This window comes from Canis lupus, chromosome 2 (assembly GCF_011100685.1).
Source record: "Canis lupus familiaris isolate Mischka breed German Shepherd chromosome 2, alternate assembly UU_Cfam_GSD_1.0, whole genome shotgun sequence".
In the NCBI taxonomy this organism is placed as follows: domain Eukaryota; kingdom Metazoa; phylum Chordata; class Mammalia; order Carnivora; family Canidae; genus Canis; species Canis lupus.
In genome coordinates, this window is record NC_049223.1 from 63070366 (window position 1) to 63214544 (window position 144179).

Below are 144179 nucleotides of genomic sequence, written 5' to 3' on the forward strand. Positions count from 1 at the left end.
TGGAGTACTGGCTAATTCTGTGGGGCTATCAACCAAGTGCCTGCAGATGGAAGTGATACTAGTTTAATAGTGTCATTACATATTTGTTTCAAGCAACAGAACTCAGGAGGAACAAAGTATGGAGCCATCTTGTTCATTTGCAAACCATTTTCTCCATTACATAAATACATCACCTCCCCTCGTCTCTTAATGTTGTTTAAAAATTTTCCAGAAACACATGTATTGCACACACAGACACACCCACTCTCACACACACTCACACATGATCGCCATCCTTTTTGTTTGTTTGCCTGTGCAAGCAACACTAAGGTACTTAGTTCTCTGATGCTGACTCTCAGACCAGACATGAGGAGCATAATGTATAGATACTAGCATCTGATCACAGGAGGTGAAAGAAATCTGTATTCTTAACTTTGACGATTCACCGTGCATAGGAAAAAGTGTCATGCATTGTAGAAAGAGAAAATGCTAAATCTGCCCTTCAGATAATACATCTCTGCTTAGGGAAGTGGAGATTGGGGGGCAAACACATTGAATCACTCCTTCTTTCATTATTTTTGACATTGATTTGTCATTAGGAAAATTTATTAGGCTCCAGATTAAATTGATTTGAAGAATCATTAATTCATGGGATGAAGCCAGAGCTGTTTGGCCTGCCCATGCTAAAATGAAGCAGTATTGATAAAACAAAGGGGGAAATATCAGAGCTGTTTAAAATCCACTTTTTCCTACCTGGAGGAATATTCTGGACATTATTTCAGAAGGGATATTTTAATAGTGAACCTCAGTGAACATTTTGCCCAAAGAAGATTTTTCTAATACCTAAATGAGAGGGATTGATGGATATTAATTTTAGAGAGTTTATTAAGGAAAAAGAAATGTACCAATGTACCTATTTACTCAAAAATAGGGATTCAAACCCAGCTCCCCAAAAGAGAACGAGAATCCAACTTATCTGCCCCCCAGCACTGCCGCTTCCTAGATAACCTCCCCCTTCCCCACCATGATGACTTTCAATCAAGCCAGGGGATAACCACCTCATTTAAAGAAGCTTATCCTAATGTAAGGCAGGACTATTGTTTGTCCGATTCCCTCTCCAACCCCCTTAAATGTTATTGTGGAATATAAATAGCTGTGGAATATACCATAAAATACGTGTCCCTACCTTTTTTCTTCTGCTATATTTTCAAAAGAAAAACAAGAATAATATCCACCAGGCCAATTGTTGTATGAATCAAGACTATTGTTTGCAAACGATCAAAAAGAGTTAAGAATGGAGCTTTTTGATTCATGTGGCAGAAAAGTCCAAGATGTAATGAGCTTGGGTGGGTCTGGAGCAGGTGGTCAAATAATATCTTTGGAAAACTGTTTGTCTGTCTGTCTGTCTCTCTTTCTCCCTTCCTCTCACTCTCCATCCCTCCCACCTTCCCTCCAATTCTTGGCTCAGGCAGTGTCTCCCCATGTGCAAGCCTGCCTTAATTCTGAGTCTGCATCCTCTTTATAACTAGCAATCCCTGTGAAAATGGCTTCTCTATTCCAAGAGTTCCAACAAAAGTCCACGAATGGAGTCTCTCCATCTTGGAATGGAACCTTTCATCTCTCATTTCCTCACTCATCAATTCAATTCTCTTCTTGTCCATCTCACCCATCTCTACCCCACTCTTTATCCATGTGCTAAGTTTTGGGGCCCAGAGAGAGCCCTTGTCTTCAGCCAGCCTTCCCTTTGGAGCTAGTACTTTCTTACCCTCAGCGAACACTGTCCACAAGCACAGCTGTTAAAAGCACCCATCTGAGGGGCATAACGAATGTGGTTCAGGAAGACGTGGCCATTTTTTTTTACTTCTCCAGAGAGTCCTCAAAATGTGTTTCCAGCCATATGTGCAGAAAGGCCTGGAAGACAAGCATTGGCACTGGCTTCAATAAAGGTTGAAGACTTTGGAGCTAAGTTTATGGTTAACTTTCCCACTCCTGGATACAGGGGCACTTGGGATCCTCTGGGACATAGAGAAGCAGCCAAGGAGAGTGCAGCCTTGGAGTGTTGCATGGGGCACTGGTGCTGCATGAAGTGAAGGCCTAGCAAAGAGTCGGAGATGAAATGTCTGGAGAACAGGTAGAGAGAACTGCAACTCCACACACTCACATACACACACCTGGGAATTTAAATACACTGGCCTCAGCCCAGGCTTCACTTAAGCTCTGCCTGTATCTGAGTGTATGTGTGAGTAGTAAGTCTTGTGTATTCTTCTGGAAGTTGGGGGCTCCAGGAGAAGGAGCCCAGAGGAGGCCCAGGCTGAAGGCACACAAGGGAGAGTACAGTCTCTGAGCGATTACAGGATGCCTATCCTACCAATCCTGCCTCTTCCATGAAGCCCCCCTGGGTCCTTCCAGCCCCTTGAGATCTGCTCCAGTCTGGATGCCTTAACACCTGCTTTGGCCTCTCTTCAATGTTATTTCGCTACATTTAGGGGATTTGTTTAGTTTTCGCATGTAAGAGAAGGTCTAACACAGAGGACACTCATTGAATCTTTTCATCAGTGTAACCCTGAGACTCCTGATTCAAGAGCTTCACAGAACTGTAGACGCCATCACAGGTGCACACAACTTCACAACTTCCACGTCACCTTGGCATTGGTTGTATCAATACCAAATATCTACATGCATTGAAAATCTCCTGCTATGAAGCATTTGGCTCCATGCTAGCTGATGAAGCATCATGCTGAGTGAATTTTATCTTCTCCTGTTTAAGCCTTCTAACAATCATGGGAGAATAAATATGATTATTCCCACTTGACAAAGTATCAAGAAAGGTTAAGCAACTTGCCCAAGGTCACACATCTCATGAGTAGCAAAGCCGAGATTCACACCCAATCACTGAGCTTTTTCCAAAAATATTAACTCGTCTTTTAACATAGGGGCACTGAGCAAAGACTTATTGAATGAATGAATGAATGAATGAATGAATGAACAATTTCACCGTGCCTATTCCGGCTCAGTGCCTCCTGTTATGTTCCTGAGTGATGCATATGTAATGTCAGGAGACTATAAATCAGGGAACTCATGACTCTAACAGATTGTCCCATCCTATTCTGTCTCTTAGGAACAATTGACAAACTGGATCCCAGGCGTAGATCCTTAGCTGAGCCTCATGGATCTCAGGCGGGTTCATTAATGCCACTGTGGTTCAAAGACAGTCAATACTCTAGCCGCTGCCTCCGATCAGACTGCATGAAAAAAAGGAATGCAGCTTCTTCCTGTGTTTTGCCCAAGCACAGTATGTTGTGTGGGTAATTTCTGGTCTGGCCAGTAAAAACCTCCGGGAGCCTTCCTTTAGGTCTTTAATTATGAACTGTAGGGGACACCACAAAATAAATACTTAAAATGTCTAGACAACCAGTCATCAGAGTAGGATAATTAACTTCAAACATTCTAAATTGTTGGAGGAGTCGTTATTCACCTTCTGTAGTTCCTTTCTATATCCTTCCCCGGCCAATATGTTTGTAGCAGTGAGGCTGGGGGACGGTAGAAATCTTCTCCTGATACAAAGCAGCCTCTTTCCCCGGCTCTTAAATGACAAGTCACAAAATGACCAGAGAACATACAATAAAGGAACATAAACTGAGACCATTAGTTTTTCCAAGGAAGGAAAATTCTCGCCACTTTTTAATTACATCAAAACGCACAACAGTACTAAGGCAGATTCTGGGGAAGAAGAATTACTATTTGATTTATTTAGTGTATTTTATGGATTTCTATCTGGAGTTTTTTATTACCAAAAAAATTTAATCAAACCATCTTAATTCTTGATTAATGCTTAGTAAATTTGCCTTCTGACATCTACAATAGGATTAGGTGGTTGTTGAACTTGAGGTGTTTCTCCCCTTAACCCATTCTCACCTCCCACAGACTTCCTCCAAGGAAGCATTTTTAGCATTGAGCACACATTAATTTTGTCTTGATCCAAAAGCAAAACACTCCACGAAAGAGCTATGGATTTCAGGGTAAGAACTTGCTGGGAATGTGTCTCAGACTCCTGCCCTCACTTTAGGGGAGGACCGTGGGGGGTCTTGTTGTTAATCATGTCCAAAATCTGAACTCTGCCTGATCTGGAGGCAATGAGTAGATCTTAAAAGTAGGAGCCATGTGAGTGTAGAGCTGAGCCTGGCTCTGAGACCAAGGAAACTGTTCAAAATGGCAACAACTTCCTTCTGTGTACTCTTTCCCATCGTCTTCCTAGAGGATAAGCTTTTATAAGATACCAAATAATTCATAAGAATTCTCATTGTTTGGTTCCAATGTCATTTTCCTTTAAGTGAAAGAAATGTCATGTCAACTGTTATGGAATGAATATTTTATATTACATTTATAATGACCATATTTAATTGCTATAGCTCTAATTAAAGGTGATATCCGATTGCATGCATGTACTTTTTAAAAACCATAATTGTCTTGTACAAGCCACTGAATAGATTTAAGAATCTTCAATAACAAAATTACATTAATAGCATATGCTATTAAATATGATTGATGGCAAAATTGGACCCCTCCTGGTTCTCTACCACACAAAAGCACATACTGCTTTTGAAGATGGTGCCTGGAGTGTCAACAAGGGAGCCAGAGAAAATAGACTGGTACCACCAAGGCCCGCCTCTCCCTAAAGAAAAAGCAACCTCTTGGTAAGAATAAAAGGCGCCTCTAGCATTTGAGCTCTATGCCAGATGGCTTGATGAAAATTTACTTGACCGGCTCTGTGTAACAACCCTGCTCCCTGTCAGGCCTGGAGGAGCTCATGATAGAAGGGTACTTGGGGGTGGGCAGCATTTTGAGAAGATCCCTTGCAGATTTCCATCTCTGTTGAGAACCATCGCCTCTAGAAGAAAGCACAAGCCAGCAGCAGGACCACACTTAAGTTGAACAAGTCTGTATGTATAGAGAATGTATATACCCCAGAACCTCCACAGCCCATACCCTCAAGAGTCTTCATCAAGCTAGAAATTCCAGTCACAGAAAGAGCAAAAATAGGAGAGGAAAAGAGATGCTATGTTTTAAGATCAATGATATGATCCAGAACCAAAGTGATAAAGAATTGCAACAAAGAAGAGAGAAGGACAGGGACTAAACGTCTGTGGCTGACTTTTCCCCCCATTTGATCTTTATCATAATCTGAGGCTGGAGATGAGGACATTGATGTTTGGAGACTAAGTACCCTTGGTCCTTTAGACCCCAAGTCCCATAGTCTTTCAACTCTAGCACACACTTAGGAGATAAAGGCATGGATGCATCAGGAGACCTCTTGTGCTTCATATTTAATACACTGTTTAGTTCCTTTGCTCTAGTTTCTGAGTCTATAGAGAGAATTCTTCATAGGGAAGCTAAAGGTAGCTAAGCCACTTTGGTCTAACACTTCAGGAAAGACTTACTGATGATCAAGGCTTGGTGCTCATGGAGCATCACTCAGATTCTAGTGCAGGAAATTTGGAGGCATAAAATACTTCCAGAGACAGCACTGAAATGTGTGCTGTGATGAGAACGTGTTGTTTCTCTTGTTCTCCTTCTGTTTGGTCTGGGTGGGAGGATAGAACACATGAACCATCTGAACCCTGGATCTACCTATGGGATAGCTACTCTTACTCCAAGTAATGGCAACAGCTACCAATAATTGGGTGCAGTAATTCTCAATATATGTGAGATACTGCAGGAGATGTCTGACAGACCTAACCTCACTGCCTTCTTTAGGAAGTAGGGACTGTTGTCATTCTCTTTTGACAGGTAGGCCTCATAGACAGAACCCAGGACCAGCTGATTTTGAATATTTTGCCCCTAACTCCAGAGTTGTATGGTCTCTCTAGAGCAAAATGGCTGAAACTGCCAGAAGAATGACCTTTCTCTCCAGCCTGGCAGGTGGATGGACTTTGCCTGAAGGGCCTACTTTGTTAACCTGAAACTAGCCTCATAAATGTTTATTGATACAAGCTCATTAATTTTCATTGTATTGGTTCGAAGATGTCTGGGGAGAAAGAATTCTCATGTTGAGTTTTCCAAACACCCCTCCTACCTGCTCTGGTGGAAAAGGTTCGAACCACCTTCTTGCCACTGCCACCAACATGTTGCTTAAGGCCCTGGCTTAATGCCCATCTGTTGTTAGAGGCATGTGTCTCAACCTCCATCACACACAGACAGTGCCAATATAAACTAGAGCACAGATGAGATTTCTTGGTCAATTAAGTCTTCAAATACTAGACAGTAAAACCACATCACGATGGGCAGCGATGAGGAGGTTGAGGAAAACGAGACTCACAGAGTCTTTTCTTGAAGCTTTATTGAGGTACAATTGACAAATGAAAATTGTATATGTTTAGGTTGTATGGTGTGACTTTTTTTTGAGGCGTGCAACATGATGATTTAATAGGTGGGTACATTGTGAGACAATGACCACAATCTAGTTAACACATCCATTACCTCGTATTGTTGCCTCTTTCCCTGTGGTGAGGGCACTGAAGCCTTCTTCTCTTGGCAAATTTCAAGATATGATACAGTATTATTAACTGTAACCACCATGCTGTGCATTAGATCCCCAGAGCTTGTTCGTCTTATCCCCGAAAGTCTGTGTGCTTTGAACACCACCCAGTTTCCCCCACTTCTCCACCCCAAAGACTGTTGTTGTTCTGCTCTCTGGCTCTATGGGTGTGATTTTTTTTAGATTCCACATATAAATGAAAACATACAGTATTTGCCTCTTTCATGGTATGTTTTAAAGGAAGACGGTGTGATTCACTTTAGAGGGAATTCTAATGGCCAAAACATAAAAGATATGTTTCATCTCACTAGTAATAAAAAATGTAAAATTGTAAAAGAAGAATAATATGTCATGGTTATCAGTAAAATTAGCAAAAAGGTAAGAAATATAAATCACACATCAGTGAAAAAGAATATGAAGTGACAAAGATGCTCAAAAGGCTACATACTGCATGATTTTATTTTATGTGACGGTCTGGAAAAAAGTAAACCTATACAGATGGAAAACAGGGGTTTGGACTAGAGGAAAGAGTATCTTTCTTGTGGTGGTGATTTCTCAACTATAGACATTTGTCAAAACTGGACGTGAAAAGTGTTGCATTTTTTTTGAAGGCAAATTTAAACTTAATTTGAAAGTGGAAAAAATAGTATAACCCCAATTTTGTAAAAAAGAAAATATTCTAGCAAGTCATACACAGAATTTTAATCATTCTTATCTCTGGTGAGAAGTAATAGGTACTCTTTCCTTTCCTTTCTGATCTCCCTAAATTGCAGAAAATTATTTAGAAGAGCCATACATTATGTTGTTTATAGAGTCCGGAAAAATTAAATCATCTTCATGTTCATTAAAAAGGAAGAAAGAAAGTGCCCAGTGTTAATGAGCGGCTAATAAAATAAGCACCCTTATGCACCACTAGGAAATGATGAAGCGATATGTCTCAAAGGCATCGTGATATGTATTATTTATAGTGGGGAAAGTGAAAGTGTTGTTTGCTCATGGATATTCATTGAGTTGTTTATAGTAGAGTAAACTTTGAAGAAGTCTAAATGTCTAATGACAGGAGATTGGTTAAATAAATTATGATATATTCATTCAATAGTGACTATAATCATGCACGTTAATCTTGATTATAATGTCGATGATTTGATATGGAAAGATGTTCAATGACAAAGAATCATATATATTATATAAAGGTGTCTAAAAGACTCCAGTTGCACGTTTTCAAATGTTAACAGTTATTATGTCTATGTTCTTTTAGTGCATTAATTTTTTGCAGTTTTCCTTTTTCCCAACTAAATGATACATTCTCAAGTATAGACAAGTACATTATTATTGTATCGTATTATCGGATTTTTCTTTTCATTCTCTTCTCTTTATGCTTATTAAGGCTTTTTTGTTTCTAGTTCTATATTGTCCTGTAGGAATATTCTTGTACCAATAAAAAAAGAATTCTTCCTGGAGTTTATTTCATTTCTTGGTTTTTAACATTTCTATGTTACATTATTTCAGGTTTTAAATACAATTTAACATTTGTTGCCCTTTAATGGATGAGTTTAACCTATTATGATTTACGGTGTTTGGAGGTTATTTCCATCTATTTACTTTTGTCTTCTATTTACAGTGCATTTTCTTTGTCCCTCCCCTGCTGTTTTCCTGTTTTCTGTGGTCTTATTAACGCTATTTTCACTCATCTTTTTTCTTACTTCCCTAGAGCGTTTGGAATTTATCAATTACTTGTTACTTTTTTAGTGGCTTCCCTCTAAAGATAATTGAGAGACAGAGTTAAGAATCTGTGTTTACCATTATTTTCCTCAGGACTTTGAAGATACCATTTCATGACTTGTCATGAAAAACTTTATGAAAACTTTTTAGTTTGAGATCCTTTTGAGATACACATGCAGTTATTAGTAATAATACAGAGAGATCCCATGTACCTTGACCAAGGATCGCCCGGTGGTAAATGTCTTGCAAATAGTAGTACAACCTCACCACAGGGGTATTGAGCATGTGAGTCAAATGCCCAACATTTGCATCACCTCTAGGACCCCTCACAGAGCCCTTTTTACAGACACATCCACTTCTCTCCCACCCCACTCCCTTTGTAACTCCTTGTAACCACTAACCTGCTCTCCACCATGCTACAGACACAACATCCTTTGGTAGGTAGTCTTTTGACATTGGCTTTTCTCACTCAGCATCATTCTCTGGTAACTTGTGCAAGTTGCTATGTGGATCAATAATTCTTTTGCAGTTGCTGAGTGGTATTTCTTGGCATGGAGCTAGCACAGAGTGTTCAACCGTTCCCCTGCTGAAGGGCACCTGGGTGGCTTCCAGTTTGGGGCTGTTATGAAAACTGCTAAGGCCATACGTGTGCATGTACCAAATGTTGAACTGCCATTTCGTCCGTGTGCTTGTTGAATCTCCCAATTCTACGTCATTGATTTTTAATGATTACTTCCAGTGCCAAAGTATCTTGTCTTTTCAGATTCAATGTATTTTCAGAATTTCTAATTGCTTTCTTCATATGTCCTCCTTTTCCTAGTTTATTTATGCCTGTTTTGGTTTATATTTAATTTCTTATGTGAATAGTATGCATTTATTTACTTTGTTAATGATTCTTTTCTTAAAAAACATTTTATTTATTTATTTATTTATTTATTTATTTATTTATTTATTTATTTATTTCAGAGAAAGCATGAGCAGGGGAGGGGCAGAGGGACAAGCAGAAGAGCCTGACTTGGGGCTTGATACCAGGACCCTTAGATCATGACCCGGGCCAAAGGCAGACACCTAAACAATGGAGTCACCCAGGGGCCCCTACCCTGTTAGTGATTCTAAGTAGACTAATTTTAAAGTCATTTTCACTTATTTCTATTATTTTATTTCACCATGAATAAATTCTTTTCCAAATATTGACTTTCTTATCTACCAATTTTCCATACACATTAGGGATTTGAGTCTGCAGGCTCATTTTGAGGAGCAATCTCTTACTTTAGTTTTTCATGTTTCTACCAGTCTGAGTCAGTCTTTCTCTCTCTCTCCAGATATTTTGTATTTATCTCCTGCCAAGCCTCCAGAACACTTAGGCACTCAGTCTAGGCTTAGGGAATGTTCCTCACATGATCTGTGGTGATGGACTAGTTTTCTTCCAGTCCCTCAAGGACTGGTGCTTTTGTAAAATTTAATAAAAATGAATTATAGAAGCATACTAGCACCTGCTAGTGTGTCTTGACCATATCAAATTGCTATAAAAGTTACAAATGCTTACTCCTAGCTTTTGTATTTATCTAGTCATGTACTAGTAACAAACAGTCCGCAGGCTCATACCACCTGGGGCACCACACCACACCTTGAGTTACAGCTCTTGGCTGAAGAACATCAGGGATTTTAAGATCCAGTCATGGACCAGGCTGCTGTCTTAGCCTGGGAGTTTGCAGGTGCTTCCATCTACCTTTGTAGATAATTAGCTTTTGGAAGCCACAGGCCCAGGAGAAGACACTGCATTTCTTTTTCAGCTTCCTTTTACAGGAGGGGACGTGCTAGCAGAGTCCCTAGTTTCAAGAAGTGAAGCTGATTTGGTTCTCAGCCTCCCAGAAGTGGAAATGAACACCTAGCAGACCTGTGCATGTAGCCCTATTCATGTCTCTGTGCTTCTGTTTTGGTTCTAGTCTATGGGCATGCAGACGCTGTTTGGTGCAATAGTTCGACATTTTCAGTTTTCTCGTTTCAATTGTACATACTGTAGCAGAAAATAAACAGCTGCCTTCTAATGTCCTCTGCCTTCCTGCTTAAAACAGAGCCCCAGTTAGTCATCTATCTGTTCTCTTGCTCAGGGTCTGGCTCTTCAAGGAAGTCTAGCTCCAGTTCCAGATACAAAAAGAGATGGTCATTGACTTAAATTGGTCATGTGACACATTCTAGCCAATAAGACAGGAAAAGAAACCTGGAGGTTTCTGGGAAAGTTTTCCTTTCTCAAAATGAGGCATAAAGAAGAAATCATCTTATTTTCTCTATAAGTCAACCTGAAGACAAAGCCAGTACACTAAAGAGTTCAGAACTGAAAAATGAAAGGTCTTTGGTGATGATACTGTCCAGTCACTGAATTAGCCAACCCAGAAGCCACCCTCCTTCATTACCTCCATGATGTGGTATGAAGAATTTGCTTATACTTTGAGCTGATTTGAGTTGGGGTTCTTCTGTGCCTTGCAGCTGAAGGTATCCTAACCCATGCACCTCTTATCGCTATTTGATTGCAATTGTTCTTATGTAACTTTGAGGATAATTCATGGTGATACAAGCATAGGAGATAACTCAAAATTTTTAAATATTCAAATACTTTAGGAGAATTGCCTAATGGATTGATAAGAATTTTCTAGTTAGTCTATTGAAATTGATTGGTGGGGCAGCCCGGGGGTGGCTCAGCAGTTTAGCGCTGCCTTCAGCCCAGGGTGTGATCCTGGAGACCTGGGATCGAGTCCCACATCGGGCTCCTTGCATGAAGCCTGCCTCTCCCTCTGCCCGTGTCTCTGCCTCTATGTCTCTCATGCATAAGTAAATAAAATCTTTAAAAAAAAAAAAAAAGAAAGAAAGAAAAAAAGAAAGAAATTGATTGGTGGATGGGAATTTTCTGAAGCGTCCTCCATTTTAGCCAACATTTATTTGGTGCCTATTAATTACCACACCCCACAACAGAAGCCATGGGGGTGATTAAAGAAGGTAAAGACGGGTGTTTTGCCCTTAAGGACCCCAACTAGACAGACAAGACTTATAATAACAATATGCAATAGAATGATCTGTCCACATGAGGAAGACATACAACAAATTATGTAGGGGGTCAGGAAAAAGAACAGAGTTACATAAACATTCTCAATGAATGTTTGTTTACATTGATTGCTTAGTTACCAAATTCCTTCTCAATTGATCAAGGCTAAATCCCACCCTTGCCCATACTCAAATGATATAAATGCTGAGCTAAGGTAAAACAGATTGTTGACTATTTTCTCTATATAATCAGATAAATTGAAGAATTATTTCCAACTCAAAGTCTCTAGTTAGCATGTCTTTGAATACAAGTGAAGCAGTTATCAAATTTGAAGAAATATTCCTTGGGGTGGTGTGTTCATTAAATGTGTAACTTTGTCAGAGCGCCACCACATTACGGATTTTTTTACAGCCAAGTGGTGAGAAAAGTACCTTTGGAATAGTTACTCACCAACAACATATAAAGTGAAAATTGCGCGTGTTCTCAAATCTTTACACATTTCTCTGACTGATCATTGGTTCCTTAGAATGTTGGAGATTTGTGTGAAGCATGCCTTCAGGCTACATATGTTAAAAGTTAACAGGAAAATGTGTACCAGAAATCGAATGTAAGATTGTCTTAGATTCTTAGATCCATTCTTCAATGTGCCTGTTTCTCCAGCTGAGTGAGTAGTGGTTTCTAGAAAGCTGAATATGGACCAGCAACCAAGTGTTTGTGTGGAGAAGAAATGCTGGCAAAGCTGACCCATTTTATGATTGTTTGTGAAGACAAATGTCTATATTTTCATTTTCCATGCTGCCTGCAGAGTAGCTTGATTTTTTTTTATCTTTTTTTTTTTTTTAAGGAAACTGCTATTTTATTCTTTTAAACATATAATAGAATGGGATAAATGAGGGGATCCCTGGGTGGCTCAGTGGTTTAGTGCCTGCCTTTGGCCCAGGGCGCGATCCTGGAGTCCCAGGATCCAGTCCTGCGTCGGGCTCCCGGCATGGAGCCTGCTTCTCCCTCCTCCTGTGTCTCTGCCTCTCTCTCTCTCTCTCTCTGTCTATCATAAATAAATAAATAAATAAATAAATAAATAAATAAATAAATCTTAAAAAAAAAACAAGAAAGGAATAAATAAATATATAGGAAAATACACAAGGGATGAAAGTCCACATAATATATGGGCAGAAATGTGTTTTAAGTATATCTTTATAATAAAGAGCTTTCCAAAGTCCAACCAATAGCCACTTGATTTTGAGTAGCCGGCACTACATCAGAAAACAGACAACGGGCAAAGCATCCTTCTGAAGCTGTGCAATGGAAGCCGAGCTGTCAGCTACTTCTCTGATCAATTATCTTTGTCTGCTCAGCATACCCAGTGCGTACCTTCAGTGCCATCAACACAAATGCCAAGATTAGAAACAACTGGATGGAGAACAACTAAGGAAAATGGAGTCTGAAAAACCACAGAGGCCAAGATATAGAAAATAATGATTCTTTAAAGAATTGATAATCCAACAGGAGTGGTGATTGGTTTAGTCATGTCACAGTGTGGTTAATTTGAGAATATCCTGGTAAAATTAAAAGTGTGTTTACCCTATGTTCCAGGAATTGACTTCTCCATATTTATCCTAGAAAAATACATGTGGCCAGGGATTCCTGGGTGGCTCAGTCAGTTAAGTGTATGCCCAGGGTCCCGGGATCAAGCCCGGCATCAGGTTCCCTACTCAGGGACTCAGGCTCAGGGAATCTGCTCCTCCCTCTCCCTTTGCACCTCCCCCCCTCCACACACACACACACACTGCCCATGCTCTCTCTCTCTCACTCTCTCAAATAAATAAATACAATATTAAAAAAAAGAAAAGAAAAATTCATGTGGCCAAAAACAGGTACAGGGTGTTCATAAGAGACAAAAAAAAAAAAAAAAAAGAGGGCCATGAGTCAAGTATCCATCAACACAAAAATTGTTAAATAAACCATTACTCATACACAGCAGTTAAATATAATAAAGTGAATCTATATTTGTCAACATGGAATCTCCTTTAAGATACAAGAATGAATGGGAAAAGATAATTTCAGAGTAACATATACAGCTGAAATGTCTATATGTTAAGTCAATAGATCATAAAACAGTACTATTTCTTTTCCAGGAGTACATCATTTCCTTATATGAAAAATCACAGAAGGCCTGGAAGTTCACCTCCCTAACTGGTTAATGGTATCTATGTCTGTGGAAGTAAGAGGAGGCCAAGATTAAAGAGAAAGGGATTTAAAGGGGTGTTATACCTTTATTTGTAAGTTTTTGATTTTTTTATATCCTTTATTTTTATGTACATCATATACACATGACTTATAAAATTAAAATAGATAAACAAATGGAAAACAATGCAACTTTGTGTTCAAGTTTAAATCTATCCAATGTATAGGTCAGATTTGCTCAATATCCTTTGAGGTTCAGCTGCCTTGAGCTGATGGCATGATTCTGAGCCTGGAAGATTCTTAGAAAGAGAGAACAGTGGTAGAGTGAAAGCCTCTTCCCACTCTCCTCTTCATGCCTGTATGGGGCAAAATCAAACATTCCATAGAAATTAGAGTGGGCCTGATGAGCTCTGCTTCTTTAGTACCTCTTGGCTTTGAGTTGCCTGTACGTTGTGTCACACAACATTTCACCACTCTTATCAAATCTCCTAGGTCAACAATGAACTTTTGAAGCGTCCATCAGTGTTCTCAGATGGAACAGGGATTATGCACAAGCTAGCTGGCAGAGAGTCAAGGAATGTCAGATGCACCAGAGGTCCATGGGCTGAACTAGGACTTTTCCAGTTCCACCACGGGAAATCTTGACAGTGGATGACAAATACACTAGCAGGAGACCCAAGGGATATGCTGATATGGGATCAGCAATAGTTTTTCAAAAGAGAGGTGTTCTCTTTCCCTTAGAGTTTCTGAAACTATTGGTGGCCATGTTGCTCCTACAAGGGAAGGGAGCCAAATACAGCAGAAAAATGAGACGTGGCAAAGAAAACAATTTTCACAGCACTGATCCTCTCTTCTGCATCTAATCATACCTTAAGGTAGAAATACCTATGGACTTTTTAACTATGTGAGCCAATAATTTCCCTGTTATACTGAATTCTTTATCCCCAAATATGTCTTTTCTAATACTTCCATCCTACTGAGGCCACCTCAGAGATCTCTGAGGGCTAATGACATAACGAGTGCAAGATGAAACCCACTCTGGCTTCGTCTTGATTTAGTGGTGGACACAGACCACAGTTTTGATGTCCAGGGACTGGAAGCATGAGGGACTTCTGTAAGGAAAAGGCAGTTGTCAGAAGTCAGAGGGACTGTTCAGAAGGGGATTTCTGCTCAAAGCTGGGGCATGTCATTCTCAGTGTAGCTGGCCAACTTAAGGTACACAGAAATCCAACCCAGATCCCGGAGAGCCAAAGTATATGACTCTCTCCAGTAGGTTTATATTTAATCCAAGGGAATTGAGCTCCACTGGCCACAATTTCCATTCATCTTCCCTGCTTCATAAAAGTCTTCTGTTCCCCTTTGGGAAAATGCACTCTAGTTTTGAAAAGGTGTTCACACACCATATGCTGTATGATGCCCACTGCTGGTCTGTAAAGGATCCTGGTTGGGAATGGAACAAGAATCTCCCTTTTAGAAATGAACTCAGGCTCAGTGGTTTCCTTAAGGTCCCCAAATAAAACCCTCCCATGGTCACCTTTGTCATTGAAGGCCATGGATACAATCATCCATGGTGTTCCTGGCTTTTCCTGGTTTGGTCCCAACTGCTTCTCCCCACCCCTTTAACCCAATTTTACCACAACTCTTCCTCCTGCATCAGCACCACCTGATTTATCATCTTGGTTCTTTGTACTCCTGATCTTTACCCAGCTAGCTTCTCCTCACCCTCCAGGTCTCAACTCAGACTTTTCTGCTCTCCACACTCTTCTTCCTCAGGAAAACCTCAGTGTTGCTATTAAGACCTTTCAGTTGACTGATTGGATGAGGTCCACTCTGATTGTCAAGAATAATCTCCTCTAATTAAAATCAACTGATTCTAGTTATGAGCCACAGCTACCAAATACCTTCATGGCAACACCTGGATTTTAATGGAATAACTGGGTACTAAAACCTAGCCAAACTGATGCATAAAACTGACCATCACATCTGGGGCCTACATAACGTTTTCCCATGCCACAGGAAAGGAGGTTCCATGACGAGAGAGGTCTTGTCTGTCCTCACCACTGTTGTATTCCTGATACTTGGTTGCATAAGTGAGCAAGTTGCAGGCAGATGTTTTCCTCCTGATAGTCCAGATAAACGCAGGTGACATTTCAGGGTGGCCACAAGGTGGCATCTGCAGGAGGGTCCCTGAGCAGATATCTACCGCTCCCTAACTCAAAAGAAGCCAAGGCTTGGTGCCAGAAGTCTCCAAGAAGTTCTTGGTAGGCCTGGCCAGCTACCATGTGGGCCCTCCCCTACCCTCAGGGAGTAAAGTTGTACCTCTGCCCTTCTGGCTTTGGACTCCTCAGACTCGCTCAAGAGGTTGTCCCAAGATAACATCAGAGTTTCTCAGAAAGCCTGCTTGGGTGGAGTCCTGGAAAGCTGGCTTTGAAGACATCAGGCTATTGGCCCAGGATCATGTGGGAGGGGAAGCATCTAGGGCTGCTCCTTAGAAGGAGCCGAGAATGGCTGCTCTTTCCAACTGAGAAATCTAATAAGCCCTTGAGTAATAATTGGTCCCTGTTGACAGAGGGCTCTTCTGCTTTCACAGTGGCAGTGGCAGCACCGAGCTGCTCTGGGGGACCCTCTCCCCAGTGGCAAGAAAAGAATATGCCCAGCTGAGGCAGGTATGAGCATCTTCATTATCACCATATATAATAATATAATAGTTGGTTTGTATTAGGGCATATGATTGTTCTTGACAAACTTGACATAAGTAAATGCTATACACTTGAATGTACATGACATGCATACACTAATTAAGTTCCACTTCTCTTTGGGATTCCTTGTAAGATTCTGCTGCTTAAAAATAAAGCCCGAGTACCACTCATTTTCTCCATCTCCTTAATTTTGAAGACATAATTTCAGACATGTAAGAAAAGAGGTTTGTCCAAGAATCACTGGTGTGAAATTGGGACTGTAACCAGGACACTGGCTGCACATCTCTCTCTGTACACTTGTTCTGGCCCAACCACCAATGCCCTCATATACGCCAACTAAATCTGAGGTAATGGAAGAGCTGGACAGCTTTATAACCACTATAATCATTTGATTTATATTTAATTTTTGTTTTCATGGCGAAACAAGGGGATTCTCACAGGCACTTACAAATAGTAAATGCCCATTTTACAATCTCAGAACCTCCAGTTTAGCCAAAATGGTAAGTTAAGCCATCTTCTAAGGTCTTCAGAGAAGGGAGTTAGCCTGGCAACACAACTTAACATGTTTGGGGTCAACTAACAGGCTAAAGTGTATGTTATTAATATGGTTAACAAACATCAAAAGGAATGTTTTGAGATCCCCTGACACACCTCCAAGTAAACTGTCTGAACATCCTCAGCTAGAGGATCTCCAGAGATTCCTCTGCCTCTACATGGCTCTACGTCTGATCACATGTTTATTGAGCACATACTGTGTGCTAGTCCCCGGAGAGAAAAGTGACTATAACACAAGCAGTCCCTTTTATATGAAGCATTTTTTACAACTTTCACGTAAGCTGTTTTCATGTATTATTTTCTTTCCTCCCCCTAAACCAACTTGCAATGTTTGTGCTATTATTCCCTTGTTTTATAAATGGAGACACTGAGACTTGGAGAAGTTATAGATTTTTCCAAGGATGACAGCTAGTAAATGGCATGCAGGATTCAAACCCACAACTGTCCACTCTGGATTGCTTGTTCAGAAGCATTTGGCCACAGTTTTTAGAGTTTGCCAAAACCTTGGATCAGAGCAGAGCCAGTCCTGAGTACTTCCTTCCTCCAGGAGGAAGATGGCATGGTACCCAGCCCCCTGAGGAAGGTGGTGACTAGATGCCTGCAGGCCCTTGCTCCTCTGGTTTGCTCTGATCCTGCTTCTCTCCTACCAGCTCGGGGCCAGCCCCGCCCCTAGGCTGCTGGCATGGCTGCCAGGTTCCCTCCACAGGGAAGAAGAAAGCCTCCCATTAGCAGGGGCTGTGGCTTGGAGCATCCCTGGGATGAGAAGCATCTGTTGCTGCTCCCATTGTTCCAGCTGAGAGCATGCTAATTGTCCTCTCCAAAGTTGGACTGCAGTCTCTTGCCAGAGGGAAATTATGGACCCTTTTTCAGCAGGGGAGCGTCCTTTCCGCAGCTGTCAGCTGAATGGCCCCAGGAGGAACGAGGGGGTGGGGAGGGAGGTCTCTCTGCATCCTGATCCACACTGGGAAGGAAAGTGAGCACAGCCCTGCGAGGAAGCAGGGCACCCACTGGAGAAATACCAACCACAAAATCACAGGCAACTACTCTTCTTGACCCTTCCCCTTGACTCTGTGGCATACCTGATGGCTACTGATACTGTAGGATAATTCAGGGGCTCAAGTGGAGGCAGCCTGATGGAGTGAAAAGTGTAGAACAGGCTTGGGAATCCAACTAAGGTGAGTTCAAATCCCAGCTTTGCCGCTCATTAACTTTGCCCTTGAGCAAATGACTCCTATTCATCGACCTTCCATGGAACTGGGAGGATGACCTAAGCCAATAAATATCAAATACCCGGCAGGTGCTCAATAAATGTGTTTTGTTATTATTATTGCTGCTACTATTTTTGTCATTAAATATACCTCTAAGGAGTTGATCACATGTGTCAAGACAGCCCACATACAGAAGGTCCCCCAAGTAAGGAGGTAAGAGGAGTGGACAGGGACAGAATAGTACCATCAGTCATGTATATTCAAAAACAATATTTTAAGTTGCCTACAATCGTTCCAGGGACTGTTGGCTACTGAGAGCACCTAGCTGTCAACGAAAAGATCTCATTCTCTTAGGAAGTTCCAAAAGATTGGGTGTCCTGAACTGGGGCTAGACGAGTAGCCCATGTTCTCAGATGTTGCTAAGTTCTACACATTAACTGATATCTGATCCCACAATTGCAGACCATCCCAGGAGGCCCTGAGAGTTCCTCTGTGCTACTTCACAGTGGGTCAGAGGAGAAATGAGGCTCATGCGAAAGCCATTGACATTCAACAAATATTTCTTAAGCTCCTACATTGTGCTAGAAGCCATATTGGTGCCGGTAACGGAGGAGAGAGCAAAACAGAATAACGTCATTCCACATGCCACAGAGCTTATAGTCTGGTAGAGAAAACAGATATCAATAAAATATTCCCACAAATGTATCATGTCAACCTGTGGCATGCTGTGAAGGTAAAGTACAGGCTGTGAATCCAAGTGCAACCAGAAGTCTCAATCAAGTCTGGACATGAGGGGAGGTAAGGCTGGCCCAAGGAAGGACACTCGGTGAGAGGTCCAGGATGAGTCAATAAAATGACACTGAATTGCATTCCAGAATAAAGAGGGCCCCAAGCAGAAAGAAGGTATGAGTGTAGGCCTGGAGAGATCAAGGAGGAAGCCATGCTTCTTCAGAGGATCCCAAAGTAGGCCAATGTCATCAGAACTCAGAAACCGGAGGGGGTGGGGGAGTGAATAATAGAATGGAGAATAAATAACAGAAGGATATCTCAGCTCTGGTCATCTAGAAAATGGTCTCTGGCAAGAATGAAGATCTAACCTCGCACTGAGATTGTACAAGCCCATGATGGTGAGGGGGAGATACGGGGGAGAGGTGGGGCAATGCAGACTTTGCTTTAGCACATGAGTTACACTTTGTCATAGACCACAAAGTGACATAGCAGGCAGCCCCCTCCCCACTGGCTACAAGGAGGGACTGCACACTGGGACAGGCCACAGGACAGAGAAAAGGGATTTACCTGCCCAGCCCTCTCTCCCATTTACTGGTGGTGGAAACGATCACTTGCAGGTCACATCATCTCCTTCATGGGCACTCAGAGAGCCAGATTCCCCTCACCAGGATGCAGTATTTTGTGCCAGTCTGAAAGAGGAGGAAGGACCCAGTACACTGGGGCACAGAGGGAGCAGAGAGGAGGCCGTGGCCAGAATCTGAGGAGGCTCTTTGAGCTCTGTCTAGACTCAGGCAGAGAATGGTGTCTAGGGATGAGAGGAGAGGACCATTTACCCTTACTGGTTGCCGTAGCTGCTGGTATTCACTCATATCTGATTCTCGTTTCTTCCAGATGGATAACTACATTCCCCAAATCCTACCTTCATCAGTTATATCCCGGTGAGAGCATGTGACAGACCGTGGCCAATGGACTCCAGAGACAAATGATGCATGCATATGCATCACTTCAGGGTCTGGCTGGTAAACCCCCTGGAGACACCCCCCACCCACACCTGCAGCTATGGGACTAGAAGCCAGGTTTCCCAAGGCCATAGAAGATGGCTTGGAGGAATCAGGAGTGTGTGAATGCCCGGAACCTCAAGTCACTCCCTAGGAGATGGTCATTCTGGAGAGCTGCCCCACCAAAAACACTCCGCTGGCTTTTAGTTAGTGAGAAAGAAACTTAAATTAACTTAAGGCACTGAGACTAGGGGTTGTTTATTATAGGAAGTAACATCACTCTACCCTAACCAATACCTGAGCCCATGATGTTCTACAGGTACTATGCTAGGTTATCCCAGATAAATCTCATAACAACACCAAAAGAAGGAAGGTTTATCCTCATTTAGCCAATGAATAAGACAAGATTCAGAGAGGTTGTCACTTGCCCAAGATCACACAACAGGTTAAAGGAGAGTTTAGATATAAACCTAGTCCTGCCATACTCTTTCCACTAAGTATTTCTGCCTCCTCTTCTAGAGTGGGGATTGATATGGGAAGAGAGCATAGAGAAAGGCACACATCCTACAAGAGGCTTATCCTGGCCTTGACTGGGCTGCCCTATCCATGCAGGAGGGGTCCAGATGCTGGTTGACCATAATTCTTACTCCTGGAAAAACTGGAGTCAACTATCAGGGACAGAGACTCCAGAATAATCAGCAGGAACGACTCAGTCCCCCAGGGACTCCTCCCATGTGCTTCGTGGACAGAGTGGTGGAGAGACTGGGAGGGGCCTTGGAAGTAGCAACAAAAGGGGTTAAGAAAAAAAAAATAAAAGAAAAAAAAAAAAACATTTAACCACAGTCAATGAAATTAGATAAAATTATCTGCTAGTCTTTATGTAAAGACCTAATGCTGCCCTCTACCATAAAGGCTCTATACAGCTTGTAAGATACAGTAAAATTAATTTTATATTGGGCTGCCAGGTGCTGTTAGAATAGCATGTTTATATAAGCAGCCCCAGAGCTTCAAACATTGAGTTGTAAAGGCCAAGTCTCAGTGAGTGGCTTAGCAAAGAGAAACTCAAATCCCTGCATTCCCCCTGGGGCAAAGTCTAGGCAATCTTTATGACTGTACACCCTGTTGGGTGTTTTTCCTCAAATAGTTCCTCCTGACAGCACCTGGCAGAGCCCTGAATGAGAATGGTGTGACCTGTCTCTGGGGTTTGCTTCACAGCAAGTTGGAAGTGAATTGGAAATGACTGTATTTGAAAACTTGGTAAAGAGAATACCTATATATAAAGACACAGATTAGACTTTCTCCAGCTTCAAATAAAAGAAGCCAGGATCATTGTAGGGAAGATGAAAATAAGCTGAGGCAGGCGTGATTGGAAAATCTCGAGACAGTGTTTGAAGCAGTGGCTCCCAGTCCAACAAAGGTGGTATACAGTTGTTGAGAGAGGAAGCCATGTCCCTTCACCTGCTTCCTTTGTGTAGATGGGCTCATGGAATATCACCAGTGGAATAAGAGCAGAAGGCATGAGTGGCTCTTTCAGACCTGTACCATCTCCCTTTCTCCTTCTGCTGGATTTTTGCAGAAAACCACAATCACCTGGAAATCACACATTGAATGACAGAGCCACAATGTGGAAGGAGCCTGGGTCTTTCCATTACTGCTTGGAGGTGAGGTAATAGCCAGTTAGGAAGATCTATTTTGGACATGATGTGGGTAGGAAATAAACTTTTATTATGTTTAAGTCATTCTATTTGGTTTTTGTTTTGTTTTATTTTGTTTTGTTTTGTTTTTAGAGCAGCTAGGATTATCCTGAACAGTGACATTCAGCCCTAAGACTGGGGAATAGTATCTTTTTTTTTTTTTTACATTCATTAATATGCAACAAATATATTGTTGCTTTCCCTATTATGCCCATTGGAAATACTGTTAATTGATTATAGCATTTCTATCAGTCTTTATGTGATCTTGGAATCCTTAAAATTGAGATTACAGGGGATCCCTGGGTGGCTCAGCAGTTTAGCGCCTGCCTTCGGCCCATGGTGTGATCCTGGAGTCCCGGGATCGAGTCCCACATCAGGGTCCCTGCATGGAGCCTGCTTCTCCCTCTGCCTGTGTCTCTGCTTCTCTCTCTCTCTCTCTCTCTCTCTGTGTGTGTGTGTATGTGTGTGTCTCATGAGTAAATAAATAAATTCTTTAAAAAATTGAGATTACAGATGACTAAAGTGGGCACTCAAAATACTATCTGTTTGCTAAACCAGCATGACTATAAGCTTCTCAAGATAATGATTGAAATGCCCATCACTTAGCTTAGCATTTTGCTAACACGTACAGAGAAGCAGCTCAAAAATGTTAGTTGAATGAATGATAGGTGTTCTACCAAGAAGATCTTATTCTAATACATTTACAAGCTTTCTTAGGCTAGAGAACTACCAAAAAACAAAATTCTCAGGATAATTCAACTCAGGAACTCAGGTTTAAGGCTCCTGATAGACTTGGAGTAGCCATGCCATGCTGGTAGGTCTATATTCACTGATAATCTCCCAATCTTCATTTCATCCTACCTACACAGAAAAAGAAATCCAGAATGTCCAGATATGCTTGAAGATCCAGTGTTGGGAAAGGAGAGGTAGAAAAGTCCCAGTATTGTGTAGATGATGTCTTGAATACCATGACTAGATGGATTGTTTACCCTGGAGAGTCCTCCAAGAATATATGTTCTCAGTGGTGATGATGGCCATCCCCTTTCTTTGTGTGACACCAATTCCAGCAGCAGGAACCCTCCACTTATAATTTTATGTGATCATTGAATCTATTTAAATAAAGAAAGCAGAGAGGAATTTACCCATTCAACAGATGAATAGAGAATCCTAGATGGAATATGACTTAACAATATCACAAAATATTAAAGAACAAGCTCAAGTCAAGAACCCAGGACTCAAAATTTCATCTTTCCATCCATTCATTGATTCAGCTAATGTTCATTAAGCACTAATTTGCTGAGCACTGTCCACCTCCAGGTATTGCTTAACACATCCTCATGCTATGCTTCCATAGTACAGACACATATATCTCTCTCCTGCTTAGTGTGTTGTAAAGCATGCCCCTTCCCCCTTCCCTCCCATCCTCTTCCAACCTGTGATGGACAAAATTATGGGAGGAGTGTCATATGGCAAGAAAGCATTGAACCTCACTTATGCACAGTCTGGAATTTGGCTGAAAGTACCTAAGTTCAAGAATTGGACAATGTTTAATGGCTCCCCAAGGACCTAGAAGCATTCTCTCAGTGCCTCAGCCTGGGCTTCAGATTTACAAATTGAGAAAGGCAGCTTTCGGTTCAGAGCCTGGATCCATAAACACCACAATCCAGCTTTACTGGCTATAAGCCATCACAGCATCTGGGATAAACATGGGACAATCCCACACAGACGCAGCCTGCTTGGTCACTACCACAGACATTGGGACACTCAGATTGAGAAGCTAGCTTCCATCCAAGGGTGCTTCCATCAAAGCAAGAAATAAAATGTGAAAGACTCTTCCAGAGGCCTTCAGTGGGAGCCAAGGATGACCACTGGTGGTCCAATCCTTCAACTCGTGCTAGTAGACCCAAATAAATATCAATTCCTTGACGTATCCCCAGAGGGAAGTAGGAATTCTCCTGGAAAGAACACGGTAGCATCATGAGGTGAAAATTATCAAAGGGGAATAAAATTTTTGAGATCCTGAAGCACATAACAATCTTAAAAAGAATATTAAGAAGTCCTTGGAAAACTTGCTTTTACAGTTCTCCAAGACTGCTCATCTAACCATGCTTTTCCCTCCCTGCAAGGTGTTCTCCACTCTATTCTTGATAAACTCTCAATGCCATTTGCATTTCAGGGTCCCTAGCATTGCATAAACATCCTGAAATGGATCTTCCCCTTTTATCTCTTTAAGCAAGTCTTTAATCAAATTCAAGTTTGGCACATAACCACTTCTTTCCTCCCAGCTTTCTTTTTTACATATGTACTTTAAAGATTTTTATTTATTTGAGAGAGAAACAGAATGAGCGAGTGGGGGGAGTGAGGGGCAGAAGGAGAGAGAAAATCTCAAATAGATAGAGTGTGGATCCCAAAATGGGGCTCCATCTCACTACCCTGAGATCACAACCTGGGCCAAAACCAGGAGTCAGATGCTTAACCCACTGAGCCACCCAGGTGCCCTTCCCCCCAACTTTCTAAGGCCCAGAAGGAGGGGCCCACACCACACTATTCATCCTGTCCCCAAATGTTTCTTGTTATTTTATGTGAGTTTTCCCATCTCTCCTCTGAAATGATACGCCTTGTGCCAAAGAGGCAGTGTATCTGAGACTCTTTAGTCCATAAACTAAGCACTCAATTTTTAAAAAAATTAAATGCTGTTGTTGCTGTGATTAATTTTCAGGCAATGGAGGAGGCCTTTAGCTTCACAGAATAGATGCTCTATTCTGAAGAGATTATCCAAATTTTGGATCTAAATGGATTTGCCATCTGCTGTGTACAGTTTTAAGTAGATAGATCCCCCATACAGGGAAGACTCTGGGCCATGGGACAATCTGTATAACCTTCCAAGGGACCCTGCATCTAGATCTGGTAACAGAAATGTTAGAAAAAGTGGCACCTTTTTTTTTTTTTTTTGAGAGAGAAAGCACAAGCAGGGGAAGGGGCAGAGGGAGAGGGAGGAGAAGCAGCCTCCCTGCTGAGCAGGGACCCCCACCAGGGGGCTTGATCCCAGGGTCCCAGGATCATGACCTGAGTCAAAGGCAGACGCTTAACCGATTGAGCCACCCAGGTGCCCCAGAAATGGTGACATCTTTGAAGATAAAGTAACCTAAGAGAAAGTGAAGGAACTCCTACTTTCTCAGTAATTTGTGGAGGTCTTGGAGGAGAGACTACATGCCCATGGGTCCCAAATCCAGAGGCCAGGCTCCATAAATGAACACACAGAGTTGTTGAGGAGGAAGCATCGATTGTGACAGTGGTGGCACATGTGCCTGCTGTCCCCACCAACTGGTGAAAGGCCCGAATCAATTGCCCCAGCTCTTTCACCACCACCCCCAACCCCAAGCTGGCTGAGGGCCAGGCCGACCTCCAACATTAAAACCGGCAAATGAGATCTGAGCCTTGATACACCCCCCCCCCCCACCTTTTTTCCTCCCTCAAAGAGGATTTTGGTGCCAGCACCATATGTTGAAAAGGCCCAAGCGCAATCCTATTACCATTGCAGGAGGCATTAAATAATTACATTAATTTACCTAAATATGGAAAAAAATCTTTACAAATCAGGGACACTTGGCAGATTTTCCGGCTGCACATTTTTCCCTTGGCACAGTGCACTGTCCTGTCGGGTTCCTATTGCTACTTGGAGTGTTTCCTTTAATTGCGGGGCACATGGCTTCCCTTGTTCTGTTTAATTTTCTCGAAGCTGGTTCCATATTCTGGCTACAAACATTATAGGAAAAAAATGCCCACAAAAGTATGGATTGTGCTGGAGTGTACCCTAAGGGGGAATGCATAAAAATAGTAATTTCTTGTATATGAAACCTTTCCATGGCGGCCTTTCCGTAGATTGCTTTATGAAAAACAAGTTAAAGGGGTGGAAAGCAGGGGGTGGGGTGGGGGGCCGGGGAAGGAGAGCAAAAGAAAGGAGTAAAACTGGGAATGAGAAAGGGGTTGTGCAGTGGTGTTGGAGGTGGGCCTTCTGCATTCCTTGTGTAGGGGAACTGCCCTGGACTCTTCTTTGGTGGACGCTGCATAGAAATACCTCTTCCTTGGTCCATATTTTCACTGTCAGTGTTCACTGTGTCTGAATCCTGCACCTCCATAAATCACTGTGAAATTTGAAGGCTGGAGTGAGGATGACGTCTACACAGCCTGCCCTCCTTGATGCAGCATGACCTCACAGAAAGGCCTAAGGGATTGTCACCCACACAAGCCAACTGCAGATGCCAAGGAAAGTGAGCTCCCTGGACCTTACAAGTGCCTCCGACCCGGAGACTCCCTGGGATTCCCTTCCTTGGGACCAAGTCTTCCAGAAAATGCAAAAAGGCTCTGTGAAGGGGCAGATTCTTGTCTTGTGTTTCCAGTCCATCGCCTGCATATGTATATGCATCACAGAACTTGTATACTGCAGTAAAGTCTAATTGCTGGAAAGTTTGCTAAGGGCTTCCTCATGTGGAAGAGTGCCATGGCCCAGCCTGTGATAGCTCTTTCTAGACCACAGGGAAAAGAGCAGCGACCAAGATGGCCCCTCTGAGAGAGGGAGCCCATGGGCATTGGAGGTAGATGGCAACCATCAAATCCTTTCTCAGGACCCCTGAAATTGAACCTTCTCAGCTGTCTACTGACCTTGGGCCACTGTGTCTGAGGCCTTGAGGAAAATCGGGCCTCAGATGGGCCAAAGTAGCTGTAGAAACCTCAGTACTCTCGTAAGGTGACATGTACCTTTTTAAAAGGTGATTACGGGGCACCTGGGTGGCTCAGTGGTTGAGCATCTGCCTTCAACTCAGGGTGTGATCCTGGGGTCCTGGGATTAGTCCTGCATCAGGCTTCCTGCATGGAGCCTGCTTCTCCCTCTGCCTTGTCTCTCTCTCTCTCTCTCTTTCTCTCTCTCTCTGTGTGTGTGTGTCTCTCATGAATAAATAAATGAAATCTTTTTTTTTAAAAAAAAGGTGATTACATACGGTTAAGACTCTAGTAAAAAGACATTTGAGGAGGCAAGGAAGGGTGATTTTTTTTTTTTTAAAGTTCCTACTTCCTCATCCAAAAGTAGGTGGTTCTGGCCCCACCTCACAGAACATTTACTGTTCTAAAGTCTGGATCTGGCAGGGCCTTGGACGAGGGACATCACAAAAGAGGTCATCTGGGTCTCTTCACCGCTGTTCCTGTGCACCTCTAGCCCATCGCACCGGTGATCTCTCTCTCTCTCTCTCTCTCTCTCTCTCTCTCCTGTGGTGAATTCCAGCAATAGCTCAGCATTAGCCTGGTGCCACTTCCTCCACAGTCTGTCAATGCTCACCTCGCAGCCTGGATGCTCCTTAGAAAGGCACCACCTTGGGAAACACCCCAAACCTGTTACCTCAGATTCCACAGAGTCCGCACGTGGACAACACCCTCAAGTGGCTTCCATTCACATCGAGTCCTCAGGGGCTGTAACGATGACACATCACGTACCTTTTAGCTCTACCCTCTGAGGTGTGGGAGAAGGTATGCTCAAGTAGGACAGTGAGCTGAAGGACAGGAAATCAAGATGGTGAAGCAGAGGGCTAGCAGCTCATAAAGCTGCATCCCCCCAACCCCCACCGCAGACCTGACTGGGCTTGAGGAGGAAGTCACCTGCATCCCAGAAGAGCCCTCTGTCAGGAGCTAGGGTATTTCCAAAGGCCGTGGGTTTCAGTAACCTGGGGATATAAAGACACAACCCCTTCCCTCTCTCTGCTTCCTTCCCTCTCTCTCCTTCCTCTTCTCTCTGCTCTCTGGGATGGACTAAATTGTGTGTCGCCCTCTCCCCAAAAGATATATTGAAGTCCTCACCCCCGGTACCTCATAAAATATGATTTTATTTGGAAACGGGATCATGGCAGATGTAATTAGTTAAGCTAAAGTCATACTGGAGCAGGGTGGAGCCCTTAATCCATTATGACTGGTGTCCTTATAAAAACAGACACCAAGGCAGACAGGAAGAGAAGATGGCCACGTGATGACAGAGGCAGAGATGGAAGTGATATATTTTCAAGCCAAGGATTGTTGGCAAACACCAGAGGGTGGGAGGGGCAAATAAGGATTCTCCTCTACAGGTTTCAAAGGGAAACTTGAATTTTGATTTTGGGCTTCCAGCCTTCAGAACTGAGAGATGATAAATTTCTCTTATTTTAAGCCACTCAGTTTGTGGTGCTGAATCAAGGCAGCCCCTAGGAAAACTAATGTAGTCTCCCATTTGTCAAACCCAGTGAAAGCAAGAGGATAAGGAAACCTGGCTAAAGCAGTTACTATAAGAGGGTGAGGAAAAGTGGAGAATGATCTGGAGAAACAGAGTATGCAAAAGACAGGAACTATCAGTCTACATTGATAGGAAAGTATTAGGTTAAAAGAAAAAAAACAGAAAGAAAATCTTTTGCAAGAGACATGTGGCTACTGGTGGTTCCCTTCTCTGGCTGCGTGAAAGAAACCTGTCTGTATATGTGAGCATGAGGCCAGCGCACAGAGGGACAGAGTATTGAGAATGAGATTCCCAAGTGACAAACATGATGATGTAATTTAAGCCCTTGATCCAGCAATACCTGAAGCCTCTCTCTTCTTTCACTTGAGATACTGTCTCCAAAGACCTAACTGCCAGAGAATAGTAATATATTTTACTTCATTCCATGGCTCTGATAAATGTAGGCATGCATATCGAGCCCTGGTTAATCTTGATATCTTTCCTAAGGGAAAGAAGGTGACACCTTCGAGACAGAAAATCTATTAGGAACCAACACATATGAAAGGAAGCTTTTCATAAACCAAATATCTAATTTCTTACAAATCTTTTTAGTGAAAAATCAGAAACAACCTAGATGCCCAAGAAAAGGCGATTAGTCAATTAAGTTTTCTACGTTCATTCAATAAAGTTCTATTCAGGCAGAAAATTATGACATGAAATGTTAGTTTTTTAAATGCCATCTACAGAACCCCAGGGTTTCCCTGGAACCCATCATGGACGGAAGAGTGTGAGTGAGCACACCAGACTACTAATATCATAATCCTGATTTAATCGGAGCATTTTACTTTCATATGTTTTTATCTATCTAGATTCCAAATAGGATTTTCATTGAATGAAGAGTTCGAGGCAAGATCCATAAGTATGTCCATTGGGTTGAGAATACTCATTGTTGACCTTTTATCCACAAGGGTAGCATGAAAGAGTAACAAAGCAGAGGAGTCTGGGTTGGATGACAAGCACATCTGAGACTATTGTGGCAAACTTGGAGCTCATGTAAAACTGATCCATTGGATTAAGGGGCCAAGTGCACAGAGTAAATACCCTGACTGGGAGCAAGAAGAGCTGGGTTCTTGGACCTACTGTGTCACCAACAAGTAATGTGCCTGGGTAGACCCAAGACTCTGGGCTAGAATTTCCTTCTCTTCAAAGGGCAGGGGCTCTACCTTGATAGTCTCTTGAGATCGTCATGGACATATCAGCGTTCTTTCCTACTACAAAAAAACCTTATGTGACATCCAGAAGAAATTTCCCCAAATACCCATACTCATCCAGTCTGCATATCCATTCCTAACTTTGGCTTTTCTTATGTATTTGTAGCTCCTTCCTAAGATATGAATTGAATATGTGGGTAGAAATAGACTGTGATACGTATAATATTTTATTTAATCATCTCAACAACCCTGTGAACGAGGTTTCATCATTCCATATTCATTTCATAGAGGAGGAAGTTGAAACTCAGAGAGGGAAAGCAATTTGTCTAAGGTCATGCAGACAGTACACATTCAGAAGCAGGATTTAGAGTCCTAAGGAGCTTTTGGTTTTAGTGACTAGGTATCACAGAGCCAAAGGCCAACAAAGACATCTTATCAGACTTCAAATTTAACAGATTTGAAGATTTAAATAGCTACAGATAGAGATAATATGGAATAATGTATATATACTTATATGTATTTTATATATTTATGAAGCATAAATGTACATATATTTAAATTTTAAAAACATATTTAAAATAAGCGTACATTTATGTTTCATAAACATATATTTTCATATATTTATAGAAAGATTTATCTATCTATATATCTCATAAATTTCTGTATCTCCATAGATGTCTATAGATATATGTCTATATATCCGTATCATCTATATATGTAAAGAGATTTATCTATCTAGAAAGAGATTTACCTATCTAGACAGCAATCTTTATCTAGAGGGATTATGTATCTATCTATCTATCTATCTATCTATCTATCTATCTATCTATCTATCTATCTATCTATCTATCATCTATCTACTGAGAGTAGTCAGTTGTTCTCCATTTTTACAAAATGGTAGAGCTAGAAAAGGTGGTTAATGATAGAGTCAAGCTTGTTCATTCCATATGGAACCGAAGCTCGGAGAGGGGATGATGTAACCCAAAGTCATACTGTTGGTTGACATCCCATCCAATCCCCACATGAAACTCTGATATCTTAAATAAAAAAATCTTAACATTTCAATTGTCTACCTCACGCTATAACCCAACATGCACTTGCTATGCTTTGTGAGGTCTTAAAAAGGGTGAAATAACCCCCCCCAAATGTTTTAAAAAGCCTGTCTCTGAACTTCTGCTCACCTAATGAACTCATCGGATTTACCAGATGTACAAAAGTGAAACAAATCTGATGCACAATCAGTTAATCTTCCATCTTTCTTGGCGGGAGCTTCTGAAACAGCGGGAGGACAGTCCCCCAGCCTGCAGTGGTGTTACGGATCACAACGGAAGCATATTGTCATCAGATTAATTTTCCAACGCTCCTACCCCAACCACAAAATCCTGAGAGAACGAGTGTCAAATACACTTAATAATTGCATAATTATGACATCTGTTACTCTCCAGCACCTCTTAGTGGAAAATTAACTGAAGAAATAGCAGGTTCAAAGATGTGTTAACACTCTGATAGCAGATTTAATTGAAATATGACGGGGGAGGATAATGGAGATTAAATTAAGCTCTCAGATAATCATCTGACACAAAGATAATTGAGCCAGCCTCTGCCACGTTGATGAATGCTTCAGAGATGCTGTGCAGGGTGGCATTTCGAGTATCTTATCCTTCAGGCAAAATGGAATTCTTTTCCCTCCCCCCCGCCTTCCTCTCTCTCTCTTGTCATTCAACATTTGTATCCTCCAAATCGATAATGTGAACAGCAGCATAATTGGAAATAAAAGATGATCTGAAATCCACAGGAAATTAGGTTGAGGTGTGTGGAGGAAATACAGTTGCATCCTGGACACAGAGTGAGTTTTTATGAGTCCACTGTGAGAGGGGTGTGCCCCCGCCCGGCTGTCTCCCCAGGAGGGTTTTGCAATGCCTCTGTCCTCAGTGGAGAGGACATCCCATGGATGGATGAGACATCCATGTGCTTTTTCTCCTTGCCCAGGGAACATTTTCCATGCTTTGTAGGGCAAGCTCAGAATGTCAGGGGTGATGAGGGACTGCCCCCCATGCTGGAGGGTGTGGGGTAAGCCTAAAGGGTAGCTAGCTCAGGAGTGGCTAGTGGTGAACTCCCTGCAGTGGGGTCTGGGAGGCTGGGGTAAGCTGCTGAAAGCAGAAAGTGGAAAACAGAATTCCAGCTGCTGTCATTGAAAGAGCCAGCTTCTAACAGCCCTAGAGGGTAGGTCTTCCCTATGTCTCCTTCCTCCAACTCAGGCAATATCTTCTCTAGAAGGACTGTGAGTGTTAAGCCACTAATTGAAAATGAAATGGCCCCTGACTCTACCAGTGCCCCAATTACTCTGAGTTTCAGGATTCGGGTTTCATACCCATGTGATTTATCTGCTTTATGAATGTGGGTCCAAGATAGTATGGCCACATCCTCTTTCAGAGCCCATTTAAGTACCTCCATCTCATGTCCCTCCTATTCTCTTCTCCAGCATCATCTCACCCATGAACACCTCAAAAATGTCCTAGTTCTGGCCCATCCCAATGCAGTGACATAACTCAGAGGCACCCCCTTGAGGCTGGAGGATGCCATTGACACCAGCCAACTCGGAAGTTGACTGCCTAGCAGAAAACCACCAGGGCAAAATGGGGCCCTAAACCTAACATCTAGGATGGGGTGTCTTCCCTTTACTGGTGCAGCCAAGGCTGAAGCACATGATGCCGGCCAGGACTGGAATGAAAGGGTCTGGATAGAGCGTCTCCCTCCAAGTGCTCCCAAATCCTGGTTCAGATCCTGACCTTGGCAGGGAGTCAAGTTAATGGATAGTGGAGCCTGACAACCAAGGCATTTCCTTCAAAGTTGGTGGGAATATCCCTCTCCAAGTAGGCATCGTCACCCACACAGTGCCCCAGACAGTTGGGCAAGGGTCCGGAGTCCAGAGCCTCATAGTGGCAAAGCTCCCCTTTCACCATCTAGCCTTCTCTTTCATATCTTGCTGGGTTTAATTTTATGAGGCTTATTGCTCCCCCTAATTATTATCTCGAGGCAGGACCTACAATCCTGAAAGATTACTATAATGTTTAAAGCTGGGGAGATCCATAGGGTTCTCTGTTCTCATCTCCTCCCTGCCAGAAGACTTCCCTAAGTAAATGTTCCCAACTGCTGGATTTCAGCAGTAAATTTCATCTCATGCAACCCCCTCCCCCCCTCGGCTAATCTATGACGGAAGTTGGAAAAAAAAAGTTTGGAGGATGGCTTTGTCCCATCTGTTCTATAATTTCTGCCCTAAATTGTTAATTTATTGAAGCATCAAAGAGCAAGGCATCTCATGAGAAGGCAACTGAAGGGATTGTTTTAATCACCCTCCTGCAGCCAGGTAATATGGCACCAGAAATTCCTTCCTAAGAGAAGATTCTTGACCCTCCTCTGACCTCCCTTTTTATCTGCAATATGGGTGTGTAGGGCCCATAAATCAATGGACCCACCTCCCTCTGCCCGGTCTGATGCTGTCACTGACACTGACTTGTAACAAAGAGGAGACTCTGCCTGGGGAAAATAGTAGAAAACCTTAATGGGTTCACAATGGTGACATGTTTTGTCTCTTCCACCCCTCTTAAGAATTTCTACAGTTCCTCTGAAAAGTTGATTGGTTTTTAAATTATGTATCATTTTGCCTTCTTGGGCAAATCGTACAATCAATGATCTGTTTTGCTGAGTATATAAATCCCTTTTACATATTTCAAAATAATATCTAATTAAAACGTCAAGGTTATAGCTCATGTGGCTGGAGTGGACAAGGCTCCACCTCCTCCTTCAGCCTCTCAAAGTAACATTTAAAATATGTCCTATAATTAGGAGTAATTATAAATTCCAATTAAAAAGAAACCCACACAATTCTGAAGATATTTTTCTTTGATGTTCCTGGTTTTAATTTATGTGCTTGTTGCACCAAATTGTCCCAGCTTCCTCAGATATGTTTCCAGACAAAAAAGGCTCCCCAAATTGCAGGAAGAAAAGTATACCAAGTCAAAGAAAAGTAGTAAAGTTCATTAAAAAGGGTTATTGCATCTATAACTTCTAGACTTGGTGTTCATTGATTAGAGATTAAGCATCATCCTTTGTACTACTCAGATTGGGATTTTTAATTAGGATGTCATTATTACACAGATATACTGAATGCCAAATTGATTTTTGAGACCTTTTGAAATAATAGCATTGCTTCTGCAAAATGAAAATCATAATAGATTATTGACTTCCTCAGGAGTTCTGATCCAAGGGCACCTCCCCAATGTCACCATTTTCAATATTTTTAGTTTCATGCAAAGAGACACTCATAATGAGGCCTATATTAAAAGTTTGCGCATATTGACTGTGTGTTATTAATGCCGATGGCATCACATTGATTACCCTTGAATTATAACAGCAGCAACATTGCTTGTTGCTGAATTGTTTACATAACATCTAGCCTTTGTCTGTTGTTTGCGTTTAATTTAAAAAGTGTTTATATACACAATAAGTAGCATCCTTGATTCACAGGATCAGAGGTTCACCAACTTTCTCAATTCTTACTACCCTTCATGTCTCACTAATTTTTTCAGGGTGCTCCTGTTTAAAAGAAATGTCTAAGAGTTCCATTTATTCAATAGTCAGTTCCAAACAACTTCATAAGTACTGAGGTCCTCACAACTTCATAGGCATGTAAAAAATACATAAAAACTGAAAGAAAAAATAAGTTTCTTTTATCCTCGAATACCCACAATTACTTACTAATGGGATGTCTGTGCCTGTTAGTCCTGGAATGGGCCTGGACCCTCTTTTTCTGTTCCACATCGATCTTGCTTTTCAACACAGCAACTGCTGAAAGCTCCAATTCACAAAGATAGGAAGTCATCCAAAGAAATGTAGTGCGATCCTAATGTTGAAACTATGAACTACTTCCAGCTACTAGTTCACGCGGTGTCCTACAAATGTGACTATCTTTTCCTCTAAAATGTAAAATATTGGACAGTGTGCCTTCGTGCATTCACTGTGGCACCTGAGTGCCCCACCACACTGTTTGGGAACTATAACACTAGACCTGACATTTCTGGATGTTATGGGATTTACATTGCCCATCTTTATATCTTCAGTGCCTAGCACAGCAACTCAACAGACTCTATTTTAGGAACAGTGCTTTGGTTAACACTTTTTCTTGTTTAGATCATTTTAATTCAAAGTAAGACAATTTGGTAACATATACGCAGTACACATATTCAGTCACTGTCAACACATGACAATGTATTTTCTCACCCATATTCAGGGGGTTTCTATAGTGGAAATTGGTGAAAAGTCATCTCTATTTGAGATATTTCATAGATACTTCTTTGTGAAGAAAGGACACATCTCTGAGGCTCCCAAATTTTCTCTACATGTAGGGAAATACCTAAGGAGCTCCCATCAACTGCTGAGTCCCTAGGGCATTAAAGCACTCAGAGAGAAGTGAGAGCTTGGACTAAGGTATTCTTTGAACCACCTTGATCTTAGCCCCTTGGGGATGGAGGTGCCTATGTCCAGAAATGGAGGATTCTTACCCACCATTCACCCCCTTCTGAGCATGGTGGTTTTGTCTGTGCATCCCACTGAACCAGACATCTGAATGAACCTGAAGCACCATCTCTCACACAATGAGGGGGACTAGATGAACAAGAATGCAATTGTGATAGAACATGAACGAATCTCGAGAGCATGATGCTAAGTGGAAGAGGCCAGACACAAAAGGCCACCTACTGTATGATATGATTTATATGACCTATTTAGAATAGATAAATTCATAGAGACAGAAAACAGAATCAGGGCTACAAAGGTCTGGGAGGAGGGGCTAAGGGGGAGTTATTGTGTAATGGGCACAGAGTCTCTGGGGTGATAAAAATGTTCTGGAAATGGATAATGGTGATGGTTTGTGACTTGGTAAATACACTTATTACCACTGAATTGTACACTCAAAAATGGTGAAAATTGTGAATTTTTCTGTGATGTATATTTTAATGCACACACCCACACAGCCTGGAGAATGTGATCTTGCTTAGGAAGATGACACCGGTAAATAAAGTTTTGAAATGCAAAAAGTGCACAAACACTGAGTCTCTTAAGCCATAAAATGCCCGGTTAGAACAAGGGTTGGCAAACTTTTTTTTGTAAAGGGCCAGATAGTAAATATTTTGACTTTATAGACTGTACAGTCTCTATTGCAACCATTCAACTCTGTCCTTGAATTGTGAAAGTAGCTATAGACAATATGTAAATGAATGAGCATGGCCAGTTTCCAGCAAACCTTTATTTGTGGACACAGATTTTAAATTTTATATGATTTTCGCAACTCAAAAAGATTTTTCTTCTTTTGATTTTTTTCAACCATTTTTTTAAAGATCTTATTTATTTGAGAGAGAGTACATGAGACAGAGCAAAGAGCACAAATGGGGAGGAAGTAGAGAGTCAGGAAGGTGGGCAGAGGGAGAGGGAGAAACAGGCCCCACCAAACAGGGAGCCTGATGTGGGGCTCAATCCCAGGACCCCGAGATCATGACCTGAGCCAAAGGCAGATGCTTCACTGACTGAGCCACCCAGACACTCCTTTTTTCAATCATTTAAAAATGTAAAAACCATTCTTGATTTTTGGGTCTCACCAGGCAGAGGTTCCAGATATGGTTCCCAAGCTGGCTTGCTGAGCCCAGACCCAGAACCCCAAATTACTGATAATATGGGAAATCCCTCCCTGTTTAAGAAGTAGTGTTCGAAGGAAGGTAGGAAATATGACCCTCAGATAATGTGTTAGTCCATGGCTCAGCCAAAAAGAAGCATCCAGTGACTGGAGCCAGCCCGCATGTCCCCATCCTGAAATTTTGTACCACTGCTCACTGAGGCTAGCACGATGCTGCGCAGAACAAGACAGAGAGAAGATCCACCAGATTCACTACAGAATGTGAAGAATGCCTTTTCACACCTCTCTCAAGGTTATTTTCACTAAAGCAAAGGCCTTCAAGTAGAGAGATAAGGCGAGCAAGATGAAAATAAAAGCAAACAAATAAATAATAAGTAAATAAATAAATAGGATTTATGAAAGGCATTTGTTGCGGGGCAGATAACAAGGAGACTTCCCAGTGTTGCCAAAACAAAGTGTTAGGCATAGATAGAATCAGCAATGGCAGATTTTCTGGAAGGGGAATTTTCGGGGCTTTAAAGCAAGGGAGCTTCCCAATGCTACTTAAAAAAAACTATGATTCAGTCCCTCCCTTGTTGCCCATATGCCCAGATCTGTCAAATGAGCAGAGTTTAACTCAACAAATTTTCCTGAAGACCTACTTCAGGCTGACGTTGGGGCCTGGATATACAAAGTTCTTTTTATTACTGATGTGTGTGTGTGTGTGTGTGTGTGTGTGTGTGTGTGTGTGTTTGGGAGGAGGGCTTAGGAGAAGAGTAGCAGTGTGCAAGCACCAGAGTTTCTAGTGGTAAGAACTTAGTTCTTTGCATGGCTCTTCCTATGCCCTGAAACCCTTCAACAAGAGAAATTTCCTCTCGTGCTAGCTCCTACTCTCGGGAAATGGTGTCTCCTGTCAGCAGCTCCAACCCCACGCGTGAACAGCAGACAGATGGGTGCGGTAGGCCTGTGTACTTGCCTAAAGCCCTCTTTCCAATGGCCTAGAGTATTCTACAGAAAGTGAGGGCTGCTGAGGGAAGGAGCACTGCAAGCCCACCCCCCGTCTCAAAATCATTTTCCTCTCATTTTTAACATCTCTTTGATTCTTAGATGTCTCCTCCCATCTCTGCCCTGAAAGTTTCTATATCAACCCATGGTACCATTTTGTCAACACAGCGAACAGTAATCAGCTCTAAATAATTTAAATATTTGGTTACAATGAAGATGGCCACAGCCTGCATGTCTATCTGAGCTCATTAGTTCTAACTTTATTTCCCATAAAATAGGAGGCCATTTGAGTAAAATGATAGTTGGAAAACATTTTTAAACAGAACCAGCAAATAAACATGGTCTTTATGAGTTGTAACTTAATCCCCAGCTGATGTCATGTTTCATGTTTCAACTGCCAGAAAATGCCTGACATCTATATATCAGGCAGATTTATGGAGACTTCAGGAAAAGAGCTAAGAGGATTCCTTAAATAAAGAGAGTGTGTTGGTCTGGGGGTAATTTGGAGCCTCTGTTATCCATAGATTGAAATGTGCACATTGGGGTAAATTATAGGAATATGCCTTTTCGCTTGATCTCTTTTTTTATGTTTAGAAATGCTTCAGATCAGGGTGGTGAGTGCATGAGAAGAGGCAGGGAGAGAGAGAAAGAGAGAGAGAGTGCACGCACTCAAAATATGGTTCTTTTTTGTCCCTATTTGGTCATTGATGTTGCTCTGGCAATACTAGAGAGAAGAGAAAAGATTCTGCATTACAAACCTCAGAATCATAAACCACACACAGGCCCTCCCCACTCCCATGCTTCTCTTGGTGGCAAAATGGTTGAGTTGGCTTCAGAGGATAACCAAGGATGTGGAGCCCTGGTGATTTCCTATCGAGAAATTTCTGTTGGCTCTACTCCATTCCAGCAGTTACCCCACAGGGACTGAGCTTTCCAAACATAAACTCCTCTTCATATCATATAAGTTGGTGGCCAATTAACCCAGAAAAATTGTTTTGAAACGGTCCCAGCAAAAATGACTCAATGTTAACTTTGTTGTCTGTAGATTGACATTCAAGCTTCCCCATAGGGTCTACTCAGTCTGCTGGATGAGTAAGAGTAAGTCATGCTAGTTGATACAGCAAACAGCCCCGAATGTCAGTGGCTTAACATGGTAAAAGTTTATTTGTTGGTTATATTGTAGTCCTATTGGGTGTTCAGAGGGTGACCTTCTCCATGGTGACTCAAGTATTCAATATGTTTCCATCTTAGTGACTTTCCCGTCTTCAGAAACTTGGAGAGCTCCACTGGATACTCAGCATTCACCTGGGAAATGGGAAAGATGGAGTGAGAGAGAGAAGTCAAGAGAACTACGTGAGAGGTTTAATGGAGTGTGAGGCAGATTCGGTCATGTAGCTCCACTTAGTTGCAAAGGATGCTAGGAAATGTAGACAACTGCTTTCTAACCTCTATTTTGATTCAGAAGCCACAGCACAGTACTGTTGCCTGGCTGTTGGGATTTCCTCAGAGACAAAAGGACTTGAAATAACAATAAAAGCTATTTTCTTCCATTTGTATTTATGGTTGACAATATGCTAAATTTCACTCAGCCCTCATGCTAGTCCTATGAAGGAGGCAGGGCAAGTGTTGTTATCCCTATTTTAAATGGGGCTCTGAAGATATGGGGAATATACTCAGTCATCAGAAAGGATGAATTTACATTGACATGGATAGAACTGGAGGGTACTTTGCTCAGTGAAATAAGTTAATTAGAGAAAGACAATTATCATATGATTTCACTCATATGTGGAATATAAGAAATAGTGAAAGGAACCATAAGGAAAGGGGAGAAACTGAGGGGTAAAAAATTAGAGAGAAAGACAAACCATGAGAGACTCCTAACTCTGAGAAACAAAGGGTTGCAGAAGGGGAAGAGGGTGAGGGAATCGGGTAACTGAGTGATGGGCATTAAGGAGGGCACGTGATATGAGATAAGCACTGGGTGTTAAAGTATATGCTAGCAAATTGAATTTAAATAAAATAATATATAAAAATAATATATAAAAATAAATAAATAAATGGGGCTCTGAGCAGGACAGGGACTTGCTTGTACTCCAAGTCACAAAAATAAGTAATAATACTCCAGTGTTAAATTGGCTGTTAATGGTACTTGGAGGGAGAGTTGGGGTGAGGTCAGGATGAGGGCCTCAAGAGAGCTAGAGGCTAGATAGAATCAGAAGACTAGTTCTGGTTTCATCTAAGTGTTGGTAAAGTCTTATTCACAGGATATTTGAGGAATGGGACATAAAATTATTTCACTTCTCTATTTTGAGCCTAAACACCAGCCCAATGCAGAGACCCAATCCCTGTGTGCCCTTGTCTATTTTTATTATTATTCTTTACAAAATAAAAGCATAACTTCTTGTGGCATTATGTTAATATAGAAATTTTAATGGTTATGACAGCAGCCAGAATGGTAACATGATGAAAACACGCTATGACCTCCCATCAGTGGCTCAGAGCAAATGAAAAAACAGTTTAAAGAGAATTGAAATATTCAAGAGGGTAAAGGTTAGAATCCTTGTGCGTGGTAATTTCCACAGCTGGTACAGTCCTAATAAAATGTTTTCATCCTTCATGCCAAAGAAAGAGTAGAGCTCAAACCCCTTTGCTCTGGGTATGCAGCTCCAAAGAAATGTTGCAAGGCTTCATAATCACGATTTCAAAGAGGTTTGTGGAAATGTTTCATTAATTCTTATAAAGAAATCTTTTTTTCTTAATTTTTTCATTAACTTCAGACATTTACTTGCAATTACATTTGTTCAGTGAATACAATGACAGAAATTAATAATTCATAGCTTTTGTCAGGGAAAATTAAAAAAAAAGGACAGTTGTTCAATCAAATGCAACTTTAAATGCACAATCTTTATTTAAATAAGATTTTAAAAAATAAATAATGAGGACTGTTATTGTACTTCTTATAAACCTCCTCTTTTCCAAATTATATCTATGCTCTACCCAGTGACATGAAATCTTGGGTTGTTCAGAGCACATCAGGAAAATAACAGGTTCAGATCTGATGTTCTGAGACGGGGAAACTTGACTCAAGCTCAGTATTTATGGCACTGCCTGGATCTTCTGGGGCCTTGTGGTTAGCGACAGAGAATCACCTCACAAGAAAGCTGAATAGGGCCAAATGCATTGCACCTCGCCATGAGAATCACCTCACAAGAAAGCTGAATAGGGCCAAATGCATTGCACTGACATTTGGGGGAAATTAAAGTTCAGAAAGGGAGAGTGGAGCCTCTCAGGTTCATGTGGTAAGTTAGCTGCACAAATGGGCCTCAAGTGTAGGTCTCAACCCTTGGCCAAAGCTCTTCCAATCTGCAATGCTGTCTTCAAGTCACCTTCCCACCAGGATCTGCCTAAAAAGTGGCTACCTATGGATTTTGGCTTAAGGTGTCCTAGGCAGACCAAACCTTTTGTCCCAGCAGCAGATCTGAATTTTGCCATTTACTTTGGATTATGAAGAGTTTTTTTAAAAGCGTGTTTTCCTTGTTAAAATGAAAGTACTCAAAAAAAATAAATAAATAAAAATAAATAAAATGAAAGTACTCATCACTAGATATCAACTTAGGTGGAAAGCAGTGATCCAGGCTAAAACTGGGCAGAAATAAGATGATAAGGGGAGCAGAGACAAAGATCTTCAATTAGGTCTGAAAATAGCAGAGAGATGGCTACTTCATGGGTCTCTTCTCTGCCTGCCTATTCCTCCTACCTATGAGCTGAAGACTCTGGCTGTCAAATCAACTCTACCTTTAGTTGTTCCAACCAAAAAGGTGACAATGGAGTTTGCCTTAAAAGCAAAGAATAATCAAACCCTGAGAAACCTCCTAGAAATTGCTAGTCCATCAATAGGAGGGTCCGTGGGAAAGGCAGTTCAGCATGCTGGTGAAGAATTAAACGTCTCTAGGGGCATGTGGGCAGCTCAGTCAGTTGAGCATCTGACTTGTGATTTCAGCTCAGGTCAAGATCTCATGGGTCCACACTCAGCAGTGAGTCTACTTGAGATCCTCTCTCTCTGTCCCTCCCACCCCTCCTCAAATAAATAGATAAATTAAAAAAAAAAAAAGAATTAAATGTCTCTAGGTTGAAATCTTCACTGAACCAGCTATAAGTTCTGTGCTTTGGGAAAAATCACTACCATGATCTCTGAGTTGTATTTCCCTTATTTGTAAAATGGAGATGTATCAGTTAGCTATTGTGCTATAACAAACTGCCCCAAAACCCAGGGGCTTAAGAGAGCCGCAATCTATTCTAATGTGTCCAAGGATTGGCTCTGGGGGCTGCTGCCTCTCATTGCACTCAGTGGGTTTATAGGGGTGGCTCTGCTCCTTGCATGTGTCTGTCATCTTTCTGGGGCCAGCAGACCCAGCTGGCTCTTCCTGCAGTGATGACAGAAATGCCAGAGGGCAGGAGGAAACATGTGTGGCCTCTGAAGACCTGGGCTCAGGACTGACACTGACATTTCTTATTGTATATCATTGGCCTAAACAAGGACACAGCCAAGCCCAAAATCGAGGGATAAATTCTGCCCAGAATGAGGCTACGGCAAGAGTGTCGAAGAAACGAGGGATAAAGAATTGGGCCCCAAAATATGATTTACCATAGTGGCTAATAAAAGTACTTTCTCGCTGCATTATCCTGATAATCAGTTAAGAAAGTGCGTGTACAGGACTTCCATGTGGCTGTGCCCCCTTAGAGAACGGCAGGGTACGGAGAGGTGGGTGTGTTTTTAGTCCTCTCCTGGGTGAAGCAGCAATGACGGATTAAGGACTAAGGATCTCCCTTTTTGATGTGGGCAGTTGTTAAAGAAGGTGTCTCCTGGAGGTGAGGAAACATGTGGTCTTCCTGGATCCATCAATTTCCTGCTTCTCCATACAGTATTGACCCTCATCTCACACACGAAAAGAGGCAAATGGATTTGATTAGCAAATACTTTCATCTACATCCTAATTGAAGTCTCTGGGACTTCCTTGTTTTGGAAAATCCCATTTTAATGCACAACACATCAGGTAGCCCAAAGAATGCCCTCTCCCTTCAGCTGCCCTGTCCCTCCCCAGTTTATCTCCCATTGTCCTCTTAGCCCCATCTATCTGATCCTAGACTGTTCTATCCAGGCTCCGGGCTGGGAGATTCTCCTCCTGTTTTTGATTCATACTGTGAATCACTCAATTCCAAAGCTCTTAAAACAGAGGCAATGGAGAGCCCCCAGTGGTGCCTTGGTCCAGATGTCCTTGCGCTGTGGACCTGTCAACTCCCGGCCAGGACTCCTGAGATGCGAAGCCCATGCTCCCTGGTAGACACTGATGTCGCTGAACAAAATTGCAGCTGAGGAGGCAACCGTTTGGCCATCTGAAAAGTCTGACCAGTTGGCACATTGTTGTCTCCAAATGAGCCGGCAGGAAACGGGGTTTCCTAAAACTTGGTTTTAAAGCACTTAGAACAGGAAATCATTCCCCATGCATGTTAGATCTCTCTAATGACTGACTAACTAGAAACAGGCTATCTTAATACTCTGCCCCGAGCCATTACAAATGGCTTTCTTTCCAGACTTCATTAGAATATTTACTGCAATTTGGATAGAAGACTTTTGACACTGCAGTCATAAAATTTACAGGGGACCTTTTTTTTTTCTTTTTTTTTTCTTTTTTAGTCTGAGAAGAGACTTGGAAGAAGCAGGGAAACCCCTCAGCTCCCCCAGCCACCGATCTCATTCATTAGTGGTCTTCGTGTCTCGTGACCCCTACTTAAGAAAATAAACATCCCTGCGGTAGTCCAACAAATTGCCTTCAGAAAAAGAAAAAAAAAAAAAAAAGAGCTAGATCTCTCTTCTGTCAACTTCTGTCTCTTTCGTATATATGTGACCAGAAAGGGAAAATTCATAATGTGTGCCAGTCCTTGAGTTAAGCTTGCTTTTTATGTGATTGTCACCGACTGAAACCACGTGGCCAGTGGGCACCATCATTGGCCCCATGTCACCCCTGCAAAAATGGAAGCCCACAGTTACCAAAAGTCACACAGCTAGTAGTAGGTGGCTGAGCGGGGACTGGATCCGTGTCCTGTTGAAACCCAGCTCCTCCCTCACCTACTTCACTATTTGCACCTGTGCTTGAAGCCGACCCGGTCACAAAGGCTGTGGCTCCTCTGTGCAGAGGAGATGTGGACATGCTTTTACCTTATTTTAAGTTTCGCGCATCTTGTGCCTTCACAAAAGCCATCAGCTGGGGATCCAACAAAATGGATGTGAAGACTCCATCCAGAGAAAAGTCAACCGGGGGGCAATGTGTTGGACTGTCTTCAAAAGTACCGTGCACAGCTGCATGTGTCATTGCTGGGTGATGACAAGAGCCGTGAGCGAAAATAAAGCAGGATGGGTGCCTAGAGAGTGACATTAGCAGAGAGGGGGATGGGAAGAGACTGATTTTGATGATCAGGGAGGGAAAGATTCTAATGAGGGGGCTCAAATATAGAGACCTGAAAGGTGCCAGGGAGTGGGAAACTGTGCAAATGTGTGCAGGAATGATCTAGAGTGAGAAGACAAGAAGGACCAGAGCTCTGTGGTGGGTTTGATGAACAGTGAGTGGCCCTGCGTATCTCCAACGGTGTCCCTCTGGTCTAAGATTGCAGTGACCACTGGAGGTCTTCGAAGTTCCTCCCTGTGCTACATTGGTGCGCCAACGATCATACCATGCCTTTGGTTTTTGTCACAGGATGTACGGAGAGTGCTTCTCCACTCTCAGTAGTGAGCTGTGGGATATACAGTCTCTGTAACACTCTACAGATTTACAGACAAGAGAAAGATGATCACTTCTAAAAACAGTGTGCTTCCTCTTAGTAAGGAATGAAGAGCACATGACCTATCGTGTTTCTCCCTTTTTGCCTTGATTCCTAGGAAGCTCGATGTTAAATTTAATATTCAATTAAAACAACAAAGTTAGCCTTCAAGGCTTTGGAGTATTTCTAATGCTTAATTGTATATCTGCTTTTCATTGCAAGCCGCCTCTAGTCCTTTTGGAACTGGTGTATAAATAACACATGTACGTAAAATCACGTATGCCAAGAATATAATAAGTATGATTGACCTAAAAAATAACATTTATAATCAGCTCATTGGATGCTTAATTCCATTTACATGGAGGCCAATCATGTGGCCAGATTGGATCAGAAAAGGAGAAAGAAACATTTAAACGTCGTTATAGATTGATATGCTAATGCTCCCCCTGAATGAATGTGTCAATGAATCACATCTCCCAGTACCCACATCCTCATGTAGCCTCCCCTCATCTGAACATGGGACTTAGTCATGCGACTTGCTCAGCAAACACACTGCAAGGAAAAGCCTAATAATTAGGTATAGGTATTGCCCTCTTGAAATGTTGGGGCCACCATGTGAGACACTGAAGATAACAAACCACATGGAGAGAGAGAGGCCAACCATCATAGCTTTCCTGATGGAGCCCAGCCCCACACTGATACTCTGGCTTCATCCAGCCTCATGAGTGAGTTCAGGCCAACAGGCTTAGGAGCCATCCAAGCAACCCCATGGGAATCAATAAATGTTCATCTTAAGCCTCTAAATTTTAGAGTGTCTTGTTAACAGAGCAATAGGTAACTGGTATAAATGTCCAAAGACTTCTTTTAAGGACAAACTTCTAGAGATTTGTTACTAAATATGCAGGTCCAGTAAATACTTGGCATGTACCTAAGAATACCAGGATTTCCCTGAAGGATTTATCTTGCCAGGAAGTAAAATACATCAGCAAGAACACGTATTTTGGAGAACCTACTGCATATAAGGCATCTTTCTTAGGCCAGAGGATGTATTGACAGAAACACATAGTTACTGTTCTCAAGGAACTCAATAGATCATAAGGCCAAAATAATTTAGACAGTCTGGGATTAGCAGAGGAACAGGTGGAGATATGGAAAAAAATAGAATAGAAAGTCTATAAACAGATCCTAATAAATATAAACATGCAATATACGCCCAAAAGCAGCAACCCATATCAAAGGCATATAAAAAATTAAAAAGGATTTTTCCATGCAGGGCACTATAATCATACATTAGCTACCAGGGGGGAAAAAAAACTGAAATTAAGACCTCACATCATTCTGAATAGAGTAATTCACAATCGATGTATTATGTCTGTACTGATTTTCACAAATGGTGCAAAGAGAATTTTTTTCTTGAGGTAGCTGGTTTACCAGCACATCATTGGCAATGTGAAAGATTTATGTGCCTGACTACACATATACTTAAAATTTATTTATGAAAAATCTAGGAAATGAAATTGAATAGGTAACATAGTTCATTTATATGGAAAACACATGCATGTAGAAAAATATCAAGAGGAAATATTTCACCATATTATTCTTTCTACCAGTCTGTGCTTTTTGGATTTTCCACAACGAGTCATATCTTGCTTATGTTGTCAAAAAATAAAAACAAAACAACAGCGAAATTTTTGAAATTTCATTTTGCTAAAAAAAGTCAGAAAAAGTCCTTCCCCCTCTCAAATGGTAAAAATAGTTAATACATGCCAAGCATTGGGTTAGGGAATTGATGTTTATTACCAAGTCCTGTCCACATTCCCAGTTTGCAGATGATAATAGTAAAGCCTGGAATAGTAGCATGACTTGGCCAAGGTCATACAGCCAGTGAATGGCTGAGCAAACTTCTACATTGGCCAGTTCCAATATTAAATTGTGGCAGGTGCTACAAGTCATCTTGAATCAATGATTCCCCTAAAATCCTATAAAATTCCATAAAATTCATAGATGCACAGGTCTCTCCAGCTTTCATATAAAGGCTACTTTATTTTTATTTTATTTATTTATTTTTTAAGATTTTATTTATTTATTCATGAGAGACACAGAGAGAGGAGGTAGAGACACAGGCAGAGGGAGAAGCAGGCTCCCTGCAGGGAGCCCGATGTGGGACTCCATCCCAGGATCTCAGGATCACACCCTGAGCTGAAGGCAGATGCTCAACCACTGAGCCATCCAGGCATTCCTATTTTAATTTTATTTAGAATTATATGGAGCATATGGGTGCCTCTGTGGTTCAGTCGGTTAAGCATCTGACTCTTGGTTTCTGCTCAGGTCATGTTCTCAGGGTCATACGATTGAGCCCTAAGTCGAGCTGAGTGTAGAGCCTTGCTTAGGGCTCTCTCCACCCCCTCTCCCTCTCTCTCCACCCAGCCCCCTTCCTCTCTTTCTAAAATAAATAAGTAGATCTTTAAAAAAAGAATTATATGGTGCACACAGTAAATTAGAACACAAAAGGTGCCAACTCTAGAGATGTACGGGGCACAGGACCAAGTGACATCTGAAAACTTAGGATTGCAAGCCACTCAAAGTCAAGGACTACGTCTCATTCACAGTTACATTCCCACTACTTAGCTTATTGCTGGCCCATAAGAGACCCTCGATGCATGTTTTTTGGGAATTTTTTAATTGAAAAAAAAATTTAGTGTTATCAACTATAATAACCATTTTATATACAGTAGATCTTCAGATCTATTCATCTTATAACTGGAAGTTTATGCTCTTTTCCTGACCTCTCCCTATTTCCCCCCACCTTCCCAACCCTGGGCAACCACTTTTCTACTCTTTCTATGATTTTTACTTTTTTTTCTTAGATTCCAAATCTGAGTGACAATATACAATATATGTCTTTGTCTGGTTTATTTCACTTAGCATAATGCTCTCAAGTTCAGCCAGCGTAGTCGTCAGGGGCAGTAGGAAATGATATAATGCTGGAGTCCAGTTCTTCAAGAGGCACCTTGTATACAGCAAGCACTCAAGAAATGGAAACTCTAATTTTTTAATTAAGTACTATTTTTTAATTTAATTTTTTTAATCTTCCAAAGTTGTATTGGGATAGTATTTTTCTTTTTTAATTTTGGAGCTTTATTTGGGGTAGAAATAAAATCCAGGCCGCAAAGCTCTGGTTAAAATGTTAGCTTCTGGGATCCCTGGGTGGCGCAGCGGTTTGGCGCCTGCCTTTGGCCCAGGGCGCGATCCTGGAGACCCAGGATCGAATCCCACGTTGGGCTCCCGGTGCATGGAGCCTGCTTCTCCCTCTGCCTGTGTCTCTGCCTCTCTCTCTCTCTCACTGTGTGCCTATCATAAAAAAAAAAAAAAAAAAAATGTTAGCTTCTAAACTCATCTTGAATCCTAGAGCATGTCTGGAGTATTAATTATCTATTACTCAAAGAGATTTTGTAAGCCATATGAAGTTAGCTAAGTGATGTTTAAATAATGATCTTTATTTGTGACTAATTTGTTGGAGTTATTACGCAGCTGTTTGACAAACGAGCATTCTTCTTCTCCTTGGTAGGGGATTTCAAATCTTAATTGAATTTGCTGTGGGTTATTTTGGTCCAAAGTTTAGGGAGCACTGACAGGGTAACTCCTATTCCTGTTTGTCATTTTCTTCAGAAATATTTGATCTCTTCCACTCGTGTCCTTTTGATACCAGATTCAATGAACACATCAAGCAAACAAGCAAAACCCCCAAATCCAATAAATCCCTTCAATTCAGCACCCTGTTTAAAAAATCCAAAATCTATGCCTTCAGACCCAATGATTGATGATCCACTCCCACTGCTGCCCCTTAATGAGCAAAAGCAAAACAGGAACTCTAGAAGGAGGGGCTACAGGGAAGCCGAAACCTTGGATATTCCTTCATGGCAGAGCGGAAGCTTCTCATTCCCAAACCCAGTATTTGTAGATAGATATTTATTTTTCAGAGGAAAGGCCCCCATAAAATTTGTTGTGCCCTTTACCACAACTTCCAGGCCTGCTCTTACAGTCCAGCAAAGCTCTGTGGTCTCCTTTTCAAAGCCAGGAAGGCTCACAATATTCTACTTGTCTTTTCTCTCTCATTGACCTTTCCATGAAGGAGAAAAGGTACATTAATTACAGAGACCCAGTCCTTTTTGTAGGAGTCATATATTTACCCCCCCAGTATGACTTTAGTTAAGTCCCATTCATTTCTACCAGCACAGTATCCACTCTTCATTTGGACTTCACTTTGGACACAGGGAACAAACAAAATATCCTTGTGGGAATCCCATCTGACTTCTGGTTTTTCTGGGTTTCTCTTTTCCGTCCTTTCAATAGTTATTTTACTGTAGACTCATGGGTCTCCAAATCATACATTTCAGTACCCTAAGTTTTACCAAGATTCACAACCCAAGACAGCCCTGCTGGTGAAAGAAATGAACCAAGTACATTTCTTTCTTTCTTTCCATGATGAAAGGCCACAGTGCCTTTCTTGTTCTCAAGCTTGGCTTTGAAAAGAAACCTATTCCCTCTGCTGACAAAAAAGGAATTTCAAAGGGGTTTCACAAGTTATTTACTCTTTCAGGAAATCTTGCTGCTGTTCATCTCATGTGTTCTATCCCAAACCTGTCCTTAGAGGCTTCCAAGCTTTCCTCCCCTAAATCACTTGCCAGAATCATCTAACCTGCCCATCTCTCTGACTTCTCAGAGCCCTGAACATCGATTGTGTTCATCTTGGTAACAGATGACATACTGTTTTATACTTATTTCTAATTTATTTCCCAAGTGAGTCGCCTTATCTTGTTTCTCACGTGAATGCACAGTTGGCTGAGGGTCTGGGAGCAAGTCTTAGACTCCTCGGTTCTCCTTGGGTGACTCTTCTTCCCCAAACTATCCTACACAAGTAGTAGATACCTAGTGAATAATTGTTAAATTGGATTTCTATCGTGAGCGTTTTCATCCATTTTACATATTTTCAAATAAGCATCAAAGATAAAGAGAGGTAGAAAGAGAAACCAGATAATTTTACCACAATTAATTCAAGTGAAATGATCACATGAGATCTTTGATTTAAAGACCCGTCGAATCCTTAGGATCGAAAATGCCTCATTGGATATAAATCCCCATCCAATCTTGAATTCTTACTAACCTTGCCTAAAAAGTTATTGAAAGAAGCATTTTTCAATATGTTGAGTATAATCACCCCCCAAATTTAAACCAGCTCAAAAGAGAGAGAGAGAAAGAGAAGAAATGAGCTATTCTTCATGATCAATTATAGTATACGTTAGCATATGTATTTAAAACATGCCCAGGACGCAGTAGGAACCACATTTTCTGTTACTTATTCCAAGTTAAATTCCAAGTAATTGGTCAGTGGGATTAAAAGCACTGGGATACAGTGAAATTTTAATGGCCTCACACCTGCCTTCCCGTAAAGCCACAACCTATTCCTGCTCTGTAACCTTTAAAGCTCACCACCAGCAAGTTACTGATGCAGCCAATTAGACAACAAAGGGCTCAAGATTTCAGAAACCCTTTCAGTGGGATCAGCCCTTCCGAGCCCATGACCCCAAGGAGCTACATTCAGCCTGCTGAGCTTCTCACTGAGAACCTCGGTGGCTTTCTTCCAAGCTGGAGGTCCACTGATCACCTCCTATCTTTTGAAATGACTAGTCTCAGGATACATCACCAAGAAACAAGTGGCTAGACCATTAGGCAATCTTGCCTTTTGTCCTCCCATTCTCCTTTTGATCTTCTACAGAGCAAGCCTCACCCCATTGAGACTCGGGTTGGCATGTGCCTACGATTAACACAGACCCTCTGGCAACATCCAGAGCTTGAAAGAAGCATAGTACTTAGGGTATAACCTTCTCACCAACACACATTTGGGTTAACAACCATACAATAATGGTGTGACTTACTTAGAGTTTTATTTTTAAGAACATCTTGATCCTTCAGGCTTTCTTGCTCTGCTGCCATGTTTTGGTCCGTTTATTAAAACCTTACCTACCTAGGAATGATTAGGTCCCAGAGAATTCCCAGCAGGTAAGAAACTTGAAATCACAGGTAGTTCACTCAGGAGCCTCTAGTTTTCTTGAGGAGCTGGATACCAAAGTTCCTGGATGGCAGAGGATGACCCTGGCCAACACAGCAGTCTCACTTGGAGCTGAGAGAGGAGTTGTCTGTGGACAAGAGAACATAAGAGAACATCTGTCCTTAGCTCAGCGGGCAAAGGGAAGAGTTGCATGTGCGCTGAAACTGGCATGACCTACTTTTCTATGAGACATTTTTCTGGCAAAAATGCCTGCCCAGTCTTCATTTCCTTTGGGGTAACTTTATAACAATGGTCCACTTTTCACTGATTTTGCTTTAAAAAGCACACGAAAAAGTAAACTCATAAGAACCTTGACATTTTGGTCAAGATTCCAGTTAAATCTTGAACCAAAAAAGCCATTGATGATTTTGAAATAGGTATTTTTGAAGCTTCTGTTTGTTTTTCAATCCAACTCTGCAAAGGATCGGGGTAATAGAGATGCGTGGTTACCAACCTCCTAATTAGATTTTGCTTTTTCAGTCACTAGGAAGACAAAAATTAAAGCTCATGAAATTTTGCCTCATATCAATTGGCTGGTTTTAAATTAATGAGAAATCTCGATGTAATATTTATGCCAGAAGTGACTCAAGCTTTCAAGACACCCTTAAGATGTGATAAATTGGAATTTGGATTATTAATGTGCTCATTTGACAGCTTCAGTTTCCTTTTATTTTGAAGAAATGAAGTAATTAGTCTTGCTCTTATGTTTAGATGTACTTTCTAGTGTGGCCCTGTGGGGGGTGCATCTTTAAGCACATAGTCTAAAAAATGCAACAAATTTAAAATGACATTACAAATTAGTAAAAATGGAAGGGTACACTCAAACCCCAATCCACGTGATCTTCTGTTGTATAGAGATCCTCGATCTCTTCAAAATTTAGCTCTCAAAACTTCATATAGCTAAAAGCAGAACATCCAAAAATATTTTTACATATAAAAGAGATCAGCAGAGAGGGTTTTATCCTGGTAAATTATCTTTTTGCTGATTGTTTTTGTTTGCTTGCGGGGGAAAAAAATGAAAACTCAGTATTGGTTGCAGTTAAGCTGACTTCAGGATTATATATACCCCAGAAGAATTTTGAAGATTAACATTAAAATAAATAAATAAAAGATCTTTTACACCCTTTTCAAAATTGCCTGGGAAAAGAAAATGAACACAGGTGATGTGCTGATCCAGTTTCACCGCTCCGTTGAGAACTATCGAAAATTATACTATACAGAAAAGTTTTCCATAAAAAGAATTTTGAACACATTTGAGCATTCAATTGCATATGAAAACAAGAGAGTATTTGATGCTAGAGCTGAATCCCTCCTAATCGGGATTTATTTGAAGCATTTGGGGGGTAGAACAAGAGACGGAAACCACACTGGGTTTAGAATCACTAACATCAGTGGGTACGTCTCACTCCTTATGGATGATTCTTCCAACCCTAATGTTAATCACCCTGCACACACACACCTGGCCCCACCTCCCCTCCAAGGACTGTCAAAGCCATGAGAAGCAACATCTTTGAAGATGGAAAGCCTGAATTCTAAAATTAGCTGACTTGGGTCTCCTTGGGGCAGGCTACTTCACTGTGCTTCAAGTTTTCCACTTGCAAAACTCAAATGATCATAGTGGCCACCCTCCCCTGCCACTCCGCAGAGTGGTTTTCAGGATCAATTCAGATAATTCTCGAAAAACAGTTAGCAGAGGGCCTGGCATAGGGGAAGAACTCAATAAACAATATGAACTATTATAGTGGGAACACCACAAGGGTTGGTGGAACTGGATCCCATGGCAGGCTGAGTGGGGCACAAGCCAAAACTAGCAAACTTGATCTATAGTGAATCTGGTGAGGCACTAGGACATTTTGCCTTCAGAGATTTTTCAACTGAAAGTTAGAGGTAGATATTTCATTCGAGGCAGGGGGAAAGCTAGCTGAACAGAAGTGAGGAGGAACTGTTGTCAGGTCATTTGCAGAATATAGAAATAAGAAAGGAGGCTGAGTGGCAGCTATGGAGTGGATATTGCAACCAGAAAGTCTGAGGTTCATTTACTATTTAACCCATTATTAATTGTAGGGTCTCTGTCTTTTGGTGTGTCACCTCTGTGCCTCATTCTTTATTCACAAAAGTGTTATTAAAACTTATTTCTAGGGGTGCTTGGGTGGCTCAGCTGGTTAAGCATCCAACTCTTGATTTCCACACAGGTCATGATCTCAGGATCATGAGATGGAGCCCCCCATTGAGGGGGTCTACTCTCAGTTGGAAGTCTGTTGGAGATCCTCGTCGTCGTGTCCCTCTACCCCTCCCCTCCTCTCTCCCCTTCTCTCTCAAAAAAGAGAAATCTTAAAAAAAAAAAAAAAAAAAAAGTTATTCATTGAGGCACCTGGGTGAATCAGTCAGTTACACACCTGACTCAATCTCAGCTCAGGTCTTGATCTCAGAATCATGAGTTCAAGCCCCGCATTGGGCTCCATACTGGGTGTGGAACCTACTTAAAAAACAAACAAACAAACAAACACAACTTATTCTATGGCTTTGTCCTGATGTCCTGGCAAACTAGCATATGTCCTATCTACAAGTAGCATCTAAAGATAGCTACACACACAAAAAAAATAGTAATAAAAATAAAAAAAGAATAACGGTAGCTACAAAGAGTAGCTATTATTGTGAAGTGTACTACTTAGGTTGAAGGTATCAAAATGAGAAAGGTATCAACTGAGAGAAAGATTTAGGGCATCCATCAGGAAAATGAATGTCCGTGAACAGTGACACCAACCCAGTGGCATTCAGGGAGTAGGACTGTGGAAAATTACTGACAACTATGGGAGAAAAAATCTAGGACTCCCTAGTGAGAAGGAAAACTTGCTTGAATACTCTGAATGTCACAGATGCCTTGAATATAATAACTCCATGAAAGGTACAAGATATTAGAGATTGTGGTAGAGTGGCTTACAATTGGCCATACCGATTCCCTTCCCCCTCCGCACATGGCCAGAAGACATCACCAGCCTCTCTTAATAGATGGGGGTGACCAGGAGATAAGTACTCCACAGATTGGTGGAATGTGAGCAGAAGTGGTGTGCACCATTTCCAGGCTTGGCTCATTGAACCACCTGAGTGATCCTCCACCCTGTCTTCATAGCTGCTGTGGATGCCCTTGGATGCTTGGTAGTGAACATGGTGTGCCTCCATCAGTCTGGGCCCCTGAATGACTGCACAGAGCAGCCTCCACCCCATTATCCCTCCTACACCTACATCAATTGGACTTGACATGAGTGAAAAATAAATGTGAATTATAAATATTAAGCCATTAAATGGGGAGAAAACACTAATCAGATAGGCCTTGAAGATGTATTCAAACTTTTTCTCTAGCCAGGTTTATATCCCCTAAAATTCAGTATGTGATCCAGCCTTGAACCCATAAGAATATTTAGAAATTTTATTCTATTTTTTTTTCTTAAAATGTAAATAAGGCCATTTGTTCTCGGCATTTAATTAATTCTGTTCATGGACTTAATTTTAGCCTCAAGGAAATTCTAAGTAAATTAACATCAAAGCAACTGTATGGGGACACAAATATTTAGGACATTGAAAGACCACCCTCACTGAGACATGGGATAGTGTGATAAATCTATGTTCATCCAAATATCTCTGTCCCAACTAAAAACTCAACACAAGGTGTAGCAAACAAAAATGAAAACAAGAAACACCTCTAGCGAACAAATTTGTGAATAGTGTTCAATTTAATGGTATTTTCAAATAACTTTTTAGAGTGCTTTCAGAGAATGAAAATCATTTTATTATTTTTTCTCATCATAAAAGGAATCCATCCTTCAAATGTATTCAGAAAAAAAACAGAAATATATGAAAATGAGAAAGTACAGATTATCTATAATTTCACCACTGAGAGGCAAGTCTACCAGTAATAGACCACATGACACTTACTCCCATCAACCCTCAGTGACCCTGGATCACCTCATCTCTATATTCTGCCCAAGTGGTAAGGGAAAAGCATCACATCCTTATATTAGTTTTTATTTCTTTGATTATCCGTGGGTACAGGTTATGTGTATTTCCTTTGGCTTACTGTATATATTCTTTTGCACACTTTTTTTTTCTATTGAAATGTCCATCTCTTACTGGTTTTTTAAAAGTTCTACGTTGAATATGAATTTGAATTTTCTAAATAGAAAATAAAATAGAATATTCTCTCTATATAATATATTCTAAATACATTTAAATATTTCAACATTTTGAAATAGATTTAAATCATCTTTGATGGGACTTCTTTGAGCCTTGGAAGATCTTAATAGTTGTAATTTGCATAAGGATTGGAAATGTCATGCAGCTGGGTGTTCTCCCACTGAAGGACCTATGCCCAGATACCACTTCCAACGCTGTACATACAAGATCTCATGTAATTGTTGATGTAAAATTGCTCACAATTAGCAAGCAAAAAGACCGTAGGTTTAAATTTTTGTTAATTGACCAAAGCAGTAGATATTCAATGCAGTTTATTTTTTATTCTTAATATTCTTAAATGACAGTCAAAATTTTTTTGAGTAATCTGGTGATAACTAAAGCTGTCATTGTATCTTACTTGAAGATTTTCTGGTCTGGAACACAAGACAGGATAAAAATCAAAATAACAATCACTTCTTTATTTGTACCTATCCTTCATAAGGCTCAGATTGCTTTGAGAGCTATTATCACATTTGATTTAATACCAGTCTTGCGGTAATGACAGCATATGTAGCATTACTTTGTTTTCATAGGTGGAACGGATCAAAGTTTTTGAGATATTGCTTGACTTCTATAAAATCACAGTGAATAATAATAATTAATGATACTTAAGATTCATTAGGTCCTTATTATGCAATAAATCAGCTTTAGCGTGCTTTAGCTCATCGAATCATAACCACCATATTTTGCAAATGAAAAAAAAATAAAGCTTAGAGAGAAAAATAAAGGCCAAAGTCACACAGCAAATAGATGGTAGAGCTGTGACTTCAACTTTGGCAGATTCTAGAACCTGGTCTCTTAGGCAGCACAGATTAACTTCATTGGAAAAGTGGCAAATCAGTGGTAGCTGATGAACTTGTTTGGAATGCTGGTGTGTTGGTGGGGCGACGGCCAAGAAAGAATTCTTGGGAGGTCTTGGGTGCAAAATAGGTGGATTTATTACAGTATGGAGACGGGGCTGGGGCAGAATGGGTACTGCCACTGCAGCCTGCTGCTCCCTGGATTGTGAGGAACACCTGACGATATACCTTGGGGGTGGGGGAAGTAAAAATAAGGGAAGTTCCAAAAGGACTTTCATATGCTAAGGAAGACTCAGGATGCTGGAGGAATGTTGTAATCTGCTTATCTCAAGTATTAGCAAGGGCTGCAGGTTAGAAGGACATTTAATTTTATCTACGTGTCCTTCTTTTTTTTTTTTTTAAGATTTTATTTATTTATGATAGACATAGAGAGAGAAAGAGAGGCAGAGACATAGGAGGAGGGAGAAGCAGGCTCCATGCCAGGAGCCCGATGTGGGACTCGATCCCATGGATCCAGGATCCATGGATCCAGGATCGGGCCCTGGGCCAAAGACAGGCACTAAACCGCTGAGCCACCCAGGGATCCCCTACGTGACCTTCTTGTTTCCCACATCAGTAGCTACAGAACCAGAACCAAGGCCTAGGGCTCAACTCTAAACATAAACTTGGAATTTTGCCTGCCTTCTCACAAGAGCGTCTTTTTTTTTTTTTTTTTTTTAAGATTTTCTTTATTTATTCATGAGAGACACAGAGAGAGAGAGAGAGACAGAGAGAGGCAGAGACACAGGCAGAGGGAGAAATAGGCTCCATGCTGGGAGCCCGACGTGGGACTCCATCCCGGGTCTCCAGGATCACGCCCTGAGCCAAAGTGCAGCCCCGCTGAGCCACACAAGAGCGTCTTAAAAGAGCTTCTCCAGGCCAGTTCCAAGGTGAGGATGGGGCTTGATTACAACAGCAAATCAATGAAAGAATGGTGTGGCTCACTGATCAGACTTTTCCCAATTATTGGGGACTTTAACTTTCCTTCCAATCTGTAATTATAGGATTATTGCAAACTCAACACATAAGTTGCTGATTTTGAAGCATGCATGTGCAGAGTTATGACAATATCTGACCCAAATAACAATTGTCTGCCTTCAAAATATTAAAGAACGCACTTCTTAGGCTTCGGACAAGAAGACCTTTAAATATTATTGAGGTGGTTCTTAGCCTAGAAGGTTTTGGGAAAAAGATAGTCTGAACATAAATGTGCAGATAAAAGCTGTCTGATCTTCTAAACTCTGTTGCCTAAAACATCCATTTGTGTTATAAAAATAAATGCAGACATTACAGAGAAGCGTTGGCAGGGAACTCTCTCGCATTTAATGAATCCTGAAAACACTGTCCCCACTCCAAACTAGTGCTTGGATTCTTGTCTCCCCACTCCCAAGCTTAGACTCTGAAAGTGGTGGGTTTTTTCTTTTCTTTTTTTCTTCTTTCCTACTGAGAGAATAGCACACTGCCTGATGGTTCTTCATGCAGCCTCCCCTCTGATGGAGACGTGTTCTGAATAATAGAGGAGAGTCCTTTCCAAAGATGGTAAAATGGCCCAGCCAGTCCCTTAATTTTATTTAAAACTGGAGCCTGGCTGGATAAAGGGCAGTCTGTTAAGCGGTGGGACTCTTGTTTCGGCTCAGGTCTTAATCTCAGGGTCATGAGATCCAGCCGTGAGATGGACCCTGCTGCGCTCAGCTCAGCATCTGCTTGAGGTTCTCTCTCCTTCTGCCCCTTACTCCCTCATGTACACACACACACTCTCTCTCTCTCTCTCTCTAAAATAAACAAATCTTTAAAAATAATTAAGTAAATAAAATAAGATTGAACCTGGAAGGCAACCCAGAAGTAATTGAGACCCAACAATACCTCCTTTTCCACAACACATGACAAAACTATGGTCCACAGATGTTTAAACGCTTTCCAGAATCACACATCTCATCGGAGGGAAGCCAGGGTCCCAACTCAGATCTGAATTTATATTTCCATATTCCTCTTCCCAGTCTCCATAGCACTGTGACCGCCTGGTGCTATGGCCCTGTCTCCATGACACCAACGTCTGGAAAGAAGGGATGAAGGAGATTTAGGGGTCAAGCCTGCTGATATCTAGCTACACAGAGAGGTAGTCCAGACACTTGAGGCTGCAGGACGCGGCCACCACGATACCTACTCTCACCCTACTTGTTCAAGAACGGACAAGTCTCGACTGGTGTAGAGGTTAAGTCTCATGGTAACCCAAGCACACCTCCAAGGGAACAATAAAAGCCAGCTCAGGCAGGGCCCCATCCACAGGGCACCCCAGAGCCTCTGGGGTCCTGCACCCAAAAACAGCATAAAATGGGGCCAAAGTGGGGTGCAATTTCTAGACATCTTTCTGAACAGCAACATTAAGAGCAATCAGAACCAGGGTGGGAGAAGCTTTTGTTACTTTTTTTTTCTTCTCTTTTCCAGGGGTCAAAAGCCAATAATCTGACACTTATAAAAGTGTCAGCCCAAAGGGGAAGTCTCCTTGGAGGACACGCTAGCTCGCCCAGCATGTATCAGAAACTGAGATTCAACACCACGCTTTCTTTCTCTTCTTTCCAGCAGCCTCTGTTGCTCGTGGCAGATTTAATGGTGTGATTTACAGCACTGAGAGACCTTTGTCAGGGCCAGTAAAATGACAAACAATAAATATATGGAGCAGTATGTTAACAGCCCGCCACACAATACCTTGTCAGTTACAGCTTGATAGCGATACATTTTAATTTTGTCTTTCATAAAAATCTTGGCATGTATGCCTCATTTGAACACAGGCTTCCAAGTCAAGTGTGTCATCCAAGCATGCAGTTTATCACCCTCTATATTTTCTATCCTTTTCATTTAATGTCATTCCTATGGCAACAGACATCGCCCTGGAAATCATTTTCAAAACAGCTTATTTGTTGAAAGGGACTGGGTGAGGCTAAAATATGTGTTTGGCTGGGAAGAATGTCAGAGTGTGAATATGGCTTAGTTACATTAATCATATTCTTTGAGGACTTTGTGTAATCAGATACTTGAAGGAGGCGTATTGTGGGGTGGATTTGACATCCCCACCCCACCCCCAGCTTTTTATGGTTTGGCATTTCATAAGGATAAAAATAAGAAGAGCACACTTGCCGTGCCCTTCACATCAAGGGGTACACACTTGTTCATAACGCAGACGAGTCTATGCTTTTGGGGGCTCAGGCTGAGGGGTGGGTTATAATTCTAATGTTGATGTCGAGCTGCCACTACTCAGAGGAGGACTATACAAACCCATTTATTCGACACATCTTTATTGAGCATCTACTAGGTAACAGGCATTGTGCTGTGAAATTTGTTGTGGATGAAACGTTGTCTCTGTTCCCATGGAGAGGACAGGGTTAGACCTTAGACTCTGGTGGGGAAGACAGATGGCGAACAGGTTAAGAAACACATTGACTAAGTAGAGTTCTCTAGACACAGGGTCTGAGGTGAGGATTGTTGTGATTTATTAAAGACTCAATAAGCGAGTTTCACAAAGGATGTGTTAGGAGGTGTGGACGGCAGAAGAGGGCAAAGCTGAGTCTAGCCTCAGCCTGATCCCAGGGGAGCTCTGAAGTGTGAATGACCCAAAAGCTCACTCACCTTGAGGAGTTGCTTTTAGACTCAGTAAGGAGTCAGCCATTGGTTGCAAGCTGTCCTGCTGGGTCAGTGGGTGCCATCCCAGCCTCTTAGGCATCCCCTGGCTGGGTGGCTCCTGTTGGCCAAGAGCAATTCTAGGGAGAAGTGTGCAACTGTGGGCCGTTAGTAGTGAAAACATGCAGCGGCTGGGGAGTGGCCCCCCTAGTGGGCCAAGGTGATCTGGTCAGAGCCTGTAGCTTCCACTACATGTATAAATACCTATAATCCATTAAGTTGGTAGTAATGCTAGGAATAAAAGAGGATGGTCGGTGGTGGAGCAAGAGGTCATAAAATGCTTCCCTGAAGAGAAGACATCTGAGCTGATACACGAATGACAAACAGGACCCAGAAGCATGAACATCTAAACACTCTCTTTTGGGGTAGATGACACAACAAGGACAAATAGCCTCTGAATTTTGTGTTTGGGGGTGAGAGTGGGAGGCACCTGGGTGGCTCAGTAGGTGAAGTGTCTGCCTTTGGCTCAGGTTATGATCTCAGGGTCCTGGGATCAAGCCCCACATCAGGCTCCCTGCTCAACGAGGAAGCTGCGTCTCCCTCTGCCTCTGCCTCTGCCTCTGCCCCTGTTTGTGCTCTCTTACTCTCTCTCTCTCTCTCTCTCTCTCAAACAAATAAATAAAAGCTTTAAAATAAATAAATAAACTTATGAATTTTTTTAAGGGTGACAAGTTTAGGATAATGAGAAGCAGGAAGAAGGTTCAAGTAGATGAAGTGCCACGAACAAAGGACCGTGTGGTAGAGGGTCAAGTCAAAGGGACATGCAGGGGTCAGATGTATAGGGTGTGGCAGGCCCTAACAAGGGGTTAGAGTTTACCCTAAACTCCGGGGAGGGCCTACTACACATTATAAGCCAACCAGCATTAGTTATCCCAATCCAGAAATTAAACAACTAGCCTACATCCAACCCCTCCTAGCACTATGCTAGATAGTCTGAGGTCCTAAAGTAGTGAGTACATACCATGCACACAAGGAGATCATTTAGTTGTTGATTCACAAAGCAGCCCGCAAGAGCTTCCTTAATCTGTGTCGTGGATGACCTGTAGTTCTGATGGAATTCTGGAGCCTTTTCACCATGCATTATTCCCATATCTGATATTTCAGAAATACATTTTCCCCAAATGAGAATCTAGTGCATTTCCCACAGAGACAGCATTCCATCTGGTAGGTCCTCGTAGAACACTGCTCCCCATAGTATGATATGTGGACCATCAGCATGGTCATTCTGCTCAGAAATGCAGAACCGCAGGCCCCACCTCACACCTACTGAACCAGAATCTGCATTTTAACAAGCCCCCTTGCGACCCTGGGTGATTTGTATGCACATTAGAGTTTGGCAAACTCGTGTAGAATGTTGTTTCTATAGGAAAATATGTCCTGAAGTCCAATAACTCACCTATTAACAAACATGTGGAAAGTACAACCAATGTGTAATCTGGCTTCTGGCTTTCTGGGAAAAAAAAAAAAGTGTTAAACTTTACTAAATAACTAGAAAAGGGAAAAGCACGTAAGTCCTTTTCTTTTTTAACCATCATTAAATAATTTATGCTATGCTTATTGTGTTTTTGCCACTTTCCAACTATCAGATTTGTTAGATTGAAGTATGGTTGAGACTCAACCATACTTACATTAGTTAAGTAAGTTAAGTAATAGTTATAAACTATTACATTAGTTTCATGGCGATTTGAAAAGTTTATAGATATTGCTACCATCGGTCACCATGCAACACAACTACAAGACCATTGACTATATTCCCTGTGCCAAATCTTTCACCCCTGTGGCTTGCTCATCCCATAAGTGGAAGCCCGTATCTCCCACTCATCCCTTCTGCCCATTTCCCAGTCCCCTCCTGGAAACTATCAGTTAGTTTTCTATATTTATGGGTCTGTTTCTACTTTTTTTTGTTGTTGTTTTTCTTGTTTGTTTTACTTTTTTTGATTCCACATAGAAATGAAATCACATGTATTCGTCTTTCTCTGTCTGACCTACTTTACTTAGTGTAATACCCCTGAGGACCACCCATGTTATCACAAATGACAAGATCTCATTCTTTTTTATGGGTGAATAATGTTTCATTATATATACACACATCTTCTTTACCCATTTATGTATCAATGAACTCTAGGGCTGCTTCCATATCTTGGCTATTGTAAAGAATGCTGCAAAAATATAGGAGTACATGTATCCTTTTGCAATAGTGTTTTCATTTTCTTTGGGTAAATACCCAGTAGTGGAATTACTGAATTTGTATGATATTTCTATTTTTAACTTTTGAGAAGATTCCATACTGTTTCCTAGGGTGGCTGCACCTATTTCCATTCCTACCAACAGTGCATGAGGGTTCCTTTTTCTTTACATCCCTGCCAATATTTTTTCCTTCTTATCTTCTAGCAATTCAGAGAGATATAAGGTGATTGTAATAGTCCTTTTCACAATTACTGTTGTATGCATGGACACCAGGAAGCTGCACGAATCCCTACACAATTCAAGAGATACCCTGTATGCAAAGGAATTTGAAGAAGAAAAGAGTGAGAAATACAGCTTTGATAGATGGTTTTGCAGAAAAGGAGACCTCAGCATTAGTCTATCTTAAAATATTATTTCTAGGAGGCAAATCTTCCAAAATGGTGGAAATTTGAAAATCTGCTCCTCCAGAAAGGAGAAGCAAAACTCAGCAAAATCAACTTTTTTAGAACCCCTGAAATAAAGACTTGCAACAATCCAAGGAGTATCTATTTAAGAAAATATTAGTTCTACAATATGATAATAGATATTACCCAAAAGAAGAGTCAGTGGTCAAATGAGAAACACCGGGCTTGCTATGGTCAGTTTCTCTGCTGCAGGACTTTTCAGAGCCTTTAACATGCTCTATCTTCATTATATAGTTATGAGGGTTTCCCCCAAACCTAATTGACCACAGATCCCTTTTATAGTGAGCTATTTTGCAGATCTAAATCTTGAAAAACACACTTTGGGAGATACGAGGTAAGATTCTGAGGGGAGATCTGAGGAAAAAGCAGGAGTTTTAGACAATGGAAGAGGCAGAGAGTATTAGAGAGTCATGCATAAGACAGTCCCCTTCCCCTGGAAGCCCAAATATTTTTCTAGAAGGTGTTAAGGAACTAGTTCCCAAGTAAAGTGGTGGGAAATTTGGAGTCTTTAAGGGTTGGATAGAGTAATTCAGGCTAAAGAGAAGTTTCTTAAACAAGTTACACAAAGTGCAAGCCATAAAGCAAAAGAATGATTAATTTGATGACATTAGAATTAAAATTTCTGTAAAGCAACAACAACAAAATTATGTTAAACCAAGTGATAGGACAAGCCAAGGGGAGCCTGGGTGGATCAGTCAGTTAAGCAGTTAAGCATCTGCCTTCAGCTCAGGTCATGATCCCGGGGTCTTGGGATGGACCCCCATGTTGGGCTCCCTGCTCAGCAGGAAGTCTGTTTCTCCCTCTGCCTCTGCCCTTTCTCTGCTCATGCCTCTAGCTTGCTCTTTCTCTCTCTCTCTCTCTGTCTCTCTGTGTCAAATAAATAACAATAACAACAACAAAAAAAACTTTTAAAAAAGACAAGCCACAGCCTACAAAATGATATTTGCAATGCACATAACCAATAAGGATAATTATCTAGAAAGTCTAAAGAACAAAGGATATGAACCTGTGATAAACAGAGGAGTACACCTAAATGATCTGTAAATATGTAAAAAGATGTTCAGTCTCCTCCAGAATTAGCAAGGAAGTACAAGCCAAATTAAAACCATAATAAATTTGACCCAAAAATCTAATCTCTGCCAAGACCAAATGCTAGTGGACAGGTAGAGCATGAACTTTCCTATGCTGCTGCTGATAGAGGAATAAAGTAGGATAACTATTTTAGATTTTGCAAAATTTAGAAAATTTGAAAACAGACATACACCCTACAGAAACCCATTTGTAAGCACAATGGGACTAGTCCAAGAGTGTTTGTTCTAGCACAGTTCATGAATTAGGGCTAGAGGTTTTCACATCGATAAATCCTAATAGAAGAACACATAGAGTATGAACCATTTATAATAGTTTCTTAAAATGTAAAACTATGCTATATATTGCTTATGGGTTCCTTTGCATGTGCTAACAATATAAAAACTTGCATGGAGAGCACCTGGGTGGCTCAGTGGTTGAAAATCTGCCTTTGGCTCAGGTCATGATACTGGAGTCCTGGGATTGAGTCCCCATCAAGCTCCCCACAGGAAGCCTGCTTCTCCCTCTACCTCTGTCTCTGCCTCTCTTTGTGTGTCTCTCATGAATAAATAAATAAAATCTTAAAAAAAAAAAAAAAACTTGCATGGAACCAATCCTAGTGACATCTTGATCTCAGACCTCTTGCCTCCAGCACTGTGGGATAATAAATTTCTATTGTTTCACCCATCGGTTTATAGTACTCTGTTTTAGCAGCCCTAGCAAACTAATAGATTTTAAAATATGAGACAACTTTGAACAAAGATGCACTTTTGAAGAACATCCTTCAAGTTCTTGGACAGAAAGCAGAAATGACAGAAGCTACTGTTGGTGTCCCTTGGCTTTCAGACGTCTCACTTCAATTTCTGCCTCCACCTTCACATGGTGTATCCCTTTCCAGATCTCTGTCCTCTTTTCTTCTTGCAACGATACAAGGCATATAGAATAAGGACCCATCCTATCCTGTACGACTTCCTCTTAACTAATTGCATCTACAAAGACCCTGTCTCCACACAAGATTACATTCAAAGGCTCTAGAGGTTAAGACTTGAGCATATTATTTTTTTAGGGACACAGTTCAACCCACAATGAACATGTTCTCAATGAGAGGAAAGGGTGTCCACGTGGGTTAGAACAGTGGCAGATACTATCTAGTAGAAGCGGGGACCAGAGAAGGAGGAACTGCAGGATGAGAGCTACAACCACAGACTCCTCCCCCTAGCTACTGCCACAGCTGCATCAGAGGCAGAGAGACAGGGGGAGAAATACCCCTGCTTTTCCCTTCTTCCTGCCCTTTGATCCCCCACCAATGCCACATACCTGCCAAAACAACTGGAAAACAGCTGACAAAGGAAAACTTACCTGGGAAAGTCAGTCAGTCCTTTCCCCCATGTCCAGAGCACAAGGCTTAAGGCTGGACAACACCCAATCACAATTGTTCAAAACCTGTCAAGGCCTGCCAGGAACTAGTCACCCAGCTGGAACAAGAGGTAGAGCCGAGGGTATTTTGAAGTGGTGACCAAGAAATACCCAAATGGAAGAAAGAACGAGACAATCATGATCTTTCTCCATGGACACTTCGGTCTAGTAGATGAGAGATATGTGAAATACAATTTTAATTCTAATCTTTAATAAGTGCAATGAGAGGTAGAGAGTGATGGAGAGTAGCCACAGACCCAAAGAAAAAGTAGTGATTCAGGCAAGGCCACCTCGAATAAATGATTTTTAAACTCAGCATGAAGTAGGGATAATAGAGAGAGACTTTTGATCTACTGTGTACTCTTTATTTTGTGGAATTGACCACTTGCTTTGATTCATCTTGTTGTGTGGCCCCATAGCAGATTTATAACTTGGACAATAGAGCTTAAAGACAGTGGTAAGGTATTTTACAAAAAGAGAGAGAGAGAGAGACCTAAATATGGACTAGGGCCACCATTAGGGCACAGGAGAAAGTATATGAACTCTGGAACAGATGCAGGCTGGATCTGGCACCCACAACTATGAGATGTGGATTCTCAGGCATTTCATGAAAACTCCCTCAGAATCCATTTTCTTATCTTTAAAAGAGGGGTGATGATACCCAAGTTTCTGTTGTAAGTTTTGACAATGATATTCATAAATCGGATAGTACTTAGCAGGGATCAAAATAACAATAAATTGGGCAGCCCAGGTGGCCCAGCATTTTAGCGCCATCTTCAGCCCAGGGTGTGATCCTAGAGACCCAGGATCGAGTCCCAAGTCAGGCTCCCTGCATGGAGCCTGCTTCTCCCTCTGCCTGTGTCTCTGCCTCTCTCCCTCTCTTTCTCTCTGTGTCTGTCATGGATAAATAAATAAAATCTTTAAAAAATAACAATAAATTAATCCTAGATATTAAGAACAATTATAGTAGGTTTCATAGAACGCAAAAGTAGGGATAAAGAACCATGGGTAAACATAAGAACGACGAAGAACGCAATAAAGAAAGAAAGAAAGAAAGAAAGAACGAAGAAAGAAAAAAGAAAGAAGAAAGACAGCAAAAAAGAACTCCATCATCACTCCGAAGACCCCCTCCCCCCTCCCTCCCTCCCGCGTCCCTCCCCCTCCGCCCTCCATCCCTCCCTCCTCCCCTCCCCCCCTCCCGCCCCTCCCTCCCCCGCCCTCCCTCCCTACCCCTCCCTCCCTCCTCCCTCCCCCCGCCCCCCGCCATCCCCCCTTTTCTTTGTTTCCCCTGCCCAGAAGAAAGAAGAAATTAGCAGAGAGAAAACACAAGAAGCAAGAACAATCAGATCTCAAGGCTGGATGATTTCTAAGTCCCCATGCAGAAGGCTATCCACAGCCTGAAGCAACTCCTGGTGCCACCGCCCCTATAGAAGAAGTGCCAGCCAAGTGCCATCAAGCCCTGGGATCTCGTAGTAAAGAATCCGATATTCTTACCCAGAGGTTAGAGCACCTAAAACTCCCATGCAACCAGTCCCCCAAAGTTTGCAAAGACAAAAGGCAGCTGGACCACTCTTAAGTGAATCCTCTTAACCCCCCACTTCCGTCAAGTGTCAACAACTCACTAAATTCTTGGGCACCATGGGGCCCAGCTTCCCCAGGGTAGCCAGGCTGCTCTTTGCCTTCCATTAGTAGGGGAGATGCAGAAGGAACTGGAAGCCTGAACAGAAGGACATCAGCAGGGGGCAATGGGCAGAGTGGCCCACACAGGGATATGGACACCCAGTTTCCATTTCTGCCCAGCACCTGAGGAAAGGACTTGCTTTCGAACCATTATCACCCCAGCAGAGGGCAAGCGACCGATGAAAGGAATGCCCGCAACTTGCCAAAGTCAGCTACAGTGTGGCTGCCTTGCTGGCACTGCTGGGATGAAGGCGAGGGAGGAACAGGCCTCAGAGGGAACGTCTTTCTTAAAAGGGAAGTGGGGGCACCTGGATGGCTCAGCGGTTGAGCATCTGCCTTCGGCTCAGGTCATGATCCCGGGGTCCTGGGATCGAATCCCACATTGAGCTCCCCGCAGGGAGCCTGCTTCTCCCTCTGCCTGTGTCTCTGCCTCTCTCTCTGTGTCTCTCATGATTAAATCGTAAAAAGGGGGGGGGGGGTAGGGGGGAGTGGATGTGAGTTGAGATAACTCAGAAGAGGGATCACTCTGGGGGCAGCCTGGTTTTGGTTCCTAGCCACCATCCTATCCTCAGTGGTCTTATTGAAAATTCCTCCCCCCGACCCCGGCCTCCAGGCTCACCGTGGCCCACATCAGGGTGGGGCGACTTTCTACGAAGAAAACGGAGGTTGCAATGTTTGGCATATTAATTCAGAGCATATGGCCCAAAATATTGTTTGCTATGGCTCGTGGGCTTATGATATTTAATTTAAAATAGATTTTCCTAAATAAAAAAAAAAAAAAGAGAGAGAGAGAGACTTTATACAGATGGCCATTAAAAGCAAACCGTTTTTTTGCTGCGTGGCATTGTTAAAATACAATGTTTTTAAAGCATTTTATAGCTCCTCGGCCCTTTGGCAAGAACGGGGTGTTCAGAAAAGACGCAGGCTTGGCACAGTGACAAGGGGGCCCTGACGCCATCGTCACAACCCTGGCCTGCGGGCCACCTTCCTCTCCTGCAGCCCGATCTTCTCTGGTCTAGAAAGTCGCCTCCTGCGATCCTAGAGTCGTTTGCAGAGCCCAGAAAGTACGACTCCTGAGATCAAGGAGCCGTTGTGATGGCAGCGAACACTTGATGATGTCATTTCTTGTTAAAAACGAACAGATTGTTTCCACAGCAAACATCTAGCGAGTACAAGGCCAGGTGCTTTCCTATTTTCCATGTCTCCTTTGGTGTTAATGAGAGTATTTTGGGGGGGGGGGGAGTCCTTCATTTCTCTCATTTCTTTTCCCTTTGACAATGAGGCCTGGGGTGGGGGTGGGGGGACCGTCCCAGAGAAGGTGTCATCCTGGAGGTGGATGCACAGGGGAAAATGGGCCGGGTGACACAGACAGCATGAGGAGCCCTGTGCTTCCTCTGCTGATCCAGGCGTATGGGGGCGGAGACAGAATGAAACCCCCTTTCACTCCCCCCCACCACCACCACCAAGGACCATGCCACCCATCATGTCCATCCAGCTTGCTCTCTCCAACCGGCTCCTTTTCACCTCGGGTCAAGGGCTGCAGACCCAGTGGGCCGAACCCACTAAGCCGCTTACCCCTGAAAACACAACAGAAAAGGACAAGGAGAAGGATGGGTGGTGTTAACTTACAGGCTCCTGCTCGACAGGAACAGCCCCAGCTTCCATGTTCCATCCTCCCCTTGAAACCAGCAACAGACTGGAATTCTCCGCTGGAATCTGATCGGGAGAGAGCACATACCTCGGGGTCAGGTCTGGGGAGTTGGCTTTTATGGTGCAATGGCAGTCGCTAAAGACTTTTGTTGGAAAAGCTGATACTTGAGAAATGGTTTCATATTAGTTTGGGATGGAAAAGAAAGCTGAGAGCACTTGCTGGATTGTCAGTAATCCTCGCTTCTGAGTGGCCAAGGAGAAACAGCCCACTTCCTGGTGGGGGCGCAGAGAAGTGTTGAGGTACGAAAACAATTGTTCTAAACACAGTCTCGTCTGTAATTAGGAATGCACCAGCCACGGCATATGGTTTGTTTTTCTAGTTCAGTAACCTTTAACAACACTTGTAATCTGTTGGGTTTTTAAAAGTTGGGGGGGGGGTGTGCAGGGTGGTGGAGGTGATGGGAGAGAGTTACATTACACTCGGCGCAGGGCTCCCCAAGACACACTCAGCTCTGGGCACACCTTCCTGCCCTGGTGGTTTTCTGGGTCTTTGTTCAAAGGGATATAAACAAAGCTTAGGTGAGCACACGGGAGAGCTCCTGCAATCCCAGGGGGTAACTTTATAGGGGAGGCTGTCTCCTTTGTCCATGGAGTGAGGGATTGGGTTTGCAGGCGGCCGGAGGACTGCAACCCTGCGTTTAGGGGGTTTCTGGGGGACACCGATTCTGGTCTGCACCTGGATCCCAGTTGCTTAAATGAGCAAGCCAGGGCTTGAAAGAGTTAGAATATGTACCCAGCAGAATTAACAAAACACAGAGGACACCTTGGCTGAAGCTAGCAAGGCCCAAAGTGGGGCCTTTGCAATCCAACTCCAGAATATTCTTCAGAGGGGTTATCAGTTAGCACACGCTGCCAGGGAGCAGAAAGGAAAATATTGATTGGTAAAGTTCCTATCTCGGTGGCTGTCTTGGAATGAACTTGCGGGGACTGACCCTTCTTGGCCCAGGTATTAAAATGAAAGAAGGGGCTCGAGCCGTTTTCCTCGTTAAAATGATTTCTTTTCCATTTATAAAGAGCCTCCATGTTCAGTATAGATGAATTAGGAGGGCCAGACAATACACATAGGAAAATTAACAGCACTCATAATCTCAGCAACCAGCATTAGCTGGTGTTAACCGGTTTATAGTATATAACATTTCAAACTTGGAAAACAAATATACAAATGCCAACAAAAATCAGGGCAGCGTGTACATACTACTTTGTAATCTACTTTTGTCACTTTCGAGTCTTTATTGTACCCATTATTTGAAATTGATAAATTTGCATCTACATCATTTGTAATGACGGCCTAGGAGTATATGTCATAGACGTACAAAAGCTTATTTAATCGATCCTTTGTTTTTAGACGTTCAGACTGCTTGAAGCTTTTGTGTGTGTGTGTTGTAAACTGCTTTGGCGAACCACCTCCCGGGTAAATATTTGTGTTTAAGTGTTATTGCGATTGTTGTGCAAACAGAATAACTTGATGATGCTTTAGAACATTTTCTGAGAGCTAAAAGCTAGGCAAGGGGGCAGCCCTGGGGGCGCAGCGGTTTTGCGCCGCCTGCAGCCCAGGGCATGATCCTGGAGCCCCAGGATCGAGTCCCACGTCAGGCTCTCTGTATGATGCCTGCTTCTCCCTCTGTCTCTGCCTCTCTCTCTCTCTCTCTCTCTCTGTGTCTCTATGAATGAACAAATAAAATCTTAAAAAAAAAAAAAATAAATAAATAAATAAATAAATAAATAAATAAATAAATAAATAAATAAAAGCAAGCAAGCTAGGCAAGGAGCTGACATAAGCTCCACAAGGCAGTGGCCTTCTAAATATGCCTGAAGAGAAGATGCGAATCAGGAGCTCCTGGGTGGTTCGGTCGGTTGAGCAACCCACTCTGGATTTGGGCTCAGGTCATGATCTCAGGGTTGTGGCGTAGAGCCTGGTGTCGTGTTGCATTGGGCTCTGTGCTCAGCAGGCTGCTTGAGATTCTCTCTCTCCCTCTGCCTCTTCCCCTTCTCTCTCTCAAATAAATAAATCTTAAAAAAAAAAAAAAAAAAGAATACATGAATCAAGCTTCCTCATAGGTGTGACAGAAATATTTGGTAAAATAGGCAGCGTTAAAAGAAATTCTGTAGAAATACCAGACATTAAGCCAAATCGTACAGGGCTGCCAATGACCTGTTAGATGTCTGTCATCTCTAATTTCTAAACATGCTATTCTAGGAGCCTCTGTTTTTATAACACATAAATGCATGTGGCGTCTTCCTGGGTTATTTGGACCAAATACTGTAATTCTTTAAGCTCAGCAGACTGTTTTAAGAATGATGAAAAAAAAAAACTTAGTTCACATGGCGATACAGAACTGGGGGCAGATGTCGAAATGATAGTGGGGAAGGGCAAAATGCTAGGACAGACCAGGTCTAAAGTTGTCGTTAGTGAACTCGAAATATGTGATTTGATAAAAATAATCGTAAACTCTGCTTTCAAAGAGGGTGTGTTTATAACCAACAGCTCAGAAACAAACGGATGGCTTTGTGCGTGGAGGGCAAACGTGTGGCACAAGTGTCATCACCTCCTTTCCCGTGCCCTTGGGTACTCGGATCACCCTTCCCTGATTCTACAGCAAGCCTCAGATCCCTCCGCCCAGGTCTCCAGGCCATGACCAGCCCCATTGGAATTGGCACCTGTGGTTGTTTTTATCACAGGCCTAGTGGGTTTCCACAAATCAGCGACCTTTTGGAGAAAGGGGGAGGATTTAGTTTGTTGGGAAAGTGGGATATTGATGCCTGGATGGACAGAACTAAGAGGCAGAGGGTGTTCTGCCAAAAAAGCAGAGAGTCCATCCTGGAGTGGAATGATTCCAGGGAAGCCTGTTATTCTTCATGCAATTTGGAATTACAATCCGCAGATTCTTCCTGCAGAATTCAAAGGCAACGTCCTCCACTAGAATCAGTGCGCTCCTGTGGATGGTCCTGTTGCAGCAAATTGCAAGTCCTCATTTCTATGTATGGATCTTTTAATTATTCAACATTTATTGAGTTCCTTTTGTCTTGACTTGGTTTCACCAAGTAGGAAAAGCCTAAGACAAGGGTTTGTGTGCAGCTGATTTATTATGGGACATGAGTTCAGGAACCCTCAGTGCGGGATTGGAAAGTGATTCAGGAAAAGAAGGAAAGCTAATATGAGGATGACTTATCAGGATGGTAACTGCCTTGGGCTTGATTCTTCTCGGAGTCTCTGAGGAGTTTCCGGAATGTTCCTCAGCCTTATCTGCATGGGGACTGAGGAGAAGAGTGTTTATCCATGTCCTCTCATACCTCATGGGTCAATGACTGCCCCGAGGAGTGAGTCTCTTGCCCGCGTGTGAATGCCAATAGGGTTCCTAGAGACACACCTAAAAGCAGAAAATGAGATACACCATGTGCCCAGTACCCAGGGCACCGCAACAGGGCACTGTCAGATTTCTCGCTCCTGGGAAGGAGGTTGCAGCAGCCATGGCTAGTCACAGGGCACATCACCGATAACAGCGCAGCACTTGGTTGTTCCAAGGAAAGCACAGCGCCCAGCCACTTCCTCCTCAGAGAACCTGAGGTTGCAGGGTTGAACCACTGTGAGCCCAGCTTGGGTGAATCACCCTACAGATTTCCTCCAGGGCCTGGGATAGAGTTACAAGCCTCCTCTGCAGCCATGGGAAGAGATGAAGAGGGAGGAATGGGTGTGCTAAGAGGCAAGACAATCACTGCCCTGAACCACGAGCTAACCTGCAGGAAACTCAAGGGGCAGCTCTCCAAAGGCACCAAGCCCAAGCAGGTAGAGCCATCTTCTACAGGAAAAACCAAGTTCCTTTGCTCCGGATTTTCAAATTCAAAGCCTTCAGATGAAAGTTCACCACAGGCATTGCTTTGTTGGGTCTGTTCATTTTTGTAAATTGACTTTTTTGTTTTTATTTAAACTCCAGACAATTAATATACAGTGTTACATTGGTTTAGGAATAGAATTTAGTGATTTGTCATACAACACCCAGAGCTCATCATAACAAGTACCCTCCTTAATCCCCATCACCCACATAACCCATGCCCCTGCCCACCTCCCCGCCAACAACCCCTAGGTTGTTCTCTAGAGTTAAAACAAAACAAATGAACATAAGGGGGATAAAAGAGAGAGAGAGAGAAACCATTTTTGTAAATTTTCAAAATTTGTTGCCAGTTAAAAAAATTTGGATGATCTCTCATAAAAACCCAGATTAATATTTTCTTCTTCAAAGTAAAATAAAATAAAAATCTCCCAACGCTGGCCAGAATCAGCTGGAGCTGAATAGCAACCACCCTCCTGAGATGGGCATGCACCCTCTAGTTCACCACAGTCCCCACTACTCCCTGCTGTACGTATTCCCGTGACTCCCATTGCCTGACTGGCCCCTATAGATCTTAGAGTTTATGACTTCAGTTCTGATTCCAGTTTGTCATGGCTTTAATTATTTAAAAACTCTGTTTCTCAAACGCTTAAATAAACTGTGGAACTCTAAGTGATTTCCAATATTGACTGGTTCCATGTTATGAGATGCAGTCATCATATTCACCAGAAACCACTAGAATAAGACTTAGAGTTACTCTCTGCCTCTAAAACTGGCTGTGGGCCTTGCAGATTCACTTCACTCCCGTGGCCCTCAGTCTATGGCCCCTCTCATGGGATAGCAGTCATTTCCTGCCTTCCAGGCCCCACTTCCTGGCCTCTTAGGATTGTGGAGAGACACATGATTACTTGCAGTCAATGAACTGTGAGCAGAAATGACATATGTCACTTCTGGGTTTAAGGTTTAATTGTAGGTATGTGACTCCCAAAGCTCCCTCTTGCCTGCTGGCAGAGTAACCAGCAATATTCAAGATGGCATCTGCTTTATCAGCTTGGGTCCAGGAGGGGCAAGGATGAGAAGAGCCCTCTCTTGCAACCCATAATGGGCACTCATAATGAGCAAGAATTAAATCAGTATTAAACCAGGGTCAATACATTTTTTTCTGTAAAGAGCAAGATAGTAAATATTTTAGACTTTCTGCAGCCTATCTCCATTACATATCCTTCTTCTTTTAAAACAATGCTAAAATATGAAAATTATTCTTAGTTTGTAGGCCATACCAAAATAGGCCACGGGCCATATCTGACTGATGGGCCATAATTGGCTAATCCATTTTAAGCCGCTGATATTTGGGAATTATCTGTTACAATAGCCTAACTTGGCTGGTACATATGGACTTCATACACTTTCCTGAGAATTAGATTCAAGGATACTAGAGCTTCTAAGACAGTCTCTGTATATTAATATGATTCTTTTTATGTTAGTGCCACATGGCATCCTTGACCTTTCTTTAATCTTTTCAAACTCCCGAACTTCCTACATAATGCAAGTACTCCTTTAAAACACAGCACAAAGCAACCCATAACCATGAAACTATTATTATTCTTTTTATGGAATTGCATCTCATCTTACCCTGTGGGATGATATACGGATTTAGATATGGGCACAGAGGGCAGCCCAGGTGGCTCAGCGCTTTAGCACTGCCTTCAGCCCAGGGCGTGATCCTGGAGACCTGGGATCAAGTCCCATGTCTGGCTCCCTGCATCAAGCCTGCTTCTCCCTCTGCCTGTGTCTCTGCCTCTCTCTGTGTCTCTCATGAATAAATAAATAAAATATTTTTAAAAATTAGATATGGACACAGATATAAATATCTTAATCCTGTATCTTTTCCACTAAACATTAAGTTTTTGAGTTTTTCACTCATTATAAATTTTTTTTAAACATGAGTTTAAAGTCTACACATTATGTTGAAAAAAATGTAACCTTGCCTGTAAACAGATAGTTTCCAACTATTTCTTTTCATTCATTAACAGTTATTCACTGAGCACTTAGTATGTACCAGGCTCTACTCCAACTGGGAACAAAGGGACAACAAGATAGACAAAAGCCCCACACGTGAGGCTTATGGAATTTACATTCAATGGAGGGAGACACCAAAATAACTTAGGAAGAAATATATATATCATAATTTCAGATGGTCCTATGTGCTGTGAAGGATAATAAAGCCAGAAAGTAGAAAGGGAATAGGTAGGGAAGCAGTTTCAAATGAGTTTTAGGGAGAATCTCTGAGTAAGTGTTACCTGAATGATGGATAGGAACAAGCCTGACAGTCATATGGAAGACCAGGTTCATAGGCATTGGGGCCAAAATGATCTTGGTATGTTCCAGAATCAGAAAGTTCAAAATGACAAGCATCAAGCAAATAAGGAGACAGGAGGTAAAAGATAGCATATGCCAGGCTGAAAAGGGCATTATAGACTAGGAGAAGGAGTTTGTGTTCAATGGGAAGACATAGGAAAGTTTGCAAGCAGAGGAATAAAGACATCTGATTTAACTTAAGAAATGAAACACCAACCCAAGGGAAGGGAGAAGAAATGGGTAGGAAATATCAGAAAGGGAGACAGAACATGAAGACTCCTAACTCTGGGAAATGAACTAGGGGTGGTGGAAGGGGAGGAGGGCAGGGGGTAGAGGTGAATGGGTGGTGGGCACTGAGGGGGGCACTTGACAGGATGAGCACTGGGTGTTATTCTGTATGTTGGCAAATTGAACACCAATAAAAATAAATTTATTATTAAAAAAAAAAAAAAGAAAGAAACACCAACCCAGTGTGGCTGCTGAGTGGAGAATTGACAGTGAGAAGGGCCAGCCTAGCAGCAGAGGGAGCAGTGAGGGCGTGAGTGTAGAAGCACACATAACAGACAAGGGTTGCTTCTTCTAGGACAATGGTCTCTAAACATTTTTCTCTTGTTCACCCAAAAAGGACTTTGACAAACTTTGAGCTCCTTCCCACATTTTTAAGTTAACATCTTAAATGTTTCAATCTAAGTGTACATAGTTACAAAAACATGTAATTTCTGCTTATGGTACATGTTGACAGTTTCAAATAACATTGTTGTATGTCACATTTTTCAGTATATTTAATTGATTATAAATACCATGACTTATTAAATACCACTTAAAGCTGGCATTCATTTAAAAAGTATATTAACAAGCTTTGCATGATGCTCAATTGTTTATTCCTTTATCTTTTAACTCTCATATTTTCATTCTGCTTTTCATTACATTTCCCTACAGATTTTTATCCTGATGTAATATATTTTAACGTCTGAGGTCTCTTGTTGACTATCCTAGCACACTGAATCAAAAGTATGTGTAAAAACTAATTTTTTAAAAAAATTCCTATGTCTATAAATTCCTGGCAATTTCTTTTCTGATTGAATTTTTTCTGATTCAATATCAGAGATTCAAATGTGCAGCTGATCACAATAATATGCAATTGATTACAATACCATAAATACATTATTAACACACAATTGATTGCAATAACAAATGCATTTCAAATGCTATTGAATAATGATTAGACATAAAAAAATAAGGTGTATTAGAAGTGCATCTTTTTCAGGCAGTTAATGGGCTCTTGTTTCCTTGGATGGTTTTTACTTACCGCTAAGATGAGACAGGACTCAACATCAATTCTATCCCAATTGTAATTTTTATTGATCTAAGTGCTGAAAAAACTTATTCCCCAAAAGATATAAATGGAAATAAAACAAGTTTTATTGTAACAAGATATATCAATGATTTGAACTCCTGGGTTGTATGCCAAATATGACAAGCTAACCTATTTTCAGATGGGTTCAAATGATCTATCAGCCCAGGGTAGTTCTTTCCTTGTTGTTGTTGTTATGTTATGTTTTGTTTTGCTCTTGCTTTGTTTTGCTTTGCTTTGCTTTTTGAGCACCAGGAGCAGATGCTTGACCAAGGATATTTGCCAGTCCTTAGATGCATCCCTCTTTATTATTTTCCCCAAGGAACCCCAGAGGGCTTCGACTCCAGGGCAAGATGTCAGTGCAAGCTCAGGAGTGGGTGTTGGGCAAACTCTTCTGTTATAAAAGATGGAGAAGGTAACTGGGAATGGAGAGGCACAAGAAGAGAAGCACCAAGACATGAATGAGCCCAGCATCTTTTTCAGGCATGTGCGCTTGAGGAAGAACAAAGAAATCAATGGTCTTAGACTAGCTGTTTCTTGTACCTTCAGGAAAATGTTCATGCAACCCCACAGATGTGAAAAACTCTCATTTCAAGTCCACTGGTCTGTGGTTTTAGCAATGAATGTGGTGAGAATTACTGGAATTGGGGTAAGTATGAAAGGTTGAGGCTCTGTACTTGCTGATGGATTGGCTAGGGGTCTGAGAAGTTAGAGGGTGTCCCAAATGGCACCTCAATGCCTTGGAAACAGATGAAGGTATAAGGGAGTCTGATACACAACCACAAATCAATTTTGTAATCTTGTGGTTGAAGAAATAAACATTTGTCTCTTATGCAAGCAAAGCTTGCTGTGGGTTAGGACTGCCTCTGAAATCCAGGATTTCTTCAAGATAGGGTGTTGTCATGTCAGTACTTGACTCTGCAAAAGGGTTCTGCAGGAGAGAAGGAAAAAGGTGTCCCAAGTTGTGATTTCCTTGTCCTGGAATGGACTCTGGTGACTTTTGCTTAAAATCCATTGGCCAAAGCTAGTCACCTAGTCCTAAGCCTATGAAGGCTACATGAGCATCCTGAGTGCTGTCTCAGTCACACTAGGTTTTGGCATATGAAACTAGATGAATGATGTTTTTGATTGGGAAGGCAATCTATTTATATGTTCATTGCAAATGAGAGTTTTAGAGAAAAGATAATAGTTTTCATCTAGAAGAATAAATAGGCAGGGCGCCTGGGTGGCTCAGTCATTTAAGTATTGACTCTTGATTTTGGCTTAGGTCATGATCTCAGGGTCATGAGATCAAGACCTGCAGCAGGCTCCCCACTGCTTAAGATTCTCTCTCTCCCTCTTGAAGAAGAAAGAGAAGAAGAAGAAGGAGAAGAAGAAGAAGGAGAAGAAGAAGGAGAAGAAGAAGAAGAAGAAGAAGAAGAAGAAGAAGAAGAAGAAGAAGAAGAAGAAGAAGAAAAAGAAGAAGAAAAAGAAAGAAAGAAAGAAAGAAAGAAAGAAAGAAAGAAAGAAAGAAAGAAAGAAAACCAGTGCAGAAAAATATAGAAAAAACCAGTGAGAAAGACCTTGCCTAACCAAATATTAAGATGTATTATAAATCTAAAATAATTACAACAGGCAATTTCAAAAGAATGGAAAAGAAAGCCCTAAAATAGACCTTAGTATATATAATAAACTCTTAATGTATGATGAAAATAGTCTCATGAGATACCTGTAACACTCTTTCCACCATTACTAAAATAAATTACAAGTGAATTTTAATGGAAATTTCAAAAACAATCTTGAAATCATTTAAATAGTGACTTACATTTTTCTTTTCTTGAAAGAAAACATAGGTGTTTATTTAAATGATTTCAAAATGGACAAGGACTTCCTGAAGATAAACTCAGAAGAAGAAATCATAAAAAAGAACACTAATACCTCTGAGAACTTTTTTTTTTTTACAATATTTTTTGTCATCAGGGAGTACAAACAAAATTAAAAAGCATATGGCAAACTGGAAAAAATATTTGAATAACTGTCAGACAAAGTATTAACAATCTTAATTTAAACAGCTCTTCCAAAATTATGATGCCACCAACATCACATTTTAATGGCAAAAGGTAAGAAAAGATAATGCACACTAGAAATACAAGTGGCTAAGAAAAACAATGACATGCAACTTAAAATCATCTTTTTGCCCACCAAACACCAGATAGTTTAAGGCATTAAGAGTCAGTGCTGGCAAGCCTTTGTTAAGAAAGATGATTAGAATGATGGTATCCTGTTAGAAGAAGTGTGAATTGGTTCAATCTTTCTGGAAAGCAAGGTTGTAATGTAATATGAAATCAATATTGAGATGTTAAAATATTCATGCCAACACTCTTTAAAAAAAGATTTATTTATTTGAGAGAGAGAACACTCATGCATTGGTACACAAGCAGGTGCATGCAAGTGTGGGGGAGGGGCAGAGGGGGAGGAAGAGAATCTCAAGCAGACTCCCCTCTGAGCACAGAGCCTCACATGTGGGGCTCAATCCCACAATCCATTAGATCATGACCTGAGCCAATTTCAAGAGTTGGGCACTTAATCTACTTGCCAGCCAGGTGTCCCCATGCCAGCATTCCATATCTGGTGAACACATGTGTAAATATTAGTGATCCATATAGGAGCTGTACTTTGCTCTGTATAAATTATAACAGCAATTTAAAAGAAGGGGGGAAGTTTGTGATTTTTATATTCTCCCTACAGTTTAAAAAAAAAGTTCATACCCTTTAACCCATTAATTCCACTGCCACAGATTATCCTAAAAAATAATAAAATATATATTTAAAATTGTGTGTAAAGATGTTCACTACAATGTAACTTATAAGATGAAGCAGAAAAAAAAAAAGACAATATGCAGTTGACCCTTGAACAACAGGGGTTGAAACTGCAAGGTCCACTTATATGTGGATATTTTTCAATAAATACAATGCAGGACTGTAAATATATTTACTCTTTCTTATTATTTCCTTCACAGCATTTCTTTAGCTTACTTTTTTGTAAGACTACAATATAGGGTACAGTATAGAATACATATCACATACAAAATATGTGTTTGTTGGCTGTTTATGTCATCAGTAAGGCTTCTGGTCAAGTTTCTGGGGGAATCAAAAGTCATACACAGATTTTTGACTATGTGGTGCAGGGTGCCCCAATTCCCAATGTTGTTCAAGCACCAACTTGCAGAAAAGTAGAAAAGGGATTTTTAAAATATGATGACTTTTTAAAATTAGAATTAGAGGCATCATTAAATATCAAATATTCCTTTCTAGGAATATTTTGTTAAGCTAAGGTAAATATCACAATATGATGTTTAATAGTTACCCAGAATAAAAAATTTGATAGGTTATAACTTGATCCCATTTTTAAATATATTTATATGAAACATATGTCTAGAAAAAGAAATGCATGAAGATATTAATAATTATAATTACTATCACCAAGTTACTTTTATTTTCTCTCACTTTGCATTATCCAATTTTAAGTAATTACTAGTAAATAATGTAATAATTGATTCATTATTAATGTTAGTAATACAAATAGAAAAACAACAAAGATTGTCTCTTTTTTTAAGATTTGATTTATTTATTCATGAGAGACAGAGAGAGAGGGACAGAGACACAGACAGAGGGATAAGCAGGCTCCATGCAGAGAGCCTGACGTGGGACTCGATCCTGGGTCTCCAGGATCACGCCCTGAAACTAAGGCAGTACTAAACCACCCTTTAGGCTCTGGTGCTGTGCTCTGCAGAGAGAGCACGTTGGGTTGTACGCCACAGAGTCACTTCTGAGCCAGTCATTACATGACTGTTCACCGGTGTGATTTACAACAAGGACGTCTTGAAACTCAACACACCCTCTGAAATACTATAGGTGAAGGGAGAACAGAAAAGCTGACTGGATTTTGTTTGTCTTGCAGGAGAAAATTTATCATTTGGTCAGGTAGACATAACCCATCATCATGGGCAGTTAACTTGCAAGAGTATCTTTTTCTGCCTCTGCTGGCAGCCACTCCAACACCCCCCAACCTCCCTGTGACCCCAGGTTGCAAGAGAAGACTGATGAAGCCAGACATGGCAGACATTGCTTGCCCGAGAGCCCATCTTCACTTCCTTCTTGGCAGAGCCTGAGTGTGCTTGGGGTCCAGTGCTAGGGAATAAAACATGACTATTCCAAGTCCTGCCAGCCATCCCATTTCTCCTTGGCAAATACTCTCTTTCCCAGCCTTCCTTGCAGCTGGAAGTGGTCCGACACAGGGAGAAGTCTATCTTTTCAGGGAAAGCTTCTCCTCTAAGATAAGACAGAGGTTCATGAGGGAATAGACTTTGCTTCTGCCTCACTCTCCCACTCAAAGGCAGCCATGATGCCTGGAGCCATGTAGCCATGTGGGGACCATGAGAGAAAGTTTAAGAGAATTCCATAGAATTCCAATAGAATATCCAGTGCTCTGATTTGTTCAGCTGCTGAACCAGCTTTGAAGCGTTTATGTCTATAAAGCTCTTGAGATATTAAGGCTTTGATACCTAGTTTTTCTTACTTGCAGCTAAATGCTTTTAATTAGATAACGAGACTTCAGAGATGGCTTGATTTGCTCATGATCTTGTCCCCAGTGTGACCATTGTAATGAAGCTTCCTGAACATTTGTCTGTGTTATTGCAAACTAACGTGATGAGTGAAGAAGGCCATGCCGACCAATGGTCACCTGTGAGATCAAGCACGTTGTTATTAAATCTTCCAAATTCAGTGATGCTTGAGACCTTCCTGATTCCTCTTGCCTTGGTGTTTATCATCTTCAACTAACCTGGCGGGTGTCCAATGTTCTAATTTTGTTCCCTGGGTCTACTCTTCCAGAGAAGGGCCATATTTAGAAACCTCTCCCCATGTTGCTTACAAATATTCCTATTTTATTTCCTTAATTCCTTGGTTTGCATAGTTACAGCTAGCAGAGTTGACAAACAAACCAATGGGAGATTTATTCTTATTTAAAACATATCTGATGGTGTCATGTGATGAGCTTCTTAGTGAGAGTCTGACTCACCCCATAAGAGTTCATCTAATAGTAGAATTGTCGGCCAGGTGTCTTAAAATAAGAAAACCTGGATATCCATGTAAAAGGTTACTCCTTCTCTCAGTGTTTGGCCACTTTGAATTATACTCATAGGGTTACAGACAGACATATATGCCCCAAAACTCATGCATAATCTGAACTGGTGTACATTAACAAAGGAATTTTTTTTAAGATTTTATTTATTTATTCATGAGAGACACAGAGAGAAAGGCAGAAACACAGGCAGAGGGAGAAGCAGGCTCCCTGCGGGGAGCCCGATGTGGGACTCGATCCCAGGACCTCGGAATCACGCTCTGAGCGGAAGGCAGATGCTCAACCGCTGAGCCACCCAAGCATCCCTAAACAAAGGAATTTTTAAAACGATAACCCACCTAAAGATTTTTAGTAAAATATTCCATGTTAACATTCACCTTAGTTGCTAGCAAGAAAGACCTAGACTCAGTGTTCCCACTTACTGACAACATGCAGTTAATGATTCTGTACTCAAACACTATCAGGAATGTGGTAAAGGAATATTGCCCTGAATATGAGGGCTTTGGACCTAGCTAATCCTTTTTCTGCCCAAAATTCACTCTGATTTTGAACAAGTCCATTCCCCTCTCTAGGCTTTAGTTTTTCTGTGGTATAAAAGGAAGTATTGGACCAGATGATCTTAAATGCTCCAAACGGTTTTCAGATTCTTCCATACGGGAATGGAGGCAAACAGAAAAGAAAAAAAGAAAAGCCCTCCCTTCTGTTACAAGATGCCCAGTCTCCCACCTGTATATCTGAAAAATAATAATATTTGGAATGTCAGTGTTTACTGAGCACTTACTATGTGCCAGTCACTGGACTCGACAGTTTCCATGTAGCATCTCAGTTTACTCCTTAAGGAAACATCCTCATTTCCGTGTTGCAAAGAAGGAAGCAGGTCCGAAGGGGCTTGGGGTGGGGCCAGAATCACAGAAGTGAGAGGAGGGAGCTCAGATTCCAAAACCCGGCCTCTCCACCATCACACCACCCAACCATCCATAAGGAACCTGGCATGCTTCGAGCCATATTGAAAACAACATATGAGCTTAATTGTAGAGAAGAACAAGACTCGAGGTTCCCTTTGTTTCTGCCTAAAATTAAACATGTATTTCAGTAACTGTTGTGTTTTATATTTTTGGGAGGCTGTGTTTTGGATCCCATGGGAAAGAGGCACCTTCTTGATAAAGGGTGGGTGAGACAAGACTCTCTTAAATTTGATCATGGGACTCATGCGAGACCTTTCAATGCCCTGTCACGATTTGGGTTCTCAAGAACTATTGTCACTGAATGCCATGAGCATCCCTTGTTTACAGTATCTTGTCGCACCTACAATGAAGGTATTGTTAAAACACTGAGTAAAAACACACGTACCCTCCGCAGGCTATAGTTTTGCTTTGAAATCTCTGTAATTACCACATTCTCATTTCAAGGCACTGGGTATTATTGAGTTCAAAGAAACGAAGATGTATTTCATTTTTTTTTCCCCTACCAATGATTCATCAATTCCACTCCCTCCGCCTACAGATGTCTACATTTCAGTTTCCTGAGAAGCTACAAAGCATGAACTGGGATCTAAGGCATTGAGTCAGAGGACACCAAGTGTTAAGCTGTAATACCGCCAACAGGTCGGTGTCAACCCTCTTAACCTGCTTTCCGGTGTAGGCGTCATTAACAGTGCTCTTTGCCCTTGGGCACTAAAGGGGAAAGACTCCAGTAACCCTACACCAGCAGTTCCACTTAAGTGACTACCTGATGCAGAGTTATCTTTCCAGGCTATCCGGTGAAGGGAGTGAAAACATTTGCTTCTGTGTCCCTGGCAAGCTGGTTAACGCTTGACACAGCAACAGCTCCTGGCTCCCTGAGGCTCGGTCCCTGACCTGTATGTAAATTTGCACACTCGTGATCACCAGCTAATACTTGGAATTGTGTTTGCTGGCCAGGAGACAGTGCAAACATCAGTATGTCCACTTAAAACACGTGTGCACTCCCACACAGACAGACACACACTATAACATTTAAGAGGAAATATTATTCCACGTTGAAATGTCTTACTTTTCTTAGGGGCGTCCACACTAATTTAAAATATCATCCCTAGCAACCCCCAGAAAATGTCTTTAGAAACTTCCTCATCAATATTTTCTTTTTTTACATTTTTATATTGAAGTTTATATAGTATTGTTATAAAATTTATATTGTATACGTATAAAAATATAAATACTTCTATTCTTTAATATTTTTATATGCATCGATATTTTCTTTATTTGCTCTTGTAAATATATTAAGCATCCGAATAGTCACCAAGGATTTGGTTAAAAGACCTATAAGCATTTTTTTTTAACGTATGAGGATTGCCCCTGGCTATCTTCTTTACTCCTGACCGGTAGGTGCAGCTAATTAGGTTGAATATTCCAGATAAATGGAAGTCCCTGCAGAGAGAGATAATTCAAGCCATTCCCTATTTCATAATGAACATTGTAAAAAATGATTTCTTCATTATGGGAGGAAGGCGCTGTTCGGGGGGGTGGGTGGAAATCCAGAAAGAGCTCTCCTCGGGTTTTGCAGAGGGAATATTTTCAACAGGCATATCCCCAACATTTAAAAAATGTTCTTTAAGGATCAAGTATCCCAACTCTTCCAAGCCAGTCATTTTTAACCCAAGATCCAAAGTGATATTTTTTAAAAGAGGCAGATAAAGAAAAAGAAGAAAAAATTGCTATAGTTGAGAACTTCTAAGTCTCATTGATTCAGATAGATGTAAGTGAGTTCTGTGTGTAACCTCATGCTCATCTGTGACTCTGAGCTGAACCTTCTGTCGGGAAGTATCTGTGGCCACCATTGAACAAGATGTGGGGCCATCCTGCCTGCGCCTCCACTGGCTCTGAGCAGCACACAGTGCATTTTTGTCCTAAGGTGGAGATAGTAAAGTGACCTTTATTTGCAGGATGCAAGCTGACTTTTGATGCCCACCCTTTAAGCTGACCATTTCCTGATGGACGATGCTCTCAGAACTTAGAACAGGCTGCTCTGAGCCTCTCTCCTTCTGATGAAACTCCCTGTGTTTTGCTACAGACAGTAACTCTATCCCCCAGACTTATATACCATTCCGTGGAGATGGTGGAGTAGAGTGATCTCCCCCAAGCATCCAGGTATATCCCAAGAGGCCCCAGCCAAACTTCCAAAGTTTTTAATTATTTTTCCACCTCACTAAATAAAAAAAGCAGATTCCAAGCCAGTCCATAGGTCTAGGGTAGCCTAGAAGTAGCATTACCATTTTACTCTTCTCCATTTTAAGAAAGCCTTTCTTTATATCTACCCTAAATTGCTTGCCTCATTATACCCACAGGCAGGAAAGCTGGTTGCTCACGGGTCATCTTCTGCCAGCTAGGAGCACACTTTGAATCTGAGCACAGACTACCTTCAGCAGGTTAGAGCCAAATCTGACCCTCACTGCCTACTGCACTAGTCCTGACTCTTTTGCTTAATTTTGAAGAATCTCTATCATCTGGCCTCAAACTATCTAATCTGTGCTATATCCCCATATATTGACCAATTATGTTAAGCACACTGCCCCTATTTCTTTGCTTTGTTTAACATCTTAAGCTAGTACCTGTCCATACCTCCGTGGCTTTGTTCATGTTGTTTCTGACTTCATTTGAAGTGAATTCATGCTCATATCTACTGATAACAGTTTATGGAATGCTGGATATGTGCCAAGTACTGTGCTGGGCACTCTGCATATGGTATAGTATCTTACCTGTATAATGCCCAAGGAAGATAAATATATTTATCCCTATTACACCAAACAGGAAATTGAGGCTCAGAGATTGTACAGGCTGCAGAGGTGCCTTCCCAAGAGCTGCCCCCATTCTGGAGACAAAGGCACTCACTCTCTTTGTTGTTGAGGGTGTTGACTGCGGACAGCTCACTGTCATTCCTCCCCCTAAATTGGAAGGGTATTGCTCTTCCATTCCAGGGTATAGCCTGCATCCTATGACTTCTCACTGAAAGAAAAGAAAAGTCTGGAACTCTTGTCTTAACTTGGGACATTTCTGAAGGACCATCCCTGTGCAGAGCTCTCCATGGGGTCAGCTAAGACCTTCTGGTATAACTGTGTCACAGCTTGACTTCTCCTTCTGTCCAGTCCTGCTTTCCACAGCCCTCGCTGGTGGTGCTTCTGAGAGCCCTCCCTGATAAAACTCCTACATATAACTTTGGCTTTAAGGTCCGTTTCCTCAGGAAACCATCCTGAGAAAGAATGTTGCTTTATTTGTCCAAAATAAAGACCAAGTAAATGATAGATCTGGGATTTAAACACAACTCTGTTTCAAAGAAGGTGTTCATTTTACTTCACTGCTCCTTCTGCATCCAAAGACCACCCATCTTTCCCATCTCGGGCACCAGGATGCTTACACTGCCCCCCCCCCCCCGCCCCTGCCGCCCTCCACCAGAAAGTGGAGGCAAAGCATGGCCCCTGCGGGAGCGTGTGAGCACATGGATCTAGCACATGGATGTGTTTTGTTTGTCCTCAGTTGACCTTACAAAAATAAAAAAAAAAGTGTCAGCATTTTAGAACTCAGCAGATTTCTCTCCCTCTTATACACACACACACACACACACACACACACACACACACTCACACACCCAGTGAAGGGGGAGGATTTCCTACTTCTCTTGAAAAAGAGCAGCAGGGACGCCCGGGTGGCACAGCTGTTGGGCGTCTGCCTTCAGCTCAAGGCATCTCCCTTCCACTCCCGGGATCGAGTCCCACATGGGGCTCCCTGCAGGGAGCCTGCTTCTCCCTCTGCCTCTGTCTCTGCCTCTCTCTGTGTGTCTCTCATGAATAAATAAATAAAATCTTAATAAAAAAAAGAAAGAAACTAAGGATGAACTATTCGATATGATAACCACACTGAGTGTCTTGAAATGTGGCCAGTGGGGCTAAAGAACTGGATTGAACATTTTATTGATGTTTAATTTAATTTAAAAGCTGATACTTGGGACCCCTATGTGGCTCATGGGTTAAGTGTCTGCCTTCAGCTCAGGTCATGATCCCTGGTGACCCAGGATTGAGTCCCACATCAGGCTTCCTGCATGGAGCCTGCTTCTCCCTCTGCCTGTGTCTCTGCCTGTCTCTGTGTGTCTCTCATGAATAAAAAAATAAAATCTTTTAAAAAAATTATATTAGATAGTTTGAGGCCAGATGATAGAGATTCTTCAAAATTAAGCAAAAGAGTCAGGACTAGTGCAGTAGGCAGTGAGGGTCAGATTTGGCAGGTCATACTAAGCCCACTTTGCCACATGAGCATAATGCCCGTAGTTGGGTAGTGGCAGCCCCTGTAGACACTTTGCAATTTGCTGCTGTCTGCACCATCCTCAAGCAATCCTTGACACGGAGTCTACAGACAATTATCCTTCACCATTTATCATATTGTTAGTCAATTTTTATTCCTTTAATGGAGAAATAGTTCTCTATATGTGTGTCCCTACAACAACAAAAAAGAAAGAAAGAAAGAAGAAGAAGAAGAAGAAGAAGAAGAAGAAGAAGAAGAAGAAGAAGAAGAAGAAGAAGAAGAAGAAGAAGAAGAAGAAGAAGAAGAAGAAGAAGAAGAAGAAGAAGAAGAAGAAGAAGAAGAAGAAGAAGAAGAAGAAGAAGAAGAAGAAGAAGAAGAAGAAGAAGAAGAAGAAGAAGAAGAAAAAGAAAGGATAGGCCTAGAAGATCATATTTTTTTAAATTATTTATATATTCAGGAGAGACACAGAGAGAGAGAGGTAGAGACACAGGCAGAGAGAGAAGCAGGCTCCCTGCAGGGGAGCCCAATGCAGGACTCCATCCCAGGACCCGGGGATCATGCCCTAAGCCAAGGCAGATGCTCAACCACTGAGCCACCCAGGTGCTCCTAGAAGACGGTATGTTTTGAGAGAAAAATGGAGCAAAGCTCTGGGGAAGGAGGATGAGAGCAAAGCTTAATTTTACCACTTGAATGTATAAACTGAAAGGATGAGTTACAAAAATACGTCTTAGACCGGCCACTTCAATGTCTTCCGGCTCCCTGCAGAAACTATGGTTTGGGTGCCTGTGGTTTGCAAATAAGATCAAGGAACGATATTATCAGTCAGCTGTTGTAGAGGGTCTAGCAGAAGTAACCCCCGCTTTGGAGGGCACAAGAGAAGTACAAGAAAGTACAAGAAGTACAAGAAAGGAGTGAGGTCCTGCTTCTGCCATGATACGGGCCTAGGGAGAAACCCAGAGACCTGGCCAATCTCAGATATTATGTAAAATGAATGCTGCACTAGGCATTTCAAGTACTGTCCAGCTGTAAAATTAGAAGAGCCATGATCTGTTTGCTTACTGCACTGTACGATTACGTTCACTGTAATAAGCCTATGAGGGCACGGATCATAGCAGGCATTTCTTTATATCGCCTCCCAGGGTAAAATGGGACATATGCCTTGTATGCTTGCGCACGGATTGATTAAATGACTGCTCTCCGAAGCTCAAAGTTAGAACCTTGTTCACAACAAGGAGAACCTAATAAGACCACAGACATCCATCTAACAAGAAAGAAAAAGAAAAATCAAGCCAATGTAGTTAAGTCAGGAATAGTGGGAGCTGCATACTGCATGCAAGAAAGGAACCACAGTTCACAAATGGAAAATGTCGTAACAATTCTGGGGGAAAAAGAGTCAAAAATGAGTTTCCTCCAGTACTGCGATTTCTCATGAACAGAAGGAGCCCTTTGGACATAGTCTGGGGGGAATTGAAAGTCACTACTCTGGAAAATTGATTCATCAGGATGAGAGAAAGTCACAGCTTTCTACTTGAGATCTCCCTCCCACTCCGGACTCTGCTTTGTTTCAGAAAGGGTTTCGGCGGGGAGGGGTCTGAGATTGATGTGAATCACCCAGAGTTTGACTAAGCCTCCGCTCTTTCTTTCTTTCTTTCTTTCTTTCTTTTTTTTTTTTTTTTTTTTTTTTGGTAATTTTCCTGGCATAATTATTTTAAGAGGATTTTTCCTGAATTATTTCTTCAAACCAATTGCCTTTTTGGTTTAGACATACGCTACACGACAGCCTTTGTGTCAGTTTCCAAAGGAGAAAAAAAAATAACAACAACAACACAGATAAAAACCCAAAAAACCCAATCACTTGATGCCTGATGAGTTTGGTCACTTTCTCGAAGCCCGAGGAAGTTTGGAGAGGCTCCATATTGTACCACACAGCTTTTTGCCATCTTGTTGTCCCCCCACTTTCAGGCCTCAGCATCTTCCAAAAGCCTACGTTCTCACCCACAACTCTCTCTGACACTTATCTGAGAAGAACAGCTTTGTCTGTCTCCCTCAACTGCTTCTTTTTTAAGGAACAGACCCCCTCCCTCCAAGCTGGCCTGCCTAGAATTTCCGTGTCCCTGGAGTCCTCAAAATTTTCTTTATCTTGCTATATACTCAACTATTTGCTTTAAGTCTTCCAAAGTACCTGGCACCCTGGGCACAGCATCTGTATGTTTTCTCTGCCTGGCACTTTTGTGTGATTCTTGGTCTAGAATATTAAACCTGGATGATTATTCAGTTCAACTCCCTCGTTTCATAGCTGGGGAAATTGAAGCCCAACGAAATTAAGTTCCTCTAGAATTCCTAAATATAAGTCAACTACTTTAACCGGTGATCAAGTGAAGAAATAGCTCTGTTTATACCCCAAACTATATATATTCAGTTATGCATGATATAAAGAATTTCCCAAGATAATGTTAACCACACTTGATTTTTGCTCTACGCTCCAACGAGAACTTAATGTCCATGTAACGTGGAACCTCACTGTATATAAGCGCTACAGCAGAATATCTTGTTGGGGCAATAAATACGCTTGGGGATCAGAAAGTGCCAAGCCAAGTATGCTATATTGCAAGGTACAAATACTTTGTGAGAAATTTCCAGAGCTATAGGGATTTTAGCATGGATGGGTCATGGGTTACATGCGGTGTGGGCAGTGGATAGCTTGGTGACCAGATGGAGAGGGCGTAGTGTTGCATGGCCACTGAGGATTTTATATTTTGTCTTACGGGCGGTGGAGTCAGTGAGGTCTAAGGCGAGAAAAACTTGATACATTTTTGTTTTTTACTTCCACAGTAAGGTAGAAAACTACTTGCAGAGTGGTAATACAGGGAAGCAAAAGGATTTTTAAGAGGCTCTTACAAAGATCCAGATGAGATATGATGCCAGGGCAGTGGCTAGGGGAGAAGATAAGGGAACGGATGGAGATATATTTGGGGAATAACATCAACAGAACCTGAGAAGCAGTTAGATATGGCTGGTGATGGACAAAAACGAGGCAGTTGAAATACCTATGCTCCAAAAGTCACTTACTTGGTAATTATCATTTAGATCATAGGAGCCAGAGTATAATTTTTATATGTAGACTGTAAATCCAACTAATAATCCCACACTTTCAGCTCCAAGTGCTACAAAATGCCAAATTCAAGCACAAACTAGTAGATGGTGCTCCTATTAATTCTTTAGTCCTTAACTTAATCACACATAAAATTTCCTAGTAGTTTCAAAATCCAAGAGTCGTTAAGGTCTGAGCCTTTTAGAGGGTTAGTATTACCGCTGTTTCCTCTTGCTCACTAGGCTGATTTTAAATGTGGCCTTTTGATACGTTGTATGTTGCTAATAATGCCACAAACATAACATAGATCAATAGCTTATGGATAAAAGAGTCAACAGAGAGGCAATGGATGGGTTTACAATTTTGGTAAATGTAAGGCAATGCTATTGACAAACTAAAAGCAGGCTGGAGTCCGAATCCAAATGCCTGCACCGTCCAGGCCACTAGCCCATGAAGTGGAATGGGTTAGGTATGTGCTCGATGTGTGTATGTGTGGTGAGGACCACACGGAAATGGAGAACAGATATCTAAAGAGGCAGCTTCTACTCTTTCTAGTCTTTTGTTACCATGCAAGAACACCGGTCCCAGGTCACCAGATATTCTGGAGCTTTTTAAAGGTAAATGAAAGGTTGGCTAATATTTTTTAAAGGGCAGGGCCAAACAAACCATGTTTGTAAGGTACATTCAGCCCGTGACTCATCAGTTGGCAGACCTGGCTCTTCAACGTGTGGTCCAAGGACCAGTGACATCAACATCACCCAGGACCTTGCTTAGAACACAGAATCTCAAGCTCTGTTCTAGACTTGTTCAATCAGAATCTACACTTTTAGAGAGTCCCTGGTGGTTGTGTCCACATTCAAGTTTGAGTACAGGTCTCAACCTCACGCACAGTCTCTACCGTGGGATTTCTTCCTCTATAACCAGAGCAGACATGCAGAAACACTTCTCTGTTACCAAAGCAGCACCAGATTGCTTTCTGGAGATGAGGGAGGCAGTACGGCATTCCCAACAGGGCTCTGAGCTGATTGCAGAAGAGTGACACAAGATTTCTTCTCACGTCCACGTATCCCTGGTGGGATGGGAGGCATGTCTTCTGCAGGGCCAGGCCAGTGAGACACTTGTCTCAAGTTCAGCCTTTAAGGAGGCACTGAAACACTTGGTAATTAAGGAAATAATATGATATGCTTTAATGCATTGTTAAATTAATTACTCATTTTTAATTACTAATAAAATCATGCTTTACTGAAATCATCTCTAAAATCAAAATTCATGCCCCAAACCCCAATTCCCATGATGAAGAAAACATCAAAATTTCCAACTAGCTTTCACCTACTTCCAGCCCTGCTTCTGCTTATGTGCCATTTTTAATATTTCTAGAATCCATTGCCTCCTGTTACTCAGACTTGACCTTTCAAAGCCACTGAACAAAACGTGTAATTTCAGAACTGTAATAATACATTCAATTGAAAAAAAAAAAACGCATTTCAAGTTAGAAAAACACTCCACTCCAAGTCCAGGAGAATTCAAGATGCTTTGGTCAAACAGACTAATGCATCATACAAAATATTTACTCGGACTGTCTGTGGTGTAGCCAGAGTCTACTTGCCTCCATCCCTTGCCTCTTCGTTTGTGAATGCCAAACCAGGAGCTGGAGCTGCCATCTAGGCATGAAACATGGCTTCATTCTCCTGCTTTGACATTCCAATAACTTTAGGGGGGGCAGGGGGGACAGGCGGGAGATGAGGCTGGGCAAGCCAGCATAGACCAAAATAGCTGGGAAGCTGCCCTGGGTGTCTATTTCACACACGGACTTCCGTTTGGGGTCCAGAATCTGGAAGTGCCCCAAGGCACAGGAAAGACGAAAGTCAGAGTTGGGAATGAATGAATGACCGCTAGGCGTGTTTCAGTTCCTGTCTGGGAAGCAGAAGCTGCAGAGAGTGAGAAAGTTCTAACTTGTCTTACCGACTATGCAGGCTGGAACCCAGGAGGGAGAGTTGACAAATTGTGCCCCAAACCGCAGCACAGGGGATGCAATTCCTCAATATTCCCATGGCATTAGTGCCTGCTTTGCTCATGCAGAATGTCTTCTAGGTGGTTCCATGGTGATAGGGCTTCCCAAGCAAGCAGATGAGCTAGGGGATGAATTACCTGGGCTCGGGATATGGTCTCAGAGCCTGTCTCGACCGGTGCTAGCTAAGTGATCTTGGCTGAGTGGCTGCAGCATCTGCAAGCCTCAATTTACCCATCCTTACAGAACAGGGATGAGAATCAGGCTTATGAAGTTCTTTCATATATAACCTAGCATGAAACCTAAAACCTAAGAGGAAGCAACAATGATCTTTTTCCCAACCACCCATAAGATCCCCACCCCCAAAAAACAACCTAAACCCCAGGGTTTCTCCTATTGTACCCTTGGCATTCAGCAGTAACTTATATTTGCACAGTAGACTGAAAGTTTCAAAAGCCTTATAAATGTTTTAAAAGCATCATGTGTGTCCCCCCCACACCCCGCCAGCCGCCCAGCACACCAACGAGTTAGGCAAGGCAAGAATTATCACTATTTTTAAATGTAAAAACTGGAACAACTGGTAGGAGACAGGACTTCTGGCTTCGAGTCAATAATATTTCCACTCCTTCTGCTCTCTCTATTTTGCAAATAGTAGGGACTTAATAAATATTTGTTGAATATACAATTTCAGGGACCCGAATGAAAAATCCAAAATACAGATGCTCTTAGCCTGCAACCGGAAAAAAAGCACTGCGTTGAGGTTTCTTTTGTTGGTGTTTTGTTTTTTGTTTTTTTTTTTTGGTTTTTTTGTTTTTTGTTTTTTTGTTTTTTTGTTTTTCCTGAGGACAGGTTTTCAAGGCGTTCAAGGTGAAAGAATTTGTCTTTACGTATCTTTGAATCCCCCCTGGGCGCCAAGGAGTGCGCTAACATAGTGACCTCATTTTATTTTTCTGGCTGATTGATTTGTTTTGTTTTTATTTTTAAAAAATATATTTTATTGGGATGCCTGGGTGGCTCAGCGGTTGAGCATCTGTTTTGGCTCAGGGTGTGATCCTGGGATCCCAGGATCGAGTCCCACATCCGGCTTCCTGCAAGAAGCCTGCTTCTCCCTCTGCCTGTGTCTCTGCCTCTCTCTCTCTGTGTGTGTGTGTGTGTGTGTGTGTGTGTGTGTGTGTGTGTGTTTCTCATGAATAAATAAATAAATCTTTTAAAAATATATATTTTTAAATTTGTTTATTTGAGAGAAGGCACCTGTGCACAAGTGGGATGCAGGGCAGAGGAAGAGGAGAAGCAGACTCCCTCCCGGTTGATCAGCAAGCCCGACGTGGGGCTCCATCCCAGGACCTCCGATCAAGACCTGAGTGAAGGCAGATGCTTAATCGACTGACCCACTCAGGTGGCCCTGGCCCATTGATGTGCAAATGATCGTGGATGTATGGATATTAGAGGTTTGAATACGGGAGAGGTATGCCCATGTTTTCATAAGTAAATGAAATAGAAAATAGACTCATGTTTGTATCAATGGTAATCGTAGCAAAGTGCGCAAGTTCACCCCAGAGCCCAGAATCTTCCAGTGGAGGGTTCTGTCCCCAGTTAGCTGGAGTCGCTATGCACTCAGAGCTTGGGGAGTTCATCTTTCACGAACATGTTAGAAATACTGAAGCCATTCTATGGGTCAGTGCTGAATTTAAGGAGCCACATATCAACGTGAATCAAACTGATTACAACTCCTCTGAACCTAATTGGCAAAACCTAACTGCATTCATGTTTTATTAAAAGCAACTTTCATTACATAGGGGGTGCTGTCAGAAAAATAAATCACATCTGCAAGTACTTAGGTATAAAATTTTGCAGATAACTTCCAGTCGTCGGTAATTTTATATTAGAAACTGTTTTTCCAATACATGCAAAAACTTTGTTCATCAGTATTAAACACGCTTTACCTACCACTCTCAGAATATTTATAGGATTTGTAATATAACCTTTTTTTTCCCTTCTTCTTTAGAGATGTAGTAAACTCTTTTCTGCCAACCTTATTTTTGGCAGCCTCCCTAGGCCCTTTGGAAACTATAAATTGGTTTGCATTTTATATTCCACTGTTTACCATTCTTCACCACCCCACCCTCCCGCCGCCAGAATAGAGTCCAATCCATTTTTTAAAAATTAGTAGTAGGTGTTGGCTGCAGAACAAGTGGGTTCTACTTGAATTCCCACTATGGGGAGTTTTTGTTGATTTGTTACCTGCAGGATTCCCCATGAATTCCCTTCCCTTAAGTGTACCCCTGATGTGCAACAATGCGATATGGCTAATATTTGTCCACCACCATATTCCAAGTTAGATCTTTGTGTTAACATCACAATGCTTTTGTAAGCAGAAAACATTGAATAACATCAGCTTAAGAAAACAAAGCTCTTTATTGGGGGATACTTTTGTTTTTTAATGTATTTATTTTTAGAGAGAGAAAGCACACAGTGGGGAGAGGCAGAGGGAGAGGGAGAGAATCTGGAGCAGACATCCCACTGAGCCCAACACAGGGCTTGATCCCATGACCCTGAGATCATGACCTGAGCTGAAATGAACAGTCAGATGCTTAATCGACTGGGCCACCCAGGCGCCCCTGGAGATACTTTTAGAATTAGAGAAGCATTACCAGGCTGGCACAGAGTTCCCATATACCCGTCATCCAGCAACCTCTCATTAGAACACTTACATAACATGATCCATTCATCAAGTATAAGAAATCCACGTCGGTACAATGCTATTGCCTAATCTCCAGACTTCCTTTGGGTCTTCCAAGTTTTTCCACTAATGTCTTTCTCTATTTCAGGATTTAGTTCAGGATCTCACACTGCATTTAATTTTCATGTCTTCTTAATCGCCTCTAATCTGTGACAACTACTTTGTCTTTTATGACCTGGAACCTTTTGAAGAGTCCGGGCCAGGTATTTTGTATAATGATTCCCAATTTGGGTTTGTATAATGATTCTTCCTTGATTAGATTAAGATTGTACTTTACTGTGAAGAACACCTTAAGGTGAAGTGCCCACATCAGGGGGCACGTGATGGTATCTTATCCCAGGTGAGGTTAACCTTGACCTCATGGATCAGGTTGTGATTATCCACTTTCCCCACTCTGCAGTGACTATTTTTCCCTTTGTAATTAATAAATAGTTATATTGGGGGAGATGTTTCAACACTATGCAAATATCCTATTTCTCTGGGAACCTTTCCCTACTGAAATTTTAACATCTCCGGGGGATCTTGTCTGCAGCAATTTTTCCTGCGGTATTCTTATGGCAGCCTTCAACGTACTTTCTTCTTCCTGTCTACTCATTGTAATTCTCTTGTAAGAAAGAAGTACCCTTTCTACCCCCTGCTTTATTTATTTAATTATGTAGTTGTCAGTATGAATTCAAGGATATTTATGTACTTTTTAGGTTTTAGCAGCCAAAATCAGGTGCTTAGTCTGTTAAGCATCTGCCTTCGGCTCAGGTCATGATCTCAGGACCTGAGATCAAGTCCTGCATCAGGCTCCTGGCTCAGTGGAGAGTCTGATTGTCCCTCTCCTTCTGTCTGCTGCTCTCTCTCTCTCTCTGTCTCTTTCTCTCTCTTGCTCACTGTCTCTCAAATAAATATCTTTTTAAAAAGTTTATAGCTTCATATCATAATTCATTGTATTGCTTGAATTTTCCCCAATGTTTTGGTCATTAAGAGCTTCTGAAATATTGGCTCCTGTGGTCTTTTACCATACACCTCTTCCTTTTTTTTTTTTTTTTTTTTTTTTTTAAGGCATTTCCTTAGTTTCTGGCACCACAATATGCTTCAAGATCATCTTGGATTTTTTCCACCCCAGCCCCGCAGTCAACCACTTTTCCAAAGAGCATTGGTTCCTTTTACTAGAGAATGAGATTTAGGTACCGGGAGCGGGGGGGTACTTATTGATATGGAGATGTTTTTTCATGCTTTCTCAGGATACAGAGCTAGGAAATGTATGCCTATGTGCCCACACATACCTGTGTTTATTTTTGTATTTACTTATCTGCATAGACTCATGTTTAAAAGGGAGTCTCTAGTGATACCTTTGACTCTATACTTCCTCATTGGTAACATCTTCTTCCTCTGACAGGAGAAACAAGGGTTTTTCATCATCTACTGTATTTACTGATGTGTCCAACCCTCTGTACAGAAAGTGGTTGCAGAATTGGTGACCCTTTCCCTGTGGGGGGAAAAAAAGAATTTACCAACTAGAGTACAGTGTTTGCAGATAGTTCTTCTTGGCCTTGAGACTTCTGGTGTCCAGTTGGAACACCATTATCCAGAGTCAGCTCCCTTTGCCCCCACCCCTCTGCCTCCAGAATGACTATTACTCATTTGCAACAAAGTTTGATTCATTTGCCACAGACTGCATTCTATCTTGGATTCTCTCCATGACCTGGCTGAGTTCTCCCTTAACGTTTATATCAAGAAATATTCCCTTCTTGTGGGATAGTGTTCAATGGGCTTTTGGCAAATGCATGACATTGCACACCCACCGCTTACAAAACAACCCCACCACCTTCCAAGTTCCTTCAATGCTGTGCCTTTGTGTTCAACCCATTTCCCCACCTCTGGCCATCTCTGATCTGTTCTCAGTTTTGATGATTTTGGGTTTTTTCAGCATGGCTTTACATGGAATCATCAATATATAGCCTTTGGGGTCTAGCTCCTTTCTCTTAGCAAGATGTGTTTAAGATACATCCACATCTTTGTGCCCAGTTTTATTGCTCAGTAATATTCCATGGAATGAGTGTATCACATTTTGTTTATCCACCCAGTGAAGTACACTGAGTTGTTTCTCCTTGCCACACATATTCAGTGTCCTATCTTAAAAACTCGTTATCTACCTCAGGACCACACAAGTATCCTTCTATGTTGTCCTTCTAGAAGTTATATACTTTAACGTTTTAGATTTAAACCATTCAGTCATTGCCTTCCCCACTCCCCACCCCCCACCCCCCCACCCAAAAAACTGTGCTGTGGTTTTTGTTGCTGCTCTTAACAGCAAATGTCGAAAGTAATTTGCTTGTCATCTCAGTGCCAAAACAGGAGCAGCAGGCCTGGTGTAACAGTTTAAGAAGGCTGGGTGGGCTCTTGTTTCTCCCTCTGGAAGCTTCCAAGGAGATGGGGCTACCAGCACATGGGAACTCCAGGGCAGAGACCAGCTCCCCTCCAGCCACCACCACATCAGGACCAAATAGCCCATCTTTTCAAATAACTTCAGGCAGCATAGACACTGACTCCAGCCCCTTGAGCAGAGGGCAAGGTCAGCAATACCCCTTGTGACAAAAGGGATCCTCAGGCTCCAACATGCGGTTTAGCACAAGAGAGTGTGGGAAGAGGCCAAGTGTCAGAAGTAGCAGAACAGGGAAAGCCAAAAACTTCATAATTTTCCTGGACTCATCTCCCTCCTTCTAGCCATACCCAAACTTGCCCTGAGTCCCCCAGATTTGTCTTGTAATACACCTTAAATCCACCTACTAAAAAAAAAAAATCCACCTCCTGCTTTCCATATCATCTATAAACCCTCTGAACCCTCTGGTCCAAGCTACCATTTTATTAAGGCACCAGAATCTGTACCCCGCCCCCTGTAACAAAGCACCACAATCTGGGCGGCTCAGAAAAACAGAAATGTATTGTCCCACCGTTCTGGAAGCCACTAGTCTGAAATCAAGATGTCAACAGGGCCATGCTGTCTCTGAAGGCTCTAGGGTAGACTTTGTTCTAGGCCTCTGTCCTACCTCCAATCCTCACATGGTGTTCTCATGTGCCAACATACCAATGACTGTGTTAGTTGGGCTTCTCCAGAGTAAAAGAGCCAACAGGAGATCTGTGGAGGTCATATATGTATACATATGTAATTTCTATGCTATATGCACATACATACATATGTATATAGAAAGAGAGAGAAAGAGAGAGAGAATGAGATTTTAAGGAATTGGCTCCTGTGATTGTGAGGACTGGCAAGTCTGAAATTTGTAGGGCAGGGTGGCAGGCTGAGAAGTGCAGTAAGAGTTAATGCTATAGTCCTGAGTCCACATGCCACAAGGAAGTGTCTAGAATCTCAGGAGGGGTTTCTGTACTATAGTCCTAAGGGGCATTCCTACTCAGTGGTCCGTTCTTATCTGCTCTTGCCCTTCCCCAACCTATTGTTTGCCCAGGACCCCTGGTGAGTTAAAACTCACCATACACACAGATACAAACAGGCTTATATCACTCCTCTCCTCAGAACACCTCAGCCATCCCCCATTTCTCACAGGATAAATTCCAAGCCCCTACACGTGGCCTGAAAGGTAGGGCTGCAAATTGTCCAGGACAGCCTTGGCTTGGGCACACTGTCCTGGTTTTCAAAAGCACCCCCTGTCCTCGGATGTGTCCTGGGAAGGTGATCAACCATATGGCCAGCCTATCTAAGGCCTTCTCTGGTTGGCACCTGCAGAGTCTCTGACCAATCACAGGCCCCTGTCCCCTCCTTCTCCTCACTCAGGCCACATGGACCTCAAGTGGACCTCCAGCACCAGGTTCCCTCCTCTCATGAGGCCTTTGCACAGACTATTTCTTCTGCTAGGAAGTCTGTTCCTCCTAAGCCTCCTTCACTTCTTGGTTGTGAATCTTCCTCTAATCCTGGCACAACTGTCCTGTCACCTCCACCCTGAATGCATTAGTCAGGGTTCTCCAGAGAAGCAGAACCAATAGGAGATAGATATACAAAGAGAACTGCCTCACACCATTCGGGAGGCTAACAGGTCCCAAGATGTCCAGTCAGCAAGCTGGAATCTTCCACCTGATGATGGAGTCCTGCTGTATACACCGTTTTATGGCTCTGTGGGTCAGACAACCACCCAGTTCGTGATGGGCATCTCAGGTCACATGGTAACTAGGTGGTAGCACAAGGTTAAGTGTTCAGTCTCTACTAAGACCCAAGAGCAGGCCAAGAGCTGTTTCTTGAAAGAGGAGTTCCTCACAGAGGAGACAGGGCTTTGTTCCAAAAATCCTAAGGCCCTGTGCTGTGATTCACTGAGAGGGCCTGCCTAAAGCTCCACACAGCATTCTCGTCGGCCAGTGATGTTGAGTCGCCCCTGGATCTGCTAGGTCATCCTGTGGTGCAAGTAGCAGAGCAGCCACCATGATACCCTAGACCTCCTGAAGAGCCTCTCTGGCTCCAGGCCCCACTCAAAACTAGCAGCTTTCTGGGTCACTTGATAAATGCACAAAAGCCACGTGCCTGAGTCAGGAATAGATTGCATCCCAAATCCAAAGAGGTCCACTAAGCACTGTGCCTCTTTCTTGGTTTCAGGAAGAGCCAGATGCAGCAACTTACCCTCCTCCTTAGAACAGGTATCTTGACACGCTCCACACCACTGGGCCTCTGGAAATTTCATGGAGGCAGAAGGCATCTGAATTCTCATCAGATTTATTTCCCACCCTCCATCACTCAAATGCCTGACCAGTAAGTCTTGAGTAGCTGCTACTTCTTGCTCCCAGGGTCCAATCAGCAGAATGTCATCACTGTAAAGGAGCAGTGTGATATCTCATGGAAGCGAGAGGCAACCAAGCTCCTCGTGGTCTAAATCATACCACAGGGCTGGCCAGCCCATATACCCCTGAGATAGGACAGTAGAAATGCAGTGCCGGCCTTGCCACCTAAAAGCAAAGTACTTCTGGTGGGCCTTATGGACCAGCATGGAGGAAAAAATATTTGCCAGACCCATAGTTGCACGTCAGACACCAAGTTCTATTGTAATCAAGCCAGGAAACCTCATCTGGCAGAGGAGCTGCCAGTTGGAGTCACCACCTGGTTTAGCATCATAACCCATGCGAGTCTCCAACCTCTGACCATCTTCGGCCCAGGCCAGGTAGACAAGTTGAATGGGGCTGTGCTGGGATCAACAGCTGTCATGACAACCTTTCAAGTCTTCGAGGGGGTCCCTGATCTCTGTGATCCCTCCAGGAATGCAGTAGGGCTTTTGGTTTACCACCAGCCCGGGTGGAAACAGTTCTAGTGACTTCCACTTGACTTTTCTCACCATAATAGCCCTTGCTCCACAGGTCAGGGAAGCACTGTGGGGCTCTGCCAGTGGCTGAGTGCATCCCTTCCAATTATACATTCTGGAACTAGGGAAGTAACCCCAGGATGGGTCCAGGGACTCACAGGGCCACTGCAAGAAGGACTTGAGATAAAATTTCATTGGTCGCCTGGCCTCCATAAGCCCCTATGCTGTCTGGAGGGCATTTGTGTCTCCTAGAATTAGTGTCAGTTTGGGGCTGCTGTCCAATCATTCCCCAAAGGGCTGGTTCTTTCCTCTTCCCTAGTAGACAGCCTGGTGAAGGGTCTCAGGCAACTTTGGAAAAGGCTAAGAGAAAGATTCACAGTATAAACTTTGACAACATCAGAGTCCTTCATCCCAGGGCCTCAGCCTCCCCTCCCTTCAAGGGGTTCAGGGCCTGTAAGGTGGCTCAAGTCTGGAGATTGATTGAGGGGCCATGATTTTGTGTTTTTATGATTAGGCTAGACTTTTGTTCATTGACCTAGAGCTCTCCTGCTCATAGCAATCAAGTAAGAATTTAGTAGGCTTCCTATTTCACTTCTAGGAACACTCTGGTCAACCAGCCAACCTCATGGGTCTGCACAAGTCACAGTGTTCTGATTGCTGTTTTATATCTCTGCTGTCCATTATGGCGATCATGACCACTTTGCCTTTGGTGGTTGAACGTCGCCACTTGGCACGTGCCCTGGGGGACCCAATTACCCTCCACTGCATTTAGGTTTCCCAATTCAGTGACCACAGTTCCTACCGCGAGGCCTGGCCTACGGAGAGGAATGACCACAGAGCTCTTCAAGGACGCTGGGGCTCCCCTCGCAGATTGATTTCTCAGAGTCCTGGCAGAAGGTAGGTCTGCTGTCTCCCCTGCCAGGCTCAGTCTCACCTCTAAGGTTCTCCATTACCATCTTTTGGGGGATCCCTGCCCTCTGCTCCTCCACAGAGCCAAGCTCTCTTCATCTATGGTGACTTTTTAAAAATTATTTTATTTATTTATTCATGAAAGACATAGACAGAGAGGCAGAGACATAGGCAGAGGGGGAAACAGTCTCCCTGTGGGGGGCCTGATGTGGGACTCCATCCCAGGACCCTAGGATGATGATCCGAGCCGAAGACAGACGTTCAACCACTGAGCCACGCAGGCGTCACAATCTATGGTGATGTTTCAACTGAAGAACTAATAGGAGATGCCAACGTCTCTTCCTCCTGGTCTCTGCCTATGTCTACCCAACAGTCTTCTATGCTTTGTTGTGTCTCTCCCCTCGCAGAAGGGAGCAGTCCTGACTTTGGGTTTACCTAGTTTCTACACATGGTGGCCACAAGATACCACCTTCCAGATATGAAGACTGGATTTCGAGAACAGAGAGCGGCCTCAGCCCCCCAACTCCCTCCCAGGAGTGGAAAGTGGAAGCAGGCAGGCCTGGGGATGCGTCATCCCCCCCTGTGCTCTCACCAGCCACTTGGAGAGAAGCGGGGCTGGCTGTGGACTCCTCTGGTCTCTTTCCATCCTGTGAAACGTGCATTTTCTGGTCTTGGCTTAATAGTGTAGCTGTGACGCGGCAGGATTACACATGTGCTGCTGTGAAATGTGAAATCAGAGCCAGGCGGGACCTCCCCTGAGAAAGGCTGCCTATAAATCGTAAAACCCTTAAATGAATAGCTTAGAGGCACAGGGTTGCCTTGGGTTAGGGTTAATTGGGTCGGGTACAAAGAGTTTTATGTTCATAACTTACTGTCCATCTAGTCTCTTCCTGATTTTCTGAAAGTTATTTTGCTCTGGGGCAAATTTGTATTTGCTTTTCTGACAATGATCGGTCTGCAGCTCGGCTCCTTTCAGCTGTTGGGAACTTGTAACCTTGCTCAATATCTACCAGATTTTCTCTCTCTGATGTATCCGTTTCAGATACGTCGAAAGAGAGTTTGAGGGTTTCGGTGGGTTGTTTGTTTGTTTTTTTTCTTAAATCCTCCTTCTCCATCCAGAAAATTGCTTCAAACTTACTATTTTTGCTTTGCTCTTTTAAAGTCCCCCAACACATTATTTTTTCCTTTTCTGACCATTCTCTAGCACATTCTCTGCTAAGACTCCAGCCTCTGTGGGCCTGTGTTAAGCTAGAAGCTGAAGCCCAGTGGCAAAGAGCCCAGACTCTGTGTTCAGCTAGATTTGAGTCCAAAGGCCATCTCTGCTACTGAGTTCTCCGACTTGAGACTAACCACTTAACCTCACTGAGCTTTAATTTCTTCATCTGTAGGATGGTTCTGACCACCAGTCATGGCTTTTGTAGATTCAGTGACATAATAAGCACAAAGCTCGATGATGCGCCAGGCGTGTAATTCATACACTAATGGTCATCACAAAATACTAACCAATGGAGTGGTCTGACATTCGGGTTCTGGAGCTAGACTACCAGAGTTCCATTCCCAGCCCTCCCTTGGTCAAATCCGGTAAGTTCTCTGTGCCTCAGTTTCCTGAATTGTCAAACGGAGCGCATAATTGCGTTTCTATATTGGATTATCATGAGAATTAAATGAGCCAATATGTGGGAAATGCTGAGAGCCATGCCTGGCACATAATAAGCCATCAAAAAACTGTTAGCTATTAAGATTATAGAGGAGTAGTAAAAAGAGTTCCCAGCTGCAAAGCTGTCACTTTCTAAATAACCTGCTCATAATAAAATTAACTTTTCTCTTGAAATGAAACATACGCATCATTCTAATCACTCCAGTTTTCTCTCCTCCTGCAAAGGCAGCTTGCCTGGGCATCCGGAAAGAATGATGGGAAACCCGATACAGGATGAAACCCTGAGAAATATCAAAGAATAAGCTGCAGCTTAAGCCATGCATTGTTTCATAGCCAGGGCGACCCCAGTACAATCTCAGCCTGGTCTGGGTGAAAACATGGCAAGGCCATCGTGCCTTCCAGGGACAGCGAAAATTTCTCTCATTCACAACTGACCCATAGAATCTATGGAAAGAGAGAGGGAATAAAAGAAACTTCATAGAGAGAAGCACAAATTAGGTATCATGGGCCCTGGAAGAAAAGACTGAAGCGCTTCTGTCTGATTTGGCAAGTCCTGCTTCTCATCCATCTCTTATTCTGGGAGATACCCTGGTATCCTTTCGATAGTATCTCCATTGTGCTTGAGCCAAGTCTAAGTTGATTTCTATTCCTTGTAAGTAGAGATTCTTTTTTTTTTTTTGCAAGTAGAGATTCTTGAGGAAGCCAGATTTCAATATGGACACATTAGGTAGGACTGCACTGTCATCTTTTAAATCCCCATAAGACATTCAAGTGACTCAGCAAGCTGTCCTTCTGTGAATGGCCAATGTGGCCCCGTCACACATGCAGGTGTCACAAAGATAGAATATGACAAAGCTCACACGTGCAAGGGCCTGCTGAGGATTTTGCACACCAAAAGTACTCTGCTTCATTGGGTTTTTTTCCTGACATACCTCCAAAGGCCTCCGTTAGCTCTAGCTCTGGTATTTGTGTAAATGGAACGAGTAGGAAGCCTCTTTCTCCATCCCACCCTCCACCAAAATAAAACAACCAGAAAGGGGTTCACCCTGGGAGACAACACAAAGTGCTCTGGTTTACAAACATCTCATTTCTTGGCCTCTTTCCCTCATTCCTCAAAACCAGAAAGTGACATTTGTTGGAGAGAGCTCCTGGGAAGGCAGAGCCCTGGGATTAGCTCCCACCATGAGTCACACCCCGGAAGTGGCAGGGGAGGGGCAATATGACACAGCAGAAAGAGGGTGCCGCAGGGTGTGGGGTCACTTGACGTGAGGAGGGCTCCCCGACCTGTCACCGCGGAACCCTGGGCCCACTGCTTCCTCTCTGTGATTTCAGTTTCTCCTTCACTGAAGTGGGGCAGGCTCCTCTCACCTGTCTGTGCCTCAGAACCCCTCAAGGCTGGGACCCTGCCAGGACTCATCCGGATCAGACAGCGGCGTGGGGTCGATAGGCACGTGGGCACTCATCTGATTTCTAAAGGGTCCTCCGACAATGTGCCTTATCCTCAAACAATCGGCTCAGATGCCGCTTAGCTCAGTGACATGAGCTGACATGAGATAAGGTACAGTTGGGGCAGCCCCTTCCTGCTGTGATTCTGCTATGGCCCCTAGAATTTTTCAAGATTCAAGCACCATTTCTCAGTGTGTGATGCTAATGATTGCTTTAGATTCGATGCTTTACATTTAGACCAGCCTAGATCCGAACCCCAAACCCTGACTCCGAGCCCCTCCAGCCCTTTGCCTTTGGAAAGTGATTTTGCTTCCCTAAGCCTCAGTTTCCTAGTCCATGCAATGGGGATATTGGTGCGCATGCCTCCGAGGCTTGTTGAGGGAGATCATTTGTGCATAGCCCTTATTCCCACAACGGTCATGCTCAGTGCGCGTCAGCCAGCATTGCATGCCTCTTCTGATTCTAATAGAGTTCCACACTGCCTGCTCCGTGTTTGGTGTGGACCCCCTGTCTTTGCTGAAAAGTGAACACCTTTTCCTGACTCAGAAACACCAATACACATTCTTAAGACCCGTGATTTGAGCCATGGGAAGAGACACTGAAACCACTGCTTTGTTTATCTACAAGTCCTTATGCAATATTTCTCCCACTATTTTTAAGCCTTCTGTCCCCTTCCCCTCCCCAACTCACCCTTCCCCTACTTCAACCCCTACAGCCCAGCTCCTTATTCAGCTCAGCTATTTCAGTTTGGGGTTGAATGGTCTAGACAGGAACCTAAAAATGCACAGTCTGCATACTGGTCCCCCTCTGGGCCTCACGATTATCCAAAAAGAGCATACAGACATGGGACTGATTGAGAGGAACCTCAAGTTAATGAGATAATCCACCTAAAGCATGGGCCACAGATCCTAGCAGGTAGTGGTGTTCAATAATCTGTCCAAATACAATATTATGATTATATTTAGATGTTAATTCCTTTGGGTTTTCTCTATTCTTGAGAGGAGATTCTGGAACCATGGCCAATCGGTTCACTTCCTTGGAGCAAGATAGGAAAGGCAGTTCAGTCTGATTTGGGTGGGCTTCTCCAGCCCTTAACATGGTTTTCTCATACATCAGTACATCAGTTCTCAGTATAACCCAAGTTGCCTAGAACAATGAGTATTTATTCAGCTCGCATACCTATAGGTTGGCTGATGTCATCCTCCTTGTGGCACCAGGGAGCTCTCAGAGCATGACTCTCTTATAATGGTGGTGGACATGCAAGAGGACCCACTCAAGCCCACAAACACATCCTGTCTCTGATGTATCCTGTCCAATCAAATTTCATTGGCCAAAACAAGCCAAGTGATCATGCCCAAGGTCAAAGGTGAGCAAGTATACTCTTCCCATGAAAGCACAGGAGGGAAAGAGAGAGAGAGAGAGAGAGAGAGAGAGAGAGAGAAACTATTTCTGAAAAGAAATTAATCTACCAAATTCCATCAATCCCTATTATACCCCTTCATTTCTCTCTGAAATGCTCATGTGTGATGCTTTGTGGAGTCAATACAGAAAAGAAGAAATGGTCATTCTTTGTCCCTTAGCCACTGGAAGAATTCCTTCTCTGTAGCTTAGGTTGTCATCTCATCTTCAGTCTCCATGCACCTGCTTAATAACCCGTCTTTGCATTTAGGGAAGTGTCTCATCTCTTGCTAAATTGAGAATATCACTTGAACACAACTGAGACTTCTATGCTTTTGCCTCTTGGAGAGCTCCTGAGTGCCCTGTAAGACATAGCCCATTTTATGTCTTCTCAGACAGTTCTCCAACAACCCCATGCCTGACCTCCAGAAGATTAGGTTCCCTCTTCTATATTCCTGCTCCATTTTTCCAGGCCTCAATTATGGCATTTATCACCCCTGGCTCATCAGTCTATAAGATTATTTTTTCCACAGGTTTGGCTAGTACATCTCTTAGATCAGAAGTTTCTAGATGCCTTATAAAATGCAGGTTCCCATGCCCATCATCAGGAGTGAAACACAAAATACTTAACAAATAGTAGGAAATGGTACCAAGTAGGACAGAATGCTCTCTGTAGCACCAGTAGGGGCTTCAGAGCAGCCAACTCTGTAAGACATAATTCTTTTGTTTGCTGATTATATAGGGAGATACAAAGAGTCCAGTGTTGGGGGTCAGGACTGTTAGAATGGGTACAGTATTCCCCAGAAAGGTGGATAATTTGGTATTGACCAATAAATAAAGAGTATTTTAATATTTCAGTAATCAATTTAGCTATTCTGGCATGTTCTTCTTAAACCAGACCTATCACCCAGGTCTTATTAGTTTTAGTTTCTGGGGGTAAGGGCCAGAAGTCTCTATTTTTAACAAGATTCCCAAGAGCTTTAGAAGCACATTAAAATTCTCAAAGCACTGAACTTGTGTCCCAGCTCCTTAGGGGTGGAGATTACATCCATCCATACATGACTTTGGGTGTAGTTGCTAATGTAAACTCCAATTTTGTCATGTGTAGAATCGGGTTAGTCATACCAAATGCTGGATTGGGAAATACTTCCAAGTCACTGCTACTGAACTCACCTGAGAAAAATGTTTGAGGTGTTACCTAAAGAGAACACAGTATATCCAATCCTACAAACCAGATGCTATGAACACAAAGACCAACAGGGCAGGGTAGGTACCACTCTGCAGTGGAAAGGGTCAGAAAAAGCTGTGGGCTGCTACACAGCTCACACATCATTTATAGAAAGCAGGTGCTGCCTAAATATGGTCAAAAGTTGCCAGATATTCTATGTTTTCCATAAAAATTTGAAATTTAAATTTTTATGTAATATCTCTTGAATTAAATTTTTGGCAACTAACAATAACAGAAAGTTCTAAACATGTAAGGCCAATAAAACACCTCAGCAGGCTAGGTTTGGTGGGAGCATTTACATTTCGCAACATCTCCGCTGTAGGCTCCGAAATCTTTCCCTTGAATAGACCAGCACCACAGAGTGCTACATGCTGGGTCCTCTGTGTCCTAGACCCCTGCAAATCTGCTTTCATTGGCCTGCACTTTGGTATTTAACTACCAGCCAATGATCATGGACTGCATTAAAAGAAGCCCAATGAAGTTCACATATTTGTTGTAAGGATATTACTGAATATTTCTTTACTTCATCCTATGGCATCTTCTTTATGAAAAAAAAATAATTAAAATAATACATTTCCATTGCCTTTAATCCCAGGAGTAATTGTACTTATCATGAGCCATGAGATTCTGTTTTCAAATGTGATAGATTTCAAAAATCATGCAGCTTATCATAATGCTTATAAGCCTCTTTGAACTAACTGGCAGAAACCTGAGAGTAAAGATTATGACTTGTGTTTAGAAAGTGGCCCACCAGGATGCCTGGGTGACTCAGAGGTTGAGCATCTTTCAGCTCAGGGCATGGTCTCAGAGTCCTGGGATCAAGTTCCACATCAAGCTCCCTTCAGGAAGCCTGCTTCTCCCTCTGCCTATGTCTCTGTTTCTGTCTCTGTCTCTCTCTCTGTGTGTCTCTCATGAATAAAAAAACCAAAATCTTTAAAAAAGAAAAAAAAAAGCCCACCTAGCTATAGTTGGCTGGGGACATAAGCCCAATTCTGGCTAGTGAGTCATGAGAAGTATGCTACCTCTGAGCTAAGCTGAATCCTGGAGTGCAAATGGGAGAAGAAGAGCCTCCAGTCACCCCTCAGTGGACATAGACATAAGAAGGAAATAAACTTGCTGACCTCAAACTCAGAGATCCTGGTTTTCTTTGTTAGTGCAGCAAAACTTACCCATCCTGACTGGCTCACAGGCAATAAATATCCAACTAAGGGTTTGAACCCAGTGTTTCCTTTCTCCAGTGCCCTTAGCCACGGCCTAATATACCACAATTATGAATATAATTGCACAGATAAAGTCAAATATAAGAATATAGACAAAAGCACTGTGTGATTTAATCATTTCATAAATGTTTTATAAAAGCAAATGAGGGATCCCTGGGTGGCGCAGCGGCTTGGTGCCTGCCTTTGGCCCAGGGCGCGATCCTGGAGACCCGGGATCGAGTCCCACGTCGGGCTCCTGGTGCATGGAGCCTGCTTCTCCCTCTGCCTGTGTCTCTGCCTCTCTCTCTCTCTCTGTGACTATCATAAATAAATAAAAATTTAAAAAAAAAGAAAAAATAAATAAATAAATAAAAGCAAATGATATTGTCAAGGTTAATGATATCCATTGTGCCCCCTTAAGAAGGCTGTAAGGTTGTGAGGGGAAGGCATTCTGTCCCGGAGTACTTTGAGATCTTGGATATTATAGGGCATCTCACAAGTTCTTAAAGATTCTTCCTGAATGACATTTAATGGGTGATGCAAGGATCTAGAAAATAGCTTTGTGATAAAGAATCCTCCCCCCTCCTTTTTTTACTGTTCCTCATAATAATAGCAATTTGCCTGTTAAAACTTAGGAGCAAAACTGCTTGTCTTTATAGAAGATGGAGGGGAAAAAAAAAAAAACCCGGGAGGTTTCTAGCCACTAATGTTTAGTTCCTGAGGAAGGTGTGAGAGGAAGGATGGGGGTCAGGATGGACTGTTCCTGGCTCCAGGGAGGAGAGATGGAAGTAAATCATGAATATGATCACCAGTGAAGCTGAGAAAGAGCCTATTAATGTCATGTAATCAATTTCAAAAGGATACAGTTGCACTCAGGGTACTTAAACCTTGGAGGTTTCAACTACATCATACTTGTCACATACACACAGTGTCACTAATGAGCTTATGTAAATATTTAATCTTCTCTATTTGCATTACCCGGCCCAGCCTACCTCACCAGCCTCTTGTCCCAGCCTTTTCTAAGGCCACAATCCAGCCTCTGAGAACTCCATGTGTTTCTGGAACTCACCACGCTCTTTTATGCTTCACCTTTACATATGCATGGGACTCCCATTGTGCGTTCCCTTTCTACCTGCTAAGCACTTACACATCCTTCAAGATTCAGCTCAAATGTATTCCCCCTTCTGGAAACCTTGCTTGCACCATCTACAGCTCCCCATCCCCATAGAATTTTTAGTTTCTTCCTCTCTGCCCCATTACACCTTGCTAACATTCCATAATCCTGAGTCTTACATCTATTTATTTTACAAACATTTATGAAATCTTACTTTGTGCCAGTCATGAGGCCAGGTGCTGAGTATACAGAGGTGCATAAGAAATTATAATTATTTGTGAGTTCACTGACAACAAGTGTCTTATTCATTTTTTACGTTCAAGCACCATGAATGTGTAGGCTTAAATAAATACACAATGTGTTCTCTTTATATCTGTGTCCACAGTCTGCTCATATGCATCAGGACTGTTTGGGAAGTGACAGTAATGCAATTCAAACTAGGGTAGTCACAAAAGGGGATATACTGTCTCGTGGATTCCAGGAAAGTTTGGCCATCCAACTAGGGTAGGTTTTCTTTTCCCCGTAGTAAAATTCTTTCGTTTAGTTTTAATATCCATCTCCAACAGCTTGAAATAAAAATTTCCATGGTCTTCAATTGAACTGTATGTCACTTTTTTTAGAATGTCCTATTTTCCATTAAATAATTTCTAAAGCACTCTATGTGTTTGAGTTTATGTTTAACACTCAGATATGGGTTTTTGGAAAGGCCACAGTCACCAGCTCCCTGAAGTGGCGAATTGGAGCCTTGGGACCTAATTTTAGGAACAATAAAAACAACAAATCGTGATTTGTATGCTACTCAGAATCATTCTCTGTTTTATGCTTGAGCTTCTCTTTGCCTGCGCTTTTAATTTTCATAGTTTGTAGGCTGGCTTCTTTGGCATGGCGAGAAGCATGGCCTCCGACATCTCCCAGCTTTGGTATCTCACTGCTTTCACCACTGATGACAGACGGCAGGTCTTTCTTAGTTATAGACTAAAGTTATAGACTAAAGAGTCCCAGGAAAGGACTTTTGATTGGCTCAGCTCTAACCAGGTGCCCAACCTGGGAGCTTCCCAGTGTTATCAGGAGATTGGGGAACTATGATTGGCGAGGCTGCCACTGATGCCCAATCCCAAACCACTAACTAAGGATAAAGTAGTGCAATCATTTCCCAGGAGAAAAGAAATGGTAAGCAGAAAGGCCCAGTTCTCTAAGCCACTGATTCTATCATTCATTCAACATTCTTTATACACTTGTTATGTTTAAAGCATGGTGCTTAGATATGCTGGGGAGAAGAAATGAAAGATAAGCAATTCCTATCTGATCATCTGGGAGGAGAATGCAGAAAGGTCTAATGGTCTAGTGGAACTTGAGGTCTAAGGCCAAAATGTCAGGAGGAAATCCTGGCTATATGACTTACAGGGTTGTGACCTTGAGGGTCTATGATTTCAACACCTTCATCTGTAAAATGGGTGGGGATAACGATCACATCTATCTCAGGGAAGAGCTGTGAGGTTGAATGAACCACACATGACACATGTAGCACAGTGCCTCACATGGAGTCAACACTCAATCAGTGTCAGTTATTATTTGTGCATGATCATAAGTCAGGGCAGATGGCATGTTTGGAAATGATCATCCAACAGAACCCAGAAATTAATACTGACGGGGGACCCAGAAAAGGGAGCAGAAAGAAGCATTTCATTTAATCTTTAGTGTTGGGCAGCATTTTAACGGAAGGAACAGGAAATAAATGACATTCAAGAAAGTTGGACAGTTCAGGAGGAAGAAAAAGCATGGGATAAAATAAGAGGACGTGAAATCAACAGTGGGATCTGGATCCAGAAGTTCTTAGTTGAACAGGATTTCTAGAGCCTAAGGTTCACAATATATAGGCTAGCAGACATGGCTAGAAAGCAAATTTGGGTTGAAACTATGAAGGAATGGAATGCCAAGCTAAGGGGTTTGGACTTTTTTCAGTAGATAATGGGGAGTCATTGAAGGTCTTGGAGCTGGGAACTGAATGACAAGATCTGATTGCACATTTGTCCTTGAGTAAAGACTTTTCAAAGAGCCTTAATGGCTAAGAATAAATTAGAATTCTCTATGTCTTTTATTGTTCCATTTTTGTTAGACATAGGTACGGAAAAATATTTCTCCATCTTTAGAAAACAGTAGCATCATGGCTATGACTATGGTACCCAACACTCAGTCTCTGTTTTGGGGAGCAATAAAGAATAGTGAGGACTGTGGCAAATTAGAGACATGTGTCCCTCAAAGGGACCACTTCTCAACTTCATGTTTAACATGTAGGGATACAGGCCTGGTGTTAGTAAATATTCTCAAAATGTTAAAAAATATTAATCTAGAAAAGCTTAAAAGTCTAGGAGCACATGGGTGCACAGTTGATTGAACATCTGACTCCTGGTTGCAGCTCAGGTCATGATCTCAGGGTCATGAGATCCAACCTCATGTCAGGCAATGTCTATTTCAGTGGAAAGTCTATTTCTCTCTCTCTTTCATTCTGCCCCCACCCCATGCTTTCTCTCTTTCTTTCTCAAATAAATAAATAAATAAATAACTTTAAAAAAAAAAACTTAAAATCTAGATTTTTGCATAACATCCCTGCTTTATTTTTCCAAGTTGGCTCAAATTTTTAGAAAATTTCTATAAGGCTAAATGAAACATGTCTGCAGACCAAATTTCTACTAGGGGCCATCAATTTGAGACCCCCAGATTCACACTAATCCAGAATATATATTGATCTAGATATCTGCACACTTTACTATATGACCATTCCATAATTTCTGCTAAGGGAAAACAAGGAGAGAATGCCATGCACAAGAAGTATTCTCAGTAGGCCAAAAAGGGAATTTGAAGAGCTGAAGCTTCAAATATAAAATACATAAATTAGAATAAAAACAAAAAGAGATATATAGAAAGCTCATAAAGCCAGGGATTTTCTTTTTTTCTTAAGCTTTTATTTTAATTCTGGTTAGTTAACACAGTGTTCTATGAGTTTCAGGTGTACAATATGACAATATTTCCATATGACACCTGGTGCTCATCGCGACAGGTGCACCCCATCTCCATCACCTATTTCCCCATCCCTCACCTGCCTCCCCTCTGGTAACCAGCAGTTTGTCCTCTAGAGTTAAGACTGTTCCGTGGTTTCTCTTTCTCTCGCTTAATTTTTTTCCCTTTCCTTGTTCGTTTGTTTCTTCAATTCCACATATGAGTGAGATCATATGATATTTGTCTTTTTCCAACTGACTTATTTCGCTCAGCCTAATACTCTCTAACTCCATCCATGTTTTTGTAACCACAGATGTTCACATTTTGACCCATCAGCTAGGAGTCTGATGTTTAATTCTAGATGACATTTTTCATTGAGGTTACTTAAAAAAAAAAAAAAAAAGACTGAGGTCCAGTAAAATGGAAAGAACTTAGGCTTCAGAGTTTGAGAAATCTGATTTAAAAATGACTAATTTGGACAAGAACATTTATAAGCTTGTAAGTGTTAACCTATAGCAGCTGTATCACTTAACCTTTGCTTAGTAACATAACAAAATACAAAATATCACATCGTGCAACAACAAGCATTTATTGCTTATACACTCATGTTGTTCAGCAGAGCTTGGTCAGGCTCAGGCTGTTTTGAGTTGACTCTGTTCTACACGTCTCTCATCCTCCTCCTTCATGAGCAGCCGATAGTGCCCATGACCTTCTCATGGTGGGGGCAGAGTAGATAGAAATATGCAAACAGCCTCTTGAAGCTTTGGCTCACACCTGGCATACCATCACCTGTTTTTATTAGCCAAAGCCAGTCATTTCACAAAGGGCGTGGCTATAGAGAGGCACAAGGATATTCACACTCTACCACACATCCCCAAACCGGAAACAACTCTGCTGTCAACCAACTTAGAATGGACAAATAAATCCAGACACAGTCCCAAGTTGAAATTAGATTGCAGCAAGAAAGAACATACTACAGCTTCACTCGGTGAAATAGATGAATCTTTTTTTTTTTTTTTTTAAGATTTTATTTATTTATTCATGAGGGACACACAGAGAGAGACACAGGCAGAGACAGAAGCAGGCTCTAGGCATGGAGCCCAATGCAGGACTCGATCCCAGGACCCTAGGATCACAAGCTGAGCCAAAGGCAGATGCTCAACCACTGAGCCACTCAGGTGCCTCCATATGAATGAATCTTATCAACTTCATACTGAAGAAAAGGAGAAAACCACAAGTGAATAAACACAACAGGTGCCTATTCCTACAGAGTTCCAAAAGAAGCAAAACTCAGTCATATTGCTTATAGATACTCACCTAGGTGGCAGAACCATGCAATAAAGGAAGAAAATGAGAATCCAAAAATCAGAATAGTAGCTAGTGATAGCTGTTCCGAGTATCCTGATCAGAAAGGAACAAAAAGAGAGATGCAGATTTCTCTCTCGTGATCTGGACTGGACTCAGGCAGCTGCTTTGTAATTATTTGTCAAACCGTGTATTTATATTTAAAGCTTTTTCTGTATGCGTCATATTTCCCTAGTTGACTTTTTAGAGCTCTGCTCTACCAACCTAGAAATTATGGGTGAAAAACATCTGATTTTGCTACTTTTAAGTGATAGGATGGTCTCCGTCAGAGCCTCCATTTTATCTTTGGTGACATCAGGATGAGGACAGCCCCCACTCAGGCCTCTCCTGAGGAGTAGATGAGAGAGTGTGTAGGAGTAGGTTTTTTTCTTATTAGTAATAAATAGTTGCAGAGGAGGGAACTATAAGTCTTTGACATCAGGAAAAGGAGAGGAAGACCGTAAACGTTCCCTGTGTTTCTTGTATGTTCTCATTTCTTTACAAAGGAAAAAAAAAAAAAGGCAGGGAAGGGACTTACACTCAAGTCTACATGATCCGAGGGGAAGAGGGTCCCAATAACCATAAAACAGCCCAGGATGAGGGGCCCCTGAGTGGCTCAGTCGATTGAACATCTGCCTGATGCTCGGATCATGATCCCGGGGTCCTGGGATTGAGTCCCACATCGGGCTCCCTGCCCAGCAGAAGGCCTGCCTCTCCCTCTCCCCCTGCCTGCCATTCTGCCTACAAGTGCTCTCTGTCTGTGTGTCTAATAAATAAATAAAATCTTAAAAAAAAAAAAAAAAAAAGCCCAGGATGAGCTATAAGACAGTGTGGGAGCCTCACCAAAGCACAAAGTGCTTGAATGATTGCTGAAGCTCACCACCCCTATTTCTTCCTTTGTGAAGAAAATGAACTTCTTCGTGTGTAAATCTGACCCCTCAGATGGTGGTCATTTACCCTGAGGATCTCAGGGTGGCTCTGGGGTCCCAAAGGTGACGTGGGAGAGGAGTTTGGTGTGGCTGGCCACTTGACACAGTGCTCTCGCCTGACTGCCAGATGGGTCCTCATGGGAGGTCCGTCCCCAGAGCAAATGGTTATCTTTAAACCCATCCTTCATTTCCCCTCTTATCAGCAGAGGAATGCGGGGAGGCTGCAGGCATTAGCTGTGTAGGCATTTGGGATTTGGTGAGGGTGAGCGTGTCAGAATGGGGGGCTTTACGGGCCTTCAACACATTCTCCGATTAGGTGAGTGTGACCTGCCACAGTGGAATTCCCTGGGCCCGGACAAAGTGTGAGCCTGTAAGACTGCACAGAGACTATGAAAAAGAATGAGGATTTTTATTTTGGAGTCCTGGCTGTTTGCATACATGGTCTTAAGAGCTTTGCACGAAACGACCTCAGCAATCCTCAGCCAACGCTTTCAGCCGCTGGCCCCCAGGTCCTATTCTTACCTCCAGTTTTTAACTTTTGAGAAAGGGAGGCAGGGAGAGCCATACAGGAGTCCCAAGGGACAGGCCCGCGGAGTAGGATGGAGCAGACAGGTGTGCCCTTGCGGAGAGAAGCCTCCATCTGGACAGTGCTTAGCGGGGTATTGGGCCAAGCGACACAGGCCGGGGCGGGCGACCACCTTTGCAGACCTTTGTTCGGTGGCTTTGTTATTCCCCAGGCATCCCACATGCGCACACTTTCAAATCTCAGTAGAAAACCCATTTATTTCCAAACCAACTCTGCAGAAGCGAGTCTTTGACCCTCCACTGTCTCAGATCATCTGCTCCAATGCTTTCTGTCTTCGGGGCAGAAAATAGGGGAAGTGACACGCAGCATGTGCTGCCCACCAAGATCGCTGAACCACTTTTCTGGCCACTTGGGGCCGGCGAGCTGCACTCCGGCTGCTGCCAGGGCGGCCCCTCCTTGCTCCAAAGGGGGGGGCTGCAGTGGGCCGCGAACAGGTACAGCCGCCGCCCCCCGCGCCGTTCCCACCCCTCCCCCGGCCGCCACAGCTGCGGGGCCCGCTCCTGCCACTTTATAGAGAAGGGGAATTCCAAGGAGAACCTCGGGCTGGTTTATTTTTAATTGTTGACCTCCAAGCCCTTCTGTTTGCATCTGTTTATTAAATTGCGAGCTCAGCTGTGAAATGCCCTTTATGATGTTGTTTTATTGGTGGGCCATTCAGGCACCCAGCGCCACACAAACAGGATAAATATTTTTCTTTGCAGCACACACCCCACGTTGGGGGCCACGGAACAAGGGAAGCGAGGATCGTTTGTTTACGAGCTCTGATTCATTCATTACTTGGCGAGGAGCTGTGAAATGTAAATCTCACATTCCGCAGGACAATCCCTGGGCCAGCTTGAGCTCATTTGGAGGTGTGATGTTCCACTCAAAAGGAGGCTGTTAATTTTATTGACCAAATTTGGAAAGGGGGAGCTCCAAAATTAAATAGAGCCTTTGGAAAAGAAATGAACATTTAGGTTTCTCAAAGACCTGGAGACGGGTCACGTGGCTTGGGGTTTGGGTTTTTGGTGTGGGGTTGGTTTTGGGGTTTTTTTTGGGGGGGGGGTGTCTCCTACCCCCACCCCCACCCCGGAAGGAAACTTCAAATACCAGTGCTGTTTGCAGAAAGCTTGAAATGAAATTGCTGTCTGCCTCATCTTCTGGTTTCCAGAGATTTGATCTCTCCGTGATAGGTTTGTCAGTATTAATTATAGCAACCTTTATTGAGCGCCTAGCTCCCTGCTTTAAATATATCATCTTGTGTAATTCACACAGTCACCCTCAGAAGTAGTGTTATTAGTGCCCCCATGTTACAGCTTGGAAGCTGAAGCTCTGAGCGGAGAAAGTGTTCGTCTAGGGCCGGAGGAGCAGAGACTCAAAGTCAGATCCGCCCTGACTCCAGAACCTGGGTGCCTCAACCACCCCACTCTCCCACTCCCTCTTTGCCATCTTTGTGTAACTAAAAAGTTGAGTTTCCTGGTGCCTCAGGAAGAGCAAACGTTTCCAGCAGTTACTAAGCAGCCACGGGGCTGCAGATTCTCTGCATTTGCTTCATGCTCAGAACAAAAAAAAAGAAATCTGACTCCCCGAGAAAGATTTCAAGCCACTCGCTCTCCGCACTGCCCCCACCCCGCCCCCCAGTCAGACACAAAGTCCAAAAAGAAGAAGGACCCTTAACTCCAAAGGTCATCGTTGGGGTTCCTTGGGCCCCACCGCACTCTAAGCCTGGCCAGAAACGGTAAATTCAGACCGAATGAGGCAGGGTTGTGCGCTCAGTCTGGGATGGTGCAGTGCATTGGGGGCTCAACTGGGGTGTTTACCCACAGAACGAGTGGGCCCATGTCAATATTTGGACTTGGAGAAGGCCCAGTTTATAATTGTTCAGACTTGCCCCTGAATTGGGCTTTGAAACACCCATTCGCCTAGTCGCTCCAAGGCTTCATTCTTTTTTGCAGGGGCGGGGTGGGGGGGGGGAGGCTATTTAGGGAGATTTTCTTTAGAAAGGTTGCTGCGGTGAAAAGGGAGGACAAGTTCAGAATGTGATATGAAAAATCACAATGTGATTTGGGGGAAAAAAATGTAAACCGTGTTACAAAAGCTCGGCCATCAAGAAATGTTATTGTTGGTTGAATGGTAGGAACCATCTGGGTCTCTTAATGGCCAGGGGCCCCTCTGTGGATGGTACAGATGCTTCTTTTGTTATTGGTGCGATCTTGTAAATAGTTAAAATATTTACCAAGGCACCTCCGAGCTGGAGCTATCCCATTTTATTATTTATACCTTTTCAGAGGGACAAAAATGGAGGTGTCCACTAAACGTGATGGATTAGGTTTATAAACAGCCATTATGGCCGTCAACCCTTCTCCTTTGTGTCCGCGCATTTCTAAGCTAACCAGTGATCCATGCATAAGACAGGAGGTTAGGAACGCGGCGAAGAGGAGTGTTGGCTCCGAGCAAGATGTATCTCCCGCTGATTAGAAATACAGCTGCGGAAAGAGGGCAGGAGGCGAGGGAAAGGGGCGTGCGTGTGCTTGCGGGCGTGCACGCGTGTGTGCCCGTGCGTGTGCGCGTGCAGGGAGAAGAAAGGGAGCTGAGAAGCGCCGAAGTCACGGCACCCTGACACGACTGGAGCCTGAAAACCTGCAAGGCCTCTACCTGCCAGCAACTTCAGCTGTTTCCTGGACCAATGCAGCTGGCTTTTGTCCCCCCTCCCCCGCCCCAGGATAAAAATCAGGAAATGCAAAAATTAAATAGGATTGGAGAAGAAAGAGGATGGGCCCTCCCGGGAAAGAGAGGAAAGAGCGAGCCAGTAGGTACCCAGACCCAGGGGAGACAGGGAGATGCCCATCTCGTGATTAGGCAAAAGGTCTTAAAAGGGAGGTGGGGGCAATGGGGGGGGGGGCTGCAGACGACCTGTGCCCTGCCCAGAAGCTGGGGCGGGGGGGAAGCTCGCTCCCAAGAGTTAGACCCCAAATGCTAGACACGATTAGACTTAAGAAAGGGGGATCTTTTCCCACCGCACTATGTATAATTTGTAATAGGATACATTGTCAATCCAATTAATGGGAGGAAACAAAGTAACTTTTCTTGCAGGTAAAGGACGGACATGTAAATTATATTATCGTTGGCTCACAGTGGCTGCACGTGTTGGGAACAGTTTCGGACAAAAAGTGGCTTCCATTATAGTCTTACTCTTAAATCCCTGGCTCCTTTGATTTCCCAGAGTTTGTCACTGATTTCCTGCCACACCGCAAACGCAACTTTGTGCCTTGCTCCCTGGAAGGGCAGCTATAGAATTAAAAGGCAGAGGGGCTCATGCTTGCGTTGCAAAGGGTCAGGCTCCCAGCGGCTGAAATAGCACCGAGCCACGCTAAGCATAGATGAGAATTCGAATTTTGGTGAAGTATTTCCTAGCCGTCTCCTCTAGGACTTACTTAAGAAACTATGACCTCATTTATTTGTTTAGTTATTCACTTATTTATTGGGGGGACTCGGTTGTGAACTTATTGATGGGACAAATAGAAAATGTGTGTGTATGCAGTTTGGCAAATAAGAACTTTTGGAAAACACTAAGAACCCGACAAGCTTCCTCCTCGGGTTAGTAAACAAGGGGCTGCTCCCACTTAAGGGTCCCTTCTTGGGTCTTCTTTCACCATCTCCTGGAGAAATATCTCTCTCTCTCTCTCACACACACACACACACACACACACACACAGTCAGGCTGGTGTCTACCACATTAGTATGCTGATGCATCAACTAATTTGCCTCTGCAAATACCGGGATCTGAATCACACCACTGTTGTAGCTACAGACTAAATAATTTCTCTCATCACTCTCTTTGGAGAAAAAAAAAAGAATGAAAAAGACACGCACGCACACAATTTTCTAAACAGCTTTCTCACTCAGACTACGCTACTCACTTGCAAGCCCAGTGGATGGTGATTTGGCTCAAGGGGAAGCATCGTCTATAAGCCAGAGACTCTTAATAAGCCTCCTTTAAGACAGTAGATTTTACTTTGTATTCATGATTATAAGTAATGCCAATGATTTTTATTGGCCTACGCTCACATAACATCACAAAAGCCTAGCTGGGCTCGCGCGATGGTTCTCTTGGCAAATTCCAAACTACAAACGCACCCTGCCCGGGGTTTGATTCCCCTTCCATTGAATCTCACCCATTCATGAATGAATCAGAACTTTCAGGAACTCAGAAAAAAGTTAACAAAGCTAAAGGAGCTTGGAAAGTTTCAAGCAATTGTCCCAAACAGTTTAACCATTTGGCTAAACATTCTACATGTTTATACAAAAATGAAAGGCATGTATGTTATACATCACATAGTTCATAGGACCCATCAACACAGCCCAGATGTACAGAAGCCACTAATTGTATCCCTCCTGTGGCCCCTGCTCTCCTAACACACACACACACATACACCCTAAAATACTACATTGAAGTCTGAAAAACAACACAGACCTCGAGAAGACGTGCTTATTCTTCTGTTCTTTAGACTGCCATGGACAGCTACTTTGAGAATGACTCTCACCACCTTTATAAGAAACAAGGAGACTTGTGTTCTCATGGATGCCCCCTCCCTCCTTCCTTCTACTCTGGAGCTTTTGAATATTCCTGTGAAGAACCAGCTCCAGAAGCCCTGCTGACCTCTGCCCACTTTAGGGATGCAGGGCAGCCAAACAAAACACCAGTGAGGGAAATCCCCAAGTAGGGCTATCAGATTTAACAAGTAAAAATACAGGAAACTCAGTTAAATTTGAATTTCAAATAATCAACAACAACAAAAAAGTTTTAGCATAAGTATATCCCCATTGCAATATTTGAGATGTACTTACACTTCATTGGTAAACCTACCCCAGGAGAGCCTGAGACCAGACATAGACCTAGGAAGAGGCCTAGAGCCTGGTGACTGATCCCAGGCGTCTTGTTAGTGATTTTATTTATTTTACTTTTTTATAAAGATTTTACTTATTTATTTGGGAGAGAGAGAGAGAGAGAGAGCATGAACTGGCAGGGAGAGGCAGAGGGAGAGGAAGAAATAAGCTCCTCACTGATCAGGGAGACCAGTGTGGGGCTCAGTCCCAACATCCCAAGATCATGACCTGTGCTGAAGGCAGATGCCCAACCAACTGAGCCACCCAGGTGCCCCTTCCTAGTGATTTTAAATAAGAAAGAGCATACCGAGTGAGGTCACAAATGGCCAGGTTTCTCAATGACACAAAATGGCCCTCGGAGGGAGGTGTCTCAGTGCAGGACAGGAGGGCACACGCACCATTGGAAGCTGTCACTAGCAACTGACCAGGGCGAAGAGATAGTCTAACATATTAATTCACTTTTCCTCGCAACAGTCCAATAGGGTAGGCCTCTTATGATGCCCATTTTACAGATGAGGAAATTGAGGTGCCAGGGCCCACAGAGATTTTGACCCAGACAGTCTGGCTCCAGATCGTGTGCTTAAAATAAAATGGTACCAAACCATAACATAATTTAATTTTCAAAGGGAGCTAAACTGGGCACATATGCTAACATGAAAATGGCTCCTACCTCGTGTCCCCCACCCCAGCCCTGCCTCTGCCCCTGCTTTGTTACTGCCCCAGCCCACGCTCCGCCTGCCCAGTGAGGAATCCAGGAAACAGGGTGTGGAGGAGCATGTGTGAGCCTCAGAGAAGAACAGGACAATGGATGGCCCCTGTCGTACCCTGCCACAGTCCCCCCAGCCCACCCCACCCCATTTCTCCCAACCGGCGGGGGCAGAGAGCATGGAAAGGATTGTGAGTGCAGGCCCAAATGAGGAACTCTGGCAAAAACTTTTTCTAATTTAAAGACCACCCAGGTGTGTGCCGGTCTGTCCCCATTTTAGGGTCTTTGCTTCTTGCTTTCCAACAAGAAAAGAAACAGATGTGATGCCCATTCATGCCTAATGGAGACAGAAGGGGCGGGAGGAACTGAGGGGTGGGGGGAGCTCAGGGCTGTCTTTGGCCTGCAAATTCAGTCTTAAAGGACGGGGAAATTAACTGCCATAGGGTTTAAGCCTATGGCTGTCACCTGTCGATTCAAAGTCTGGCACATAGTAGGCGATCAATACATGCATGTTCCGTTGAATTAGAATTAAATAATGCAATCAAAAGGCTTGGTAGTGCCCAGGGAGTGGGTTTAGGACTGGCCTGGCCTTGGGAGTTGGAGGCCGACCAGATGAGTTTCACTTGGTTGGAGTTGCCAGTTGACGGGTGGGGGTGGGGGTACCAGCTTCCCGGGCCTGGGCCAGCTTAGATTGTCCTAAACAATTATCCCTAAAAGGGGTGGTTGAGGGGGGAAGCCCTGTTGAACAAATCCTCCACTTTTGTCTCCTCTGGGGCTGCAGACCGTGGTCCCTGCTTATTCAGCTCTCCCCCCTCCGCCCCCCTCCGATCCTGTGCCTGAGATGTTCTGTGGTTATGAGTCAATGATCAGACAGGGAAAGGGCATGCTTACCATAGGGGAGGAGGATTCAGCAAGGCCCTGGGCTTTGATGCTGGCTCTCCTACATCCTGAATGCATGAAAGGCCATGGGAGGCAGAGGAAGAAATATAAAGGCAGAACGGAGAAAATGTTATGAAAAAAAAAATGAGAAGAAGAAGAAGGAGGGGTGGAAGGAAGGGGAGACCAAGGGCCTAGTTTGAAATATTGTATCATCGACAAATCTCTCTGGGAGACAAAAGCTAGTTAAAACCCGAGTTGAGATAAGCCATCTCCTTCGTGACTCATCTTCCCAGGGAATAATGGCAGGGAGGCGGTGTTGAGGAGGGAAGTGATGTGCAAATAGCAGTGTCCGTGAAGCTGGGGTTAATTACAGGAAGGACTTCCAGGGTAATTGCCGATAAACAACGCTAGGAGCAGAACGGGGCGCAGGCTCCGAAGCCAGCTCTCTGTCATTTGAATAGGATCCCCAAACACTGTTCTGGAGGCAAGGGCTGGATGGCTCCCCAAATGGGCACTTCAGAGGAGCCTCGGGCTGGGGCCCGCATCCCCTCTGAGGTTGACTCAGTATCCCCACTGTCTCTGCTCCCCCCTTCAGATCAGCCCCAGAAAATCCATTTGTAAAAAAAAAAAAGAATAAAAAACTGTTGGCTACGCTGTTAGGAGGTTAACAGCCTTGGCCTAAGGAAAGGCAAGAAGCACCCCTAAACCATCAACTAAGTCCAGTCTGGTTGTAAAGAACCAGGACTGAGGGGCCCCTGGGTGGCTCAGTGGTTGAGCGTCTGCCTTTGGCTCAGGGCATGATCCCAGGGTCCTGGGATTGAGTCCGCATCAGGGTCCCCGCAGGGAGCCTGCTTCTCCCTCTGTCTATGTCTCTGCCTCCTTCTCTGTCTTTCTCTCTCTCTCATGAATAAATAAATAAAATCTTAAAAAAAAAAAAAAAAAAAAAAAAAAAAGAACCAGGACTGATACCTCTAAAGGGTTTCTTGAAAGAGCAGGTTTCATCAGGATACACCAAAAATAGCTTTGTCTTTGCATCATGTGCCTGGTTTCAGAGATTAATACAGGCCTTATAACTGTCTAGTAGAAGCACAACATGTGACAATTAAGCCCGGAATCCTACCCCATTCTGGAGAGGCTTGTAACTGGGATAGGACCCAGCGTAGACGGTAGGGGCTGGGAAGCTCTTAGAAATGTCGATGAGGAAAAATCTCCATCTGCCTACTGGCTCCCATGTAGTGAGTGGCTTCTGCGAACTGATGCCTTTTTTCACAGGATCTTGAAAGAGCAGTGTCCTTGCTCCTCGTTAGAAACAGCCCAAGGTTAGGGGTGGGGAGCTTTCCCCAAGCCTGCAAGTCCCTCTGGGCAGTTGTGTGAGGCCAGTTCCATGGAGACAGACATGAGGTAGATTCTTAGTCCAAAGGGCCTCCAGCTAGTAGGGCTACTGCTGAGAGCGGCCACCAACCTTCTGATGTGGGGCCCAGTGCCTCCACCGGTGAAATGAGGGGGTAGACAATCAAGATGGCACCTCAACACGCCTCCAGGACTCACCTCCGATGCTCTGAAATCTGGGTGCTCCTCGAACAGCTAATCCAACCTTGAGTGCTGGGACCCTAACTCACAGTCCCTTTTCTCTTTTCTACCACCGTGAATAATGCCTTCCCCTTGGAAGAATTCGATAAATAAGTACATTGAATGGATTTATGCATGCACGATGGGGCCACTTTTGTGGGTCTTTGTGTAAAACAAAATGTTTGTGGGTGGGTATGGGGTCTTTCAATCCTATATAGAGTTGCTTTGAAAGACCAAGTACGAATAAATAATAGCAATCGCTAACATGTTTTGTGCTCAAACACATTACATACTTTTCCTGAGTATTTCTCAAAGCATCCCTCTATAGAATCAGCTCTTAAAATCCTCGTTCCACAGAGAAGGAAACAAGACCCAGAAAGATCAAGGGATGAGCTATTAAGTGAGAAGATTTGGATGTCAGGCTCAGCCCCCTTTGAGTACAGAGCCCTTCTATATAGAATTTCCTTAAATGCATGGAAGGTCTGCCAGCTGGCTTGCTGAATGTCCTTGGGCAAATCACTGGCCCGATCTGGTCACGGGGTACTTAACCCTCCTGAACTAAGGGCATCCTTGGTTTCTTCAGGAGTGGCATTTCAGGCTTCTGTTCATCCCTCAGTTCCCAGGCCAAATAGTCCCTCCTTAGGAAATCTTGCAAACCCCACCATGGCCACTCACTAAATCAGATCCCCAACATAGACTACACCTTTCACTTGAGTTACATATTCATTTGTGATTATTGGATTCATGGTTCCCTTTACCACTAGACTATTAGCTCCTTTGGAGTAAGGATCATATCTGTCTTGTTTATCTGTACCCTATCCCCAGCAGTGTGTCCCCAGAACAGTACTTGACATGAAGAAAATGCTCAAAAACAAAATCTGTCAAACTTCTGTAGGGGCTCCAACAGCTGTGAGATGTGCAGATGGGGTGGGGTCAGCTTCTGGGCCATAAAGAGATTCATACCCCTGGCCTATGAGAAAAGCAACCAAAGACCCCCCTGGAGCTTTAAAAGATGATGTTGGCAGTTAAAAGCAAAGCAAACCCCAAACACCTTGGACTTCTCTTGCTCAGGTGAGGGATGAAACAATATCCATCCAGTCGGGGATGAGTGTCCTACAGAGATTCCCCAAGTATGGCGACAGGGACAGCTCTTCAGTCTCGTCCTCTCTTTCACACATTCTTGGGTACAGGTGGGTCTCCGGAGGACATGGGATCTGAAGGTTTGAGGCTTTGGTAATTGACCAACCCTAGTCTGTCTGGGAGGAGGGGGATGCCATTTGGGATGCACACAAGCCCCCAGGAACAGATCGTAGCAACCAAGCATGCCTTGAGGAGGGGGGCGCCTTTCTGGTTGTACACAAGAGCCAATAATAAAAGCACAATGAAGAGGCCTCACTCCCCAGCTGGTTGTGCACGCCCCATTCAGTTGGCGGGGATGGCCGTCTCCCTTTCAAGTGGGCCCTGGTCCCCCTCCACTGCCGCCTGCTCCTCGCTTGGTCTTTCAGTCACATACCAGACACGTCTCACAGAGCAGACTCGAAACCCCAGGTGGCAGGATCCCAGTTTCATATAAATTAGGCTGGGTAACGCTGTTCAGACACATTTTTTTGTCTAAATCATGCAAAAATAGGATTTTCTCAGGGGCATAAATCTGGCCCAAATCTAAACCTGAATGTGCAATTGACTGGTATAGTTTATAGTGCAAACATAGAATTATCTGGAAAACTTCTGCTTCCAAAGAGCATGGCCCATTTTTTATCCAATCTGAAAGAAATGATTTATTTGCCGTCTAAAGACTCCCGCAAAAGTCAGTGCATGGCAAAAGGGGCCAGATGCAAGCCCTGATTCACCAGGAAAATGCACCATGCCCCAACTACACAAGGCATCGCCCTGTGCCACAAAAAAATGATCCAAATGCGAGTCCCACTAGCATGTACAAAGGGCACAGAGGTTTGGGCATTTAGCCTTGTTAAAGGTACGTGTCTATTCTGTTTTCTAAAGTAGGAGGTGAGGACAAAGAAAGGGGGAGACTCAGGGCATTTTAAAAAGAACAAAAAAATAATTTCGCGACACGGTCAACGAAGAACCTGATGCCCTCTGAATAACTCCTCTGAAATAGGGCACGTTATGTGTTATGATAAAAGCACAACTTTGCTGAAATCAATTAAAGGCAGTTTCACCAACACTTTTTTAAACTTATTCCAACTCTGTTGTTTTCAAAGTCATCAGGTCAATAAGATGACCTTGAAATTCTGTCTTAGCTCCCAAGAGTTTTACACGGGGATTTGGAAGTGTGCGAGCCCATGAGGGACAGTTGCCATGAACAAATACCCGTCCCCACCATCCCGTGGCATGGCCTTGGGGAATTTAAAATGACAGAAAAAAATAATAATATCCTCTCTCACAAGTTGTTTAAATTCTTGGTGGCAGTTTGCCATCAAACATCAAATTTATTCAATTCACAGTGACTTCAAAGAGTGCAGAACAATAACCTGAGGGCTGCATTTCTCAAAAAATATGTCAGCAGTAAGGAGGGGAAAAAAAATGTTTCCTTAGGTGGATATAAAAGAAAATGACACTAGGTACCTAAACCCTCATGTTTGCCAGAAGGTTTGATTTACGGATAAGCTATTTTTTTAAAGTAGCATGTTCCTAATTCTTATTCACTGACAGTTGAAAATTGGGCATTTAGGTGTAAAAAGAAAATACAAGGAGGGGAAGGAATTAGAGAGAAAAGTAAATTAGAACCAAAAGGGGACCAGAGTTGGTGAGAGGTGTCAGAGGCGGTGAAAGCAGCCAGAAATCTTTCTTTATGTGCTAAGAGAGTGTGAAGTCAAAGGATAGTCATCTTTAATCTAGTAAAATGCTGGAGAAAATTAAGTCGGCTTGGTGCAGTGTTGGCACTGTGGGGATGAGGAGGAGTGCGTACTCGAGTACATGCTGGCCCAGCTCCCTTCCTGCCCCTCCCTGTCAACCCCATCACCGCACCATGTTTTTTCATAAGCTCATTGGACCAACGAGACCACCGTTCCCCACCGATCATCCCCACGGAGCCCATGATCCCCCCCATGATCTAGCCCCTGCCTGCCACACCAGCCTCACGATTGCTCTGCACTCGTCACCTACTCGACAGCATATGGTGTACAGTCGGTCTGTACTCTGGCCCTAGGAGATCGCTCCCTGCCTTCTTCCCCTAACAATACCTACTATGTCTTCGAAGAGCCACTTGCTTCTGGAAATCTTCCCTAACTTCTGAAATGAATCAAGACCCCGTTTTACAGCTGAGATTGCAAATGGCAATCCCCAAATCTCGTGCAGTCAACAATATTGTTTTGTTTTCTTTCTAATTGAGTCTATAGTTTTCAAATGTGGATATTTCAAGTAAAAATCCAGAATGAGCAGCTTTTTTGTTTTCCAATCAAAAGATCTCCTAATGTTGAACAAACTTGCAACCCCCAGAAGTTTGGTGAGAGGAATAGGGAAAGGTGATGGTCTCCCCAGCCATTTCAGGGAATATTCTCTTAAGAGTAACATTTTTGGGGGCAATTTCTTTGTTTTTTTTTTTTTAAGATTTTATTTATTTATTTATGGAAGACAGAGAGAGAGAGAGAGAGAGAGAGGCAGAGACACAGGCAGAGGCAGAGGGAGAAGCAGGTCCCATGCAGGGAACCCGATGTGGGACTCGATCCAGGGTCTCCAGGATCACACCCTGGACTGAAGGTGGCACTAAACTGCTGAGCCACCCTGGCGCCCTTTTTTGGGCAATGTCTTAAAGAAAATATGGTAGCATGACCTGATTTAAATGATGCTAAAGCAAAACTGAAAGAATCTTTGCTTATGAACCATATGGCAATAGGTCTTCGTTGTGATGGAGGAGGGAGCAAAGGGACAAGGATTTCCCTTGGAATAGCTAATGGACAGGTTTGCCCGTGGAGGGAGGCCTGGGCTCTTCATTTGCACAGGATGGGGAATTCTGCTCCCCATCACAAAGTCCCTCCAGAGGAGTACCAGCTCATACCTATCCTGGTCACTGCTGCTGAATCCCTCCTACTATATCTGTGTCAGGAGACTCACGCTCTCTGGTCTAAAAGGTTAGTTTGAAAATTACTTGTAGGGTAGCCCTGGTGGCGCAGCGGTTTAGCGCCGCCTGCAGCCCGGGGTGTGATCCTGGAGACCCGGGATCGAGTCCCACATCGGGCTTCCTGCATGGAGCCTGCTTCTCCCTCTGCTTCTGTCTCTGCCTCTCTCTCTCTCTCTCTCTGAATGAATAAATAAATAAATCTTAAAAAAAAAAAGAAAGAAAGAAAGAAAGAAAATTACTTGTAAATCCAGTGACATTCTCTAGGACAAAGGGCTACCTCTGCTACTCACCTTGACTTGAGTCCTCATTTTATAAATACGTGTAGTGATGATAATGATGACAGTCACGTGAATGACACTTCTTTCCCAGTCCGTTATGAGCGTTCAGTGGGAATGTCTAAGTAAAGATGCTATGTCAACATAAAATGGCAACACGGTTTTAGATACTCTGATGATTATGGCAACCGGCAAGCATTCCTACCTTCTGTGTACCATGCTAGCCACTTAATAGGTAATATCCCACTTACTCTACAAGAAGGCACTGAAAATTGTCCATTTTACAGATGAAGAAACTGAAACTTAGTCTACATAATGTGCCCAAGATCATCAGCTATTATAAGGCAGACCCAGATCTAAAGGCAGCTCTGTTTACTGTTTCCAACAACATCACGGTGCTTACAAATATTAAAAAACCACAAAACAACCATTTTAGTAGAAGCTAAAAGCATTATTTGTATTGAGCTATTTTTTGCATTAATAGCAAATCCTGCTCTTAGGCACAACACATGTTTTAGTTCTTTGAGCAACAATCACGAGGTAGGAAGATGCTTTATTCTCTACATTCTTGGCTAGATGGGTATAACAAAATATTACAGGTTTTATTTCTCAAGAGTTGGAATTAACCAAAGTGGTTAAGTTGCTGAGTGAGAGTTTACAACTACTTTATTGGTTTGGATCTCCACTGTGTTCCTAATGTTTAGCCGAACGCACAAGACACGGCAGAAGCTCAGTTAATTTCTGTAGGCGTCAGTATCTATGGAATAAGTGAAGGATGAGTGAGTGAATTACTGACAATTACTGACTTTTAAAAAAATGTCAGAAGCATGATTTGATTGAAAACACACTTCTACTATTGAGTATTTCACACTATTCAACCTTTGCTCTAGCCTGTCATGGAGACTCTTCTCTACCTTCCAGGTTCTTCACTAGAATAAGATAAAATTCCCCAGGATCAAATCCTTATTAACCCAGAAGTCTTTCTGCAATCAATATGGACTTACTATGTATGAGATACATGCATTTTAAAACCAAGAAATGTCTCACTACCATGATCTCCATTTTTTCTGACAAAGTAGAAGCCAAGAAAGACTAAGTTACTTGCCTGAGGTTTCTTGATATAGTAAGAAAGGAAGTAGGATATGAATCCATGTTTTGCCTGGCTTCAGAATCTATTCTTTTGACCCAAATGCTAGATGTCTTTGGGTTGGCACTGCTCTCAAATTAGGTTCTAGAAACTTGAAAAACTGAAGTAATGTTATATAAATGGGCATCAGACCACACAAATCTAGGGAACTTTTTAAAACAATTCAGCTAATTCCTAAGCTTACTTTCAAACTTTTGGGGGAGAAAAGTAAATTATTTTTGACACTATTCTGTATTTGTGAATATCCTTAGGATTATAGAAATGATGCCTTATAATAATAATAATATAATAATATTATAAGAATAGAAGCTGTTTCTAGCTTCTATTCAGTTTGAATTGCTTCGGGATCAGACACAACTTTTCAATATCCATCAAAATTTTCAAAAATGCTCGTTTGTGATTGTCCATTCCACAGGACCATGTGAATAATTTTCTATGATGGGGGAAGTCTTTCTAATTAATACTATAATTTTCCAATTATTCAAACAATTTAATTTGGAATTGGTGATATTTCATAAAGAATCTGAGCAAGTTTATTTTCTCAAATATTTTAAAAGACTCATAAGCATATTACTAGTATAAATATGTTCATATGAAGGGCATACAAGTCCCTTAAGAGAGAAAACTATTTTAAGCAATTTAGAGACACCCTGTCATTAGGTTGGTGTGCTAATTACAAATCATTCTAATTGATTCAATAGTTTCCCCAAAGACTTCCATAATGTACTAGGCAAACACTTTATTAGCCAAGCTGAGTTACTGTAGGTTCTAAAAAGAAAGAAAGAAAAAAGCTTTCTTGAAAACAATATCAAGTCAGAATTTTTCACTCTTTGAGAAGGGCCCTTTCTTTAATTTTATTCTTAATTAGTGTTTGTTTCACTGTTTTGACTTCCTATTTTTATTTAATGAATGCTAATATGAGACAGACAGAAAGAAAACGGACTTGCTTTCTTTCCCTACATCCATCTTATCCCCTTTTGTAGAAAACATCTGTTCATTATTGCTCAGGATCAATTCATCCACTCCCCTTTCTTTAACAGTCTTGTTTGTTTGTTTGTTTGTTTGTTTGTTTTTGGAGTTTTTTTTTTTTTCTTTTGGGAATTACCGTATCTTGACTCTCTGTCCATGTAGATCAGATAAATTGACTCCCACTTTCCAGGATCCATGATGCACATGCGACGCAAGGCTGGCCAATTACATGCTTTGTACCCTTACATAATGATGGATCCAGGATGAGCACATATCTTGGGCAAGCCAATGAGAAGATGTACTGGTTGCAATAGAATTGCTAAGCTGGGAAGATGTCGGCTTGAGAGCCACCACGTGGAAGGACTTGCCTTAAGAGCAAAGCCAACGCAGATGTGGAGACACAGAGGTAGGGAGACTCCTGATAATGTTATTTGGAGCTTCAGGGTAGATTGTGCCCTAAGCCATTTGTACCTTGGATTTTCCACTCATGTGAATTAATATGTTCCTTTTTTCTTTTCTTTTGTTTTTATTATTTATTTATTTATTTATTTATTTTTGCTCTTGCTCAGGCTGTGTTTTTATTCACATGAACAAATAAAAGAGAAGCTTTTCACTTAAGGAATCCCTTAACAAAATTTCCATGTGTACAGCTTTTTCTCCATAGCACAAGCTAACTTCCTCGAGTATCGTTCCAATTGAAAAGGCCAATAGTTCATTTATATTAGAACTAAAGACTACCCATCTGACTTTTGATCCAAAAACTTAAGTAAAATATTTCACATGTGCATTTTCCATTGTTTTAATTTTGATTCTCAGCCTCTATCTCTTCCTCCCTTAGTCTATGGAAAATGCCTTTTAATCTCTTGGCTTGAGCAGTACCTTGATCCTAATACAATGGATTCCTCAATGAGCATGAGATTTATGAAATAAAAACCAGGAAGCTCTGCCTTAAAGAAGCACAGAACATGCTTCCTGCCTGATGAGTGGAGAGAATTATTCAACAACAAACACAAAGCACATGGAAAGAAAAAATCCAGTGCAAAGAAAGATATCACTGCCACTGCCCCAGAAAATTAATTTCAGCCCAACAATGAATGGCTCAAATGCAGCAGGTTAGCTGCAGATTCTGCAGAAAAAGATGATGGTAATACCATTAATAAAAAGACATAAATAAATAAATAAATAAATAAACAAACAAACAAAATATTTAAATCCTATTCTATTGTTAGGTACAAAACTGTAATGGCCACTTTCTATTCCTGGGTCTCAACTTCGCCATGTCTAAAGTGGGGATAATCACACCTACTTCTTCAAAGACATAGCAGAGATATAAGAGCCCCTATCTACCTCCATGGCTACAACAGTTATGTAAGAATTTGATCCAATAACCAAATCAAATCAGTCCCCTAGACTGGTTCTTAAGGAGCCATATTTTGTAAAGCTTTCCAGGTGATTCTTAAGAAGAAGCAAGTTGGAAAACCACTTTTTTAGAGGAGAGGAAGAATAAATGCTTTTATGAAAGCAGTGGCTCTCAAAATGGTCTAGGTTCAAACTATAAAAATAATAACAATAAATAAATGTTCCATATATATATAAATAAATGTTCTTAGGCCATAACCCCAGGCCTGCCAAGATGAAACCTAGGAAACTGCCCGTCTGACAAGTAATGTTGGTAACTCGGAGCCTGGGTTGGAAACCAGAGCCATAGATGACACTCTAGAACACCCTCTGTTCCTATTTGCTGGCTTGACCCTCACTGTTCTAAGAAGTTCAGACCTCATAGAGTAGAGATACTATGAGGGATGCCTCAGGAAATCTATCCAGCTAGGCCTGGGCTGGTCATGTTGACCATCTATGGAGCCAAACTGTTCTGCTTGGTCTTCTTCAAGAACACTGAATTAGAATTTCTGGTTGCCACAAATGCGAAGTAGCAGAGGGTAGTTTTTCATCTTGTTCTTAAAGTGAAGGGGCATCTTTGGGTTGTCTTAGGCCTGGGGATTGGTGGAAGGGAAGGGCTACTGACATTTAGTGACTGCAAAATGCCAACAGTGCTCCCACTGAGAAATACTGGCCGGGGCAGGACAAGTGTTCCCAACGTAGAAATTAGATGCTCAGAGATGAGTTATATTCAATTGAAGAGAATCTTTGTTTTCTGAAGAGTCAATGCAGTATTCAAGGAAATATGGAAATAAATAAATTAAATAAATAAATAAATAAATAAATAAATAAATAAATAAATAAATAAAAATATGGTGTAGATCTGGTCAAAATATATCAAAAAATTGAAAGAGCTAACACAAATGTGTGGTCTACCAGTGGATTAGAAAGGACACTGCTATTCCTGCTTCTTTCGTGCTCTGGAGCTCTGTCCAGGGTGAAGGACAGGAGCCATGGTGACAATCATGGAAAGACACCACCTTGCTTTGCTTTAGCCCAGAAGTTACAGACTATATATAAGCTGCCTCTAACCCCCAGTTTTTCAACTAAATACAAATAATTTTTAAACTAAACACACACAGAATTCTAAACCCTTCTCAGATGAGCTGCCAACACTTAGAATTCGTGAGATTTCCCATTAAAATCCACATCTCGAGCTTCTGTTGAAAAATACTCAGATACTTGGCAGCAGGGGGCTGCATTTCTGTGCAGCCATGTTGCTGGCACTGAGTCACTCTTGCCCCTGAGACAAGCCCTGCGTTGTTTGGTTCAAGCATTTTTGAAACCAGCTGGGCCTTCGCAGCATCTGGATTTCTGGGCTTCACATCCTGACTTCCCTCTTCAGAGCTGTAGCGATGTGATTCTTCCATGGGATCCTCTCAACAACCTGGTGAGGCAGGTGGAAGCTGGCAAGGGGTGTTCCATTTCACAGACAGAGAGACCAGACCCAGGGAGGGTAAAGGATTTTCCCAAGATTGGAGATCACAGGGACCTCAGTCCATCAGACCACTATCCCCTTCCGTCAGCACACCCTCCACCTATTTCTGAGTGAGGTTATTTCTCCGGCTCAGTTCAGGTGTCCCTGGCTCTGCGCCTCCATAAAAGAATTGGATTTAGCTCTGTTTGGCTTCCCTGTCCTCTTCCTGACAGCGCTATTTAATGGACAAACAGTTTGTTTTATTTATCGGACAGGGTTTCTTCACATTGTTTGGGGTTATCAGCCCTCCCCTGCAGATCATATTACAGCTTGTGCCGGGGTTCGACCCTCCAAACGGTTCACTCTAAATCAGATCGTTATCATTACTGCTGTGATAAATAGAGAGGCAGGGAAGCCCACAGCCAGGTTATTTATTTAGTACCTCTGTGGATCATGTTTTATACAGCCAGGCCTTCCTGGCAGGCCTTTACCCATCCAGCTAAGGTTGCATTCAGGAACTAAAACCCAAAGCCCCTTAAATAATGTTAACTTAATAGCTGACATTTTTATGAAATAAGTCTGTGTGGAAGGGGCAGAAAGGGGACAATGCAGACAGAGGACTGGAGCTGGGTTTCAGCGTGTGTATGTGTGGTGGTGGTGGGGGGTGGCTAGTGGGGCGAGACAGGAGGACAAGAGGGAAGGGCTTTGATTTTCAGGTTTATTCCAAATCAACAGAGAATACTTTGCTTTTAGGTGAGGTCTCTCGGAGGTCTAGAGGGCATGGGGGTGGGGGTAGGAGAAGCTAGATTTGAAAGACAAACGTTTCTTGGGGAGGTGGGCAAATTAGCGGTGAGTCTTCCCCGGGGAGGGGGTCCTTTATGACATGGAGGGGAGAGGAGGCATTCTTTCCGAGGCCCATCTTGGACAGAACCATCTGGGGCGGGGAGGAGGGCACCAGAAGCATCTGGCAGGAGCCTCATTTTCATCCTGTTCTTCAAAATACAAACTTTTGACATTATCCACAAATAGAGTCACACACACAATCGTCATATCATGTGGTGTGTGTGTGTGTGTGTGAGTGCGAAATGTGTTATTTTGCCAAAAGTCAACATTTAACATAGCCATTTTTTTTCTTTTGCAATAGTCTTATGCCATTTTTTTTTTCTTTTTTGAATGCACTAACAGCTGGAAAAAAATGGAAGTAGCATAAGCAGCTTTGAACCTTCGAAGCCCAATGGGGATGGGATGTCTGGCTTCACAATGCTGCTACCTTTTCTCTTTAGGGTTCCCTGGGTCAACACTGCAGCCTTCCCCCCCACCCCCACTCCAAGCTAGAGTTTGTGGGAAAAGGTATGGTCCTGTTTAAATAGCCCCCAAACTGCACTGTACCTTCCAGTGGAGGCAAGAAGAATAGCCTTTTGATGTTTTCCACAATTGGAATGCAAATTCTCTCCCATCTCCTAGATACCTGGGCCTGTCCCCATTTCTCTTTACTGTAATCTGCTTAGCTCGTGCATAGAATGACAAAAACAAAGAGTCTTTCTGTAAAAGAAAAAAAAGAGGGAAGAAAGTAGATTCTGTACCCTCATCCTTAGTCCCCACTGAATCCTTGCTCCTGGGCCTCAGCAGGCGGCAGTGTTTGTGAGACATGCAGTCTTTCCTTCTGTTGTTAACCACTGAAATGATGGCACCATTCCTGGAGTTAGGCCTTCAAGCAAGGGGCTGGGGGGTGTACTTGGCAATGCCTTCCAGGCTTGGGATCGGGGGAAAAAAGCCTGAGACGTAGGGCATCCTGATTGTTCTTTCGAAGAAATGCCTCCTGTCCAACTACAAAATGCAAGATGATCTTTGGGCAAGGGATGGTATTAGCCCCCTTGGTGAGCCATGAAGTCTGGCTCTGAGAATTCCTACATTTAAACAACATCCACACATGGCCAGATTGGATTAAGATATGCCTTCCTGAATGGAAGGTATGTTCCAGAGGAACCATGGCAGCATATAACCAGCTTAAGAGTCTGGAGGTTTGAGAAACGGAGGTACCATGCAGCATCAGTGCTCAAGGGCACAGAGCAGGCACAAAGGTGAGGCTGATACACATGAGAGTTGAGTGCCTGGCCCAGCATCGAGAAGATATTTCAGCTTGGCTTACCAACCAACAGGAAGGACACAGAGGTGAAGGCACCAGTTGCTGGGAGAAGTTGGGCCAGGTGGTCATCCTGGGAACCACCTGTAGTTAATGAGGAAGAGAAATAGATCATTAAAAAAGAAAAAGACCACTATGTCATTTGTATTTCTAAATTCCTAAAAATGATGGCGTTTATAGATACTGCAAAGAATGCAGTTATTGTTAAGGAATGCATTCCTTTACTCCATCTTAAATTCATTGCTAACTCTTATATAAGTACTTACTTTATGCCAGGCACACTTTTCTTTTTTTTAAGGTGTATATATATTTAGATTCTATTTATTTATTTATTTGAGAGAGAGCACAAGCTAGGGAGGAGCAGACTCCATGCTGAGCATGGAGCTCGATGAGGGGCTCCATCTCACAACCTCAAGATCGTGACCTGAATGGAAATCAAGAGTCAGATGTTTAACCCATTGAGCCACCCAGGGTCCCCAACTGGGCTCCTTCTAAGTATTTTGTAAGTTTAACTCATTTAGTCCTCTTTACAACACTATGAGCTAGGTAATTATATGTCACCACCATTTTACACATCTGGAAACCATGGCCTTGGGGTGTAGGTAACTACCCCAAAATCACTTGGCTTCCATGTAGGACCCAAACCCAGGCAGCATGGTAGGGTCAACAGCGCCTCTTGGAGATCCCGGTAGCAGATCCAGACACGCTGTGCTTGGAGTTTGTCTCTGTAGGAGCCACATTCAAAATGGACTGAGAGAGAGTTCTGTGCTTTCACTTTCAGGGTTTGTCCTATCACTAATGCCTTAACCTGAACTTCTCATACTTGGCCACCCTTTTCCTTGATCTGAGATGTCTGCTGAGCATTTATGTCCTGTTTTTCCAGTTCTTATCTATCAGTCTGATAGGATTGGAGGCCTTTCCTCATGCTCTAGGGTCTGGTATTTTGGGTCCTCCGCTCCCGCCAGGTGCCTCTATTCGATGTGGATAGACAGAGCTGTTCATACTCAGCTCTGTGGCTCCCTCATCTCTTGCCCCTTCCTGCTCCTGATCCATTATGGTCCCAGCCTCCACCACCCAGCCTCCACCACCGGTCTGCAGATAATCACTATCTGGTGGGTACTAGATACTCAGTGAATGTTTCTTAAGAGAATTCATAAGTGAATAAATGACAAACAAAGTAGGCCCCTGCCAAGTGCCAAGACCCTACACCTTGTCTCATTCGGCATACTCCCACTTGAGACAGTTGTTCAAGCATATTAATCCCTGAAAGAAGCAGGAGCTAGGAAGTCATTACTTAGAGTAGGAAACAAGTCATTAAAAGTAGCTCTTTCTTTGAGTCCCCTAAGAAACTATTGCTGATTTCAGGGCAGACAGTACCAACTTATTCCAGCCTGAAGGGTTCTATACTTGACATCTTTCTAAAAAGCAATGGGCAAAAATCATTGTGGGAAAAAAAAAATGCTGGCAAAATAATGTTACAAGAAATGAACAAAATACAGAAATCTCATTATCATCACATTTAAAAAATGACATCTGTCTATGGCCCAAGACTAGAAGGGATTATGGAAAAAACTAAAGTGGCTTATGATTTAGGGTATTGGAATTTGGGCTTTTAAAAAATACTTATTGTTGTCATTGTTATTGTTTATGTGTGCATGTGTGAGGGCTTGTTCCACACACGTGGATGATGACAGGATATGGAAAGAAAGATTGTCCCTTCAGAGGGAACTTTACATTCAGTATCAAATAATCCTTTCTTCAAAAGCAGGTTGGTCTCTGATTAAATTGTCTTGGTGACTGCCCAAGTCCTAACCTCGCAGTGACAGTGGTGGTCAACACCAAGTCAATATGGTTTCAATAACTAGGTCAACATTGCAGTTTGGGCTCAAGGTAAGTGTCCTCTGATGGCACAGGGGAGGTGTTTGTCATTTAAAGGGCAGCTGTGTCAACATTGCATCTGGCTGTTACAAACAATTAGAACAGTTGCAATAAAAAGAAGATAAACCTATTTAAAAAACAGAAGACTCAAGCTTCCTCCGGCCAATTTAGTGACATGAATCCTATTCAGATTGAAATAATAGTCAATGAGCATTTTCTATGTGCAGAATTTGATATTATTTATATTTATTTAAAATCATGCCCCACATTGCTCAAAAATAATGCTCAACAATATTTGAAGGATGAATGGCCTATTGAATATGCTTTGGGGAATCTTTTTAACTTGATATTTAATTGGATTTTTAAAAATATGTTATTTATATTCAATTTGCCAACATATAACACCCACTGCTCATCCTATCATGTACCCTCCTTAGTGCCTGTCACCCAGTCATCCCATCCCCACACCCTCCTCCCCTTCTGCAATCCTTTGTTTGTTTCCTAGATTTAGGAGTCTCTCATCATTTGTCTTCCCCTCTCATTTTTCACCACTAAATTCCCCTCCTTTCCCTTATAGTCCTTTTCACTATTTCCTATATTCCACATATGAGTGAAACCATATGGTGATTGTCTTTCTCTGACTGGCTTATTTCACTCAGCATAATACCCTCCAGTTCCATCCATGTTGAAGCAAATGGTAGGTACTTGTCCTTTCTGATGGCTGAGTAATATCCAGCCATACATATACATATTGTACATATATACCACATCTTCTTTATCCATTCATCTGTTGAAGGACATCATGGCTCCTTCCACAGTTTGGCTATTGTGGACATTGCTGCTATGAACATTGGGGTGCAGGTGTCCTGTCATTTCATTACATCTGTAACTTGATATTTAATTGTATTTGTACATAGTAATTAACTCATGTGTTGTTATCTAAACAATAAAAATATGGACTTTTTCTTTAAAGAAGGATAAATGTCTTAACTTGTCCAGAAGTTCTTGAGATAAGGATATGAGTATATTTGATTTAAGGGGTTATCCCAAGAACCACCAGGAGAGAAGAAGGGAACAAAAGAGGCAAAGAAGCCAATCCAGCGGCATTGATGACTCAGCTTCCACCATGGACAGATGGAATCAATGTCCAAATGGGAAAATATGTCTCAGAGTTGACCTGCCCAAAAGGCAAGAGAGGTGAAATATCTACCAACTCCCATTCATCTCTGGTTGAGGGCTGCTCCTGTAGGCATTAGCAGAGTCTGCCCTGGATTCTGGCCCAGCTGCTCCTATTGCCAGAGGAAGACTTTGGTAAGGAGTCTCAGATGCTACCAGCAAGAAGTCTTCTGCAGGGATTGTGAGTGTCAAGGCTAAATGGTCAGGGCACCAATGGTATCTGTTACATGAAGAGAGCATATTAAGTAATTTACTTACTACTTCTTTTCATATCTATATCAGAAATGCCTCTGTACTTTTACCTAATCTCTAACCCCACTGTGGAATGACACCATCTCCCTCTGCCAATTCCTAGTTATCACAATAGTATAGCCTACCACATAGCAGATAAGCAACCATTATTTTTTAAAAGATTTTATTTATTTCAGAGACAGAGAGAGAGAGCTCATGTATGATCAGGGAGGAGGGAAAGAGGAAGAGGGAGAAGTGCACTCTCTGCTGAGCAGGAATCCCAAGGCAGGGCTCAATCCCAGGACCCTGAGATCATGACCTGAACCAAAGTCAGACAAATGGAGCCACCCAACCATCTCAATCATTATTTGTAATAAGCAAGTCACATATCAGTCAAGGTCTGGTCTAAATCGCCCTTCCTTCAAGAAACCCTCTCTAACCCCTCTATGGTCCTGGTACATTTTGTGCTTTAGTGAAATTTCTTATGCTCTTCATCTCTTGTTGACAGCACAAGTTGTCTGTGCTGGCCCTGGAGTCAGCTTATTGGTAAAGGTCTGGATAGCACCTGGGAGTAAGGTTGGCAGGTGTCGACCATAATATGTGCCTAGATGGGAAACTAATTTTCAGGTGCAGTTGTCAGGAAGCCTCTTGTTTCCACACATCTGAGCCATGCTGTCCAATTTCAACCTTATCTGCAATAAAGTCAATACTGATTTGTGGGGATTTCTGCTTATACCAAATGTTTCTGAACTCAGGTGGGAAAAAGGGGTGCTATTTCTCATGCCCCTCTCAAAATCCTACTTATCTGATGCAGAGATCTCAAGCTTACACATCAGTACTGGTAGGAACACTTCCACAATCTAAGGCATTTAGCACTCTCATGGATAATAATAAGCCCTGCTGAAAGAGGCCTCACAGTTCAAAACTCCAACACAGTTAAGGAAACAAACCACCATGAGGGAGAGTCAGCATGGCCCACAAATGGGAGAATTCACTCTCCTAATGTCAGAGACAAAGGAAAAATCTCAGTATGGAATGTATCCTCTTTCTTCTGAGGACTCATGTTTTCCTATTATCCCAGGCCATTCTTTACTCAATAGATGAGGTGATATTATCAAAACACACAAATCAGATCTCACCTAATTTCTACCTCTGCTTAATCTCCTATGATTGCTCTTGGAATAAACACGCACATTTTAGGTAATCCTGCAGGTGTGATGCTTACCTTTCTCACCAGGTTTATTCCAGAGAAACTGACCTCTTCATCATCCACTAAAGCCACATGACCTTCAGAATCTAGAACACATCTTGTTCTTTCCTACCACAAGGCTTTTTCCAGTGTACACTGTTCCTTCATCCTGTAGTGATGTCCTGATCGTTCTTTATTCACTTCCTTCAGACTTATTCTCTAGAACTCACCTCAATCATTAATTCCTCAATGAAGTCTCTGATTACCCAGCCTAGCTCAAATCCTAGTGCAGATTGTGACATTACCTTCCTTTTATCTACATTTGTCAGAGTTACAATTTTACTTTTGTGTGTTAATTTGATTAATGTTGGAATTCTCTAGAACATTATTAACTCTGTTAGGCCAGAGTCTGTGTTTTCCATCCCCATAACACTCGATATAGTGCTTGGCATAGTGTAGGTTTTCAAGGCATGTTTGTGAAATGAAAGAGTGTGGTAGACTCATTTTTCAGCTACTCTGAGTATGACCTGCTAAGAGCTCACAGTTGCCCTCTTTTTTCTGAAGAATTGCCTTTGGCTGATTGAAGCTACCTCAGTTGGGAAATCAAATCCCCCAGGGCAGCCTACAGCAAAAGGCTGAATGGTTTGAGGGTAAAAAAAGATAGCACCCCAGAACGAGGTGCCACTTCACATCCTCTAGCATACCTGTAATAAAAATGATCAATAGTAATGAGTGTTGGCAAGTATGGAGAGAAACTTAGACCCTCTTATATTGCTGGTGGGAGTATACAGTGGTACAGCCAGGATGGAAAACAGTTTAGCAGTTCATCAAAAAGTTAGCCACAGCAATACCAAATGATCCAGCAATCCCACTCCTATGATATAACTCAGGAGAAAACATTTCAAACAAAGACTTGTACATAGTACATTCGTGGGAGCACTAGTCACAAAAGCTAAAAGGCAGGCAAAAAGCCAAATGCTCATCAATCGGTAAATAGATACACAAAATGGAGTATACCTATACAGCGGAATATTACTCAGCCTTACAAATGGATGCAGTACTGACACGTGCGCTACCATATGGATGAACCTGGAAGACATGTTAAGTGAAAGAAGGCAGACACAAAAGCCATTTGTTGTGTGAACCTATTTATAGTAAATGTCCAGAATAGGTAAATTCACAGGACAGACAGCAGATTAGTGGTTTTAGGGGGCTGAAAAGAGGATTGAAAGTAATTGCTAATAGGTACTGGATTTCCTTTGCAAGTAAAGAGAAATTTTGGAATTAGTGGTAAAGATCGTACAATGTTGTGAGTGTACTTAATGCTACTAAAGTGTATGCTTTAAAATAGTTAGAAGTGTAAATTTTAGGGGTGTCTGAGTGGCTCAGTCAGTTAAGTGTCTGCCCTTGGCTCGGGTCGTGATCCCAGGACCATGTGTGAAGCCCCATGTCAGGTTCCCTGGGGAGTCTGTTTCTCCCTCTCTCTGCCCCTCTCTGCCCACCTCCACTCATGCGTGCACACTCTCTCAAATAAATAAATAAATAAATAAATAAATAAATAAATAAATAAAATCTTTTTTAAAAACCTGGTAAATTTCATATTATGTGTATTTTACCACCATATAAAAAAAAAGGCTGGGATGTCTCTAGTGTGATATGTGTTCCAAAGTGTCTCTCAGATCAAGCCAACTTTAGATTTTATCTAGTACTACATCCTTGGTCACCATTTTCCTGTTTCTAATTCTGTCCCTCACTGCCTTACAGTTTTCATCTAAGACCGCGCCCTGGGTACATCAAGGCCCTCTTAATCCCTTTCTCAGGCTCTGCTTCTATGGAGCTTGACTTAAAACAATAAATGAACTAGTTAATTAATTGAGCATGTAAACAAAAAAAATGTAAAGATTTATTTATTTAGAGAGAGAGAGAGAGAGAGAGAGTATGTGAGCCAGGGAGGGGCAGAGGAAGATGGAGAGAGAGAATCTCAAGCAGACTCTGCTGAGCACAGAGCCCAACATGGTGCTCAATTCCAGGACACCGGGATCATGACCTGAGCCAAAATCACGAGTCAGACACCTAACCCACTGAACCACCCAGGAACTCCGGCATGTAAATAAAATACTTAAATGCCCACATCCTACAACTCAAGTTTGACTCCAAAGTTACTCTCTAAACAATATGCTGTTTTCTCTCAAGAGTTCACTAGGTCTGTGGGACCAGACCATGTTCCTTTAGGGACCATGCATCTGCCTCTTTTTGTGCCTTCTTTGAACATCTCTGTACCTCAGACTCAATGGGGAGCCTATGTCAATAATTATTTCCCTGCAATCTCAAGGCCTATATAATATTAAAATAGAAAAGAAATGTGAAAACAACCCATCTCCCCAACCCTCCCATATAACAGAGAGGTTACTGTATGTGGAAAACCAGCTGTCCACACTAACATCGTCAAAGAGTCTCCAGGCACATAGAAGGATTGTATTAACTCACTTGTTCTTATAAAGACTTTAATATTGTCCCATTGCTAAGCAGCTGAAATCCTCAATAAATCTCCATTGAAAGGCAAATTTGTAAATGCCCAAGTATAGTCATAATAATAGTACTGTAATTTTTATTGAACATGCCTGGAGCCGTGGATTATTTATAGCATCATGTTCGATGTTGAAATTTCAGGACACGAATTATAAACTCTTAGAGTGTGAGAGAAGTTTATAGAAAGATAGAACAGTAGACACAAACTCTAACTTGGGGGACATTGTGGTAAGAACTTATTTGATCAAACTAGAAATCATTTTTACTCAATGACAAACAAGAAGGAAGATGAATAATTGTCCAGTAAACACAACTACTGGTCAAAAATAATCAGATACATTCCCATTCTTATTCTTTCTTACAGCTAGGTAGGTATGAGAGAGAGGGTGCCTTTGTCAGCTACATAAGAAATAACCACAGGGGCTGGCTCAGTCCATTGAGTATCTGACTCTTGGTTTTAGCTCAGGTCATGATCTCAGGATCATGGGATCAAGCCCTGCATAGGGTTCCAGGCTCAGCACTGGAGTCTACTTGTCCCTTCTGCTCCTCCCTCTGCTCACATTCTCTCTCACTCTCTCAAATAAGAAAGCAAAAATAAAATCTTTATGAAAGAAACAGCCACAAAATCTCAATGGCCTCTAACAATAAGCTCAGTTTCTTGTTTGTGCCTCTGTGGTTGCATTAGAGTTCAGTTCATCTTGTCTAAACCTAGCTAGGCTTGGCTCCAGGGAGCAAATCAAATCCCGTATTACTCTCTTGGGGCAGCAGATACCCAGGCATGGCAGCAGTGCAAAAGAGTTAACCCAAACTCACTGGCACATTTCAAACCTGTGCATGTGTCTCACCTGCCAATATCCCCCTGACCAAAGTAAATTCCATGGTCAAGTCCAAGATCAAATGGCAGAGACCCATTGTGAGGAGAAAGCAAGATTGCAGATGTACTGACCTATTACAGAGAAAGGAAGAAAGTGGGGCAAATAGTTGACTCTGTCACAGAGGGTCTGAAGTCCCCAAAGAGTTCTATAGTTTTTTTCTGTAGACTCATAAATTTATGTATATACATATGTATATACACACATAAACACACATGCACACACATATATGTAATATATAATATATATTAATAATTAACATATAATATATATATGTAATATATTTATATATATATATATATATACTAACAGGAGTTTTTTCTGCCAAGTTCCCCAATTCCTCTTTGGGGAACTACCCTGTCACCATACTCTCTATAATTCAGGGCTGATCTTGTCCTGTCTCTAGGATAGAAGACAAAACCTAGGAATGGCCAATCAGAATAACTCATCTTCTTGCCAAATCTGATTGGTTTCAGAATGGTCATGTGACCTAAAACAAGCTAATAAAAGCCAAGCCCAGGACTTTTGGTGCAGTTATCAGAAAAACACTCTGTAGGGGTGTAGTGTGTTAAAGTTTGGTAAGTATTTCCCTCTTATATCAGAAGGCGCCTTTCTCCATAATCTGCCCAATTTTTCAAGGCCTGTCCAACTTCTTTATGTACATACACATCACTTTCTGAGAGAAGCTTAAGCTGGTACCCACCATCCTGGGTTTTGCCCTAATTCCCAATCCTTGTGTATTTAACTGCATTCCTAAAGTCTTGCTTCTTGAACTGAAAAAAAAAAAAAAAAAATTCAAAAACAGTATCATTATCCTAGCAACATTAGTTAACCTAACATATTCTAATATTTTAAAGTGTCACCAGTTTAAAGGGAAGCCAGGAATATTTTTACAAATTCACTAAGAACAAAACAAAAAAAGAAATTCCAAAAAGTAAACTAATTGTATAAATGTTGATATTATTAGTGTTTGAAAAACAAATATTGTAAGCAGGATAATATGAAATATGAGTAAATATAATTTACAAGGTTGATCAAAAGATTATTTTCCTGTAATCTACTTCCCTGCCTTTCCAATTAATAGTGAATTTATTATGGTTTTCTGTGTGATGCTGTGGAATGCCAAGTCTTTGGTCTTAAAACCTCAGGGCAGATAAGCATTTTAGGTGATTAAAAAAAAAACCACATTTAGAAAATGATGTTCTTGAAGGCCTGAGGGGAGAAATTCACACAATTCTTTACAATTTCATTACAGAAGATGAATAAATGTCTGTCAAATTAACTTTGCTCAGTCTCATAAATGGCGGGAAATGCAAGAACAAATGCAAATACCAAAGCACAATTTGTTTTCCTTCAGTCACTTGATGGGAAAGAGTTTGGTTTCTGCCATATGTAATACAGACTCTCATCAAAAATCTCAGTTTCTGGATCCAGCTAACATAATATTCATCTGTAAGACATCTAGATGTGGGGGAACCTAAGTGAATCAGTCGGTTAAGCCTCTGACTCTTGATTTCAGCTGAGGTCATGATCCCAGGGTGGTGAGATCGAGCTCTTCATCGAGCTTAAGACTGTCTCTCCCTTTGCCCTTCCCCCACCCCCACCTCTATGCTTCTCTCTCCTTAAAATTAATAAATAAATATTTTTTAAAAAGACATTTAGATGTAAGTTCCCTGTACCTTTAGAGAAGAAGTAGAAGGTGAAAAAGAAGAAAAGCAGCGGGGACAACTCTCTACACTTGCCCTTGGCACTTTCTAATTCCATGCCCTCCTGACATGACCCTGAAAACCCAGTATCCAAAAACTACTGTTCTTTTTTTTTTTTTTAATGTATTTCTTTATTGTTATTTTTGAGAGAGAGAGAGAGAGAGAGAGAGAGAGAGAGAACAGGGAGGAGGTGCAGAGGGTGAGGGAGAGAATCTGAAGCAAACTCCATGTCCACTGTGGATCCTGACTCCTGAGGTAAGGTGGGTGGAGGGGGGGAGTTCCTACCTCATGACCCGGAGATCATGACCTGAATCAAAATGAAGAGTCAGATGCTTAACCACCCAGGCACCCTCCCCAAGACTGCCACTCTAAAACTGCTTCATCTCCATTCCAGTAGTCAGGCCTGTTACCCACACACAGGTGATTTAAGTCAATGGAAACATGACCACTATTGTTTATTTTACTTATGTCAGTAATATCACTATGTAATAAACTTCAGCTGATCTAAGCTACTAGGCTGTAGGTAGCTCTGCTCCATCAGTCTCTCATCCTCTCCTCGAACCAATAAGCTGTCCCAGACAGGTCCTTCTCATGGCATAGGTAGAGGTGAAAGGAAGCAAACAAAAAGACCTGAGCCTTACACACCATCATTTCTATCTCATTTTATTGACCAAAATAAGTCCCATTACTAAACCAAGAGCCAAGGGCAAGGAAATATACTTCTTCCCTTTCATAGAAAGCACTTCAAAGTTGCACAGCAAAGAGCATAAAGAGAGGGAAAGGTAAAGAATTGGAGCTGGTAATTCAATCTAGCACTTTTATTATTTTTTCATATTCTTTAATATATAAAATATTCTTTGTTTAGTCAAGCAATCAATACCTACTGAGCATCAGTCACATCTTGGACATAGGGAATCCAAAAATACAAGACAGACAAGATTCCTGTTCTCATTGAACTTGAATTTTCATGAAAAGAATAAACAACAAACAGACAAATAAATAAATAAAACAATAGCCTATTTTCATAGGTACCATGAAGGAAAGAGTGAATGCTCTGATAAAGAATGATGGGATGATGGAAGAGGGAAGCACAACAACTGGGCAGGGAGGCACACTCTCCCCCATTTATCTGCCCGATTCACACATATAGTCAAGTCATGAAAATCAAACTTTACTGCCTACTGTGTACCATTTTACTTGATGCTAGTTTGAAATATACTGATTAGCCCAAGAGGATTAAGAACAGTAAGAGCCCTTCTAGTTATCTGATGCTTTACACGTTACACTGCTTCCCTAACTACTGCATCACTGAAATCCTATAGCATTCCTTATCATAGGCAGGGTAGAAATGAAACAGCAAAACAGGGGTCACATAGGACACGGTGATGCATGGAAGATAGAGTGGTCCCAAGGGGACTGAATTTACTCTCTATGAGAAAAGGAAAATAGTAAGAATGAAGTAAGGGTTAGAAGATAGAGGGGGATTTTGCGGTTGGGCAAGAAGTCTGAAAACTAATGACCCAAACACATGGTTCTTGACATCTCACTGCTCCTCCCACATGAAACCTTCTGAGAGTACAAGGCAACATTGAGAAAAAATGGGAGAGGGATTTGCTAGCTCCATATATCAGCCCTTCATATCAAGTTTTATGCTTTCCTTAAAAAATAATATAGTGATATAATTCAATTTCTCTTTCCAGTAAGATCAGCAAGATGTGTGCAAAGGCATGATAACTACCTAGTATCACAGGGCTGAAATCCTTGGGTACAATGCAGACTAAATAAAACAATAGAAATAGAAATGTGGGCTTTTTATTTCTCCAGATTAGAGAATGTAGGCTCAGAGGCATGATGGGCTCAAGGTCGTACAGAGTCTGGAACACGGCCCCAGGCCTCTTCCTGTTGGTGAACTTCCGTTCCACCAGGGACCCTAGCTGAGGAATCAAGGCAGTGTATAGTTAGGCTGGAATACCCATTCGTTTTAAAATAAGAAGTGTTTTTGTTTCCCACCCCCTGGGAACTTTGTGCGTGGCTTCATTACTGTATTTTTGACATACTCAAATTACGGTTCCCTTTTTTGCTTTGCCCCCTAAGAAAAGTAGACAGAATTCAACTGATATTGACTTTTACTAAGACAAACTCTAGATTTATTGACCTGAGAAATAAATATTAATAGAGGTTAAATTGGGGTCAATTTTTACTCCAAGAGATGATAAATCTTGATATTTTCCCCATAGTTGTTTGGTCAATACGTCCCCTGTGCCATCCATATGCCTCCCACCTCAGGTTCTCCTGAGGAAAGAGCCAGGTTGCAGGATGGACGCCGGAGGAGTGATAGCTCCTGATCAGCCCTCCCAGGTGTTCAGGACACTCAAATCGCATTTTCATCCAGCTGGCTATTGCAAGGCTTTGACGGCACTGCCCAGGTCACATCATGTGTCTAAGAAAATAATTACCTTATTTAGTATTTTGGTAATTATTTTTAGTATCTCCTTTTCATACACACAGACACATGCACACAGACACACACGCACACATTTCTCATTCTTTTCTGTATCATCCGCCACACTGAACTGTATAGAGAAGTATA

The 144179-nt window shown here is 42.4% G+C and overlaps 2 long non-coding RNA genes across 8 annotated transcripts; one reads left to right on the forward strand and one right to left on the reverse strand.

Moving 5' to 3' along the window:
* Positions 1–11414: 11414 nt before the first annotated feature.
* Positions 11415–29265, forward strand: LOC111092861. 7 transcript variants are annotated; one of them, XR_005355045.1, is made up of 6 exons: positions 11415–11490; positions 13412–13555; positions 16051–16126; positions 19543–19670; positions 20262–21310; positions 28445–29265. It is a non-coding gene; the product is annotated as an uncharacterized LOC111092861 (long non-coding RNA). The 7 variants fall into 7 exon arrangements; XR_005355050.1 differs by having other exon boundaries at positions 21125–21310; XR_005355048.1 differs by having other exon boundaries at positions 21226–21310.
* Positions 29266–37032: 7767 nt separating this feature from the next.
* LOC111094682 lies at positions 37033–63250 on the reverse strand. Its single transcript, XR_005355052.1, has 4 exons — positions 63206–63250; positions 59524–59577; positions 49300–49471; positions 37033–37763 (listed from the first exon to the last, which is right to left on the reverse strand). It is a non-coding gene; the product is annotated as an uncharacterized LOC111094682 (long non-coding RNA).
* Positions 63251–144179: the final 80929 nt, after the last annotated feature.